Source organism: Aulostomus chinensis, chromosome 11 (assembly GCF_037954235.1).
Source record: "Aulostomus chinensis isolate RoL2024-O1b breed Wild chromosome 11, RoL_Achi_v1.0, whole genome shotgun sequence".
NCBI classification, from domain to species: domain Eukaryota; kingdom Metazoa; phylum Chordata; class Actinopteri; order Syngnathiformes; family Aulostomidae; genus Aulostomus; species Aulostomus chinensis.
This window is the reverse complement of record NC_141330.1, coordinates 9259091-9397300: the sequence shown is the minus strand read 5'-3', so window position 1 is coordinate 9397300 and position 138210 is coordinate 9259091. Positions and strand designations below refer to the sequence as shown.

Below are 138210 nucleotides of genomic sequence, written 5' to 3'. Positions count from 1 at the left end.
TAAAAGGTCTGAGTTCAGCCTCCAAAAGGTCGCAGACATGGTTGCATTCTGCGGAGGTCAAAGGGAGCGATTAAGGAGTTAAACTATCTGACATGTCCGGAAAAAAACAAGTCGAGGGGACCAAAGAGCTGAACTTTGACTTTAAAGCTCCCCAGAGAGAACTATGGGAAAAGCCTGATCGGTCTTCAGACTGGCGGTGTAAGGGGGCGTATTCATTAATAGAGCAACGTCCAAGGCTGGTCGGGCCTCGCTGGCTGGCACACTTTCCCAGCGTTGCAGTTGCGTAATTTGCGGGAGGAGCGAAGCAGTGATGGCAGAAGCAACACGCACAGACACATTCAGCGTCTTCCTGTTTGTACTATAAATTAACACACACACGCACGCAAACACACGCGTCCTTCTCAAACCCGCGTGCTGCGTGTTTCACAGCCTGCAGGAAGCAGACTACAACAGGTCAGATGTCTCCTGCTGCTTTCATATCACGTTGGAAAAGAGAGGGAGGACACCAATAATAAAGAAACAAAACAATACAGCGGTAACATATTGTCAGATTAAATGTGAGGGGTCCCGCTCGACTACAAACAACCTCCCCAGACTCCGTCAGAGTGAAGCAAAAGAACAAAGGCCCTCCTTATTCGTCTGCAGATGAAATAGACATCATAAAGGCCCAATGTCACTTGAACGCACCCCACACTCTCAGCAGACTGAGCTGCTTCTGGTCTACGTGCCGCTGCAAGCGCACACCCACCGCCACCATGGAACAAAACCCCATCATCTGGATTCTAAGACCAGAAGTAAAATCACCTCTGCTAGCTTGACCCCCACCCCGGGGGCTATTTTAAGTGCTCCTTTACGAGGACAGAGAATGAAAGGGTTGTTGGTTGGTGATATTTCATTGATTGGATGAGTGACAGACACACTACGACTCGGCGTTGAAGAAAACGGGCGCAGACAAGCGATGTTAATGTCGCACATTCATTCATTAATGTCACACAGTCTGTGCTTGGAATGTTTAAAATGGGTAAAAAACGCATACCGACATTGGGGTCCACCTTGGCCCCGTTCATGGTCTGAATGAGCTCCCCCAGGCTCTTCTTATCGCCGTTCATCTTCCAGTTTCCTCCAACGAAGAATTTCCTGCTCATCTTTGCGGTTTTAGCGTGGAGGGTTTGAAATGTAAACGGTTCCGACGTTCCACCGGGTGCACCTTGTCCAGGGGAAAAAGCGGATGTGAGAGAGCAGCGCGACGAATTTATAAAGATGGAAATGTTGACCCCTCCCCTCCATCGGCATCATTGGCTCATGGCGGTCCGCCCACGATCGCGTCTCTGCTATTTGAGGAAGGGGAAGATCAAAATGTCATGATGCATTCAAGTGCTTCGTGTAAAACTTTCTCCCACCTCGCGTATCAAGAGCATTAAAACAAAAAGCCGAAGAGTAAACAAGAGCACTACATAAAGTCGGTCTCCCCAGCTGGGTGTTGGAACTAAAGCGTGAAGATGAGATGTTTGAAGGTTTCACTTTCACTCGCTGAAGGGGAAACTGACTCTGTTTTCAATTTAAGTCTGGGTTTATATACGGGTCTATCATCCCTTCGGAATCTAAGATATTAACGGCAAATCCACAGACGCAGAGAAACTGGCCCTTTGGTGAAGTTGGGGTCCTCTTTTGTATCCAGATATTGACTGTTCGTATAGCTGGATTTGTTTTTCATTGAGGGAGGAAGGAATTGGTCATTTTCACTTTTAAATTGACCTTTTACTTTTCTGCCCGTGTGTGAACGGAAACATTGAACAAACCACTCATGCGACTGATGCCCTTCCTCTACGCGGGTACATCTGATATAGGGTCACTTTTGAATATATATTTAACATTTTAAAGTAACAAATATACACTTTCCTAACAAGAACACTTGTAAGTGTTGTTAATTCAGCTTTGTAAGGCAAAAGGCTTGGTGATGGATGGCAAAAGTTTTGCTTCATCGTGAACTTGGAGGCTGACCTTATCAGCAGAATCAAATAGGAATATCCAGTTATTGCAAGGAAAACTACTTTCATTTACTTCTTGTCACTCTGATAAAGGTGGCAAAGCTGCTATGACGTATCACTGTTTGATTGGCTGAGATACCCATGTGCCCGCCCACTTTCAGCTTCTACAGTATGGAAACCCCATGATTGGACAACAACCCGACCATTTTGCATACCCAACATGCACTGCGGATAAATTACATTACATACAACATTTTACATACAACAGCGAGAAAATGATATTTGTCAAGACTAGATATGTCTGGATGCTTTGCTGTTGTTATTTTCATCCCTGCTGTTGCCTATGGAAAAATGTGTCAAAAATATCACCGTGACAAAAAACAGTAGAACTAAAGTGATAAGTACACCTCAGATACCAGTTTTCCAGTAGGATAAATTGCTCTTTAGATATTTGTCTAGCAGGTTTCTCTTAAAGAGAAGCCCACCTTACTTTGTGAAAATGAAATTATACAACTATGAAAGCAGTATTTTACGGGAGACGATATAGAAACCACAAAAGTATTATGCCGATTGGCGATGGTAAACACGGTGTCCTTCTCTCTTGCTGAGTGACTCCGACAGTTGGAGTGAGACCTCGTTTTTGATTAAGCTTCCAAGGATTGTCCTGAAGACACTCTCCTCAGGATGTGAGCAATAATAATCATCCGCCCTGCAATGGAAATGGAAGTCGTCTGTAAATCATGACAGCACATCACCAGGAGAAAATGCAGTCTTTGGGATTACATGTTCATTATTGTCATCAAGTTGTTTTGGCGGTTATTGGTGAACTATGTGTAAACTGGCCCCCTGAAAACAAGAATGCTTCCATGTTTGATTGCTCCAATGCTTTAGACACCCAACACCTGACTGAAAGTCAAAGAATTTGGCCACTTTATGATGAAAAAGGAGCAAAAGACACTTTAACTCACTGCTTGTTTTCACAAAAGTGAAATTGTTGTGTTGTTTATGTCATCATGTTTTCATCTGCTTAGAGAATGAAGTGTTAGAGGTTTTCAAAATAAATAAATAAAATCACTCCAATAGCACAATGTGTTTAAGAGTTCACTGGGACTTCAGGGTAACATCAGGGAGCCTAATGGACAATCATGCAGGGGCTAAAATAAATCAGAAGAAAATCAAAAACTGAAAAATATGGTAGAGTTACAGGAAAGAAAGCAAACCTCCAGATTATTGCAGTTCACTAAAGACCACGAGGAGTAAGGGAACGACATTGTGAAGAAGTTTTTGGTTTAAATGAAAAGTGTTTGGGGAACAAGACTCCATCATCATGTTTAAGCAGCTGCAAATTGATATTTGTCAACACTAAATATGTCTGAATGTTCTGTTAATAACAACAGTTGAATAGAGTATTATAGTATAGTCAGAATTGATGTAATTACAAACTAACACAAGTAAGACTTGTGATCGGAGTCACAACTACAGCATCCAGTCCTACAACAATGTTGACACTCAAACATGAGTAATACTGTTATTTGTGTTGGATGTAATCAGCTGTGGTTGATTTGGGATTTTACATTCAAATTGAAGCGGTGATTTAAAGTTTGTCCATCACACAAACCGGTTGATTCCCAGGTTAGACTGAGGTTCTATTTTATATTCCTTTAGCAGGATTGTCAGTACTGCCCTTCTCTCAGAGCAGGGCCTTTCAACTGCCACAGTTTGCCATGACAGCACATCACCAGTTGAGACTCTGTCACCTTCTTTTTGGATTTATGCAGTACAATTGAACCCACACTCTGTATTACCTTAGCTGTTGTTGTAAGTTTGGAATTGAATGACATCATGAACACTGAGCACCCTGGCGCAACCAAAAGCACAATAATGCAACATAGAAAACGGATCATGCTGCACCCCCCCCCCCCCCCCCAAAAAAAAACAAACAAACCCCAAACAACCTAAATCAAGAGGTCAATAGACCAAGAAGAAACATCATGTTTTGGAAGGGCAGGGTCAGCATCTGAGCAACATGTCACTTTAACACGAGTGGATTAAAGATATTTATAAAGAGGCAAAGGTAGTGGTTAAAAAAAAGACAACGGACATTTTTAACGACATAGTAAGCGCCAGCTATTTACTTGGAGATGTTTGGCCGATCAAGAGGGAAAAGTTTAACATTAGTTATTGCGTGTCGCCACACGAGGGCAAACTTGACCTGCTCAGCCACGTCGGTGTCACGCAGGAGGCTGCCGGGCTCTCTTGGTTACCGTCTGGTATTTTTTATTTTTTTTTTTAATTCTGGGCGTGTTTCTAACCGTTAGCCTACAAGTCCAACCTGTTGTGGAACTTGTGATGAAACGCCTTAGTGCGGAGAGGAGGAAAGACGGAGAAGCAAGTTCCTTTACGGCCAATGTAGGTGCAAGACTACATTGATGGGAGCGGCTATTAGGCAATATTCATGAATAAAGAGCTCCCTGATTGGGTCAGGACACTCACCGACCAATCAGAGAGCAGTTTATTCATGAATATTAATGTGCTTCGTTCCTGTGGATCCAATCTAGTAGAAATTACATGCAGGCGAGGCGGGGTTGGAGGAGAGTAAATCAGTCAAACTTGTACTACAAGGGAGGGCGGAACTGCAATGGACTTCTAAAAGCGGTGTGTGTGTGTGCATGTGTGTGTTACGTTTGTGTGTGTACGGACGTCTGCCGTGAGTCAGTACAGTTCACTGAACCAACCGTCTAGAAGAGACGTTTCCGCCCACAAGAAAGATGGCGGCTCCCTTGTTGGAGAAGCTGTCGGAGTCCCTCGGTTCTCCGGAGCCAGCAGTTCGACTCCTTCTGTCTATTTTAATCGGTGAGTTTTGAGTTTGGTTGGTGGTTTGTTAGGAGGACTGGTAGAATCTGCATCTATTTTGGCGACTGGTTTGATTTCTGAGCAGCTATCGTAACTGTTACAACTGCACTTCTGACCGTTAACGTGACGCCAGGTAACGTTAAACTTATTATGTGGCATGGACACATACCGGCTGTACTTCTCTGTCACTGTTTCACCAGCTGTGTACTAATTGAACGAACACAAGCAAACCGTATCCCTACCATAACCAGCGTACTCATTTATTTAAAAAAAAAAAAAAATTTCAGTAAACACCACCCAGTCATGAGAGGTTTAGTTGTTTATGTTTCCTGCACATCACCGGCTAACTTTAAACCTTTAGCTCGGTTTCGTCGGTGGCTGTTGTGTCAAGTCATGTCAGCCGTCGGAATGTCCCTCCTGTCAGAGCCTGGGCTAATACAGTTAGCCTGGAGAGGTCGATGTGAGCTGGTCACTCGGACGGTGATTATCAGAATCTGCCCCCTCACCCCTAACAGTATGGGGCGTTTATTTTGGTGGAAATAATAGCCCCAGAGCTTTCAGGGAGGAGAGCTTTGACAGAGAGGACAATGAGAGGCTGCCAAAATATGTACCTTCCATTTTCAAAGCAGCTGAGTGACTGGAGGGAAGTGTTCAGCTGTTTTCTACTAATGTCTTCTTGAGCTTCAGTTGCTTTGTTGCTGAAGGTTGTTACATGTCGTGCCACGGTTGGGCTTGAATGTCAAAAGTGTGTGTGTGTGGGGGGGGGGGGGGGGGGGGGGCGTCATCCGCGGTGTCCCCTCTGAACTTTGCTCTGACACATGGACACGTCTAGGTTGTTTCTTTGAGCTCCACTAACAATGATATTGCCTCTGCATCGCCACCTGACTGTTTGTGGCTGAACAGTTCCTGAAATGTTTTCGCCAGCTTATTCTTGCTCTTTGTCCAAGTGTTGCCTCATGTGTCTTGCATAATATATTGGTCATTTATTTAAATGCCCTACAGTGTAACATTGGAGCCTAAAATAGCCAGTGGTTTTGTATCTACAACCTTTACTGTGCAAAGAAAACTGTTATGGTAATTCCATAAGAAAAACAGAAAAAGAAAAAGGAAGAATACCAAAATATTGGTTGCTCGCCTCACCTCAGTTTATTTCCAAAATATAAACGTAGTCATTTCATCAAAGAGCAACAAGTGATACAGGAGTGAAAAGGAAAACAGCGGCAATATATGTAGGTTTTATTTAAAATCTTAGTGACTCATTAATTGGATCAATATGGGTTTGAGTTTTATTGAGCATGTATAACATCTTGATGGTGGATGTTGAATTGTGTCCAAGGGAACTGAAGGGCATGTATGTTCATCATAGGAGTGTGGCACGTCATGCAGTTCAACACTCTGGGACATTGATGTGTTGAGCTGTGTCCAAGAACTCTTAACAGTCTTTGTTCACAATTCAATTTCCTGATTCCCTGTTATTTTATTTGATCTTTCTATGAGTTTTTCACTGTTTTTAAAAAAACAACAACAACCCCATAACCAGTCCAAACAAACGAGAAGAATCTCTTATTAATAGAGGATGAAACTCTCAATTGTGTCTGCGTTTAGAGCTCACAAGAAATGTGTCTGTCTTGTAGTAAGCCTGCACAGTTATTCATTTTTTCCTTTTAGTGACAATTTCAGCTTCCAGTGATAATGAAAACAAGATAATTAAGATAAGGCAATTATTATGGTGCGTTCCGCTTCATAATGATCCTTGACTTTTTCTGACGAAATGACAGAGAGGCTTTAGTCAACTAGAAAGATAAAAACAATTAAGCTGTTGGTTTCAAGAAAGCTGACAAGGAACATGATGTTTCCAAGCCTGCAAGTAATTGTGTCAAATGCACAGTGCTGTCAGCCTCGATTCTTGATGCAGATAATGGCAGGAAGTATTAGATGATTTTAGAAAAGGCTGAATAAGTTCCTCTGTAATTGATCTTGGTGGAAAAAACATCACAAACAGGCAGAAGGAACAACGTGTTTCACATGTGGCTTTTAATTTGTTAGATTTTAATTTAACCTTGATTTAACCAGGGATAAAATCGCATTGCGATAAGGCATCTCTTTTGCAAGTGAGACCTGGCCAAGGTAGCAGCACACAGTTTACATAGTTGGGACAGACAAGATACAAATAACATAATAAGGACAGACAGGGTAATGAATATAACCATAAAATTAAAAAAAAACAGGAGAAGACGAAGATTTTTTTGTTTTATATTTGTTTCAAATATGATATCGATATCTGACCAAAGTAATCTTGATTTTTGCTGTAATGGAGCAGCCCTATCTTGCAGCAGAGGATATGTGATAAGAGGCCTGCTGTCATATTCAAGAATTATTGATTTGCTGGTCCTCTGAGCAACCAAGATTCTGATTTGAAAAGTGTGTGCTTTTGGGGCCCTCAACCCCAATATCGACTCACCTTTTCCTTCCAAATTAACACAATTTGGAAAAATCACTGTGTAATGGAATATTTCGGTGTCAGTGTAGACATATTATCGTATCATGGTTTGTCTAGTTTTTATGATTGAAGCTAAATTGACCCCCTCATAGAAAGACTGTTCACTGGTGGCCTCTCCGCTGTCCTGTTTACTGTGGAGCAGTTATCTCTCCCCTTGACATGCCACATTTGCAGCAACTCACATGCATACAGTGTGTAATGAAGAGTGTGTGTACCACATGTTTTGACCACAAGGTTAGTGTTGCTAATATCAGACTGTGTCAGCAGTGTTCCATTTAGGTCCTGTAGCTGCACTGATATTGTTTCCTGTCTCTGTCTCCTGCAGGGTATCCCTTTGCACTGGTGTACCGGCATTTCTTCTTCTACCAGCCTGCCACAGTTGTTCACTTGTTCCACACGTTCTCTGGACTGGCGTTAGCAGCATTTAACTTTGGTGAGCAGAAGATTGAGGGGATTAAATAACACTGGCCTCATACATATGTATAATATTGTTCTGTCCCTGTCCCTTTGATTATCATTGGTACATTAATTTTCCCGGAGCTGCTTATGTGTATCAGATCTTTGTTTGTTTATATTTGAAGGTCGTACACTGTTTATGTTGTAGGTCAGCACCAACTTCACCTCAGCACATGAAGCGAAGCTCAGCGGTGGACAAAGTCATTGCGTTTCAACTCACAAGTCAATCTCAAATCTGTCTAGTAAATCACGAGTCGGGTCTTAAATCCAACGTTTAGCCTGGAGCTGTAAGCAAGCCATCGTGTGTCCACCATATTTAGTCTCATTAAAGGTTTATGAAACATTTTAGAAGGTACTTTATAGGAATAACTAATGCCTTTTAAAATGAACACGTAGAATTTTAGCGACATGTTACTTTTTTGCATTGGAGCTTATGTTTGGCAACACTTGCAGGGTACGTCAGATTTCTCCCAGTCAAGAAAACTTGTCTTGGCCTCAAAGATATGGATGTAATGGGTGCGCCTGTGTGGGGTGGCATTTGTGTGTTAGTTGCATTTAAAGCAGGGATGATAGAAGTTTCAGCAAATGCAGTCATTTAAAGACCTTCCCCTTAGACTGCATTTGGTTGAATTTTTCATCTCTGAACAAAAAGTATTTCTGTCATTATATTGTGAAAAGTTGAATTAATTTCTATGAAAATCACCACTTCTAAAAAACCCACCAACAGCTATTTCCCCAATGCCTTTATTCCACATCCACAAAACAGATTGCCTCATTTAGAATTAATGCCTTTTGGGTGGCCAGTTGAAAATGTAGGAAAGTCTTTTATTTGCGAGTCATCAGCTGTAGCTGAATTATCTTCAGAGTGACGAGGAAGGAAGTGCTGTCTTCTTTTGCTCTCTAGCAGGTTTCACCATCGCTGCCATTGTCACGCCTGTTGCCTTGTATTTCCCTTTTGTATAAAGTGAAGAATAGGAATAGTAGAATGGGGCTACAGCTAATTGTTTTATTATATACTTTTCCCCATTAATAGATTACTCCTTTAAAGATGAGAAAGTATGAAAAAATGTGTTTACATTGTTTTTGTGAAACCACCTTTTAAAAACCCATAGCATTCATTTAGCCTTATATATAAGACTGAGAAAACCAACAAATATTCACATTAACAATAAGCTTTTACTGTTCCCTCCCGCAGCATTCGTGTAAATCTCTAGATGGTCATTGATGTGAATGCTAACATGGGTCTCCTTCTCTTTCTTTATTCTGTTGTGGCTGCTCTTGGATGTTACAGCAGGTCTGTTGCTTATTCTTTCTCCTCGTGGAATACTTTTCCTCCTCGCCCGCATTGAAAGCTCATTTCCCGATTTGGGATGTATGTCGTAGGTTTGCCACACTGCCCCCTTCCTCCATCTCTGCCAACATTGAACTGTTGAAGAAAAATGCTGTTGTCATGTTCATTCCTACAGGTCACACTCGACTGCACACTCACCATCTTTCCCATCCCCCTCTCTCTGTTTCTCTCTCAGGCCCTCAGATCTATCACTCTGCAATATGCATCTTAGTCCAATTCCTGATGCTGAGGCTCATGGGAAGGACGGTAACAACTGTCCTGAGCAGTTTAAGCTTTCAAATGGTGAGGCGTCCCTGTGTTTCTTTGCTCAGTCGTCTCCGTTTATCCTGCTTGGATGCGTGCTTACTTTATTGTCGTAGCTCCCTTTTGTCCACTCACCCTTGCTGCAGTGGCTCAAGTCCTGCTCACCAGTTCATCTGTATTCCTATATCTGCATTCGCTTCTGTCCCTTTACTGCCTTGTTAATGCCTACATTGTTTGTTCCATGTATTTACAGTACATATACAACCAAAACAAAGAAAAATCTCATGATGAAGTCACATCTTTCTCGTTGCAATATTGGAGAATTTTTTGCAAACTCATGAGTATTGTTATGAAGTAAGGAAATGTGCCCTGTGTGAGGTTTACCAGCTACTGGGTCCTTTGTTATTCAGTTACTCTCTTCTTCATTGTCCTGTAGGTATACCTGCTGGCAGGGTATTACTGCACAGCAACAGAGGAATATGACATTAAATGGACAATGCCTCACTGTGTCCTCACTCTCAAACTTGTTGGTAAGTGTTCTTAAACTCCCCCAGTACTGCTCTGCTAGAGAAATCCAATTGTTTTTCTAAACCAGATATGCATCCATTGTACTTTAGTTGATATCTTGTTAACTGTAGTGAATGATTAACATACTCATTAACTGCTGGGCCTGCGCAAGCTTTGACGTGTTCATTTCTAACATCATGATAACCTTAGTTGTCCTAACATAGTTTCTGACACCATTTGCATTTTTCTGATTTCAGGTTTGTCATTTGATTACTATGACGGCAGGAAAGAACCAGTGAGTTGTCTGATATCTTCTTGCTTTTGTCTGCTTGATCACTGGTCAGTTTACTGATGTTGTCCGTCCTGGGTGTTCTGCTCTTCGTTTCTTGTTGTTAATCTTTAATTCTGTAGTGTGTAATAGAATGGTTGATGGGTTTTCAACAGAAAGCATATTTGTACACATTAGCCACAGCAAATGCACAACAAGAAACTGGTGTAATGAAGTAATTTAATCTCACCAGTTTCCTGTCACCAGTGCATCAGTGTAAATGTTGAAACTGGATAGCGTTGTGTAAACGAAGGTGGTCCTGAACACATCACAAACCACAACTCAGTACCGTTTTCAGGACTGATTGCTATCAACTATTTGTGAGAAGTGCTCATTACAGTGTCCTAAAATTCAGGCTTATGAAGTTCAGAATCATAGTTTTATTGCTCCAGCTGTAGAAATATGTATTTAGTTCTCTGGAAAAGCAGCAAATCTTTACATTTGAGATGCTGGGAGGATAAGATCAAGGGTTCACATTTAATTTTTTTTCCACCCTGGGTCTACACAAAAGCCCTCCAGCATTGAGACCCCAGTCCAACTCTTGTCTGCATTTTCTTCTTTATAGGTCTAATTCAGCTCAGACACCATCTATTTTTGTTTTGCCTGTGTCTTTTTTCCCTATCCAAGGCTGCAGGGAAAAAGTCGAGTGATTTAGAACTTGAGGGAAAACACAAGCAGACAAAGGGCAAGGAAACGTCAGCAGGAGCGTAGCATAGGGCTGGTGGGTAAAGATAACGTTGTCTTGGATTGTGAAACAGTGTATCACAGCATCATCGTTATGTTGTGTGAAACTGTAAATTTTATGGACTTTCAGTTGAGAATCTTTAACCAGAAACAGTGTGAGTGTTTTTGACAAATCTATTTAAAGAGTGGATAAAAACTAGAATTGCATTCATCGAAATAACCTTTATTTCCTTCACATTAATAGAATTTATCAATGTAAATTTTTAAATTTTTATTTTTCTATAAAATAATAATATGAAACCCGCATGAAAAAGTAGTTCTGCCCTCAAAGGTGATGAGTTCTCCCGTGGCACGTGCTCCACTCCTCTAAGTTTCATGAAAATCGGCAAGTTATTTTAGTCCAGTCAAACCAACATACAATACACAACCTCATTGGTGGAGTTAATTATGTTTCATCATCACACTGAAGCAGAAATGTTTTCATTTTGGTTTTAAGATTGAAGAGAGGAAAGGGTCCGTGACGGGGATTGAGAATCATCTTCCTCATGTTAGCTGTTTGATGGTGGTTGGCGAACACTTCACAACACATGTCACACTTACAGTCATACACTGTGGTGATGTCACTATCTGAAACTAGCCTTACCCTCACTGACAGAATGCTTCTGAAGGTCTGGAGGAGTTAGTCAGAGATAGTTACCATAGTGTTAAAAGTCAAGTAAAATTTCTTCGGTCATCTTCATTTTTATTGCTAATTGCTCTTTTAAGGTGATTGTCCTTCATTGTTGTATTCCCGACTTCCTTTTATCTGGAGTTCCATGAATGTTCTCACAATAAATTTGTATATTTACTTTTCCTTCTTAAAATCTGCTCGACTGTTTGGTTTTGATTGCAGTGCAGCTAGCACATCCATGACAGCTGTTAGCTTCTCATTCTGTTGTGAAGTACTGAATGAAATAATCCAGCATGCATTTAAATGCTCGTTACTGAGTGTCTTTGTCCAGCCATCTTGAGTGAGTGGTCTGTCTAGAGTGTGGTCAAATTTTACTTTATATCCTGTCTAATATGCGGTTCCTCTTATATTCTTCAACCCTCCTCATCCTTTCCATGCAGAGTTCACAACAGCCGACTGCAGCCCTGTCGTCGGTGCCCTCTCTGCTTGAGGTGTTCGGCTTTTCTTACTTCTATGGAGGATTCCTGGTGGGACCCCAGTTTACACTTCGCAGCTACCAGAGGCTGGTAGCAGGGGAGCTCACCGACTGCCCTGGAAAGCCTCCAAACAGGTGAAAGAGCGACACACTGGCAGCATTGAACAGGAAGAATTATCTAAGATTTCAGCAGAAAAATAAGCCTCCTGTCACACATCCCTGTAGATAACAATATATTTTATCTTCTCCAGTCATCTTTTCTATTTTGTTTTTCTCCTCCAGTGTTGTTCCCGCTATGAAGAGATTTGCTCTGGGTTTTCTCTGCCTCGTGATATTTGCAATCTTTAGTCCCTATTACCCAGATAGCTACTACTTAACGGATGAGTACGATGTGAGAACAATCATATGAACAGATTTAATCCCTGTGCACATTCATAAACATTTCAATATAAGACAAGTCAAAGATTCAGAGTCTAAAAAAGTCTAATTATGTCCTCTCAACAGGCGCAGCCGTTCTGGTATCGCTGTGTGTTTATTCTGCTTTGGGCTAAAGTCATTTTGTATAAATATGTCAGCTGTTGGGTTATAGCGGTAAGTCTCTCATCGATTTGCAAATATGAATACACAAGTCCTCGATTCAGACTAGCTAACCACCTGATTTGCTTCTGAAATTACATCTCTTGTTTACTGAAGTGCATTCAGTCCTCTGCGTAGCTGAGCACTGCCTGCATACCTTTGTACCTTCGGATTTTTTTTTAAATTTTTTTTTACCACCACATCATAATCAGCTCAAAATTCTTATCACAGTCCCCATTTTTCTGGTGCTTGTGTTCTCATGCTTTCTGTGTTACAGGAGGGTGTATGTATATTAGCCGGGCTCGGCTACAACGGTGTAGTTGATGGTAAACACCAGTGGGATGCCTGTGCAAATATGAAGGTGTGGCTCTTTGAAACCACACCCCTCTTTGGAGGAACCATTGCTTCTTTTAACATCAACACCAACGCTTGGGCTGCCAGGTCAGTGTTGAGCCTGAGAAAAATCAAAATATTCATTTAGACGATATGAATATGGAGGCAGTTTGGTGAAATATACACACGTGGCATTGCTTCAGAAAGAATCGTAACCCTATCGCATGCATAAACTTTCTTCACAGTTTGTTTCAACATCAAGAGAAACATCGCAGTCAGGGAGGGTTCAAAGAGTTATCCAGCTGGAGCTTTATGCATGATAATGTCAAATTGAAACCATATGAATTAAGATTTCTTGTTTGGTATGAGGGGTTCACGAGCAGCTCTCGTGAGGTAATGAGATAGTTTATTCATACAACATACGGCAACTAACGCTGTATACAATACTTTGCATATGAAGAAGCAATACATTGCTTAGCGGTACTTCACCCATAATGTGTATTTTTCCTTTCAAGTATTCACAAATAGATGTCTTGAGTTCACAATGACATTCTGACACAACTTCCTTGTGACCTGAGAATGCAGAAAGAGCCAGCCACGTATATTTAACTTGATGCTGATGGTGCCCCATAGCCACCAAATACAAACAGCAGCAGCAGCAACTGTCTAAAAAGGCCGGTTTACAAACACTCAAGCACATGGACTCCTGTTTGTACACCACAAACACTCCTTCACAGCAGTGCCAAACAGGAGGGGTTAAAGTTTGTTTGTTTTTGTGGCAATGAGGCACCGTTAGCTTCAAGCACGTTTGTGAGCTCAAGGTATTTGAGTACCTGAAATACAAAAGGCACTTTTTGAGTGAAGTATCACATAAAGTTAACTACCATACCAGGTACTATAGATCCTGCAAGGTTCAGAATCCTGAAAATGCACGCAAGAGGAGCAGGATCCCTCCTTGCTCTACCTCCATACTCCATACAAGTGCTTGTCTGTACAGCTCTAAAGGCAAAATTATTGTACTTGTTGCAAATGGCTGTCCTAGAGAGGAGTGAATTTTACAAGTAGAGATGATGGCACACATTTCAGAAAAGTGTTTTTTTTTTTTTTGGGGTTGTTTTTTTTCTTCTCACTATTGCACTTATACACACAAAGTGACAGAGGTTGCGGAGTGGGGAATGAAAAGAGAGCTTGAGTAAAAAGTTCAATTCCCACCTGCTCCTCCATCCAGTTCTGTAAATGTTGATCTGTGGGGATCGCAAATACTCTTTCATTATTCGGCAAGTACTTGATTTGAAGATGCCTGAAAGGCCACGAGCAAGGTTTTTACATCAGTAGGTGGTGCATGTACTTATTTGTCTGACCCTGCCCTCTACAGCTGCCACAGCATCTTATCAAAAATGAGCAGAATGAAAACTATAAAGTGGATTGAATATTCAGAACATGAGATGTGTGCCTACACAGGTTTAAGGCATTACAACACTGTAGTCCGCTGAAGCGCTGAATAACTTTGGTCGATGATTTAAACTCATTGAACTGTTAGATATTAACTCATTTGCAATTCTAAATCTGCCTGCAGGTATGTGAGGTTGCGTTTGTGAATGCTTTCATCCAGATTTGTCAGCAGTGATGCAAAATTCTAGTCTTAATTTTTATGTTTTTTGTTCTACCCTTTTGTTTTTTTAGGCATGTGTTTAAGCGGTTGAAATTCTTGGGTAATAAGACCCTGTCCCATGTGACCACGCTGTTGTTTTTGACAATATGGCATGGTCTTCACTCTGGGTACCTCATCTGCTTCTCCATGGAGTTCTTCATTATCACTGTAGAGAGACAGGTACGCTCCAGATGGAGGCAAAACATGAAAATGGGTAATGAGCTGATAATTACATGCAAGAAGCACAAACCATATGGGTATTTATTTATTTCGGTTGTGATTGCTTTACTATGTACTTTGTTAACAAACATGAGCTTTGTGCTTTTCCGCCTCATTTAAAGCAGGTTTTGATATTTTTAACGAGACGGTTTCTGGTTATTTAATTGCTTGACAACATTGCTCAAATGCACTTTTCCGGGTTTACAAGGACATGAAATTCAGAAATGGCAATTTCCAGGCATGGAGAATTTTTTTTGAAAAGTCATGGCAATATGGTTCACGAGTACTTCTATTGATGAATATACTACAACAACACCCAGAAGTTTATATTAATTCATCTCAATTTACATTTGTTTGTATTTTGTCATAAATATATCGTGGAAGATTTTGACTGGGTTAGTGGGTTGTGAATGTGTGTTACTGGGAGTTTTTAATTCTGGTTTTTGATGTTCACGTAGATGTTTCTGAGACATGAATTTGTCATCAACCAAATTCATTATAGTAATCAAAGGTGTGTGTGTGTGTGTGTGAGACAGGCCCAGGCACTAGTGAAGGACAGTCCCATGCTGACGAAGCTCGCCAGCGGCGTCTTCTACCCCCTCGTCTATGTAGTCCAGCAGTTCATCCACTGGCTCTTCATGGGCTACTCCCTGGTGCCATTCTGCCTCTTCAGCTATGACAAATGGCTCAAGGTAACTCAGAGCTCCAGAGACACCACCGGGTAAAGTTGGAACGGTTCAAGAATAAATCTATTTCTTCTTACTTAGATCATCAATGTCGTGTATCAGAGTTCAAGTATAAGTCAGAAGGGAAGGAGGGTGTTTTGTTTCCTCCCAGTGAAATTGTAGAATATAATCCAGGGACGGGATTTGCTATGCTTGTAACGTGTTTTTTTTCCGCTCATTTTTTCAAAGTAACAAAGACTGTACCTGCAACCCATGCTCAATCATTTGATCAATTCTGATTCGATACATATATGCTGATAACATTACTGATATTTTTCAATATTTCTCTTTTTTTCTTTAATCTAGTCATTATGACTGGGTTAGGTTACATCATGAGGGTGATGAGCTCTACTTTTTGTTAAAGAAAGTAAAAAAACAAACAAACCCAGATTTCATAATGTCATATTGGACTCCACACTGCCTTCTGGGTCATCTTATCTCTCTGTAGACTTGTTTTGTACCATTTCCATCCAAAATGGTGACAACGCTATCGTCAAAACTAATGCCAGCGTTTCTGGACTTTTATACGCTTAGAGGGTGCTCAGCCAGTAAAAGAGGGATTGTCAGGTAGGAAAGAGCAGATTGCTGGTACAGGTGGGAGTGTCTCTGAAGGCAACTGGTGAACACGTGGGGGCGAAGAGGTCTGAGAGGGTCCAAGGAAATAAAGATCTCTCGGTCAAAAGATAATTACATCATTTATGTGGTTTATTTAGGCTGTTTTTTTTTCTCTTTGTTTTCCAGGTTTACTCATCCATCTATTTCTGCGGTCACATATTCTTTCTCGTAGCCTTTTTAATCATGCCATACCTCCGCAAGGCACTGGTGCCTAGGAAAGAACGGAGCCAGCAAAAGCAGGATTAAAGCTCGGTACTAATAATTGGCATGGTAAGCGGCTGCAGACCACATGTTTCCACTATAATTTTCTAATTTTCGGTTGTTTTTTTAACATTAAAGTGTCTCTCTGTTTCTTTGTAGGTCTTTCTTAGGCTAAATATCCACTGAAGGGAACTGTGACTCTCCAGGAACAGAATGGAAAATATTTTAAGGCCTTTAGTTATATACACACATATATATATGTATGTATATATATATGTATATATAAAATGTCCATGTACAAATAAATCTATATATTTTTGTGTTTTAAATGGTAAGGGTGTTTTATAAACATTTGGAGTAATGTTTACAGGAAATGACCATTGTGCCACATGGAGTAATTGTGAGCCAGTCAGGGGCGATTTCCTGTTTTATTTATATTTTCATTTTTTGAAAGACGTGGGACCTGTCGAACTTGAGAGACGTACATGCTGTCGACATAGAATTGCACTCAACAGTCACGGGTTCAGAGCCTGTCATCAGCTCTGATTATGTTTGGTGTTTTTTTTTTTTCTTTGATTCATTTCTCTGTCTCGCACACATAGAACCCACATTTAGCAGCAGAATACCTTTACAGAAGGCTGAAGCACAGTTTGAGCATTTCGTGGCACTTTTTGATGTAATAACACAACATGCATACTCCTTTCTGCAAAAGAGAAACTGCTGCTCTGACAGGTAAGAACAATAATCAGGGGGATTGTCTCTTGAAAACGGCTGCCAGTGGTTATAAAAGCACTGTAAATCACACACTGTACACTAACACCCGACTCAAAATGGCCTTGTATTAATGAATGTTTATACAGTTGACATGTTTTGGTTTTAATTTGTGATGAAAACAACTTGATTTTATAGAGTTTTAACAGCTTTTATGAAAAAAAAAAACATTTTGTAGTTTTTGGATAAGATTTCATGAATGAATTTGCGTTCTCTGCCTTTCCTTGTCCTTGATCGTTTCAGTTTTTCTTATCATTCTGTTTATCCTCTTCCTCTTTCTGTCGGCCTCGGTACGGGCCCAGCCATCAACTCTGAAGTGCACAGAAGTGAAAGTGAACCATGTTTATATCCCCTCACCTTGCACACTGCCCAGATATGCAGTCACTATTCTCCCGATTCATCCTGTTTGTCTGAGCTGAAGAGGGGGCATTTATTTGAGCAAGGAAACTGGAAGCAAAAGAAGCAAACAAGAAAATGAGGAAAACCTACAATACATTTTGTGTGTCAACTGTGACCTGTTCTTGTGTTTGTGACAGCAGGTGGTTATTTAGAAAAAGGTGAAATGGGCGCTTGCTGTTGCACTAGAGGAAGGTCTCTTGTTTTTAATTTTATTTCATTTTGGAGGAGCTGGTTTGCTGGAGGAAGACTGGCTGTGGTGCTGCTGACACATGGAGAAGACTAACTTCACTGTAGCAACGGCCCAGATTTTAGTAAACTTTTTTTCCTTTTTTTTACATGACATGCTGATCACTAATTGATGTGAACTGCTTTTTGATTGAGATTTTTGCCTTATTCCTACCAAATGTACAAAAGTTATGATGGAGCGGGAATGTGATTTTAAATAAAATTTTATAATGTTCATTAAAGTGCTGCATTTCAAAAGCAAGGTGTATTTTTGCTTCAATCTTTCTATTTAAAAAAAGACTTATGACGTCATTTTGCAGTCTGCTATTAGGAAGCTTGACCTGTGATGAAATGTTTGGTTTTTTTTAGAAAAAAAAAATTGCGGGGACAAGCGTGTTCCTTGTCATGCCAGGCCCAGAGCCGGCGAGGAAATGAATTGCTGTGTCGGGGTTTGAGTCATTCTCAATGTGCGTTCAACAGCAAAAAACAGCCAGAGCAGCAGTCTGGTGGAGGACTGGTGGGTGCCAGGGAGATAGAGAGAGAGAGAGAAGGACGCAGTGTGGGCGGGTTAAGACACGCCGAGAGAGGGAGGGGACGTCAGCGTAACATTCCCACCGACTCTCTCCTTTCGTCTCCGTACAACCGAAAAAAACAAGGGCATCCGTCTCTTAATCTGCCTCACACCTCTCCTCACCGTTTCCACCGTCGACCTGATATATATATTCCTTGAGCTAGAGGCCGCTTGTCTGCGCATCCTCTACCTGGAGGTCTGCTTCAGTTTGCGGGGGATTGCCGAGCCGAGCGGCAGGGGCGTGAGAGGCGGATGCTGCGAGCGTAGAGGCTGGGTACCAACCAGGAGCATCACCGCACTCACCACGGTAATGTCAAACTGCTAACCTTCATTTCTGCGGCATTTGTCGCTCCTGACTCCAGTGTGAGGTCGCAATATGGCTGTGATAGGCAGCCAAGGAGCAACGTGTGTCAATAGCAGCGTGTAATGTAAACGGGCTGTCGCATAGCATGTTGCTGCTCCTGCTGGATGTCCAGGACAACCTGTGAGCACTCATGTATTATATCTGCTCATTAGGATATTCATATGTTGGTGTGTAACCTCTCAAGGACTGCAGCAATGATGAGGCTTGTTATGTCAATGAGAACTGACCCCCCCCCCCCCACACACACACACACACACACACACACACATTTTTCAGTTGTGGGTTCAACCACTTTGCATTTTGTACCTTCCTAACAAACCACAATTGATATATGGGAAAAACACCCACACAGCCACATGCAAAACCTATTCCAGTCACACACACACACACACACACACACACACACACACACACACACACACACACACACACACACACACACACACACAGTGGGAACGTGCATCCTCCATATATGCTATTCTAGGCTCTCCAGCTGCAACCGTGTCAGCCTGATTGTGAAGGCAGCTGAAATACAGCATAATGGGGAGCACAAATACAGTGTATTCATTCTGAATCAGTATGCACCTCTGCATTAGTGCATGAGGGCGAATATGACTGCAGTCAAAGGTTATGAAATACAGCCCGTGCCTGTCTTCTGACTGTACCTGTCTCTCGCAATGCTGTTCGGATGTTGATGCATGTACTGTATTCCTCCTCACCTCCTCCCCTACCTCACCCCACCCTGTTACCCACTCTACCTGTCCTTTCCTCACCCAGATGGACAGAAAGAATTTTCTCTCCTTCCTCTTCCTTTGCTTGACTTCGTTTGCCAGTGGCAACAAAGGTCAGTTCCTCATCCTTTTGACTGTTTCATGTGAAGTGTTATGGTAATGGTCGACGGGGTCGTGGGAGTGTGAAGACCTTGACCATGGTTGTTGTGCCCTGAAATGCTCCTGGTGACTTTATTGATAACCCTCATCTGTCCTGTGATAATTAGGATCACATATACACCCGCTTGCCATTTTATGAGGTACACCCATGTAGGGGGGAGTTAATAATCAACTTTTCTCGTTTAAAATTGACAGCTATTCCTCCCATTGTGTGTCTCCTGTTTACATGGATCAGGGTTGACGCTACTGCATCAGTTGTACGTAGGTGAACCTGATAAACTGGCACGCGCGTGTGTGTGTGTGTGTGTGTGTGTGTGTGTGTGTGTGTGTGTGTGTGTGTGTGTGTGTGTGTGTGTGTTATGACTGTGGTGACCCAGTGTGGCTGTTTGACCAGTGCTCCAAGAAGATGATAAATCTGTTTCCCGGCATATTTACCGTCCTCGATCACCGTGATTCAAAATCACTGTTCCCAATGATTATCAGGGGAGAGGCGAACGAAACTGACAGTGCAGAGGGAGGTTGTCAGAGAATGTGGTGGAGGCAAACGATTCAGGGAGGAGGTTGATGGAGAGATGGAGTGTCAGAGAAGCACAGAGGGAGGAAGGAGAGGCAGGGGAAATGAGAGACAGAACCGAGGGAGGAGTGACAGGAGAGAGATGTGGCCAAAAAGACGCAGACCGATAAGGAGGGAGTGAAGAAGAAGTGGTGGTGGTGGGGTTGGGTGGGTGGGTGGGTGGGGGCTGGAATGTGAGATCAGGTGACAAGGAAAAAGGAGAGGAAATAATGTGAGATATGGGAGAATTTGTGTGTGTGTGTGTGTGGGGGGGGGGGGGTGTAGAGCGATAGAGTGACAGAGAGAGGAGGAGTGCCAAGGGAGACAGAGAGAGATGGAATGGGATGCCTCTCAATCTGTAATCCCGAATGTAATCCACCAGCCTGATGCTCAGATTAATGCTACATAACAGAGGAGGGAGGGAGGGGCAGATGAGCTGAGAGGACACAGGGTGGGACATAAATGACCAAAAAAAAGAGACGTTGGAAATAGATGAGGAGACACGATCAGACTGGACGTGGTCTCGAGATCAGACTGTGTTTCATCGGAGCGAACCAAGAATACTTTGTCATTTTTACAACATTTTATTCTGGCAGAGTTCTCGGTGGCGCATATTTGTTCATATTTAACAAGAATTTTATCTCCTGTTGTTAAAAGAAAAATGTCTTGAGTTTATAAGAATTAATAGAAGGAGGATTTAAAGTAGCCTGAGCTGCTGCTAACAGTTATTTTATTGTACATGGATGTACTGATTATTTTCTCTATCAATCAATTAGTCATTTTATTCAGCAGAAAATAGGGAAAAATAGAACTTTTTGGGGTTCTTGTTTGTGTTCTAGACCAATCTATGTAACCAGTATTCTTAAAGCAACCTAAACCTAGACAGGAAGTTGGACCGTCCTTTCACTGGCGACTGGTTTTAGGGCAGCGAAGACGAAATGGTCGACGTGTAACATCAGTCAGAAAGAGCTGGAAAAACATCAGCAATGTGTCAAAATTTTACAGTCCCATCAATAAAACGTTGACCTGTTCAGTATCAAGGCTGTATGGAGGGCGACTGTCCAAGTAGATGATAAACAAATTTCTGTTGCGTCATTCTGAGGACGTATTTGTTCAAGGTTTTACAACCTGAAAGGCGTGTATACACGCTTTCATCAGGCTGGTGTTGGATCAGTTCACGTATGCAAAAAAAACAAACAAAAAAAAGAACAGGAAAATGGTACCTGAACATCTTTACTTCGACACATGAATCACATGTTAGCTTTCATTGTCAAATTAATCTCTTTATGAAAAAGGTTCCATTAGAATTGAAAATATAACATTCAAGGGCAACAGCAGCACAGACTGCGATATTAATGTATCGTTTTTATCATTACTTTGTTGGATCTAGCTGAGATGGAGCTAATAGGAACTGCTGTCATGTAAATGTAACTGAGTCACAAACACCATATTTAGTGTATTTATAGTGACACAGCAACAATGCAAATAAAAGACATCTGGCTCAATGCTTCACTAAAGTACAGCAGCTGAGTGAAATAAAATCGTTATACAGAGGGCAAAAAAACAACAACAACCCACCACTCTCCAAATCAAACATAAAAAACAAAACAAAACCCAGACAGGTCTTAGAAGACGGACGCGTTTGTTCAGAATCAGAACCGGCAGCATTTTTGTTGTTGTTGTTTTTGTTTTTGAAGCGTCACAAAGATGAGACGGCATAATGATTTCCAGTCAGATTTTCTGGAAATTTCACTTGAATATACCCAAGCAACTGCCACGCATGAGTCTTGTGTTAACTGTCTGATTCTCCAGCACCAGAGATTGAGGACAACAGACGCTCTGCTTTGGCTCTCTGCTGCAGTGTAAAATCGGCATCCTTCTTGCTCATTAACTTGGCCTTTGATCACTCGGCACAGAACATTCAGCACACGGATGAATAATTGATTCGCGATTAAAGGTTAAATTCACAGTAAACCTCAGGCATTTGCATTTGACTCAGCTGTTTCTCAATACGTTATTGTGCGGCTTCGATGGCGGGCTGACGGATATGAGCAATATACCTCTGTGTGGTTTTAATTAAACTGCCAAGGAAGGTGTGTGTGGAGTGACATAAACGAGGGAAGGGAGTTTGTACAGAGAACAGAAGAAAGAGGGTCTGAGTGTGATTAAGCTGTGTCTTTGTGATCACGCCTACAATGTGTATTTTGCCCCACTCATGCACACTCTCATCCTGTCCTCCCCCTAATGGAGTGTTAAAAATAGGCAAGTTGGTTTCCTTTAATTGCTCCATTTAACCCAAAGCCTCCTTGGTCTCTTCTCAGCCAATAAGCACAAGCCATGGATCGAGACAGAGTACCAGGGGATTGTCATGGAGAACGACAACACTGTGCTGCTCAATCCCCCACTCTTTGCCCTGGACAAAGACGCTCCGCTACACTACGCTGGTAACACAAATATGCAGGATGAAATGTCCTCAAATATTTCATGAATTTGCTCAAACAGCCACAGAACTGGTGGAAAATAGGTCAGATCAACAGCTCCTCCTGCCAAATTGATAAATTTCTAACTTCGTAGCTATCATGAGTCCTCAGCTGTGTGACCAATTTGCTTAATTTAAGTTTGTGCGCTCACTTGGACTTAAAATTGTAAACTTCACTCGTGTCATTGCCATGTTTGCCAATAGAGAGACTAAATATTAGGCAGCGTATTCACTCCCTATTTTTAGACCATCATAGTGTAATTCGAGCCTTCGTTGCCGGAGCAGTCAGCAGCTCGCTGAGGTAAGTATCACGTTTGCGCTCCGACGTCCTGAGTATAACCTTGTTAGGTCACATTTTAACAGAACACCTAGATTTACTCTGGGGCTCCCTGAAATTTACTGACCTGCTGTCACAATGGACGTGGAAATTATGTGTCTGGCAAAAACCTGCTTTCAACTCCTGTCAGCCTGGGAGGATCGGATGCTATTCTTAGGGTTTTATTTTAAGTCTCACCTGCATTCATTTTATTCTATTCTAATAATGTTTAAAGCTTAAAGGAAGTCTAGCATACCTGTAATGTAAAATGTGCCTAAAATTGATTTCAATACATGTTTTCAGAGTGTTTCTGAAACTGTAAATACATCTTTATTGTATTATTCACAGCAAGAAGGTTCCAGGTTCAAACTCCATCACAGGATCTTTCTGTGTGAGTCTCCATGTTCTCCCTGTTCCTGCGTGGGTTCTCTCTGGTACTCCAGCTTCCTCCCACAGTCTAAAGACATCAAGAGGGGATGAGGCTGATTGATACTCTAAATTGACCGTAGGTGTGACTGCGAGTGTGAATGGTTGTCTGTCTCTATGCGTTGGTCCTGTGATGGAGCCTATCCCAGCAGCCTTCAGGTGAGAGGCGGGGTTCACCCTGGACAGGTCACCAGTCCATCACAGGGCCAACGCATAGAGACAGACAACCATTCACACTCGCAGTCACACCTACGGTCAATTTAGAGTATCAATCAGCCTCGTCCCCTCTTGATGACTTTGGACTGTGGGAGGAAGCTGGAGTACCAGAGAGAACCCACACAGGCACAGGGAGAACATGGAGACTCCACACAGAAAGATCCTGTGATGGAGCCAGGACTTGAACCCGGAACCTTCTTGCTGTGAGGTGACAGTGCCAACCACTGCAGTACTGTGCAATATTTAATACGTTTTTCCTTTTTTTGTAGCTCCGAAAGTGTTTCACAGAAAGAAAAACAGAAATTGTTGGAGTAATACAGATAAGAACTGCAAATACAGGGGCACTGAATGATTAGCCATTGCAGACAAGCACGGCCATAAAAGTCAAATGAAAGAGTCAAATGAAGAGCTGCTCCAAAGTTTTTCGGGGCTTCTGCAGTTTTAAACCTCAACTGGGGATTTGCTGGCAAGAGTTTTTGTTGCAGGATTTGAGGTACATGAGGCCACAAAAACTCACATAAGCTTATAAGAACCAGACCGCAGAGTGCTTTAAAATAATGACGCGTAATAAAAACTGACAATGACAATGCAAATCAGGTAACTTGGCAGTTGTGCGATCTCTCCTTTTTGACCTTATTAAGAGTCCGTTTTGTATTCTGTAGAAGTTTGTTAAGCAGACTTTGCTGATCAGGCAGTATTTGAAACAATACAATGTTAGAAAAAAATCATTATTATGGAAAACTTAGAATATCTTTATCCTCTCTCTCTCTCTCTCTCCTCTCCATGCCACCCTCACTCCATCTCCTTCTCTCACACAGGTGAAATTTGTGGGTTCCGGGTGCACAATGGCCCCTCAGGTTCAGGCGTGGTCCAGTTTGAGGCGGTGGTTCTGGACCGCTCTACTGGTGAGGGTTTGGTTCGGTCCAAGGAGCCGCTGGATTGTGAGAGCCAGCGGGAGCACAGCTTCACTATCCAGGCCTACGACTGTGGAGAGGGTCCTGATGGAGTCAACAGCAAGAAGTCCCACAAGTGTGTTGTCTTGTACTCCTTATTAAAGATTAATTGAGATATGAATTGTAAATCCTCACCCTCCTGTTTTGCTGCCTTCTCCGTCTCTCAGGGCTACTGTGCATGTGAGAGTGAACGACGTCAACGAGTTCTCCCCTGTGTTTGTTGAGCGTCGCTATGAGGCTTCAGTCCCAGAGGGCCGTCTCTTTGACCGTATCGTGCGCGTGGAAGCTTTGGATGCCGACTGCTCCCCGCAATACAGCCAGATCTGTTTCTATGACATCATCACTCCCAATGTGCCCTTTGCTATTGATAACGATGGTGAGATACATTTTCTATACATCAGTTTTTGTCATTCTCCACTTGTAACCACCATATGTCTTTTTTGCTCTCTGCACTTTTCCTTCTGAATGTTTGCGAGCAGAAGAACTCATTCCAGTAACTATTCAGTTGATTATGTACGCATTGTATTCAAAAAAATGATGTCTGCATAGCAACAGAATGAAACGACTGCAGGTACTTCATTCTTCTCGCAGGTATATACCAAAAAATGTTAAAATAGACTTTGCGTGGGCGGATCGTTGTTCAGACTCTGCAGCAGCTGTTCACTTTTATATAGCATCCTTTTGTTCCTTGCCACTTGTATATTCCCTCACTTCCTTGTTGTTATTGAATCCATTGACTGCCTTCTAATTGTGGACATTTTGTTATACGACACAGCAGCCGAGGAGCACCGGATCGAGCTGTTTTAGTATGACTCTGCAGAATTTTCAGTGACTTGGAGGATTTTTCAGAGAGGGCGGGCAGCTCCTTTTGGGTCAGACTGGTACAGCAACACAGAGACCTCTTGTTCTGACCTTGTTCACATGCTGTGGGCTTGTCTTGCGTTGTCTTTCATCTTTCTGGTTCTCTCTCTCATCACGCTACAGCATCTTCTGTCTACTACCTATTGTTTGTCAGCTGGCATGCTGAGCGCTGTCAGACAATCAGATACTTGGTGTTATCTTTGTCTCAGAAAGAAGGAAGCCCCCTCTGTTTTTTTTGTTGTCAGTTCTGTATACATTCTTTTCTATTCCTGAATATATGCTACTGTGGGTTAGTGTAAATGTGCATAGATGGAGATTTCAGTGACACAAGCTAGAAGTGTGATGACTAACCATCTATTTCTGTTCCCATTTTAGTCTTTGTTTCATTTTTTTCATGTCTTTCTTTCCCTTTTCCTTTCTTTTGTCTCTCTCGTCCCTGCTCTCTGTCTCCTAGGTAACATTAAGAACACAGAGCCTTTGGATTCAAAGCATCAGCGTGTTCACACTTTCTGGGTGACCGCCTTCGACTGCGGAAAGAACCGTGCTCAAGCTGATGCCCAGGTTGTTGTCACGGTCAAGCCGTCCTGCAAACCTGGCTGGATGGGTAATAAATGTCAATCATCCTAGAATAAACTGAAAATTCATTTTATTTGAATCTGCTGCCTTTTGGACGAAACTGTGTGGGCTGGTGTTTCTATGAGTCATGTTTATATCAAGAGCTTTTATTAGTGTTGTTGAGCTCATTGATTTTGAGGGAAGAGTACTTATTTAAACTGACAGTTTATTTATAGTATCATTAATACTATTACTACACTTTCTCTGGGTGTTTTTTGTTTTTTCTTTTTCAGGATGGACCAAGCGTGTGGAATACACACCTGGATCAGGTAGCATCCCGCTGTTCCCCAGCTTGCATTTGGAGACCTGTGAGGAGACGGTGTGGAACATCCAGGCCACCGTAGAGCTTCAGACCGGCCACATCGGGAAGGGCTGTGACCGAGACAGCTACTCAGACAGATCTGTGAGACGGCTGTGTGGTGAGTTACGGTTTTTACAGGAAAACGTGACTGATCCTGCTTTGTTTTGTTTTGATGGTTATTTTTCTCAGTGATATCAGCATCAGCTATGTCTTCATCAGGTGCTGTTCGGGGTGAGGTGGACCTTCTCCCACCTCCATCACCTGCAGCAAACTGGACCTCATCTCTCCCCACCCTTCCCTCTTCTGATTCCTCTCTGGTCTTCTCCTTCAACGGATCAAACCATGTCGCTGTGGTGCCTAACTCTGTTGTCTCGGCATTATCTGGCGATCATTTCACCCTCCAGTTGTGGATGCGCAGGGGAGGCGCCAACATCCAGCCTGCCACGACTCAAACCAGAGGAAATCGCAAGGAGGAGGAGACTATTGTGTGCAGCACTGTCAAGAACGGTGTGTTGTGTAGCTCGATGAATACGTTCATCCAAAATTGTAAACAACAGCGAGGGAAAGAAAAGCAAAATAAACCTCTTCACTATTTTCATTCAAGCAATCAGACCTCTTGCTTTCAGAGGGTTATCATCTCAGATCCTCAGAGCTGCAGGGAAAATCACAGAAGGAGGAAAAAAGACGCTAAATGTTTATAGCTTCTACAGCTAAGGTGCTCTTGAGGGAGGCACTTAACCCCCTGGTGCTCCACTTGAGCAGCCAAGTGGACAGCAGAAGAACAGTAAAACACTGCAATTGTGCCAGGAGGAATATTGTGTATATCATGTGAATTGTATATCTTTCTGACTTTGGAAGGGGCATTGCTGAAAAGCTACATGTTCAGCAAATCTCACCTCGATAAACAACAGCGATAAGCCTGGCAACAATATATCAGAGACTTGAATCACCGAGAAATAAAAAGAGATAAAAATCCACAAGAAACTCTTTTGTTTCTGTGGATATTCAGGGAAGACGTGGCTGAATACAGTCTGATAAGGTTGAACTGACCCACCAATTATTTCCTTCTCTCTCTCTCTCTCTCTCTCTCTCTCTCTCTCTCTGCTCTATAGATGACTCGCTCTCTCACTACTCTCTCTCCGTTCACGGCTGCCGTCTCTCTCTCTTCTACTGGCCCGACGTTTCTGCTGCACGGCCCGTCAAGTTCTTGTGGAAACTGGAGCAGGTACTGGGGGAGCAGTGTCAGCCAAGCTTTGATGTTCTCACTTGCACTGTTCTTCTGTATTTGTTCCTTAAAATGAAACTGTAAATGAAGAAATTCAGACTGTACACGTAAGGTTATATTCATCCATGGAATACATAAAGAAGAGAGAATGGTTTAGTTAGAAGCATTGATCATGAGGCCAGCTTACGCACCTGCCTGGGATGGTGTGTGTGGGGCGTGATGAGGCATGTTTTGACTGGAGTCACTGGTCCCAGACAGATTGCAGTTGTGTGGATTAAAAGATACTGAGCTGATACACAGAAGATTTGCCAAATCCCTTTTGTCTGAACCACGATATCTTATTACCCGTCTCTCTCTCCTCTGGCCTTTTGTCTTAAGATTCTTCTCGTATTTCATCTTTGAATTCCGTCTGTATGCACACAGTCCATCACGTAAAAGCCAAAACAAACAAGTGCGGGAGTTTATTCAGACTTAATATTCACAAACCAGAAAATATTCAGCTCACATTGTCTTATCTCTGGTTAACAGGTCTGTGACAGCGAGTGGCATCACCTTTCACTCAGTGTCCAGTTTCCGTCTGTGACCCTTTATGTCGACGGCGTGACCTTCGACCCCGCTCTCATCCACGATAATGGAGCGATCCCAAACCCTGCCCCCCACCAGAGAATGTTCATCGGCGCCTGCTGGGGTGAGACACTAAAATATACGAGGAGATGCTGGCGGAGTTACAGCGTATATTTCATTCCGGCATGGTGATTGATTTTGACAGAAATGTGTGCAAGCTGAGAGGAATCATGAAAAATGTTTTGCATAAATCCTGCGAGCAGCAGTTTGCTTTGCCTTTGCGTTCCTCAGTCAGTGACATCTAAATCACTCATCCCGCCCTGCGTTGAAGATTCTGCAGTTTTGTTGTCCACAAGTTATGAACCTCCATAAGGGCTTTTGCTCAGCCCATTTCACTCCCTCTCTTCACTTACTTAAAAAATTTGTCTTTAAGGGCTAATAATATAACTGACTCATCAATTATTCAGGGTAGCAGAGCAACATGAGGGCCAGACAGCTATCAGCCAGTTACACCAATAAAAATCAGAATCTCTGGCTGCCAATTAGCAGCTAGAAACACTGGCTGTCTCACACTCCCATCCACAGTGGAAGTCGCTTGCTAGCTGGCGCGGCAGCAGCTGCTCCTAGATAATGAGGAGTCGATTCATTTTTGAATATCATCTACAGGTTCTTTGGCTGCGTTTTCTCACACCGACCTGCTTGTGTCTATTAAATTTTTCATTATTCCTGTCAATCTCCGTTCAGTCCTGCTCTCACCTTCTTTTCATGCTTGTTTCCTTCCCATTGTGCGCTACTGTTTTCTCTTCTCCTATTCTCATTTGCCCCCAATTGGTTTTCCCTGCAGAGCCAGAAGAGAAGCAGCGGGAGATACTAAACAACACCATCCCAGAGGGCAAAGAATCAGGTGATCTGCTTTTCATTTGGTTTTCTCCCTGTCAGCATGAAGGTGTCCAGAGAGACCCGTTCCCTTTGAGGTGTATTACTTATGTGCATATTAGAAGGTGTATTGTTTGTTGATATATGTGCTCACCGTGCGTTGTCTCTGGGTTTTAGTGAAATATGTGGGTGGTTACCATGGCTTGTTGTCGGGGGTGACAGTGCGTCCCGGCAGCGTGGAGCCTCACAGCGTAGTTGAGTGTCTGTACGCCTGCAGGGAGGGGCTCGACTTTGGAGACCTGGAGACTCTGGGCTCTGGCATGAAGGTAACACTATCATACCGCCTCACACAAGGAGGGGATACTGACATTACCTTGTTTTCTCAGATGTTTATTTTGGAGATCTTTTTTCTGAATTGTAAAATTTCATTTTACGTAGCTGAAATTAAAAATGATTTTTTTTTAACTTTATTTGCCTTGGATGCATTTGTCACCTATTCAGCAATGTATGCCTTTTGTTTTGGTTGTGGGTTTTTTTTTATGTCAGAATCCCATTATTTTTTTCCATCCATCCATCCATCCATCCAGGCGAGGGGCGGGGTTCACCCTGGACAGGTCACCAGTCCATCACAGGGCCAACACATAGAGACAGACAACCATTCACACTCACAGCCATACCTACGGTCAATTTAGAGTATCAATCAGCCTCGTCAGAGCTCAAACCCAGAACCTTCTTGCTGTGAGGTGACAGTGCTAACCACTGCACCACCGTGCCACCCAAAGCAAAAGCACTTACATGTGTTTTTTTCCTGCCAATGAAGAGGCGTATTAAAGTGCAAAGGGAATATGCAATTAAAGAATCTTAATTCTGCTTTCCATTTCATGGGTTAGCCTTCACCTGTTTTTGATTTGAGAAGTTTGGCTTTAAACACAATTAAAAGTCCAGTGGTTTTCCTGCTCTTTATGTAAATTAACAGGAACTTTTCCAACTTGCAGGTTCATGTGAATCCCAGCCAGTCAGTGTTGGTGCTGGAGGGAGACGACATTGAGAGCTTTAACCGTGCAGTGCAGCAGGTCACCTACAGAAACTCACTACGCTTCGCCACCCCTGGAGTCCGACCCCTCAAACTTACCACCTCCCTCAGGTACAGAAGACACTCACACACATAGACAGGATCAGCCCTTAACACACATGTTTGAATTCAGTAATATGGAGGTATTCATTGCAACTGGCTGTTAGATAGGGAGCGAGCACGCATGGCTCACTTTTCACATTCCAGCTGTTTTTGTAAAGTAATTCTGCACCAGTAGGAGATGAAAGCAGGCTGCGGGAAAATTGCTTCACTATTATGGAAATTATGCCACTGGAATGTTTTGTATCTCACAAATGATGCATCAGACTCTTGCTAACAGTTCAGCAAGTGTCTTGACAGGCAACATCCTCTCTGGCACTCAGGAGTTGTCAGATGAAGAGTCATACTCTGGGCGGTGCGGCGTCTTACGCCTTTGACACTGAACTCATCAAACGTGAACCTTGCCTCCGCTCTGATAAGGACCGGTGTGGCATGAAAAGATGATTCTACAGAAAATATGTCAAAGCAACAGATAACAAGGAATATCTTATCTTTTTGTTCATTCAGCCTCCAAGTTACATCAATTTGCCTGGTTTTAGAGTAACCGAGGTTTTGTTGGTTTGTAACCTGAGCCGGTTCATTCGGTGCCATTTATATCTGTCATTCATGATCTGACTTTATTATTCTCTATTATTGATAAATTGGCTTCCAAGAATAACTCTCATTCTTCCCTCCGGGGTACAGTAGGTCTCGCCCATGAAATGTTCTGCACAAATTTGCTCTGAGATGATTTAGGACCTTTTGTAGTCCTCAATTAAGTCTTACAATCAGGAGGCAAAGCTATTTGTAACTCTTTGCTCCTGACATCTATCGTGCCCCTCCTAGAACTGGCAATCACCCAGGCTTGCAAAGACTGTAATATTACAGTAGATGAGCACGATAGATGTCAGGCTTTGCTTCCTGCCTATAAAACCTAAATTGGGGTTTAAAAAGTCCCGTTGTTCTTGACAACAAATTTGCGCCTGAGAATATTTCATGAATGAGGTCCAGTGTTTCTAGGAAGTGACAATTTTAATAGGTCAGTGTCTTTCCAGTGAGTAAAACTGGGTCGATAAAAACATCAGATAATTATTCCTGTCTAACTGCTATTGTGTGTGTGTGTGTGTGTGTGTGTGTGTGTGTGTGTGTGTGCATGTGTGTGTGTGCATTTTAAACATTCAGTAGATCAGACTTTCTTTAAGTTCTACAAGTCCATAAACAGAAGAGTTCCTTGCCCATTTTTTTTAAAGTGGCTCTGTACAGTAAATATAATTTGGGGGCCTTTCTAAAGGTTTCAGAAATTTAAAAAAGAACGTCCGTTTTCATATTCACAACATTTATGTGTTTTTCGGAGTAAAGAAAATGTAAATGTTTTAGAAAATTATTCTTATACAGATCTTTTAAAAATCAGATATAGGCCATCACAGCAATCTTAACATTTGACTGTATTTTCACATCAGTGCATTCCGATTTCTTTTGAGTCAAAATTTTAAACACACGTATCGGACCACTCATTAATAAATTGATTAAAATGCTGTTGTTTTTTTTTGGGTTTATTTTTTTTTAACCATTGTGGCAGATGTATGCAGTCAGGATTGTCTATCTCTTGAGTAGAAATTATCCCACATTGTTTCACTGAGCTCTGGATCACCTGACTGTGAAATAAAAAGCATGCAAACTCTTCTTTTTTCGGGTCAGTGCTCAGCCACGCTTAACAACTGCAAACTGGCTCTCTGGCTTTAGCAGTCACTTTTAGTTGATGAAATATTAATTCACCCGGGAAGTACAGTCCAGTGCATGTATGTTGTAAACTGTGTATTTATATTTTTATTCTATGGAAACAAGCTGACAAAGCAGATGTGATCAAACTCTCAGCCTGTACAGATATTTTTATTATGTCTTCAAGAGCTGTTGTTTTGTTGGAGTTTTCATAAAATGAGAATGATTTTCAGGCCATGAGTCTGCACCGGAGGGCTTTTGTTAACAGTTTTTAAGATCCCTGTGATTCAAGGTCATGGACAGATTTTTTTTGTTTCAGCCCAAGTGTACCACAGTTTTTTTTCTTTCTCTCCAGCGTGTTTTATTGCGTGTGTGAAGATTAGATTGATTTGAGGCCAGGAGTTACCCAGATGGCTGAACAGCAGGCCCTTCTGGAGAGGCCGATAGAAGCAGCTGCTCACTCTGATAGTGGAAATGTAACACACACACACACACACACACTCGTGCGCGCTCTGCTTAATCCCCTTTCAAATATGATGCTGAATTATACTGCAAATGTAGAACTAGATGTAAGCAGCCTGTCTGACTTGCTCTGTCTTTTGCAAACAATTTGTAAGAGCAGTGCCAGTGTCGTCTGACGTTAGTGTCACAAAGATACAAGCTAGAGTCAAGGCAGCGTTAGGAAGCCTTATCGAGAAAACATGTTGGATTTGGTCCAGAAGTTGCTGAGATCGTTAAACCACTGCAGGGGAGGTCAGGGATGCGTCAGCCATCGGGCTTCATTTTCGGGTCACCATGATTGTAGAAGATGGACGTCATTACACTGTAGACACAATAGTTGCTGAGATATCCGCCAGTGTGGCTAATCAGTGACAGCGTTGCTTCAGCATGCTCTGCAAACAGCTACGTTAATCATATTTTTCTTTTTCTCTTTCTTTGCTCTGACACACACACACACACACACACACACACACACACACACACACACACACACACACACACACACACACACACTTCCCTCCATCCTTCCTGCCAGATGTTTCAACGAGGAGAGTTGTCTGTCCCTCAAGCAGCTTGAGGGCTACCTGGTGGTCCTCCAGCCTGATGCCCCTCAAATCTCCCTGTCTGGCGTCGGCCCCCATCTGGCTCGTCCTGCCCCTGAGTTTGAAGGCCCCCGAGGCGTTCCTCTTTTCCCAGAATTACGGATCGTCTGCTCTCTGTCTCATGCTGTCAACACGGCTGCACAGGGAATGGAAGGTGGAGGTGAGTCAGACCACATCTCATCTTAAACAGATTTTCTTAACGTTACTCGACTCTACCCAGGTACAATGTCTACATACTGTTAAAATTGTAAATGAGGCCATCTGCATTTTTTATATGCACTTCATATTCTCATAACCGCTTTCTGGGGGCTCTCAGCTCTAATGTCCGACGCCGTGGCTCACACTTTGGACGGCTGTGAGGTCCAACCCCTGGGAGAAGAGCTTAACCCAGAGAGGGAGGAGCTTCTGGTGGACATGGACGTTGTGCGAGAGAGAGGCTTGGAAATCATCAATACCACTGCCTATATCGCCATCACAGGTGACACATCATGAAAAATGACCGTATATAACATGTCATTGCTTTTGTCATTATGCTGACAAGTGAATTGTTCCAAAAAAAACATTTTAAGACAAGCAACACAAGACAACAAACTGTATGTCAGAAAAACATCTGTACCTCACTTGTTTGTCAGTCCCTTGCAGATTTTACTGTAAAACAATCAAAGTTAAACTTCAGCCAGTCAAAAGTCAGAGTGTAATTTAAAGGAGGCTGTGGGTGTGATTGACAGTCCTGGCATCAGATGCAAATCAACCCACGTCACATTTATATTCAAAAGATGCTGAATACTGATCAGTGCAGAGAACTATGTGGCGTCACCCTCCCACTTTAAGCAGCAGGAGATTTTTTTTTTTTTAAAAGATCTCTTGTTTCTGTTTGTGCTTCAGCAAATTGTTGAGATCATACAAAACTCCTTATCTCTCAGTAAATGGTGAATAAGAAAATAGAAGCATATAAGCAAATAGCAGCTCCCTCCTGCTCTCAATGAGAACTACGCACTAGTTCCTCATCGCTTGAGGTCTCAGTGCTGACTTCACCAAGCGCCCTCTTCATGTTCCAGCTTCTCTGTTTCCGTGCTCCCTCCAGGTGCCGAATCCATCTCTGTGTATGAGGACGTCCTTCGTTCAGTCCGTTACCGCCTGGCTAGAGGTTCGGCCCGCTTCGAGAGGCGGTTCCGCCTGTCCTGTTCTGAGATGAATGGCAGATACACCAGTAATGAGTTGACTCTGGAGGTGAGCAGACGCATCAGTCACGGAACACCTCTGGTACTGGAATATAGATAAAGTCCTTTAGATACGAGCATGGAAGGTAATTCTTAACATATTCTAACACCATTTTATGTTAAAAGCGAGTGATAAGACTGTCAAACTCTGATACTTGAAGAACTGCTTTGACCGTTGCAGAATACGGATTATGTGTTCTTATAAACACTGGATGGAGTGTTGCAAATATTGTTGTGAATTCTGTCTATCTTGTGTTTCTTCCCCTTGTAGGTGAACTTCCTCCACTCTCTGGACAGCCTCTACCACCCATCTCACCTGCTGGCCTCCCAGCAGCAGTTCCTCCATCCATCTCACCATGCTGGAGAGCTGAGCGGGCACACTTTACCCAATCAACACCGCAACTCAGGTGAGACTTGTCTGCCTGCTTTTTGGTTTTAACAAAGATTCTCACATTGAACGTTTCTCCATCAGATTTTACAATAAAAGACAAAAGCAAGAAGTTTGATCCAATATCAGGATAGAACAATTATCACAGGTCATCATTTGTCAAATGACTTCCAAAGTTGAGTCACAATTTTTAAACATCATTACACCTGAAAAGAAATGAAGAAAAAACTGAATAAGTCTTGGATCTTTGAGACTTACTGGTGTACTTAAAGCACGGTGTGCTGGAAGGCAGCACCTGTGCTAATGTTTATCCACGCTGAGCTCTACAAGTAATTCAAAAGACTCTTAAGTTATTATTAGGGGGAGAATTTTTTTAGCACTTAAATGTAGTCCTCTAAGCGAGCTGGTCAGAAACGTCTCATGAACTTGTTGATGGGTTACCGAGAAGACTGCGAGTTTTCGTCGAACGTGTTGCTGTGGACGTTTGATGTCCGAGCCTGAAGACGTCTACAAGCTGAATTTAAATCATGGACACAGTGCCACCCAGTTATAACAGGAAGTGAGCATAATCTAATGAATAGCATTTGATTTACATCTAAAACATGTCAAATGTGATGTGCAACAACATGCTAGATTGTGTGCATTTTCTATTGCTGCCCAGTGGACAAGAGAAATGATATTTTGAACCGCACTGCATGCAGTAGTTTGCTTTGTCATTCAAAATCCAATAATCAGGTCTCGCCACATATTGTTGGATGGAACAGCCACAAAGTCAGACATACGTAGGGGTCCGAGGGCGCTCTCACCACTGCTTTCCTGACATGCAGATTGGAATATCTTGGCAGAGCAATGAGCTCTCTGAGTGCCTTCAAGTTGGATTCTTAATTTAATGAGAAGAGCTTGCACGCACTGTTTCAGTGTAACGACTATCATCTGTTTGATTTGTGAAATAACGATGTGATACAACTCTCAAGTGTATTTCACTATCACCTGTATAGCCAATAGTACACACATTACTCAGAGCTTCGAATTATTTTACGAAGTTTTTTTTTTTAGAGGAATTACCTGCCCTGTCTGAGTCATTCAGCCCGTAACAAAAATACATTGTTATTGTGCAATGTACTGTATGTGAGGAGACACGGTGGTCCAGAGGTCAGCACTGTCGCCTCACAGCAAGAAGGTTCCAGGTTCGAGCCCCAACTCGGGCACAGGATCTTTCTGTGTGGAGTCTCCATGTTCTCCCTGTTCCTGTGTCGGTTCTCTCTGGTACTCCAGCTTCCTCCCACAGTCCAAAGACATCAAGAGGGGACGAGGCTGATTGATACTCTAAATTGACTGTAGGTGTGACTGTGAGTGTGAATGGTTGTCTGTCTCTATGTGTTGGCCCTGTGATGGACTGGTGACCTGTCCAGGGTGAACCTCGCCTCTCGCCCGAAAGCTGCTGGGATAGGCTCCAGCCGCCCGCCCGCCCCCCCCCCCCCCACAACCCTTAACAGGATAGGTGGAAGAAAATGGATGGATTGATGGAAATGGTACTGTGTGTGTTGTTATTACAGCAGAGTACAGAAAACTGAGAGGGATCTTTGTCATTCACTTGAAGTTCAATAGGCAAATAAAAAAAACAATACACTTGTGGTGGACGACCAGAGGAAAAGAAGGACCTCTTTGCTGGTTGTTACTCAAGGAGCGAAAGAGAAGCGTATGGACTCCTACTAATCCAATCGATAAAAGAACCAAAGTGGATTCACCACACTGAAGCCCTCTTGAGGAAGGGACGGATCAGGCTGTTCTTGCTGAGGAGACTCAAATTATTCAGTGTGCAACAGGATCTTACAAATCTTCTCTTAGTCTGCAGCACAATACAGTTGCAGATTTTACTCTACAATAATGTAGCATGCTGTCAGATATTTCTGTAAGACAAACACCATCATCTGTTCAGTTTATCCATGAGTTCTGGAGAACAAATGTACTAAATGTGATGAAATTTCTGAACACGTAACCTAGATATCACATTGAAGAGGATGTGATGGATAGACAAACAAATGTAAACATTAGACTGCACTTAGACCAAATCAGACATTGTGGCGGTTGTGCAATGATGTGGGCGCGTCACTACGTTGAGTGATGTATGTAGTAAACTGCTAGCCAAACAACATTAAATAGATGGAATAAGATTCACATGGACCTTTTTTTTCTCAATTTCCTCTGAAAACAAATGGACATAAAGCAAAACAAGGTGACTGCTGTACCTCTTTTGCAGCACAGACTGTTGTGGTGATCTTTGTTGCTCTTGGAACTGCAGAAGGCATCTTCCTGTCTAATCTCCAGTTTATATGATTAGCTGCCACAGCGTTACTTCAGGATGCGTTCCTCCATGCCACGCTGCAGCTCTGACTGGAGCAACTAAAACTTACACCCCTGTTTGAATGAATTAGAGAAGCTGCATCTTTGCCAAAGTGCCTGATTTGGTCTGAATGCAGTCTGATGCCTCCTGCCATTACTGTCACATAAAAGCTAAATAATTAGGTACTGAAGCTTTTATTAAATGTTAATCCAACTCGGGGAAGTAGGGCATTTGTAGGGGACCATTCTCGACAGTGCATTAATGCACGCGAGTCCTTACTTACCGAATCAAGGTGTGTATGTGGGATTGACTCAAAATAATCCAGTGTGCTTTTAGTAATGAAGAGTAACGTGTCACCCAGGAGAGAACGTTAAAGGATTAGCTTCAACAGGTTTTGGCTACGCAGAAAATATTATAATCATGTCATTTTTTTGGTTTTTGTATTGTTGACAACATCTGTCATATGTGCTTCACAAAACCAGCAAACTTCCTGTTAATCTGGTTCATTTTTAATCCACAATTATCTGCCTGTGTGGTTTGACAGTGGTTCCAGGAGCAGCCACCGTTATTATAATGGTGTGTGTGGGGTTCCTGGTTATCATGGTGATCCTTGGCGTTTTCCGAATTCGCTCCATCCATCGTCGCAGTGAAGGCGCCAGGGGTGGAGCTAAGGAAGGTAGCAGCCAATGGGATGATTCCGCTCTCACCATCATTGTCAACCCTATGGAGGTAAAAAAAAAAAAATCCCATAAATTGACGTTGAAGGCTGGAATCTTAACAGACCACCTGTTTAGTTGTGGTTCTCACTGTCGCGTTCTCTCAGTCCTACGAGTCTCGTATGGGCATCTCCGCTGACACGGAGGGAGAGGGCGAGGAGGATGAGGAGGTAGCAGAGTCACCTGACGACGCGAGTGACGACCAGCGAATCATCATCAAGAAAGAGGGGAGAGATGGCAACGCCCGTCGCTATTGAGCTGCATGTATTTCTGCACCAGTTCTCATGGAAACCACCAACTGGCTCACCAGTCAAACACTTTTATTATCAATGACTCCTGACACCACTAGTATAAGGAATGTATAATGACAAACACTACGCACAACACATTCACAGTAACACCCGGACACTCAACGCCATATGTGACCTATAACCAACAATGGGCAATTGTTCACCTAAATGTTCAGTGGCACAATGTATACATTTAGTGTAATTTAACCGCCTGAGCAAACCCCACCAAAATTGTATGTGGCGCACCAGTTCTAAATCACAAGACAGTAACGTGTCTGTTTCGTGTCACACTGGCTGAATGCTTGGTTTTTGAACAGATTGTACTCATCTTTTGTTATTGAACACAGAATGAAACACTCCCTGACTGGAGCAACCTTCAACATACTCCAGTGAATAGTAGGCAGAGACTTGATTTCGACGTGTCTCCTTTATTAGACTGACTCAAAGGAGTCTGTGCACAAGCTCTTTGCATCCTCTCTCAACACATTCCTTGATCATCCACTTTTTTGTTTTAGTATTATAACTTGGGCTCTCGATTTTATTTTACTAGTGGCTGATGATAAGAGTTAAACTACTGACCATAAACCTCACACATTCAGCAATACTCAAAGGAAACACAGTTAAAGCCTCCAGCTGTTGAGTCCATGCTTTGTCACTGTGGTCCAAACTTGTATCTTTACAGATCCAACTTGTGCCAGATGATGACAAAGCATCACCATCTACAATAAAACTCAAGCCTGACCTCTGATCCATCTCACAGTGACCACTAGAATGTCTCTAAATGACTCTCCAAACACTGTTCTACTCACTGCACACTGCTCTTACAGTACAACAACAAAACACACACACACACACACACACACACACACACAAAACACGCAAAACACACACACAGACACACTGTAACGCTACCCCTGCTGTTTCCAGAATGTTAGCTCAGCTTGGGCAGTCATGATTGTATTGATTGTAATGAATTTTCTGTACATACAATGATGAATATTATGATATTATTATTATTACTGTTATTATTGCAGCCACATTTTCAGCACACTTTCAGGGGGAGCAGTTTTAATTTTTTCTCATTTGAGTAATCACCATCAGAAAACCGTATGATAACAATAGTAGTAGTGATAAGGATGATAAATCCCCGGCTTGATGAGTGTCTCTTACTTTGTGTGTAATATTGTTGTAATTTAAGAATTTGCCAACATCTGAATCACAGAAAAAGGAAGGCACATTGTTGTGATATCTCAATATGTCATCTTTCACACTTCCAGGTTTTCACATTTCAAACCTTTTATTTGTATGCATATATCTATATATCTATATCTATAGATATATAGATATTGATCTCTCTCTCTCTATATATATAGATATATATCTATGTATATATATATATGTGTGTGTGTGTGTGTGTGTGTGTGTGTGTGTGTGCGCGCGCGTGTGTGTGTGTATACTTCTTATTTCCACACCATCTGATATCTTTGGTTCAATGAATGTACAACTGTGTGCTTCTCCTCTGCCTCTCCCTTACCCCTGCCTCCCTGCCTCTCCCCTCACTCCCCCCTCTGTGTCTCTTGCTGTCTGTCTGTGTAGCCTATCAATGTGCAGTGCTAAACCTGTCAGTAAAAAAAAGCCTGTCGTTTTTGAGTGTGATATTAAGAAGGAATAAACATTGCATTGGTTGATAACTTATATTACTACTATGTTACTATTGGAACATTACTTGTAATTATTGATACAATGATGACATGGATTATGCTGACTAATTGTTATTGAAAACTGTCAGAAAACATTACAAAATTCATAATAAAAACACTATATGACGTCTCCCGGAGAGGCATTCCTTATTGCGTCAGGGCTCTCACAGTTAAAAGTTTAGGATGAATCATGTTACACTGAAGTAAAGACCCTAGTTGAGTCAGATATGATACAAAAACGTATAACTTTTTATTCTTAAGAATGTCGCCACTTGATCAGAGAGCTTAAAAAATAGTAATATGCTTTTAAATTCTTGTGGTGCAAATGTGTGATTACCTTAAGTCACCAGTCAAGATCAGGACCAACCAGTAGAGCTGCAGCCCACTGATCTCACTCAGAAGATACCCTGGAATAATTGTTCCAACAATTTGACTAATTAGGTAGCACATGTTAAACAACACACGGGCGCAAATGATCTTGTAACCTCCAATTAATCGCAATGAAGGAACAACTAATGTCTGACGGCCCCAAATTAATCAAAGTTTGTTAAATCATTTATATCATTTGGCCATAGAATAATTTAAGAGTGGGACAAATTCTTGTGTCCCTGAATTAATCAAATAGTGGGAGCAAGTTATGTGAATTAATGGAATTGTGTAACAACATATCTTATGGCTACAAAATATTTTTTCTCTATGTCAATTTTTGAGCTAAAATAAGAACAAGAAAGAATACGTGTAATAAAAATCCATTCATAGTCACAAATTTCCCTGTGAGTCAGTTAGCTCAAGGTCATTCCACTAAACACAACTTTATTTGGGAATACATGTTGGCCGTGTTAGCTCAATATAAACCAAAGCAATAAAACTACATCCAGAGTTGAGCTGTGAGAGCAGAGTTTGCCTCGTTAATGTTATACTTTTAGTGGTGCACATTCCCAGGTTGGTCGAATGACATGGAGTCAACAGCCCTGAGCGTCTGGAGTTCAGCGTTGCCTGCTTCCGGCGGCTGGACACCAGCCTTGCATCAACGCGTGCTGCTGATGTGCAATGTTGAATTTGTACACATTTGACATCCTCTCAGCAAAATAAACACACACATATGGCCCCAGTTCTTTCCTTTATTAAATGGTACAGGTACTTCACAAACTGTAAAATATTATAAATAAAGGAATTGTGCTGTGATTGTATCAAATACGACCTATGATGTGTTAGTCCGGTGCCTGGACTTTGATCTGCTGCGCAATATGTTGTTGTTTTTTTTTTTTTACGCAAAATTCAGTCTGTATTCACTGTAAAACGCTCGGACATCCTTACGTAAAACCGTTTTAGAATACGTCCAAGGAACGTAACGGCGCAACGTTACGAACTACTCCAAGCGATCGGTGTGAGGGGGGGTTTTGTGGGTCATGGGGGACGAAGGTAAATAACGAGCAGCGGTAGAAACCCACAGCGGCTTGTTTCAGACGGTTTGTGTGAGAACGGCCAGGCTGGATGCGGGAACCTTTGTTTTGAAACGGTTGAGAGAGCAGACGGACCGGAGAGGAGTGACTGTCGGGTCGGCTTCAACAGCTGCTGTCGGCGGTGAGATGAACATCACGCTACCCGTCGGTTCATGAGCCTATGGCTGGAATAATCACTACATTGGCCTTACAGTCGCTAGCAGCTAACTAGCGCCGAGCTAACTAGCTAACGCTACACTCGCTATTGTTTTGGGTTTCCGAGTTTGTCTCCGTTTTAGTTGCGATTTGATGAGCAGCGTGCTGGCTACTCAAGAAATACGCAGAATGACGTTTAACTAACATTGCTGTTTGTTAGTAAAGACAGAATTAGCATTGCTAACAGTTTATTGACTCTTCCCAGTCAGTAAACTGGGTTGACACATGTAAAAATCCCTGTCAGTTAGCAGCTTTACTAGCCAGGTTCAGTTGTATAGCCACGTTTTGGATATTAATATTTACATTTCTGAAGAATGTGGAACATGTATTGAAGGTTTTGGAGACAGACATATTACATCATAACTGTGAGTTACTCAGTGGGTTTGTGTCTTAACTCCAGTGATCACAACCAGGTGTTTACCTATGAGTAACTGTCTGTGTGTGTGTGTGTGTGTGTGTGTGTGTGTGTGTGTGTGTGTGTGTATTAATATCTTTGTCTAATCCTCTTACTTTGATCCTAATTATCATACATCAGCTGCTTGAATCAGTGCAATATCTTTACATTGACACCCCAGATAAGAACCGGGAGGCTGGACTGTCTTGTTTGATATTTTAGAGAAACACTACAATCACGCACATGAGTAGAGTAGTCAGGGATTTGAACTTGTATTCCTGACAATTCGTTATGGAAATGTGGAAATGTTAACTATTATGAATCTCTCCAGGGGAGGGGCGGGGGGGGGGGTACAATGTTGAGTGGGCAGGCATGTATAACAGTTTGTCAGCTGTTCATCCTTGAGCCTGCATGTAGGTCAGTGAGATGAGCTGCAGAGTTGCCTTGTGGATCACATTTAATTACTTTCAGTGTTTTAGAGAAGCATTAAGAGACTAAAACAGTCACTAATTGTCAGAGGGATTTTCTGATTTTACTGCGGTGGTTTTTGGACTGTTTGGTGAGTGATCGTCAAGTGAAAATGCGAAGTTATCCCTGATATTCCTGTATTGCGTTAATACTGTGATATGATACGGCTGCTTGGTTTTGCTTGTTGTTTTACTAGAGCTTGCCAGTTTTGGTACAATAAAAAACAATCTGACTTCTAGTCCGTACTTTGAAATATTAACAGTTCTGCAAAACTCTTTTCTAGTTTAGTTAAAAAAAGGGAAACATTTAAAGGTGAAACACAAGCAGCTTCATCAAAATCGTAAATGCTACAAAATCTGATCAGAAATACGTTGAAGAAATAACCAAGTTGAATAGATAATGAATAATGTTTATCTGTAATTTTTGACGGACGTATTTTGGCCAGGAGCAACAAAGATATTGCAGCTCATTTCACGCTTTGTACAATATTCATTGTTGTGGGATTGCGGTTATCAGAATATAGTGATGTGGTATTCATTCTTGTCTCTTTGCCGTTATGTAAGGCTGCAGTTAAAAGCATAAATGCACTAATCTCACCAGACCAGCTGAGTGAAATATGCAGCGAATATCGGTGCCTGCCGGCCCAACACATCCTCATTATTCATGGTTCAACCTAAGCAAGGAAATGACATGGAAAACGGCAGATGGAGCTTGAATTGGGTTATGTGACATTTGTGCAGTGTGAATCATTACGCAGATCTCACCTTGCTTGGGTTGGCAGGGCAAGAAAAACACTTGATCTGAATAGAGGCTGACCATGAAAACACATCTCAGCTGAAGTTTACCGATGTGAGTCCTCAATACTGAGGATGACTAACTTGTTTATGTATAATATTTATGGAGTTGATGACAATTTTTTTTTTTAAAAAGGCTTAGATTAAAATAAATTAAATTAATGCTATATTCAATAAAATTAGTAGCCATGTACTGAATAGATACTTTTCTCCATTATGACTTATTCGGGCTTCAGAATAATAAAAGGTACTGTAGATGTGATTAAAACCCTTCAAAACAAACTGACATGCTTTTCTTGCATGGTGTTTTGTATTCTAATCTTTTTTTCGAGTCAAGACAATTCCAAAGTGGGGCCTTAATTTGTCCGTAATGTTTTTTTCTTAATGTTTCATGGTAGAATGATACTGCGTGGTTTATTTTCTAAATAACTTATCAGGCACCACAGGCTATGATTCAGTGTGACTTTACTACTAGAATAAACACGATACCTAGAATTTGCTTGGACGCAGACAGATGTTTGTGGACTCCAAAACAAGGTCTGCATTCCCCATGTTCTCCTCTCAGTTGTCAGGTGGTCTGATCGGTTTTGACTCATCCTTGTTTCGCCATGGCGATGAGGGAGTTGGTGGAGGCAGAATGTGGGGGTGCCAATCCCCTCATGAAGTTGACCAGTCACATGACCAAGGAAGGCGGGGCATGGCGACACCGTTCAACACCCACAGTGAGGAGTTTTTCTGTTAGTAGTTGGAACAGCAGCATACATAAGATAAATATTTCCCTACAACGTCACAACATCATTGAAATTATTATATTTCAGATTCCCTCGACTCCCATTGAAATTACAACTGAGGAAGAGGTTAGTGTTTATTTTCAATAAACAGCATGTTTTTTTGGACAATATACCATACACACTTTAATGAAACCTCCTTATTCTTTGATGAATTTAAATATGTCAATAATGTATGCAGTTACAGAATATATTCAAAATATTAATTTAACCTCTACTAGCTGTAATAACATGTTTTGTTTTCACGTCTACAGCTGGTGAATGAGTTCCTTCAGGCGCCTCCACGACCCCCTCACACATTTGACATGGGTCAGCTGTTGGAGGAAATGCAACAGATCGACCAGCAAAGCTACAGACAGGCTCCGCAGAGGGGTACAGTTCATTATTTTTCTCCTTTTTTAAATGTATTATTTTTGGTGTCAGGTTTGCATATGACGAATTTAACCACATAGCTTATTCGGCATTTTTACAGTGTATATTTCCATGTCACAGCTCCAGATGTGGCGGCGTTGGCTCTCTCCGGTGACTGGGCGGCGGAGTTCATCTCAGGCACTGACGCTGCCTCCACGCCAGGGCTCATCGCTCTAGGTGATGCAGCAGATGCTGATTGGACAAAAGAGTTCATCGCTGAGGCCGCAGGTAACTTGAGTTCTCTTTCCCTCAGTACACATGCATAGATATTTAACTTGCACTTAATTTCTGTCATATGTCATAAATTTTACTATGACATTACAGTGAGCATGCCTGGAAAATCCCTTAATTTTTTGCATAGTATGGCATATTTTTTACAGTGCGTCTCCCTGGTGTGTTGTTCTTCAGATCCTGGACGCTGGGCAGAGGAATATCTGGAGCAGTCGGAGGAGAAGTTGTGGCTGGGAGACCTTGGAGACAAGGAGAATGAGTGGTGAGAACAAAGGGAAGGGAAAAAAAACGGTGGTTTGAAAGTATGTCTATGAAAATGGCTCACAAAAAAGGCTACATCAGGCATACTGCAATAATTATGGAACATGCATTTTCTTTTTTATTATTATGGAACAGTAAATTTGTACGCTCCAGTGATGAAGAGAGCACATGTATAAAGGAGGACATGGAGTTGGTCCCCGGGCGCTACAGCACAGCTGCCCACTGCTCTGTGGGGTCAGATGCAGCAGAGGAATTATGTCATATTCACAACAAGAACAAAAAAAGACTCCGTTAAGTCTTCGTCATGTTCTTATTGAATGTTTTTCACATTTGAACTGAAGTGTAGAATTTTGGATGTCTAATCAATAGCAAACTTGTACAACTATTCAAAGCGCAGCCATCAGCCGGAATTAATTTGTTCCAGCCCACACATGCAGAGTACACGTAACTGTTTATATTTTTAACTCCTGATAGTAATTTCTAGTTGTTAATCAACAGGACGAAGGAGTATCAACCAGGAGAGGAGCTGAGGCAGACGGCCAATGAACTTGTCGCAAAGGTCGACGACCCCAAGTTACAGAACACAGAGGTAAACAGTGACATCATATCCACCTGGAAAACATTGGATCCCTTTATACCACACATCTTTTTCCATATCTGTCACCATACTCTCTCTATTCCTTTAGTCCTTGTTATAGAGTAGTTTTGCTGGGACGTCTGGTGATATCCTCTTTAAATAATTTGGAAAGCAGTGTGTAAAGATAACCAGCTAGTAAAAGTAAATTGTGTTTTGTTGTTTTTCCATTGTTGTGTAGTTCCTGCGATTCATTAGGCAAATTGGCGAGGGCAGTGTCACTGTGGAGAGCAGAACAGACAAACAGCTCACAGATAAAGCTCAGGCCCAGGAGGCTCAGAACTGGGCCTCCAACCTCAACCAGGTACGAGTCGCTGCCCAATGAGAAGGGGGGGGGTGTTTGCAACTGGGAACACATTATGGGGAGCATATTGGTTCACTTTTTGCACAGTATAGCCTATGACTTGTGAGTCACCAGCCCAGTATCTGATGCAGTGTAACATTTTCCACAAATGTAACCAAAAGCAGCCACTTCTCTTCTTGTAATATGAATCTTGAAGCTGCTCTGCTTTACAGATGGAAATTGTTCGGCAAAGAGACGGCTCTTAAGAATATTAGCTGGTCTTCTCAGGCATTTTAATTGTTTTATGTATTGAATCAACGATGGGTTTTCTGATTGTGATGCCAATTTTCCATCAGTTCTTGATTTTACTGGTGTTGGAACTGCTCGCTTCAAATTCTCAATTCAGAGAGAAAAAGGTCGATGACAGATTTTTCCAGTCTTCACCCTAAAATCATGACACGCAATTGAAGCCCATCGGTGCCAAGAAAATAGAAAAATACTCACGCTACATCAACATGATGAGATAGTTTTATTCAAAATACGACATGATAAATTAAAGTTATGAGAAATAATTTGTTGTTTTGTCACACAATCTGAGGAAATGCCAGCATTACAATTCAATGACACAAAGTCAGAATTATGACATAATGAGATCCAAAGTCAAACATTTGACCCCCCCCATCTTAGCATTACTTTATTTTTGATCTCATCCTTCCGTCTTAGCATCATCCCCTAAGCTGCCTTCTCACAATGAGAAAGTTTCTCCTCATTTATATTGAGTTAGGCTGCTGAGCATAAAGTGGAAAGATTCTCTATTAAAGGCTGTGCAAGGTTCCTAGGCAACAAAGATGGCTCCACTTAAGCTAGCTGCAGCGCTGGATTTAGCCAAGTTTGTTAACTACAAGTTTGTTAAATACAATTCCTAAACTGGGAGCCTCATCTGACTGCTGACTTATCATGCATGTCTTTTTCTGCTGAAACCATGATAACTTTTTTACTGTCTTATTGCTCAGGTAACTCAGTGTTTTCTGGCTCTGTTGCCTGCTTGCACAATTACTTATGCTCCTGTACAGCTGGTGCCTCATTGGTTGGGCTTTGGAAAGGCGGCCATGACAACTGAGGTCAAAGTTTAAACCATTTGAACTTTGACTGCAGCGCTCTGTGGTAACCCAGAGGTTAGCGCCTCGGCTTAGCACCGCCACAGGAGGTAGCAGAGCGCTGGTCATGTGTAGGCACCTTAACTTTCCATCTATTTTTCTTCTCTTTTCCCTGCAGAAATGGGCTTTTATAAGAAACTGTATAATGCATATGTAACTCTTCATCTTGTTAATGATGAATATCTGTTCATAACCACGGCCCTCTAACTTTAACATACACTTTTCCCATTTTTTGACCAACCTCTGAATTCTCGGCTTGCCATTCCCTTAATTAACAACTGCCATCCATCTACTTCCCCTCCCACTTGAATATACTCCTATATCGACCCTAAATGTCCCGATCCAACTGCCCGTCACCTCCCCAAAACATTGTCTTCCTCCCCCCTGCCACTCCTCCTCGCCTCCTGCCATAGTTCCTGACGGAGACAGGGGGCGGGAGTCTTCCCTTGGAACCCGCAGAGAGGAGTGAGAAGATTGAGAAAGCTAAAGCTAAACAGGCAGAGCAGTGGGCCAAGGTCATCAGGCAGGTAGGACCTCTGCGGTCGTGGCAGTGATAGGTTTCTGTTTCAGCTGCAGTTATTGATACATTGAAGGTTTGCTGCACACGCCCAGCGATACACTCATCCTGACAACATTTTCTTTATGACTAAGGACAATGAGTTAATCAGGGAAGTTCATCAAGGAATGTAAGGCAGAGTAGGAGCAAACTTGCCTTTTCTGTGTTTTCATCTTTCCCTCCTTTCTATTCACTTTCCCTTTATATTTTTCCTAATTTATTGTCCCCATCCTCACCTCAGATTATGTGCTCTTGTGCAAGCATGCAGACTTTAGTCAACCACTGTCATCCCTCACCTCCTGTTCAGGTATCGGAGGAGTCAGCTGAAGCCTGGGTGGATGAGTTCGCCACATCAGGACCCGAGTTCCACCAAGCTAAAGCTGCAGTAGAGGTGAGAAAAAAAAAATCAATTGTAACTCCTACTTTACAACCACAGTTAAACCACATTATTAATTGAATGCAATAATAGCCTGAGGGGGAAAGATGTTGTGAAATGGAAGGTTATGATTTCACAGTGTAATGTAATAAGCAGAGACGTTTTTCTGTCTCATAAATCAGCATCTAGGTGCCAATGATGAAGTAGCTTCATCTTGTTTGTGGTAAAACAAAGAAACTGCAGTGATAAATGAAACCGTACACACTGATCCCTCCTTCAGAAGATGAAGGTCAATTTCATCTATGATGCAGGATGATTTATGAGGTCATGAGACGCTGTGAAGTAATGATGTGCATCTGTGGTTTTATCAGAGTGATGTGGATTTCTGGGAGAAGCTGCAGCAGGAGTGGGAGGAGATGGCAAAGAGGGATGCAGAGAGCCATCCCTGGCTGTCTGACTTCGATCAGCTACTCAGCACTTCTTATGACAAGGTAGCTGTCAGCCTGCACGCAAGAGACATGTGCCAAGAAATGCTGTACGCCTGCATGTTTGGACCAATTTGTTAGACTGCACTGCGTTTTACTTATTTTCACGTACATCTTTGGAGATGGAGCTCATTTTGAGAGAATACATATCAACACTTTTCCCTCCTTTTCTCTTGGGTTTGTCCCAGGGTTACCAGTTTGAAGAGGACAACCCCTACTTATCCCACCCGGACCCATTGTCAGAGGGACTGAAGAGAATGGAGGCTGGGGACATTCCTGGTGCTGTACGGTTCTTTGAAAGTGCTGTACAAAGAGAACCAGACAACCAGATGGTAAGAAAAAAACTGCTTTTTAAAAAAACGCGAGTTCTCTAAACTATGTCAGATATTTCTCTTAGTTAATGTACTTTCTTCCTCACATAAAACAACTCTAATGTGTGCATCTCTTTGATTTTTAACTGCAGGCTTGGCAATATCTGGGGACCTGTCAAGCTGAAAATGAGCAGGAATTTGCTGCCATCAGCGCCCTCCGCAGGTTAGAAAATAAGATGCAAGTCTAAACCCGTAACAATCTGCTGAGTTATTGCATTACATTTACCAACACAAAAACAGATAACAGAGATTTCTGAGGAAAATCCCTTTTTATACAGACGTGCATGTCTCATTTGACATTGTTTTGGAAATAGTGAGTGACATGAAACAGGGTTTAGGAATGAGATTCTAAGGCTAATTTGTTTAGATTGGATCCAGTCTTGTGATTCACAGCCTCACTAAGGAGTGTATAGTTCAAGAGGCTCAAGCTTCTTTTTTGCCTGTACAGTATTTCTCTCGTATTTCCATTGACACTCCTTCTCCATTAGATGTATAGAACTGAAGAACGATAACCTAACTGCTCTGATGGCGTTGGCTGTCAGCTTCACCAACGAATCGCTGCACAGGCAGGCCTGTGAGACTCTACGCGACTGGCTAAAGCACAATCCAAAATACAGCTCAGTGTGGGAGCAGAATGAGCGTGAACGGAAAAAAGATGGTGCCAGAGAAAAAGAAAGGGAGAAGTTCGGGTCGCTGCTGCCAGAGTGAGTATCAGTTATGCAGATCAGTTTCAGCTGTAAGACAGAAAACACAACCGGCATCCAATGATTTTAAAATCCAAATAATCAAGTGCATATGTGTCTGTGTTCAATTTGTCTCTCGATGTCTCCGCACACAGATCTTTGTTTACAGATGTCCAGTCCCTCTTCTTGTCTGCAGCCAACTCAGACCCGGCACAGGTGGACCCTCAGCTGCAATGTGGTCTGGGAGTTCTCTTCAACCTTAGCGGAGAGTATGACAAGGCAGTAGACTGTTTCACTGCTGCCCTGTCTGTCACGCCGCAGGTTAGTCCGAGTACCAGCACTGAGTTTCTTCACACCACATGATCCCTATTACTGAAGTCCCCCTTTTTACTTTGGGTTCTATCAGGACTATTTGCTGTGGAATAAGTTGGGGGCCACCCTGGCAAATGGAAGCCGCTCGGAGGAGGCAGTGGCCGCCTACAGGAGAGCGCTGGAACTGCAGCCTGGTTTTGTCCGCAGTCGTTACAACCTGGGGATCAGCTGCGTTAACTTAGGAGCGCACAGGTGAGGGAGGAATTCTCTGAAAGTCATCATCGTTGTTCAGCTCAGCAAATGAAAAATGCAGTGTGGTATACGTCCTGGTGTTAGAACTGTGGACCAGCTCTACCCTCTCAGCAGTGTCCTTGAGGGTGGCTCCGAAAGGTGGCTGGGCACTCCCTTTGGGCCTGTTTCCACTGGCTCACTTCGGCTCGGGGTCAGGTTCGTTTGGCCCCGTTTCCACTGGCCCCAACACAGCATTAACTGTTAACATTTTGGTCCCTGCTCCACTGGGGTTCCATTTGAGCCGAGCTTGGACTAAAATGTGACGTAAACACATAGCGGAAGTGAGCCAGTGGAAACACGCCCTTAGAGACTGGGTGAGAAGCCCTGCCCTCCAGGAGGAGCTCCGAGTAGAGCCGCTACTCCTCCACATCAAGAGGAGTCAGATGAGGGGGCTTGGGCTTCTGGTCAGGATGCCTCCCAGACGCCTCCTTGGGGAGGTGTTAGGGGCATGTCCAAACGGTAGGAGGCCTCATGCAAGACCCAGGATACGTTGGAGAGACTATATCTCTCAGTTGGCCTAGGATCACCTTGGGATCCCCTGTAAGGAGCTGGACGATGTAGCTGGGGAGAGGAAAGTCTGGGTCTCTGTACTTTGGCTTTTGCCCCCGTGACCCAACCCTGGATAAACCGAAGAAGATGGATAGATGGCTGGATATGTTATATTCATTACCTGTTTTACTGCACCCACACTGAGGTCCTCTAATCTGGGATTATATTGTCACCAAACAATTCATTTTACTTCCACTAGGTGGCAACAGCATATCTTTAAAATATAATAGCTCAGCTTGAAAAAAGTATTACTGAAGTAATAGTAGTAGTACCGGTACCATAAGATTATAATCTTAAGGTTCAGTTTGAACTAAAGAGGCCTTGGGTCAACCTCTGCAGGCTCTAGTCTGGGGTGCCCTTGAATGGTAATGCACTATTGTTTCAGCTGTCTCCACTCTGTTTATGTATCAAAATGTGCCTATTGGCAAAAAAACACATTACTTTTATCAATATTTCTGGTCTTATATTATTGATTCTCATTGCTGTCTTTTCTTACTAATACTGTTACTTTTTCTAACATAGATATCAGAAAAAAATTGGATCCTACAATACTTGTAGTTATTTTTGTAGGGAAAAAAAATTAACTGCCCTCATTCATTAAATGTTCTGCAAAAAAATTAGTTCTTAGATTAAGCCTGATGGCTATTTGTAAGCCCTTGCCTTTTTACATCTATCTGACTACCTCAGCCTTTGCAAGCCTGGGTGATTGAGAGTTACAAGAAGTTCACTATAGAAGTCAAAAGCAAAGACTATCAGAAAAGGCTTTTTCCCCTGTCTGTAAGACTAAATTTAGGGCTGAAGCAAATCCTGTATAAGAACAAATTTGTGCTAAGAAAATGTTGCGAATGAGACCCAACGTTCCTCATCTTGTTCTGCTTCTCTTCCTCCTGTCGGTAGGGAGGCGGTGGAGCACTTCCTTGAAGCTCTATCTTTGCAGCGCCAAGCTGCCGGGGATGGAGCGAGAGCGGCGCAGGGGCCCGGTGGGGCCGCAGCCACCGTGATGTCTGACAACATCTGGTCCACTTTGCGCATGGCTCTGAGCATGATGGGAGAGAGCTCTCTATACACTGCTGCTGACCGGCGGGACTTGGACACGTTGCTCGCTCACTTCTGCCAGAGAGAAGTGGAGGGTGCACCTGAATGAAGGCCAGTCCAGGGAGGTCTTATTGAGTGTGAGTGTGTTTTGCTGGGAGGTACATGTTTGGGTGAGCGAAGGGGAGAATGTGAAGAAGCAGGACATGGTAACAGGTAACTGGTAGAAAAGAAAGTAGGAGGAAGACGCTGAATTCTCCGCCATCTTTGAGATATCTGGTGCTCATGTGCACTTCAGTGATGCGATCTAATATTGCAGCATTAGTTCTTTCCAGGATAGTAGCATCCAGCAGTACTACAGTCCTCATATTTCCTCTTGCTATGGTCTTTCATTTGTAATTACTGAGGAAGGTAAATACTGAACAACTGAAACCAGTAATGTTTTGACAGTTTCTGTATGACGCTCAATGCTCTCTCAGCTTGGGGTGTGAAGTACACCCAGAAGGTAATCACAGTCATGTTGATTCTAGGTACAATATTTCTGTGATATTGAAAGCAGCACTTCCTTTTTTTTATCAAAAGTGCTCATCCTGGTGAAGGATTAGAAGAGTCCAGGGTACATCCATCAGTCAGACGTGCTACAGCCGCTTGATTTCCTCTTTTATATGTTATTTAATTTTTTTTTTTTTTTTTTTTTTTAGTAATCAATTATCAGCCTTGGCAATGAACTGATGACCAGCGGGACTGTTACTGTTATGATGAGGTGCGTGTGTGTGTGTGCGCGCGCGTGTGTGTACAGTGTGTCGAGTTGGGAAGGTACATTAATCGTGCATTGGATGATATGATCATATAATTGTATTATCATTGGTTTTTCTGGGTTTCTCTCGCTCTTTTTCATATGGCTCTTGTAAAACAATTTGCTTCATTGTAAAATAATGCTAAATGCCATTATGTGTATTGTAACATATTTGTTGCACTATGATTGTTTTCAGGCTAGTTATATCCTGACTGCAATGTTTAATATAATATTCAGCAATAAAGCTTTAATTCCTGACATTTGTTGTTGTGTTACAGTTTTTGGGGATTTGTAGTTTTTACATGAGAATGTATTCGGATATTCTTCATCGAGTCATTTTTTTGAGCCTGCATGCAGAACAGCAATTTAATTAAAATTGTTGGTTACAGAAGAATGAAATTAACAGGATGCATAGCAATTGAAAAGCTGCTATGAATATAATTACACAAAAATATGAAGTGCGAAACTGAGTTATATTTTACGTGTTACAATTAACATGTTACAGTTAATCATTTACAAATAGATCAAGGAAATAGATATATTAAGGTCGATCATCTTGATCTGTTATTTATTAAAGTAACATTATTTTTAGTTGACTTGTGTATGCACTTTTTCACATTATGTACTCAATCTTTTATTAGTTTTCCAAGAATGAGAAATAAACATCACAAAACCCTGTAGTTAGGGATTTTTCGTGGCCCTCCGCAGCATCGTTGTTCTATTTGATTGACAAATACATGTTCACAATAACTTCCACGAATAATGTTATCAGTTTTATCCTCTTCTATTTATGTGCCTCGTTATCTCGGGCACGTGTCAGCCGGATCTGTCTAACGTACAAAATGACATTTGTTTTCTTCCAAAAGCAGCCGGATGCCACGCCCACGTCTGAGCCGTCATAATCTTAACCAATCAGCGCTCAGGAGAAAGGGACGATGCACACGCTGATTGGCTCTTTTAAAAGTAGCATGTACGCAACCGCGCCATTTAAATGTTGTAAGAGTCGTACTTGCGCTGTTCATCTCAAGATTGTAAAGACGGAGCTTTAAAACAAATTGGATCACACGCTCGACCGACTTGTTTAAGGTAAGCTTACAGAATAGATCAGGAATAATGTTCTTCAGCTGATGCAAGTGTAAATCCTGTTAATTTCAACCTGTGGATATTACAAAACTTCCGGACTTTAACAAGGAAACTGGAAAAGCTCAGCGAGCTGGTCTGCTCGTAGCTAACAGTAAACTAGCTTGTTGTTACCTGGCTAACGTTAGCCAGCTCACTGCGACTTAAATTTTGTACAGTGTATTGATGAATGAAGCAAACCTCAATTACTTAATCTAATATAGTAACGTTGCGGTATTCTAATTAGCTTTAGTTTGTCCGCATTTTGTACAGAAGAGACGATAATATTGCGGCACTTTGTCGGGACTTACGTTTAACTTGCCCGTTGTGAACATTTCTTGTATTTTGTGTGTGTGTGTGTGTGTGTGTGTGTGTGTGCGTGTGAGAAAGAGACACACACACAGAGAGAGCGAGACATACTGGTTAGATTCCTCTAATGCATAAGTATTTATTTGTATACACTTGACTTTACTGTATATTTTGTTGCTGTATCTGATTTGTGTTGCATGTCTTGCTGCTTCTGTATTTTGCTGAGGTTAAAACAAATGTAATCTATAAAACAGTATTCAATTGTGTTATACTTACCTGGAAACCAGGTAACATTAGGCATCATGGGATCTAGTGAGAGCAAGCCGGTTGTACCTGCACCTGCTAAACCAGAACCAGCCATCAAAAACAGCAGGGTTGCCGATCTGGTGGACCCACGCTCTCCATCAGCAGGCATCAGTCGCACACCAATCCAGGTACATTATTTGGATGTTCCCGTTCTACGCACGCTCTGAGCTGAACATTAAAATTGTTCAACTGTTTTAAATATTCCTTCTAGGTCGGTGGACCTATAGCAAAAGCATCTGTTCAAATGAAAGGTGAATGTCCGCTAGTATTCAGTGATCCCCGCTCACCAACCATTGGCATCGTCCGCACCCCAGTCAGAGAAGTCATGAGAGGTAACTATCAGGTATTGATCCCATTCAGGGGGACTTCTCCCACCTTCAACGGCTATATAACATGATGATCTGTTCATCTTACAGCAGTGGGGTCTTTTGCTCGTCGTCTGGGCTTGTTCCATCATGAGGTGGAGGGCAAAGTCCTGCAGAAACACCCCAGCGATGCCGTTGAAGAGGAGGAGGGCCTTAAGCATGAAGAACTGGACTCCACTGAGCCTCTCCTGACCCCTACAAAAACCCAGACCTTCGGCTCACTGGCTGAGCATGCCACCCTCCTGACCACAGCTATCCAGCCCCCTCTCCAGAGTATAGGTGACTCAAGCCCCTTTGTGCTTCTTGAGGAGCCTCAGGTGGAGGTGGAAATAGAAACAGAGGCAGAATTTACCCTGGAGGAGGCTGAAGAAGCAAAGGAATCTCCTCTTCACAAGAGACTGAGTATGAGCCTGTTAACCTGCCACGAGGGAGCAACACCATCCCAGGTCTTTGCTGAGGTGCACATTGACAGCGCTTCATCTCCAGTGCCTTGTGTGGATGCTGAGCCTCTTGGGGATGGTGAGGATCATGCATATGCCCTTCCTTCCATCACTGTTGAACCATCAACCCCCGATGAGCCCCCGCTTGCCGCTAACGATCTACCAGTTCCAACTCCTCCTGTGCAGCCAGAGGAAGCCGAGCTACCGGCATCTCCTGCAGCATCAAATGAACCGGTTGAAGAAGCTCCTGTGCCTCCTGCATCTGCTCCATCAGAGCCACCAACCATCCCAAGTCCAGACAAGCCACAGCAGCACACCGGCATCCACTGCCTCACCTTTAATGCAAAGAGCCCCAGTCAGGTGGTGTTCAAACCGCAGTGGTTGGGGAAAGGGTTTGGTGCCCCTGGGCTCAGAGCCAGAGCAGTGCAAGGGCCCAGTGGGAAAAGAGGCTCCTCTCCCCTTGCTGTGTCTGTAGCTGTCAAGAATGTAAGCAATGAAAACAAGGGTCTGTCTGGAAAACTGAAGGAGAAAGGTGCGTACAAAGCTGTTAGCTTTTGTTATACGAGACAAACATTATTGCTCGACGTATTGTTTTTTCAGGCGGCATGGCTTAGAGGTAGAGTGGCTGCCTAGCAACCAAAGGGTCGTTGGTTCGATCCTCACTTCTCCCGGTGACCATGTCCGAATATCCCTGAGCAAGAAACTGAACCCCTAATTGCTCCTGATAGCTCTGTGACGGATTGACGACCCGTCCAGGGTGAACCCCGCCTCTCGCCCAGTGTCAGCTGGGATAGGGTGCAGCAGCCCCCCCCCCCCCCCCGCGACCCTGAACAGATAAGCAGTATAGAAAATGGATGGATGTTATTTTTTCCTCATTTTATTTTTTTCTAGGTACTGAAGGCCGCTCACCACTGCAGATCCTCAAGGAGACAAACTCACCCAGGGGGCGTTCTCAGGTACTTCACACAAGCATTTGACCTCATGAAGCAACATTAGTTCTGCTAAATCCAAAGTGCAAATATTTTATTCTCATTTCAGAGGACAAAGGCGTCCAGCTCAGACAAGCCGAGGCTGGGACAGATGGACGGCAGGGTGTTGGCTGTGGCTCTGGATAAGGAGAACAGATGAGGCACTGCAGGAATATGTACAGAGTCTTCCATTTCCACATTTTATCATCTTAAAACAAGTTGTTGTTTTGTTTTTTTTTAATGTACAGTTTTCATAAACTGCCAAGTCTTTGTCTGAACTCCTTTTTACTGCCACTCTGTCCTTGTCTCTCTTGTTTTGTCCTTTTTGTAAATATTAATAAAATTATTGGTGTACATATTTGTGCTTGAAATTGTTTTTTTGTTTTTTTTTACTTGTCTGTCGCTGTTTTAGTCCAAATTTTACTGCTTAACATTTCAATTATGTCAATCAGATTGTAAGGAAACGCAGTACTTGAGCATGCCACAAAATCGGTGGTGTCAGCGGAAAACTAGCTTCACCTATTGATGAGACCTGATGTATACAAGGTCCCATGCACATGTTAAAACCATGATTTTATACTTTTAGACTCCCGCTCCCTACATGGAAGTCAGCATGTCGCAGTAATTAACAATAAAGCCACGTCTAAAGCGGAATCCCATCTTTATTAGACCGTCTTTGAAGCGGTAGTGTTTCTTTACACAGTGAAAAAAGAGGCGTCCGTATTATCGAAGTTTTTATCACGAATGTAAAATGATTAGGTTTGTCTGGCACCACCCAGAGCAAAAACCTAAGCTGTTACATAGACTCATTCATATTGCTTCTGTGCACACAAAAGCTGTTATCATCCATTTAACACTCATACGAAGTCCTGACCTGAGACAAGTGGGCTTTGTTTAAGTGCTTAGTGAACCATGAATAACATTTTATTATCCCATCTGTCAGTTCAACAGTTGACTCAAAGCACTTTTCAGGTCTAGCAACCATGTGTGCGGGGGGGGGGGGGGGGGGTTAGTCCAAATGAGACCCAAAAATCCAAGTATTTTGTCCGTCAATCACAAACAAAACAACACTAATAGTAGACAAATGCAAACTATTCCTCAACTTTAATTAAAATTAGAAAAGGGAGTAAACATAGGGACTCTACCAAAACTAAGAACAAACAACAGTCTGAAACAGAAATGCTCATATTATTCATTTGACATATGCTTGATACAAAAGAGCATATTGGTTTATTTATTGTGAACCTGCTTGGGCTGTACCTCGAGGCATACTCATCCAGTGTGCTACCATATCCATTTGGCAACATAGAGCGATCACTGAATTGCTCCAATGAATGCTTAAAGGATATCGATTGGAATCGCATGTAATTAACTATTGATAGGAATGATCTTTTCTTCAACCATCCCAAATCCCCCCCTCCCATAAGGTGAGAAAAATGGTGAGAGCGCAATGTGACGTTCTTCACATTCCAACCCCTCTTCCATATCAGATAGGACTTGGCACAGTTAAATACCCCTTCTCACCTTATACGGCTCCTCAACCCTACATCTTTCCCTCTCCTTTTTTTTTAGCTTCTTCTCTTTTTCCCAGGTTGATAGTAATTGCTCTTGTTCTGCCTCCCAGCGAGGAATGGCCTCAGTTCCATATCTTCAGGAAGCTGTCCCAGGATCCCGTGCAGCACGCCATACCGTCTGTAGATACTCCAATACAGCTAACTCTGTTGTCATGACCGGCCAGCACTCCTGGACCACACATAGAGGAGAAGATAGAATGAAAACCAGGCAAAAACTGGGCATTTTAAAGTTTTCTTTTAACTGAAATTGCTCAGGTTGCACCACCTGCGTCTCCTAGCCACACTCACCCACTCTCTCAGCTTTCAGCGAGTCCCAGATATTGACATTGAAGTCATCATATCCAGCCAGTATCAGTCGTCCAGACAGAGAGGGTGCGAGAGAGGTGACCCCGCACATGATGCTGGAGTCCTGGTAAGTTATGAGCTCTTGGTCAGCTCTCAGGTCATACAGCTTACAGGTGGCGTCATCTGACCCTGTTATCACAGCGTTCCCGTTGGGGAAGAACTGAAGAAATGGGAAATTGACATAATGAACAACTTTAAGCCTCAAAGTGGAGCAAATACAGAGCTAGGATCTAGAACTAGGATCCCCCTCATCCTCACCCCAATTGCATTGATGTCGCTCTCGTGGCCTCCAAAGGTCTGTCTGCATGTGCCCTCCCGAATGTCCCACAGCTTGGCAGTGAAGTCACATGCTCCTGAGATGAAGAACTTGAAGTCTGGGGACACTGCGAGGGACATACAGTCTCCCTGGTGGCCTGCGAAGACAGTCTTTTGGGTCCCTGTCTCAATGTCCCATAGTACACTAGAGGAAAGAAGGATAACAGGTGATTGTGAAGACATGAGAGGTTTATTCACAACACAAACAGGAAAATGAATCTTCATGTGCTCTTACCAAGTGCAGTCTCCAGAGCTGGTGATGATCTCACTGTCACTAAGGAAACGACAGCAGGACAGATAACCTGGATACCCAAAGACAAACCACAATAAGCTCCACGTCATATGCAACTGGAATCAGCAATGGTGCCTTAATTTCCAAGCTGAGACGTCCAACCTGTGTGTGCCGCCAGCTCACGCATGACCTTGACATTGCCATCTTTGCCCTTGAGGTTGTAGATGGAGCACATGTTGTCCAAACCTCCACAAGCCACGAGGTTCCCTGAAGGTGCATAGGCACAAGTCATCACCCAGGATGACTTGAGAGGGATGGCGTTCACCTGAGGAAACACAGAGGACTCGTCAGATCGTGGTCTTCCAACTGAACCCCACACATTTACATTTACACACTTCAGACTACAGCTGGCGCTGTTTTGAATCCTGTCAATCAAACCTCGTTTTGTATCATAATAGCTGCATTTTTGAGTGTCTAAACTGCTATTGTCTGTAGATCTTTGTAGGAATGTATCAAATGTGTGATGATAGAGGAGTCACTCGGACAGAATAATTTGTCAACGTTGCAGCAGCTTTACTAGATTGTTTCTGTCTCTTCAGAGCTCAAAATGCTCAAAAACAAACTCCACACAACAATGACGAGACACAATCAGTGCAGCTAGTTACATAGAGGGTCCACAGCTTGTCCACAACATGTTTCAGCATAATCCAAACCGAGTGAGTTTATGATTTATTGCTCTTTTATTCTACAATGGATATTCAATATTTTACAGAGGCTTTCTGAAATATCTCACACCTGTATGTGTATTTTCATGTGTTGCTCTTTCCTACCTTGTTGGTTGTGATGCTGTCCCACACTATGAGTTTTCCATCCTGTGAGGCACTGACACACAGCCTGGTGGTGACAGAGGTTACATACGGTTACTCTCACATTTAGCTACTGTACTGTCACATTAGGCCGGAGCACTGAATGAAGCTCACTCAAATTTAGGAGCGCTATCATGGCAGTCTGACATCAAAACTCTCCCCAACTTTTATCTTTGTTTCTTATCTCACGGTTCTGACTTCGATCTCACTCTGTCATTGTCTGACCCCAGACTGCAATATCAGCACTTTTCCTTCGAAGCACCAGAAACATAAGTGCCGGTTTATTTTGAACAATTGCTGAGCTAATCGAGGTGCATACAGACAGATATGAATGCCTTTCTAGATAGATGTTCTAGAGAGCCGCCCATTTGTCAGCCATATATTGGTGGCTGAGTTTTCTTTGTTGATGTGAGATAAAAATGAACATGGATAGATAGCAAGATCAAAATAGACCAACACACAAAACACTGGTATTGGGTATCAGCCACATTGTTGTTGTTGGATATTGTTGCATCTGTACTGGCCCAGTGGATTATAATAAATGCATCCCCTTATTCGCCAATACTCACTGACTCTATTTTGTTCTAAATGTAATATACAACATGGCATCTTGGCTGTGAAATTAAATGAAATGAAACAGCAGGCATGAGTTAACTGAATGAACAATAGGCCTGTGTATTTACTTGGAGTCAGTGGACCAGTGCATTGCATAGATCTTGGCAAGGTGACCCCTTAATGTTTTCCTGGTCTTCATCTGGACACGGCCCACCACAGTAATGCTGGCGGCTGCCTCCTGCAGGGTGGTGTCCTGCACCGCCTTCCGGGCAGCCTGGGGAGGACACAGAGACACGGGTTACTGTCGGTACTGGTGTACACAAAACCGAAGAACTGAAGCGGAACAAAGTCACACAGTACTACAGATGAGTGTTATTCTTGTTGTCGCCTACTGACAGTGATCTGGTCTTTGAGGTTGTCGGCCTCCTTTCGCAACTGCTCCATTTCACCCATGGCGATGGTTGTTAGGCACTGTCACCAGTGGAGACAGGGAGAGACGACAGGAAAGCTGATGATCCTGAAAAAAAAAAACGTATGAATCCAGCTTTTTACAAAACACGTCAATTAAAAAAAACAAACAACGTTCTTCCTCTACTCTAAACCTTCATGTCGGAGTTTGACCTGCGCCTCGTTCTGGTCTCCAACTACTTTGCAAGTCAAACTCATCTTTCGTCTGCTTTGCAAACTTTCATAAAAACTCACACACACACACACACACACACACACACACACACACACACACACACACTCACAGAAACCCACAGAGCACGCCTACGTCAGTGCGCACACTTAGACACACATCAGAAGGTATGAATATTCAATTGACATTAACAGTGAAGGTATTTGTCCTTCAGATGTTGGGACACTTGTTGAGCGCACACATCCTCACCCTGAATGTACACACAAACCAGTACGTCCTGTAATAATGTCATCACTGCTTCAGCTCTCAGACAGTCACCTCTCAGCTCCTGGCAAATTTACAACCGTGATAGGGAGGTTTGTGCCGTTTAATACTCTTTCTAATGTTGATGGCTATTGAATTTGGTAATGTCATGATTAAATGAGCAACGTTTAGCAGTCAACCAATTGCCTAATGGACAAACTCATACAGGTGTGAGAAATGTAATCAAGGCACGAGTGAAAAGGCAGAGTCACGATCTCATACGGAAGGTTCAAACAGGAACACGCTTCCTTTATGTTAAATCAGCAAAATATAACTAAACTGCAATACACATTCAGATACCATAAATGATTTTCCCTTTTAAATCAAGTGTCACGATGCCATTTCCTTGTTCTTACCTTGAAAACTGACAGGACGGAATACTTTTCTTGATCTTATCTGTCCCTGCAGCAACCTCTCTTTCTTTCTTTCTCTCCCTCTCTCTCTCTTTCCTTCACTATTTGAATTAGTGTGCCTGTCAAAACACATGACCAAATGGATTTGCCTATAATTTGTTTAAAGTGAAAAGGAGAGGAAGGGAGAGACTCTGTAAAAGAAGGAGATTTGCTTTATTTGTTTGATGGTGGGCTCTATCCTTTATCCAGCTCTAGAGCTTAAAAAGAACAATAAGAACCCCCGGAGCATGTTGTAATGAAATCAGAGTGCTGATTTGTGGCCTTATACTTCAAATACCTCAACTGCTTGGGTGTCAAGCCTTAAACAGCTGATGATGACTACCTTGGCCCTGAAACTGGTAACAGGGGATTTACACCAGATGGGAAATTGCTTTGATAATGAGTGCGGTAATGAATGCTTGAGTGTTTTTCGTCGTGCTATTACCCTTTTGCCATTCTGTTCCTGCGACCCTGCCATTGTTCCATGTGATTAAATGACTGCAAGGGGTTGCTGGATAGTGAAGTGCATTAACACAGCAGAAGAGAGGGAGGGAATGGGGGCTGGGGTGGGGTGGGGTGGGGTGGAGGGTAAGAGGCGAGGCAGGAGAGTGAGTTTTAAATCCCACTGGCTGAGATTTTAAGGGAAGCCTTTTGAATCAAATCTGCTCTCATCCGATTACTGACTGCTCTTTGCATCTGGATAAGAGATGGAGAAAGGGGAGGAGGGGAAGGGAGGGGGGCAGATGGAGGTGGAACAGGATGGAGAGTCGTGAGAGTTGGAGTGATGGCGCTGCTTCTGGACCTGTGAACTTGAGTCTGACTGCGGCGGCATGATGTTTGCACCTTTGCTGCACCTGAGATCTTCTGATCAGAGAGGGAAAAATTGGTCCGACTTTAAAAAAATCACTTAATGTTTAATACGACTAACGGTGCCTTTCATTCATTGAAGCCAGTTAACACTTAATTAACTGTTGGGCCACGCGATTACATTCAACCCACAAGACAAATGTGCTGACTGACAGAGATTTGGCCGTATTGTTTATAGTTTAATAACGCAGCCGATGCAGCAAATCAATAATACGGCTAATTTGTGGTAATGCTGCAATTTAATATGATTTTAAAATCCAGTCGTTCCCTTTTTTTCATTCATACCTCAGATGGATTAGTTCAAGAACAGCTATTCGTTTTTATCTCATCCATCATTTATTTCAATAAGTCCCTCGAAACCTCACTAAATCACTTTTATATTGATATTGCGACACCACACATCTTTTTCTTACATTTTCATAGACAGTAGTTCGGACAATATTTGCTGAGTTACTCGATGAGTAACTATTGAATATATCAACAAACCAATTTAGCTTAGTCTCATCACACAGATTACGTGAGAGAGTATTAAGAATCAGACAACAAAAGGAATTTGTTTTTTCCCCAGATTATCAGTCCATATGACAAGATCGGCATTGCACGCTGATCCTGTGTCAATCCATCTGTTTGTGTGGCACAAACAACAACATTCAACAGAAATAAAGGCATTAAACATGTATCAATACGCTACACTAAAAAAAAAAGTTGTACTGAATCTATGTTTTTTTTTTTACTATTGCAGTATTCTTCATAAATAAGAAGAGTGTGAACCATTATAGCAAACAAAACTTTTCCAGTGAGGATTGACACTTTATTTTTGTTGTCAAACACATAGTAAAAACAGTTGCCAAATTATAAAAAGGTTGCTTACTAATTTAATAGCAACCTGGAACTCAATTTTCCAGATACAATCCTTCAAGCGTGTCGCAACAAACTCGCAAGAACCACTTACGTAAATAGTAAAATACGATGATGGCCTCACCAGTTAGGAGACTTCTCTCAGGATGTGTTGGTCGACTGTTAATCACACTCCTCCAGCAGTCTCCCTCTGAGCGTTGTCATAAGTGCAGCCTTCCTGTTGCTACACGTCCTCCCGCTCATTCACTTTTGGTATCGCACACAGTCTGATATTCCTCCGTATCTCACTCTCTCTATTCCTATGAGGAACAGATGAGGATTGGAGGGATGAAGAGAGATCAGTGATGAGGGGATAAACCCTGGGATGGACAGAGAGAAGAGCGGGTGGGGGTAAAAGAGACAAAAAGAGAGGAGGGATGTGGTGGTGGTGGGGGCAAACAAGGTGCAAAATGTGGTTAAGGGGTCACAAGACATGAGCAGGGGTGAATTAAAAACTAAGAGATGGAAATCACGGAGGGGAGGGGAAAAAAGATAAATAGAGGACTTGGGCACATGGCTTTTTATGGTGCTGAGAGAGTCCATAATAGTTCCATGAATGGCAGGAGGGTTTGTGTTCTGTAAACCTGAGTTGAAGCTAATATTAGAAAGTTTACTGGCCGAGAGGGAGATAGGCAGATCAGACAGGGGGAGCAGCAATAACTGCACCTCTTTCTTACCAAACAGGACGACTCGGCCTTCACCTGTAGCTGCAGTACCCACAGCACCAGTAGCTCTGCCGCTATATTCCCTGAGAAAAATCTCCTTTTGCCAGGCCCAAGATGCTCTTTTCAACAGCAGCCGCTTAATTAGTGTGTAAGGTGACAGTCACATGCTGAAGTCCATCATCACTTACAGAGTTTATTGAACAAGAGAGACTCTTGGACAGGATGAGGAGCCCTGGGCTCCCCTGTGATTGGCCCAGACATCCCCGTGGTGAACTCACATTGCGCTCCGCTTGATCTCCCATGCCTGCTGGAGAGTTCACACCACTGCTGTTACTGTAGACATAGAATCTAGAAGCGCGACTCTGCCATCACACCCACTTTCTTGCTCTTTATTTTGAATGGGGTGGAGAATATAATAGTTGTTCCAAAGCTGTTCTATTTCAATGTCCACCCAGTCACAGCGGTAAAGGACCAAGGACTGATAAAAGAAAAAAATGCCCCTAAAATTATTTGGACTAATCCGTTTCAAATGTATTAACATGTGACATGTCCAGCTCTGTAGGTTTAGTGTTGGTCCTGACTGACTCAGGCAGAGTTACAACACAAGCAGAGCAGACTGTGGCTGCTACAATCCTATAAGATCTCTCATCCTACCCAGTAACTTAGATTGACACTTATATTATTGCAGCTTTTAAGGTTTCTTCTTCATTTAATGTTGGTTATCGTCTTTTTTCCATGACATCATTACTGTCAGCATTTATCAGATTTGCTCATTATGGGAATGTCACTGTAACAACTGTGTCAAATTCAACCGTGAAATTGAGGAAACGAGTGAGCAAGATGATGAAAATGTTAGCAGCCCTCACAAGGACACACTGGAGATTAAAATCTGCCTCTTAAATTATTTCTGTGGCTCCATGTGACTCATCAGACAAGTGACCAGTACAAGAGAGAAAAGAGGAGGGTAGAGAGTTTCTTTGATAGGGATGTTACGATACAAATCTCTCTCCTCCCAGATTCTGATCAGTTCTTGTTCCCTGCTCATAAACAGTAGCTGGCATTTAAAGGACAGCACATAGTATCCTGTGTAGGCTACTGTTTTAGAATGGCGAAGAAGAATTGATTTCCTGTTTGCACTTTTGGTCAGAGATAACTGGGCTAACTGGGACATTAAAATGATCCCAGTTCAAGTTGGTAAAAGAGGCTTTTCTGATAAATGGTTGGGATGTTTGATGAAATAAAGAATAACTTGATCCCCATCACTCATATTTGCTGTTATTTTGTCTGATAATGTAGTAAGGCAGCTTTCAAGAAAACCAAATGCCAAATATAGGGTTCAGACCACAAATGGTAGGAAGTGCAGCGTCAAAGATGAGCTCTCCTGTCATCAACTCACATAAAGTTAAAATGACAACAGGAAGCTGCAGCCTCAGTTTTGTAACTAAGCTTACATAATTTCTTCTAATCACAGAAAATATGGAAGCATGACATCATTTCGTTGTTAGGGCTTCCTGAATCTGATGTGTAATTAGAACAGTAGGTCATCACGCCGCTGAGAGTGAGCGGATATCTAAGACGCATTATATCGCCATAACACCTACTTAAGAGAAGATTAATGCAGATATTTAGGATGCTGCATGTTTTCAGCATGTGAGCAAAAGAAAAGTTTAAAGCCAAGGCTCCATTAAACAGCCCTGCCGACCCAATTCTGCGGCAGCGGCAGCGAGGGATTATAACACGGGGGGAGTGAGAGTGTTAATATGGGCCATAAACAGTGCTGGACTAGGATCCTAATGCACAAGATGACACCGAGGAGGGGGCTGAAAGGAGCTACTGGTTGTAATGGGAAGACAGAAGTGGGTGGTGGAGACTTTCACTCCACTGGACATGAATGATTAAATGATCTCTCGCTGGATTACTATTCCATATTCCAAATGGGAGATTTTTTAAGCTTCATAAACAAATGCACTCATTTATGAGGGATTAACAGTAATCTCTCTATTTCTATCCTTCCCCCCCGCGCACCTCTCTCTTGCTGTTCCCTCTTCTAACTCTCACTGTCGTCTCTATCATCACGTATCTAATCGCACATCTTATCACATGCTTCTACTTTTAACAGACAGGCACTGAAGTATTAACTCTTTCATTTCTAATTTATCTCCAGACAGCCATGGAGTGAGAGGTAATCCCTTTAGAGTTAATGCAGCCTTGCTTTCACTTTCCTGCCCTTTTTTGTCTCCTCTCTTGCTTGAATGCTCTCTGTTCCTCAGTTGCATGCATTTGACATGTAGTGCTTGGCAGAGTGTGGGATTTTTTTTTTTAAATTCTATCGTCTTCATAGTCACAGAGAAGTTAAAAGTAAAGTCAAGTAAAAAAAATAAAAGAGAGAGGGAGAACGTGTCCGCGGACTGTTATCCTCTCCATTTAACAACTTTTATTCTCACAAAGCAACATTTTGATTGACAACATCTTCATCTGGGGAACAAAAGCGAAGACTGACCTGCAGAGGGAATGCCTCCTTCACTTACCTGCATTATATTAAGTATAAATACAGTATATACACAATTGCAAGCAGTTTTGTAAAGGCAGAAAAGTCCTTGTTTGGTGGGATGGAGTGTTGGGGATGATGAGCAGTGCATCAGTGGTCCAGCTCGTCTCTCACAACTCATCTTTACCTGTAACCACTCTATCTCTCCTACTGCTACGAGCATTCCGGCCAGCAGTGGAACTGCTGCCCTTCTCTTTCTCGTCCTCCTTTTTCTCCACACTCAGTCCATCTGCCGCCCACATGGCCTCCACCTTGTCTCGCTCCTGCAGGATAGAGACCGATCGCACACATGACTGATGAGAAAAAGTTCATTTCCAGGTTTTTTTCTCCTGTTTGTCTCTTATTGTATGGAATTAATATTGAAGCCATGCATTCCCTATTGCTGAACACCGTTCATGCAATCATGAGATAGTGAGAGAATGTTACGATGATATTTGACCAACTTTACTAAACCCTTCAAAGCCGAACTTTCAACTCAAGCTCAAGAGCAACTCATAGCCACAGGTAAGAGCATTCAGAAGGACAAAGCATGAGGACAGATTTTAGATTTGCATCATTCTCTCTCCAGAGGAGCCTGTATTATGAAGCAGGATCAACACACATAGGGAAAAACCAACACATTACTGTGGATATCAAATTTAACATCAATGCAGGTTTTTCGCAGTCTAGCTAGAAGCTCATCCATCTGAGACCCAGAACCAGGGGCGAACCTGAAGTAACCTTGCTAAGCTGTAAGCCTGTAAGTGCTGCACAGGGCTGCAGGCAGCAGGTCTGAAGAGGATGGCGGTCGAGTGTGTCATCGTGATGCTCACCATGTCCCTGAACAGCTTATCCTTGGTGAACCAAAGGGCCAGCGCACACCTGCGGCCGCTAGTCACTGCTGTGACACCGTGAGGATTTACTGGACCTGAGGAGAAGCCCACCAGTCGACCACAAGTGGGTTTCACTCGAGCCTGAAAGTCAAGCAAATATAGAACTGGTGACAGGAAGTGACCTCAGATAACATCTGGGATCAAAGTAAAAGATCACTTACCGTTACTGTCTTTGTGTCCCTGCTGGTGAAGAACAACTCGCCGCCATCAAAGTTGTCATTCAAATACAAAATGGCACTGTGGACAGAGGTGTATTTTTTTTATTCATTATGTCTTTGAAACAACAACAAATACTAGGCTATTAGTTTTCTCTGATTTTACCCTCACCAATTCCTGTAAAAAAAACAAAACAAAAAACAACAATTACATAAAAAGAGGCTACGTCCCTTACAGAAGTCACAGTCATCAATATTCGGAGAGCAATTTATTTTGAGCCAAGGGAAATTGGTGAAGCATGTGACCATCTTAACCATCTTGGTAGATTTGTTTCTCCAAGGAGGATAATTCTTCAACACTGAAAACCAATATCCCACAGCTACTGGGCAGGAGGTGAGTTCACCCACGAATATCAAACTCTCTCTGTAAGATCAAAGTCTTCTGACAGATACTTATTTTACTCTTTAATCACCCTCTTCTCCATTTATTTATGCAAACAACAGGACACGTGTTCATTGTGTAGCTTTGCATGTGGATGCCCTTCTTTCCTTTTCTATGATGTGATACTGAGGGATCTATTGAGCGGTGGACCTCTTTTTGAGGTCGTGGAGAACATAATTCATTTTGCAGCTACGGTTAGAGCTGCAACGACTAATTGATTAAACTTCAACTATCAAATTAATCACTTATTCTGACAGTCAATTAAGTTTGAATCTAAAACTTTAATCATTTAATTCTCGCTTCTCAAATGTAAATATTTTTGATTTTGTTTACCCCTCTATGTCAGTAAACTGAACATCTTTGGGTTCTGGACAAAACAAGACATTCGTTGACGCATCTTTGGGTTTGACTAAATAAATAAGCAATTAATCAGAAATGAATATTTGCGAGAAGAGTTGCTAGGCCAATCAACGTCAATAAGATTCATCCTCTGGGTCTTGTGTATGCCCCGGGGGGATGAAAGGCATATTTCAATTTTGACCAAAGCAGTAAACCAAATTTTCAAAAACCCAAGAACCTGCATCACCATCTCTACAACCAGACTGTTTCAGAATGGGAAAAGACCTGAGGTCTCTGTGTATGAAGGCTGGTGGTTCCCTCCAACACTGCTTGGTCTCAGGCTCAAGGAGGCAGTTGTCAACATGGATGGGGTGAGACAGGTCCAGTCGGCCTTCCTGGTCCCCTTAAAGCATGGAAGATGATTTCAACTCGGGGAGAGCTCTTTAGATAATCTAACAACGATCTCCCCTGTGCGTGTTGTTGCTATTACCTGCAATAGCGCTGCGGCAGACCAGGTGTGTGAAAGCAACAAAGAGGCCCGAGGGGCTCCTAAAGTAGGAGTGAAGCAGGACTCTCACTCTCTCGCCCAGCTCATATAACAGCTTCGTGTCTGTGAAGTTCACCTGACCATCTTGAGCCAACTGGGGTCCAGAAAACAATGAGAAATGCACATAAATTAACGTTCTAAGCATGAAACAACAGCTGCACATCAAGCTGGGGTGATACTTGATTCTTTGCTTTCTAAAAAACATGGGACATGTCTGTGTGGGCTGACCCACCTTTACAGCCCTGAGGAGGGTGAGGCCATCAAATGTCTCATGAGGTGTGTGTGGAGACCGTCGCCCTCGGTAACCGTCTCCAGCAGATGCCACAGCCTTTTAGGGAGACAAGGAAACGGGCGGTAATTTCAAGTTGAGGGTGTGACGGTGACTATCTAAGAGTCCGAACTTACTGTTGCTAGCTGCACTATTCTGTCACACTCCTTCTCAGTCATGACTCCATCGAACACTACACGATTCGTCCCATTTAGGATGTTGTCATCCATAGTGATGGTCACGCCCACCTGACGGACCGGCCCACCTGAGGAGGAGAAAAATTGAAAACATGTAAGAGAAAGTCTAAGCCGCTACCAACAGCAATGTATGATTGTTTTACCTGCATAAAAACCACTGTCATCCACTTCTTCCTGCTGCTCGCCCTCCTTCATCTTTTCATTCATTTTCTCCTTCTCAGCCCTGAAGAAACACAGAAATATTGACTGAAATTACATTAACTTTTACTAAATTTACTGAATAACTTTGCTCTTAATTGTGTCACCTCCAGGTCTCTCTTAGTGATTCAGGTACCACGTCCTCAGGAGTCCAAAGATCCTATAGAGGAAACCAATGTTTAACTTTGAGTTTTTCCCCTTTAAATCATAATCATATTCTTTGGGCATGAGTACTTACTGGGTCGGTGAATTTGAAATCTAAGTTCTCCACACCGAAATAGAGTAACTTCTTCTCCTGCAAAGAGCGGCTCACATATCGGACCATTTCCTGCACCAACAGTACACAAAAAAATAGAGTCACTATGCAAAAAGTATGACAAGACAGAACAGAGTTAGATGTCAATATCTGTTAGAGCATAAACAGGAGGAACACAGGTAATTATTAGCACTGAAGAGAGGTTTTACTGAAGGGTACCTGAGCAGGCTTTGTGTTCTGTGTCTCTTTGTCGCCTCCTAGTGTCTCAAAGTAGAGCTGCAGGTTGTCCATGGAATCCTTGTCAGAGGGGTAAAACAGGAGAAGTGAGAGAAGCGTCTGCACTGCTCCACTGATATCTCCAGCTGTAGGGAAACAGAGAACACAGCTGCCACCACTGGTACCAAAACAAGAACTACATAACCATACTCATCATAAACACAATGAATAAAGTTTGTTATGGAAAGGGATTATGATCTAATCCTGGGTGGCTCAGAGGTACAGTGGCCGTCTAGCAACCAAAAGGTCGCTGGTTTGATCCTCACTTCCCCCGGTCACCATGTCCAAGTAACCTTCAGCAAGATACTGCACCCCTAATTGCTCCTGATGGCCCTGCGACAGACTGGTGACCTGTCCTAACGGATAAGCGCTACAGAAAATGGATGGACGGATGGAGCTAATCCTAAAATATACAAAGTCCTCAAATTCTAAAATCCCAAAGGTTTCCTTTGCAGCAGTAATTTAGCCCTTCTGATTAGACAGAACTCTTTCACATGTTCAGCGAAGTGTTACCAGAGGATAATTATTCCCTCTCACACGTGGGTGCAGTCCAGTTCACGACTAACGGTAGTGAACCAGCTTGTCTCTGAGAGGAGGGTCATCCCTGCAGGACACTTTGCAAGGTTGACAAAAGACTTAAGTCAATCTTGAGAAAAATCCAGCTGATTTGTACATTTTTTCTCATTTGTTGTGGCTGATTATAATAATGCATCACTAAGCAGATCTCTTATTATTGGAATGTCTTTTTGGAACAGCACCAGACAGGAAGTGTTATACTTTGTTTTTGAAGTTCAAATCAAAGTGTTACGGATCACTGAGCATAAACCAGATGAGGACTATACTGGACGATGCATTTTAGAGCTTGTTAACTGATGTCTTGGTTGGGTGTCTCGATTAGCTTTCATGCTACAAATATATGGGTAGAGTATGACTGAATGTTGTGGTTGTGAGGCAAAAGAAGTACAGAAGGAGATGAATATGAGGAGCCTCCAAAGCACTGATGAACAAGCTAAGCTGTCATCACTTCGGCCTCCAGACACTAACCTTTAAATTGTGCTATGTGCATGTGCTCCAGCTGTGTGGGCAGGAAGTCCTCCTGAGCAGAAATCCTTCCAGGACGTGTGGCAACCTGAGTCACACAGGACTGCTGGCATGACAACAGGGAGAGGGACAGAGCTGGTGGACAAGACAAAAAGTTGAAATGCAGTTTTGGTCTGGTTCAAAACAAAAGAGGTGGTGGTCCCGCCCCGTTATCATGTACCTGCAGCTTTCTCAAACACGCCGTCCGCACTGTCTACCCCTCTGTCCTCAGGAAGCCGCTGACAGGCAACCACACACTGCACCCTGCACTCCTCGGTCTGCCGCATCGTTTCGTTCACGCATTCTCTCCATTTCTGTGCTGCCTGCGCCCAGTCAGATGAGGCCTCGTGCTGGAGCGCAGAATCGTACAGCACCTGCATGTGATCACAAAAAAACAACAACACACGAGTACATCAGAGATGCTAGGCTCATTTCACGAGTCATTTAAGCCTTTTGCAGTCAAGTGTAACCATGATGTAACAAGTCTGTCTGAGTTGACATAATCTGTTCCACCAGCGTTCACCAGTGCTGGCAGGTGAGAGAGCCAGGAGTTCTCTCAGGTAGAAGGGTGGAATCCCTGAGCATTCAAAGCTCACCCACTCTCGCTCACCCAGTGTTTCTCGTTCTCAAGCTCTCTATCCTGAAAGTCATCATCCGTCACTCCTTCCATCCTTCTGTACTTCTCAATGTTGTTCCTCATCTCCAGGTGACTGGGGTTTGCCACAAAGTAGGTTTGAGCCGCCGCTGCCGCCTTCTGCAGCTTTTCCAACTGACGTAGTGGAAGATGAGAGGTGGTGTTATCATAATACGAGTCACGAGATTCAAAGAATCACGGTATGTACGCTTATATAATATGATGCGATACCTCAAGAACACATTAATACCTTGTAGTATGTGACCTGCAGGAAGTTGTAGGGGTTGCGGGAGCTGAACTCATACTCGATGTCACTAGAAACAGGAAGTTGTCCTTCAATGGTGACGGAGCGCCCAACACAGTACCTCAAGCACTCGGCCTTCTGCTGCACCCAGTCCAAGGACCAGAGGTCCCACAGGTTCCCCTCTTCAGAGTCTGAGAACACAGAAAGATACTCCTTTCTTAGACTGCCATCAAACTAAGATCCAGTCTGGTAAGTTCTATTCTATAGTGGTTCAGTGGCTGGAAATGCTAACAGATACATAAAGCTACATCTGTCTAATTCATATTTGTAGAGTTCCAATTTATGATTTGGGGATTCTTAATTTTTCTTCTTGTAGATCATAAAGCTAACTGTTGACACAGACAGAGCCACAAGGGTAGCAACTAATACACCGTAGTTGCTTGTTAATGGTTCTAACAACTCTTTGAAGTTATTTAACAGAAATGAGAATTCAGACAATTAATTAGCTTATCTTAAATGAACAAGCGGATTACTGCCGGGACTAATGCTAGGTAACAGTACATTCTACTAGCTATGACACAACTAAACTAAAAGTGTTCTCCTTTAACATGTAGTGACTGTGTCATAACTTTGAAGGTGAGGTGTTGTATCTCTTGGAGGTAAATTCTACTGACTTACCGTTCACACAGAGGAAGACACTAATAAGTGCTGAGTATGTTTTGGGTACAGTTTGTGTGTTGGTAGGATTATATATAAACACTCACACACACACGTATTTCTTTTAATCTAACAATTTACCCAATTTGTGGAGAGCCTCTCGTCCTGCATCCACACATTCATCGTGACACTGCCTGCGGACCCTGAACAGTGCCTCCTTGGTAACGAGGGACCTCTCCAGCAGCTCTGCAGCCTTCGCCCACTCCTCGCCGAAATACGAACGCACCCCTTTGTAGTATAGAAAATCATACGGGGGCAAAAGTGTCAAAACGTTACTGCCACCCGGGTTTGCTGAGGCGAAAGTAAAAAATGCAAGGATAGCGACATGAGACGCCACGTATACAGTGAACAGAGCGGAGTGAAGCGCCATGGTCCGGGGTGCAGTGAGCAGAGTTTGGAGAAGAGGAGGGACTATGGAAAATATTTTAGGGCACGGAGGAGCATGAAAGTTTCCTCACGTGCCACGTGAGGGTTTGTCAGTTACCCCCGTTAACATCGAGCTAGACGTTTTACATTTAATTTATTCTTAAACCGGGGCGAAAGAGTACTTTACCATGTACTTTGCCAAATACTGCCCAGCGAGTCGAGTTGTCATACCTTTAAGTAACCGCGAGAGGAAGCAGTTGTTTGAGCGTAACAGAGATTACCGTAAATACACGAATAGGGCAGATTGAAAGCACGTTTGTATGTGATGATGTCGACAGCACCATTTTCCAAGCGGAATAACGTTTACACTAATCTGAAACTGTGTTTTAGTCCGTTTCTTAGGTGTTCTTTGTAACCTAGCCCAGGATGAACCCCTCTAAATTTAGTTTTTTTAATCTGTACCTGGTCAGTTGAGGTCTGCATATTTTTTCATGCAAACTGTGAAATCACTTTTTCTTGCAATATTTTTGAAAATATAATAAACCTTCAACAAACTGGAAACTGTTTAGATAAATTCCTCAGGTCTCCGTATTTAATGAGTCCTAGTGGTGAAATCCTGGCCAATTTTGGATGTTAGCAAATATAATAAAGGACTCACAATGATGAAAAATATATATATTTTGGGGCTCAGAGATCTCCTAGGTGGCTTATACGTGGTTTGCCTCCCTGAAGTACAGTGGATTTTGATCTGGACCAGATCTAATGCAGATCTGAGGGGTGGTGGGGGGTGGGGACGCAGTGAGATCCCTTTTAGTATGCAAACTTCAAAACCAACTATTTCGACGGGATACATACTGTATAATCACAATCTGCATCATGAGACACCTCACTTTAGTTTTTGTTGGTGGTGGTGGTGGTCCACTGGGTAAAACTGTTAATTTACCGAGTTTAGATTTACGACAGTGCCCACATTTCACAGAATACGGTAACAAGCTGTGGCTCCTCGGCGTGCGGCTGTTCGGCCTTCCCACAACACAAGGCAGCATCTCATGATTCATTCAGCCAAACAGAGAAGAAGACGGGCTAGCCGAAACACGGACACGCTGCCTAGCCGGGGAATTAAGAGGTTGGGGGTCCAAAACTAGAGGAGCAAGTGTCTAACTGAAAGGCGGAACTAGCTAACGTTATGGCGGATGTTGGTGAGGTTTTGATGTCGGTTTTGTCCACAATTCGGGTTCCGAAGCCCGGGGACCGTGTCCACAAAGACGAATGCGCCTTGTCATTTTCCTCGCCGGTGAGCTGTCTTTCGTTTTTAAAACGTCAGCAAACAAACTAAACTCTCTCACTCGCCCTCTTATTTTTCCCTTAAGTTGCTTTTCTTTGTGCTGTTTTACTTAAACTCACCGCTTCCTTAAACTGCCTTGTTACAATTAATTTAGCATGCAAACGTCAAGCTAAGCTAATAATGCACTGTAACGCCTATAGAAGCTTAGCTGCCCTAGCTTGTTAGCTAGATATGCTACTAACTGCTGTCAAACTAGATAACACGCTGGCTTAGTTTGCTACTGACTATTCACAGATGTAACACACTAGGTTGCGTTCCAAATGTGAATTCTTGAAGTTTGTCGTCGTCTCTGCAACCACACAACTAGCTCTTAGCTGAAAAGCAAGCTTTAGCAGGCAGACAGGAGAGATGGATGGCCAAAGTGTGGTCACCGGGACATAGCTAGGGACTCCATCGCCTCCAACCTAAACCTCCCAGTGTTGTGTCACATTGGTGATGGAGGTGGACTGGTTGCACCATATAACATCGACTGTGTTTTCTTTTTAGGAGAGTGAGGGAGGACTGTACGTGTGCATGAACAGTTTCCTGGGCTTTGGGAGTCAATATGTGGAAAGGCATCACTCTCGGTGTGGTCAGAGGGCTTACTTGCACATCACCCGGACTCGCAAGGCTAAGGTAGTGCAATTTTTTTCTTCTTGACAGCAATGGTTAGTTCCATGTCTCCCATGACATAATCAGCACTCAGTCTCATTTGTGTCATACTCTCAAAAGGAAGATGATAATAACTCTGGATCTGGACACCCACCTAAGAAGAAGCCCACCAGACTGGCCATAGGTGAGGCATAGAAGAACATTTACATAAATACAAGTGAAGTGACTGTTCTCACTAGTATTTGTGCTCTGTCCTGTTTGTTACCTACCCAGGGATTGAAGGAGGTTTTGATGTGGAGCAAGAGCAGTATGACGAGGATGTAAAGGTTGTCATCTTACCTGACAGGCAGGAAGTGACTTCAGAAGACCTTGCAACCATGCCTGACGTTGTGAGGGAGCGGGTGAGATATTTCTACACGTATCCTCCTGGCAGTAATATTATGCGCCCTTTTTTTTAGCATGGTGCAAGCAGGTGCTCGGTCAAGTATGTGCGTCATTGCTAGTTTGTCAGCGCAAATGACATTTTTTACGGGAAGCACGTTCGCCCTTTAATTAGCAAATTAACTTGTGGTTTGTCTGCACTGGCAGCTCCTTACATGTGGTAAAGAGGCGTGGTATGGCACATTGCTCTGTAGGCATCCAGAAAATAATTGCACCATAGACCAAGAAGAGGCTGGTTAATGAAGTTAAGTGTGAAGTGATATTTAAGGGGTTCATCAATCAGATCAGCAGATGCGTGGCATTGCAGTGTCATTAAATTGATGCCCGAAATGATGGAAACATTTGCCGCCACCTCCTGCCAGGCCCACTTCACCTCCGATGGCTTGGATGGATTCTTGCTGCTCATGTGTATGACGCGCTAGTGTGACTTCACCTGGTGAACGAGGATGTCCTTTTTTTCAGATGAAAAGTGCTCACTCCTCCCAAGTTGAAATGCATCTGCCTTTGAAATGGCAACATGCCAAATCCTGATGCAACATGGGCTTCCAACGGAATGACACAATGTCATGCCCAAAACACACCTACGAATAATTAGGTGTCTAATGACAGCCTCTTTTTGCTATGGTTTGTGATTTTGTGCTCTCTAAATACCAAAAAGGAGCTAAACAAACTCCCAAACACAGGACGCAGGCATAGCTCCATCTCCATCTAACTGACCGGCGCCATAGATCGCTTGAAAAGGGCCCGACCAGGGTTGTCACAATGAACTGTCATTTTTGAAGTTTCATCACGAGCTGGTTCTCGGGTGTAATTTAATGCTGTCGATTGATTTGCTGTCTCTTAAGGTGTCCTTGTCGATGTCGGGTATCATGGCAGCTGACTCAGTGTCTCATACCTTACAAGTTCAACAGTGGGACGGTGAGGTGAGACAGGAGTCCCGGCATGCTGCTGACCTTAAACAGCTTGACAATGGAATTAAGATCCCTCCCAGGTGAGCCTAGGATGTCCCTTGAGCAAAGCTGTCATGCTGTGTTGCACAAATTAGCAGCTTTGTATTTGCTATGTGAGGAATAAATGAACAAACTATAAATGTAAAATCTCTGTAGACACATGCAACAAAACCTCTAACACACACAGAGATATACTGTTACACCAAAGGGACTATATTTCATATTAATTTATCCGTGACTGCATCATTCCATTAGGCTGTTTGTTGTGTTTGTTGCTAAGTATTATTTGGGGCATGTCTATATCAGTGGGCTTACATCAGCTGTCTTCTCTCAATCTTAGTGGCTGGCGGTGTGAGGTGTGTGACCTTCAGGAGAATATTTGGATGAACCTGACGGATGGCAAAGTGCTCTGTGGGCGCAGGTATTTCGATGGCTCTGGAGGCAACAACCACGCCCTGCTCCACTTCCAAGAGACAGGATATCCTCTTGCTGTCAAACTTGGAACCATCACTCCTGATGGGGCAGGCAAGAGCACAGCATGACTGCTTTCTGCAGTAATAATTTTAATGTTGAAGATAATTTGTGTGGGCTTGCTCTCTGAGTGTTTGGACTGGACAGAGTGTCTGCATTTTTCTGATGGTCGTTGCTGCTCTGCCCTCCACTCCACTCTGTCCAGATGTGTATTCTTATGATGAGGATGACATGGTCCTGGATTCCAAGTTACCTGAGCACCTAGCTCACTTTGGCATTGACATGATGACCATGGAGAAGGCAAGTTTAATGCATCTGATGTATATTTTGTGGAACAAAAATGTTCTTTTATTTGTTGGCCTCGTAATCCACTACTCTTTTTAATGTTCAGTATGTGAAGCATCTCGATAGATGCGTCCCTCAACTCTCAGATTTACATGTGCATTGTAAGTCAGTGGAATGAAATTTTTCCCTGTTGGCCGGCGTCCAGGCAGTTATGGCTGGCCGTGTCTCAGAGCAGCCATTGATTTACACAGTATCACTGAAGGGCTTCGATTCAGTTTTGAGCCAATGGCATTTACCAAACTGATATCACTACGTATACAGAGGTGAAGGGATCGATCTCTATCTCCAACTCCCCCTACTTTCTCCTGGTTTATGTGTTAATCTCCCCATCTGTTTCTCTTCAGATTCCCTGCTGTCATTAATCACTTAGCCACTTTTCCCCGTGTGTTGATGCTGGTGGCAAGCTCTAAAACTCTGTACCTCACAGTGGGGAGCAATTTTTTTTCCTGTCATATTGATGTATTTCTCCACCCATCTAATGATTGGGCACGAAGAGTGTGGGTGGACAATTTGTGCTACAAATTGTGCTGCAACAGAGGACAAGGTGTAGCTCTTAGCGCTGTAGTGATGTGTTGTAGCTTCTTCCTCCTCGTCCTGCGTTCTTTACTACTCTATCACGTTCCTGCTTTATACCCTGAACTTTCTAAAGTTGTTGTGACACATGGAGGCTGCCACTAAGAACTGCTTGTCTGTTCTCTTATCCCCGTCACTTCTCTCAGACTGAGCGGACTATGACAGAGCTGGAGATTGCCGTGAATCAGCGTGTCGGAGAGTGGGAGGTGATCCAGGAGTCTGGTACCACCCTACGCCCCATGTTTGGCCCTGGCCTGACTGGCATGAAGAACCTGGGCAACAGCTGCTACCTCAACTCTGTCATGCAAGTGCTCTTCACCGTTCCAGACTTCGAGAGCAAGTCAGTACCCTCTTTTTTTCCTTCTTCTTTTTTAATACAGCCTCCTGTCCAGTTCACAAAATATGTTATCTATGTCAATTTTCTATATTAATTAACAATTCTAATCTTTGTGATGGACAATAATAATAAAAAAACAGCATATCTAGTTGATCATTTCAGCAGTAGTTGTGAATTGAATTTGACTAATTTCTTAAATTTTCCCATAAAAGTTTCCACACATTCAGGCACTCGTGGAAAGTATTTGTCATGCTTTGTCTTTGCTGCTTTCCAGGTATGTGTCTAACATCGCCAAGATTATCGATGACGCCCCAAGTGACCCCACTCAAGACTTCAAAACCCAAGTGTGAGTGTCTTTTCCACCTGTCCAAATAATATTCTGGAACCAGCAAAAGTTGATGTAATGTCGACAACAATGCTTCATGAAATTAGAGATGGGTTGTGTGCTGAAAAGGTATATCCCAATCTGTATTGATAAATGTTTATCATGATTTGAAGCCTAAGGAAACCAGAAGGGTTCATAATTAAAACTTGAGACTATAAGAACCAGTAGGGCACTGTAGACATTATCAAATACCTCCATACTTTTGACCAAATACCTCGATATTGATAATGTGACAATTTTGTCCTATTGGTTACATGTGCACGCAAAAATATAAGCGTACTAGTTTTCATAATCATCTGTAACATGGATAAAGGCAAATACTAGGGCAGTCTGGGAAATTCAGATTATAACATCATTTACTGCAACTGAGCCTTTAAAACTAGGAAAAGAACATGCTACATAATAATTTCTGTAATGATATCTGGTATCTATATTTTATGCTCAGCCCTTGATAAAATATTATAGTTTCTAAATTCCTGCTTTTCCTAACATACTTGTTCAAGCTTGCTTTCTGCATGTTCTCACTTGGGCTGTCGCTCTTTATATTTAGATTAGAGTGATATGATTATATTCAACTCCTCTACTGGCAGCTCCATGTTCTAATGGGATTTTTCTCTCTTTTTTTCATCAAGGGCTATCCTGAATGGAAATACAATTCATACCAGCAGACTTAGATTGGCACTTGGCCTGATGCCATTTGAGCTCCATGCAATTGCAGGAGAAAACAGATTTGCTCCTGCTACTGTATCTCTTCTCTGCTGCCAGCACCATTCTTTCTGAAAACAAAAGTGAAAGAATAGACTGACACAGGCTGCACTCCTCTGTTTGTGTGCTACACAGTAAATTGACATTCATAGGATTTTGCTCATTTCAAAATGTGCGCAAACAATTGTGTGTGTCTGTGTGCGGCAACAAATTTCACACTATAATCTCATATTTCACTTGAAATGGAAGTCTGCCAGGGGACATGTGAAAGTGGCCGATTTGAAATGGTTTACTTCTGTTATTGCATTGAAACTAAGATAGGACATGATTAGACATGCTGCCATGTTATTTGAAAGACAGAAATACTTTTAGGCCAATATCCAAATCCTACTCCCATGTTAGACTCTGGTATGTTGTTGGATGTGCAGTGATGTCAACTTTGTTTGTTTGTCACAGAGCCAAACTTGGCTATGGTCTGTTGTCAGGAGAGTATTCCAAACCAGCACCAGATCCTGGAAATGAAAATGGTGCATCTGAACCCAGGGTGAGAAGAAACTGCCACAGTTGGTTTTACAAATTAAATCAAGTCAAACTTTATTTCTAACACACGTTTTATACACGGTCAACACCATGTGCTGTACATGAAGTGATAACACATCCATAGAAGTGTGGAGTGAGTTCTTCATGGTGTGTTTGCAGGGAGACCAAATTGGCATTGCACCACGAATGTTCAAAGCACTTGTTGGGCGGGGCCACCCTGAGTTCTCCACCAATCGCCAACAGGATGCTCAGGAGTTTTTATTGCACTTCATAAACATGGTTGAGGTAACGTTTCACTCTCACTTTACTTCTCTCTTGTTGGTCTCCAGCCTTTTTCCTTGAATCCGTCTCTTCCTACAGAGAAACTGCCGCTCTGGGCCCAACCCGTCAGAAGCCTTCAGGTTCCTGGTGGAGGAGAGGATTGTGTGTCAAGAATCACAGAAGGCCAAATACACACAGAGGGTGGATTACATCATCCAACTGCCGGTGCCCATGGATCAGGCCACCAACACAGGTGAGGGGCTGATGTGATGCAGTTTCTTAGAACGGTGGCAAAAGTTCACATTACCAACATTCACCAGCAAGCTGTAGCCGGGAACATCTGGGGAGATGAGCCAAGCAAAGACTTTAACACCGTAGTCCTGCTATTTACCATCAATTTACTGGCTTGATGTCTAGATCACAATGCTCTTTTTTCTTTTCTTGTTTTTCCTAAATCATGTATGTATCTGTGTGATAGAAGAACTGCAGGAGGCAGAGCGCCGGCGTGAGGAGGGGGACTCCTCAGCCCCTACAGTGCGTGCACAAATCCCCTTCACAGCCTGCATGGCGGCCCTCAGTGAACCTGAGATCCTCACTGACTTCTGGAGCTCAGCTGTGCAGGCCAAAACTACTGCCACCAAGTACGAACCAGAGATATTTGCTCACATACTGAATGTAACAAATTAGATTATCATAACAAAGTGAGATACACTTTTGTTCATCTTGCATTGTTTCATTTCTCAGAACAACCCGGTTTGCCTCTTTCCCCGACCATCTGGTTATTCAGATAAAGAAGTTTACTTTTGGCCTCGACTGGGTCCCCAAGAAACTGGGTGAGATATTCTTCTCTGACTGTACATACATCTGAGTTGTCCTTCGGCCAGAGGTGGAAATAGTGGATGATGGTTAATTTGAAACGAAAAACCATATTAAAACCACATTCGCTCATTTTGTTTTTTTCCCTCGCAGACGTGAGCATCGACGTTCCCGATACTCTGGACTTGAGTGCACTTCGTGCAACAGGACAGCAGCCAGGGGAGGAGCTTTTACCAGAGGTGGCCCCGCCCCCACTCATGACCCCAGATGTGGAGGTTAAAGGTATCCTGGGTTCCCATGGCAACGAGGAGGACGACTCGCTCTACTCCCCACTGCTGTGTCAGTCTGTCTGTCATTTCTGCTCTTTTCCTCCTCCCTGGGTGAAACTTACTCATCCATCCACGTTTCTTCCTTTTCTTTCGTTCTGCCTTTTCTGTTTCCATGTGTCCGTGTGTTGTTTATTATTTATTTTTGCATCATGTGAGGTGATCTCATTAAGTAATCAAATATCTTAATGGTTTTGTTTTTTTTCCACACTGTGTTGACCAGTGCTGCCCCTGAAAGATAGAATAAGTGTTAGTGGATGATACCTTTGTGCTCTCCTCACGTGCAGGTGGATTCAGAGACACTCATGACATCCTAGCTGATCATTTGTCCGCATCCATAATTGACCAGTTGGAGGTGCCATGTATAAATCAGTACATGGGAGGAGAAACATTATGTGAGGGCACTGTTACCAAGAGAATGAGGCGAGAGATGACAGGCAGAAGTTTTGTAATGACATGAAGACTCTCTAACCCCCCCCCCCCCCCAGAGCAGAGGAAGATGGGATGTTTCAGACGGTTGCTAATTATCTGAACGCATCTAGAATAACCTGCTTCTGCTGATGTCGTTAACAACAGTTCACGGTGTGGAGATTTTTTAACAACTGGAGTTTTTGCATTTCCCTGTGATGCAGCACCAGGCTAACAGTGTTACTTCTAACATTCTCTCTCTGATCTGGATCTCAAAACCATCTCCATTTCCCCAGTATGTAGATTTAAATAATTCAAGTAAAATCGTAAATGTGTGATGACTTGTCGGCTAATCACCTGAACTAACGACTACAGCGTACAAAAAATCTTTAGTCAAGTGGAGCCCTAGTGTTGAGGTTCCTTCATGTATTTTTCTATGATTTTTGTCTTTTGTGATATTTTTTTTAACCTTTCAGTAAGAATGTTGGGAGTGTATAAACAAAACAATGTTATTCCATTTGTGAATAGCAGGTGTTTCCACTAAAACTGAAAACTGTGAAAACACTTTCCACAAATCACATCAAAGTAATTTCACTCTTTCCTCCCAACGCACACTCAGCTCCAGTCCTTGATGACTCCACTGTGTCCCAGTTGTGTGAAATGGGATTCCCGCTGGAGGCCTGCAGGAAAGCAGTTTACTACACTGGCAACACTGGAATTGATTCTGCCATGACTTGGATCATGAGCCACATGGATGACCCAGGTGTGCAGAGCAGCGGGAGGGCGAACCTGAGCAATCCCTAAATCGCTTTGACGGCCTCTCTCAGTCTTTATGTTCTCCTCTCTGATTGGCTGCAGACTTCTCTGCACCCCTGGTGCTGCCAGGCTGCAGCTCGGGCCCCGGGACCACACCGACAGAGAGCCTGTCGGAGGACCACGTGGCAACCATCGTTACCATGGGTTTCAGCCGAGACCAGGCAACCAAAGCACTGAGAGCCACGGTTAGAATCACATTCCATCCAGATATAACATTAACAAAGTAATTCGAGAAAACTGTAGAAGAGAGGACTTATTTCTTGAACTGTGGGAACACGGTTCACTGCATCTATGACAGCTGGGAGTGTTGTTTCAAGAAATGTTTTGTGCAGTTTTTCTGGATAAAAAAAACACTGAAGTAACTCAAGAAAAAACATAATTTTCTTTTCACAGAATTCAGGAAAAAGTAAAAATAAATCAATTTTTTAAAAAAAAAGCCATTTCCAGGTCAGGAAAATTTGTTGAAAATGCTGGAGATTTGCTTCACCTGATGCCTGAATATTAAGAGTAAATGTTGTTCAATGAAGATTGACTGAGTTACATCTGTTTATCTGAAACTCATTTTTTTAGTCAAACCATGTAGCTTGTCATTAATTTCAGTTAAATATACACGATACTTTTCTGTTTAGTATTCATGTGTAAATGGGTACATTTAAGAACTTTTTATTCCCCACACTTTGAAAAATCATGGAAAAAAGAATGAAAATTTCTTGGTAAAAATGTGTGTAAATCTGGAAGTGAAAATGTGTGATACCATTTGATGATTATTTATTTAGAGTATATAACTATTAATATTTCATGAGATCAAAGGCTTGCGGGTTTCTGTCTCAGAGTAATGTCCTGGACCGGGCAGTCGACTGGATCTTCTCACATCTGGATGACCTGGAGTCCATGGACGTGTCCGAAGGGGGGCGCTCTGCTGCGGAGAGCGAGGGGGGCAGGGATCCCCCTCCAGGGCCACGTGTCAGAGACGGACCAGGCAGTGAGTCCCAGGGAGAGGGAAAATATTCAGGAGCATACAGTAACACAGAATGGGCATTAATCAGTTGCTTGACAACCTGATCATGGTCTGTCTGAAGTGTGAGGCTTTTGTCCAGGCTTAATAATTTAATATCTATAATTTAACTTGTGGTGTTTATCTTCCTCTAGAATACGAGCTGTTTGCATTCATCAGTCACATGGGGACGAGCACAATGTGCGGCCACTATGTGTGTCACATCAAGAAGGACCAGCAGTAAGCTTCCCTCTGCACTCAACACTCATTCACATTATTGGGTTTGGTATTTGGTTATTTGCGCTTAAAATAACCAGCAAGTAACAAAGTGTCAGGATTTCCAGTGCAGGGAGAAAAAGGAAGTCCAAATGGGTCCATCACTTTTTCAGTGGGGCTGTATTACAATAGAAGCTGGATTATTCCCAGCCAGTCGTTTGTCGGCTTCACCATAATGTCCAAGCCTTCGACAGGAGAGTGCCACCACTTTGACTGCGACACGCTGCCGTTTTCCCAGGCGCAGTATTGAACCGAGTCACATTGTCTTAAAGTCCAATAATAACATCGTCCTGCTGAGGTTTAGATTGACCCCCCCCCCCCTTTTTTTAAACTTGTCTGAAAAAAATAACCTTGTGTTATGATGTGCCTCAGAAAGGTTTGTGCATGTTCATACCAAGTACCTGCAGATGGCACTGTAGGAACATTTGTCACTATATAAATGATCGTCCTCCTCCGACCAGCTTTTGTCTAGAAACAGGAGAGTAGAGTTGCACCTGCCTGCTCTCGGTGTCTCCTAGAATGGCAACATTTTTGGCGTTACAACTGCTGGATGAGAAATCAAAATATTAAGGTCTGAGCAGCCAGATGCAGACTTGGAAGGCTGAATGAATACATCAGTAGAATGTATATCATGAGATGGATCTATTGTTGAAGGTTTACTTCGCCTCCAGTAAGATTGTCTTGGGGCATGACAAATATCTGGTGTTTTCTCATTTTATCAGGGTTATTCGCCTTTTTTGGACGTGTCACAAGCATAGGTTTCTGCACTTGAAAATCTGTCAGAATGATCTTGCATTATTCCTCTTTAGCATGATAAGATTGAATTATAATATCATGCCAAGTCCCTTGATGTTTGATCATCAGAAATGTGAGAATTGCAGTTTATTATTGCTAGAATCTCCAAAAGAAAAGGATCCATGTCCTCCATAAATAAATGATTGTGGGTGTGTTGGAGTGGAAACAAAATCGAATTGTGAGCTCTAAAAGGTTCACTCCTCAGTCTCCCAGACACTGTGAGATTCATTTCTTACCTCACCACATGCAAGCTCCTAAAAAATTTCCCTGATAGTTCAAAGGTTCATTTTATCGTAGTTGCTTGTTTTGTTGTTGTTTTTTTTCAGTTAACCAACACAACCTCCTTGTTCTTATTATTATGCTGTCAGTCATTTGGATCTGTGTGTGTGTGTGTGTGTGTGTTCTTGTGTTTCCCAGGTGGGTCATCTTCAATGACCAGAAGGTGTGTGCTTCAGAGAAACCCCCCAAAGACCTGGGATACCTCTACTTTTACCGGAGAGTGGCTGAGTGAGACAAAGGAGCATTACGCTTGGGGTGAAAGTGGAGAGTGTGGACGCGAACACACACACATACATACACACACACCCACACACAGCACAACTTTCATCGTTGCACCCCAACAAGCTCTTGCAAAAATGCCCTGGCACGCTTCACAACTGACAAAACTGTACATAGTTGTCTTAGACTGCATATATACTCCATTAAATACACTGATGCACAGTACCAGTGTGTGTAATGGGGAGGGGTGTTTGATCTGTTGAGTACAAACCAGGAGAGGTGCTCTCAGCGAGTAATCTGGAAGTTTTCTGAGGAAAACCTCTTAATATTAAAAGGTTTTTTTTATCTCGGCAAATGCATCCAGTAACATAAAAACTTGCTTCTTGGAACAGGCCCCCAAAGATCAGCAGGACTTTTGTTTCGTTCATTCACTCGTCAGTCATTTAGCTCCACTGACACCATTCCATGTCTTCTTGGCTGTTGATTCCTGTGGTCAGCAGTGGTCTCCACCTCTTGTTCTTATCGGACGGTTGTAACATGCCCACCACCTCCGCTACCCTCTTCAACAACAGTTAAAACATCCGCCGTGAGATGAAATGTCAGTAAATCCAATAACGGCTCAAATGTGTGCTACAAAAGGAAATAAAAATGTCAAAAACCACGTCAACTTGCTTTTTCTTAAACGTTTTGGTGAGGGTGGATTTTTTTGTTTTGTTTTGTTTTTGTTTTGGTTTTAATTTTGCAAACAAATTTTTTGTTACTTCTGCTGTGACAAATAAAGAACTGTCTTTCAGTCATAATGGTCTTTTTTTTTTTTTCTTTCATTTGAGCCAACAAAGCCAGGTGTTATCCGTGCATCCGCCTCTCGTTGTTATTCAGGCCTTTGATACGAGTAATTAATTAACACATCTGACAACCCTGAGGTGAACAAAGTTCACCCTTTTTTCTGAAGTGATTTTGTTTTTTCTTCAGTTATGCAGCGCACAGAATCCCAGCCTAGTTTACAATCAAGCTCAGGCGTCAAGAGCAAAGCCACAAGATGACGGGGTTTACGTTGACCTACAACTCTCAAAAAGTGCAGCTTTCCTTTTCGAACGTCTTCCGCCTTCTACAGTTAACACATCCTTGCACCCCTGTTTTTGATCAAGTGAAGCTCTGAGGATGGGAGGAGATCTCGACCTTCAATAACAAAAATAACGCCATCTTCTCTGCAAATTCAGGTAAGCTCTTGTGAAATCGATGTATTTATGCCGTTACGTTACTGGATTTGTTGCGAGTATTCAATCATTTGTCACTTGCAGTTGGAACTTCACCTGATGGCGGATTAAAGCTATTGCACATTAAAATAAGGAAGAGCTAAATCTGTCTTCTTACATGTCTATATTTAAACACTTAATTACATGAAAGTGCTTGAATGAAATACTTTTGCTCTGATGTGAGGAGCCTCTAATGTCTATATTCAGATCGATCTCACTGTAGTCTTGTCTTTAACAAGGACTAATAAGTCACTAACGGGAAAATGTTTTTTGGGCAGACATTTTGTCGATGCGGTGTCCTGACATTACTAATTGTAATGGAGAATATCCTAAGTGAAATTAAAAGATAATTTATGGATCCAAACATTGTACGATTTTAAAAAAGAAAAAAAGATACAATTTGGCTTCAAAGTAAAGTCTTAAACTTTTCAACATGGTGAAGCATCAAATGAGGAGATGAAGAAAATCAACCGCTGTTTTGCTTTAGCAAGAAAAAAGAATTTTCACAGATTTTAATCATTTTTTTTCCTCATTCGACAAATTTGCAAGTTTCCACAGTGAGTCAACTCAACATGATTAATTTATCAGATTAACTCAGACCAAAAGCTGAAATATATCCAGGTAGTTTCTCAGTAAGATTTGTTTCTGTTTTTGTGCAAATCTGAAAAGCACATTTTCAATTCTACCATCAGAGAGAGGAGGGAAGTAAAGTCGCAGACGGGTGGTTGAGATCACATGTCAAACAGAAGCTCTGTGTGGTATCTGTATCCTGGATTAGCTGTTTGCTCTCACGCCACAAACTACAACATTGCATTTAGTTTTTGTCTTTGTTTTTTCATGATTAAAATGAATATTCCCCCCCCCCCCCATTAGATCAAATTTTCAAAATGAAGTCGGTCACGTGGCTGGGGTTGGGTGAGTGAACGTACATCATTGTTTAAAATAATTCCATATAAAGGTTTAAATTGGCGGTACGCTCGTCATATGTCTGCGTGATGCTAAATGAAGCATCTCCCTCTAGTGCTGAGTGTTGTCTCTGCTGTGGAGAAAGTGACTCGGACCCACCCGGATCAGACCATCACCATCGAGTGTGGGGTCAACACCTTCAGTGCCAACTTAAAGTGGCACCGTGAAAATGACTTGCTTATTGACATTTTTGCCGGGAGGAGCTTCCCATCGAAAGGTATAGTCACAGAAACACCTCAAGTGTGTATATTTCTCATATCTCATTTTATTTTTAACCAAACTGCAATTCCCATCTGCATTAGGCAAAAGTGATGTTGCGCGCAGGTCAAAGGTGAAATCAAAGACAAGCCTGCAGATCTCAACTGTGAAGAGTGCAGACGCCGGACAATTCACCTGTGAGGTCGATGGGAATCATCTGCATCACACACTTCTGGTGGTTTCGGGTAATTTGCTACTTTGAACATAAGAAAAAGGAAACGCTTGATCGGTAACCCTTAAAAACCTGCCCGAACAGACAAATTACAAAAAGATTGTGTAAATAGTCTAAATCAAAGTGAAGAGTTTTTGCACCACCACTGTGTTTAACAAAAATAGTGCCAGCAAAGCTACAGGACTGTTTGACTGGGCAAAGTACTTTCAAACAGCATCACATAAACGTAAGCTATAACGGTCACATCATAGTTTTAGCCATTATTTAAAGTTAAATTACTGCAACCTTTTCAGAAAAAAAAATTCATCAGTGCAAATGATTGAAGAGTGATTCTTTCTTTCCTAATGGAAAAACAACTTTCCCAGTGATCTAAATGAAACTGTTCAATGTCCTCTTTTGTCTTTGGTGATTCTTTCCCTCGCCGCATCAGTCTCCTCCAGCCCCCCCGGTCATCTCCAGGTGGGCAGCGAGGCGACGCTCCAGTGCCAAGTAACAGGTCTGAAGTCAGGTTCTACCGTGAAGTGGAGGAGACCAGATGGGATTGATGTATCCCATACAGTTCAGCTCAAACCTGTGACCGTGTCGCACGCAGGGATGTGGGTGTGTACCTTCTCCCACGCAGGGGAGACGTACAGCGAGAACCTTAATGTGAGCGTTAAAGGTAGGATAGAAAAACAAAGACGAATCATTTTAGAAGTCAAAATTCTAAGCTTGTTATTGTTTGTTTAAAAAAAAAGTCACCTTTTTTTTTTCTTGACTTTTCTTTTTTTTAAATTAGATTTAGATTATTTAAAAGTAAGACGTTTTTGCTTTCAGAGCTGTCACCCACATCATCCCCTTCCCTGGAATCCACCTCTGGTGACAGTGCGTACTGCTTTCTCTCCAAATATGAGCTTTTTTTTTAGGTGTCCCTTCCTCAGGGTACCTGCATTTATTTATTTATTTGTGTATTTGCTTTTGGTTGACCAGGTGTTTCCCCTTCCGGTTCCACTCTGCTGCTGGGACTCAGCTGGTGGGTTTGGATAATAGTTGGAGTTGGCTGCCTGGTCATAGTTGTCTTGACGGTCTTAGTGATTGTTTTGTGCAAAAGAGGCAGAAAAAGGGAGGTTAGTAAAATGATGCGTAGATGAAATTAGATAGTGGAAGGAGGTGAAGTTGATTTGAGCAAACACTTTTTTTTTCCCCTTTGTAAATAGAAAAGATTCCCACGGATGAAGAATGCCGGTCAGCCTCTGAATCCCAGGAAGTACTGCCAATGTAGCCGGTAAATACTCTTAACTTGCCTCCAGTAAAAATAAACTTTATCCCCCGCTGCAGTAATCTCTGTTCAGTATTCTAATAGATGCTTTTCACTTGATTTCAATGACCTTCATTTTCACTGTGCCTTTTTAACTTCATGATTGTGTTGTAATTGGTGTGAAAACTTCTCATCTCGTCTCTCTTTATCACAGCCCAACAGCTGCAGTGAAACCACAGCAAGGACGCCGAAGAGAGAAACCGTCAGCCCTCCCTCTGTAGCCCCTGCTACTGGAGTGACATGAAAGACAGATTTGAGAGAGAGAGAGAGAGAGAGAGAGAGAGAGAAGGGGGAGGCAGAGGAATATGTGGTGATAACGAGTGTGAGAGAAAGAGAATCCCAGTGTGAATATTGCATGAATGTGAATGGGCGTTTGAATGTTTTGTGATGAAAATAAAAATCAAAGTATTGATGTGGGCGTTTTGAGTTGTTGTCGTTTTTTTTCCACCAGATGTAACGGTGATGCCAGTGCATATCGCCGAGGACATCATTACATCAGGCCTCTACTGCTTTCATTTTAAATTTCAGCCAATTAGATGTAATATTTTTTTCCTGTATCTCTCTTTGCACTTAATAAAAAGATGTTCATGTGTACTCATCTTGAAGATTGTATAGCTTTTATTTCCCTTGTCAATAAACTCAACACACCCCAATGAGTTTCCGAAATCATTTCTCTCAACACGGCAGAACCGCATTTCATTGATTCTGCTGTGCATTTAGGTCAATTGAATCGGAGAAAAGGTTGACTCTTCCACTTACAGTAAGAGCCACAGCAGAAGTAATTACTTAGAGTACTGTGTGTACATTGAGCAGCAACTAGTATCGATATAATATGATATGCATGATGTATTGGATCACTTGCGTGTAAACTGGTGCAGTGTGATGCAGGTGTTGAGGCGGCTGCAGCACTCAGTGTAATTAGAACGCATTGTAAACACCTGTTTCACGCAGCAACCCGGCGCTGAAACACCAGACCACCGCTGATCCAGTATCTAAATACAGAGGAGTGAAATATTAATAGAAAATAAGTGACTGTGGAAACATAAATGCAGAAGGATTGCAGGGTTTGAGTGTGAAAACTGTATCAGTCCTATGTTTTGGATTTAGTTCTTCAAACGCCAAACGGTGGAATGTCTTTCGAAAGAGCGGTCTTCAGCCCTGCTGTAGAGTTTCAGAGACGTGGAGTCTAGTTGAAGCAGTTCTAGCAGCTGCTGAAACACGCTTCCTTTGGTTTAACACTCTTCCATCCGTATAGGAAAGCATGGCAATGTTGCCACTCTGTAGAAATTTCAGTTTTCAACCTAATTCTATAGAATCCAGTTAGTTCAAAATAGAGAGGATGGGATCACTGTGGCTTCCTGTGTGTGTGTGTGTGTGTGTGTGTGAGTGTGTGTGTGTGTCACCTGCAGTGCATACAGTCTACCAAATGTCAGATCTGAACTCATCGCTGCACCGATCACATCACATGTAAGTACTCTGGTGTAAATTCTCTTTATTATATTTGTCAAATGCTGAGTCAGGACATGTTGAGCGATGGTGGACACGTATTAGAGAAGCAATATCTCAACAAATTCTTGGTACAAGCACTGGTGAGAGAAGTAAAAGGGCAGTTAGGGGCACATCAGATGTGGTCCGAGGCCGTAGTTTTGAGACTCTGATTCTCTGACTCTCAGCCTCGGTCTGATCTTGTCTCTCCTGGCTGTACTTTACCTCAAGAACTGACTCATTTGATTTCTGAGAAGGAACAAGCCAGAGTATCCCAGTGTTTCATCTATAGAAGCTTTGTTATACTCTGCTGGTTATCACGTTAAACGATGTTGAATGATTTTCTTTCTATTTCATCACCAGCCTTAAATAATTCTGCAAATGTTTCAGTTTCCATTTAGAAGCGAGTTTGACCCTCTGTCCGACTTCTGACGTTTGTTTCTCGCTGTTCTTTGTGCTCTTCTGCTCCCGATGGAAATAACAGCAGCCTAAAATAGAATTGTTTGTTCCTTTGCTCTTTAAAGAGCAAAGACAAAAACTTGTGCAATAGCGGCTGTAACATTTAGCTGATTTTACAATCAGCAGCAGTGACAGGATGCATATTTGACACAGGTGGTAAACAAATTAAATGTGTGTTTAACGCAGAGAAATGTAGAAGTTTACGTGTTGCTTTTGCTCACGGCTGGTGGCAACTGTTGCTCCTAAAACATGATAATCACAAAGATAATGAGGAACCCAGTTTAGATTTTTTTTTTTAATCAAGGTTATTTATCAGAAGATCAATGATGAAATTGTCTCTCGGTGGCCAAAAATTAAAAGATGATGGCACCGCAGGATCTAGGATGCTAATAGTGGTCGTAGTAGCTAGTAAGTTTACAGGTTCATGTATCAGTCAGTGAGTAACAAGTACATCTCAGCATCTCATTGGCATTCAGTGTGCGCGAACGATGCACAACCATCAAATTCAAGGAGTGGGAGCTTAATGAAAGTGTTTTCATTACACGTAAAATGCTTGTTATAATCACATCCGCAACGGAGAAAATAGACAAGAATTTAAAACCAATTTAGAGCTCATGTTTGATCAAAAGGTGGTTTCACTCAGCTGACTACTCTCCCATTTCTACTTATGTGAATGAATGAAGTTATCTAATAGGAGTTTTGATGCAGCATGTTGGGGAAAAAACATGATTATATTTACAATTCTATTAAATCTGAGCCTCTCTTACATGTCTCAATGTCCTCTGTGAAAAACCATCTAAAATGTTACTCTGTCTGGTTTGTAAGACAATCTGACGTTAAACGAACCAGTGGCTGGATGTTCGATGTTGACTTTACCTCTGCGACGTAATTTAATTTCAAAAGATGTTTTGGTGAGATGATGGCATGAGTTTTACCGGGAGATTACACGTTACTGCAGGCAGAACGTCGGCTCTAAAATGGTAGTCGGGGTGTATATTACAACAGTAACAAAAGCACTAGCGAGTAGTCGGCGCAGTAACGCCTGCTTGTTTGATGTAATTAAAATCACGGGCTTTGGTACCTTTGTACCCTGGTGCTTTTGTAGACGAAGAAAAGACATAAGCTAACGTCCACAAGGCCGATCCTGAACAAGGACCTGCATGGGTTACGTTGTGCTGTTTTTAATAAAGCCTTTTTTTTTGTGCCTTCATTCGAGTGGCCTTTGGTTGGTTGATTATGCTCCATGTGTGTTATGGTATGACACAGTGCTTTTATTTGGCCTTGCTTCTTGTGCGAGCATGAACCAGTAGGATCCCTCTCTAAACAAGGTGCCACAACTTCAGCGAAACTAAAAAATGCATCGGATAAATGAATCCATAATTAATATTGTTTGCAAATCTCCTGCACGTAAGCACGCCGGCAGCTTTGACTTATAATACTTTAGTGGAGCTTTTCCTGATGTTTCTGGTTTGTTGTTCAGGCGACTGATCTGTAACATCTGGGTATCTGACTGGACAAAACTCCTGTTTGCCATAACAGGGTGGCGAGGATCATTGCTGGGTTTTTGTTTTTTCTTAAGGTTTCAGGGAACTTTGTGAAAGAAAAAAAAAAAAAGAATAGTAAGAGTCTCTGTTCCCCTAATATAAAATTCAACTTCCTTTATTGCAGCAGTTGGCAACTCTTATATTTCCAACTCAAAGTAGAATATACAGCCAAAATAAAAAATGTGCCATGTATTCATATTAAAATAAACAGTTAAATGGATTCATTTTTCCACTGAGTTTTCTGCAGGTTGTCCCAAAGCTATTTCCTTAATTCCGTTGTGAAAGTATAATGTCTATGTTGCACTGGGGGAGTTTTCATTAGAGGATTCCCTTTTAATGGCTTCATAAAGACCTGCATTACTCAATTCTCTGGTTGTGTGTCTGACACAAATGAGTGCACGCGTTTCAAATGAAAGTGAAATCTCTAAACCAGTGTGTTTCCCTCCCTCTTGTATTTCCACCTGTCTTTCCCTAACTTCAAGAGTCGATAAATGGCGATAAATCTGTGAACAGCATTCCCATGTATGCAAACATTCACACAAGCCAGATGAAACATAAACGGCTCCAAATGTAGAACAAAGTAGAGGAGCACTGTTCTGTGTGTCAAATGAGGTTGAACGTAACATTTGTCAGCCGTAGCAACGGGAACAACAACCAGTGAACAGCTAGCACATCCTGCAGGTGCAAAACTAACAGCAGTTTTACATTTTAAACAAGTTTCTTGACTGAATCCTTCGGTCTAAAATGATCACCTGTCAGGTGACTTCCCCTCCTGTAAACTCCCTTCACGTGTAGCCTCAGTTCAGCTGCCTGTGCTGTTACCGTGGCTACACGGTGATTGATGACTGACCACACTCCCGTTGAAATGATGCATTTTCCAGGTTGTCGGAGCTGTCATCTCATTTGTAATGTGGTGATGCTCCCTTGGTCTTACAGGCTCACTGGTGTGTGCAAACTTTGCAATTTTAACATTAAAAGAAGACTCGGTGGATGTTCTGGGCAGGTGGAGGGTACGGTGGAGTGTGACTGAAAAGAGAGCTGATGGAGTTTGTCAGATCAGGCTTTTCAGACTTGTGAGGTCGAAGGATGAACCTCTCTGAAGTTGATGCTCTGAGGAGGGAGAGGATGTTGTGTAGTGGATGGACTGTAAAGCCCCCTGAGAGAAATTTGTTGTTTGTGACATTAGTACGGTGGCCTTGAAGGACAGAACGCAGCAACATTTAAAGGAAGCACTTCACAATAACGTTGATAACAGTTAGTTATGCTTAGTTGACTGCCAGTTAGTAGTTAACTAATGTGTCTTGTAATTATTTTTCTAATGGTGTTCAGGACACATGTTCCACAATTTATAATAAGAGTCATAAAGAGCATTAATAAAGACTTAACGATGATTTAGTCATGCTTATTCAACACTAATTAATTTACCCTTTTTGTAAAGTGTTCGATTCAGTAGAAGGCACATCACCTTATGAGTGTCTGTGCACCTCGCAAATGAGGAAAACACAATGGACAAAAGCAAGTACATAGGTGCAGATATATGAAAACACACACACACACACACACACACAGTGACACATTCATACATACATGCACAGAGACATGCAAAAAAAATACTGATGTTATATTACTAACCAGAATTTGAGGAAATGGGAAGACTTTTGCTCCAGCATGTGAGCGTCTTAGGAACTGGCTAAGGAAAACCTTGGTTGATGTATGGACTTGATCGCGCTGTTATGTGGTTGTTTGGCTACGTTAGACTGGTTCAGATGACCTGGATATATCGAACTTGATGAACCCGACGGAGCTAAATGGAACCCAGCCATGGTTTATGTTGTAACTTACACCTGTTGTTTGCCTGCGGTGGCCGCGTGCACCTGCTCCTGCTGGATGTGCATGTGTGGAGCGTTCTCGTCCGTTCAAGGTCTGATGGACGGTGAATAAAGAGACCGATGTTATACAGATGATTAAAGGGAGCCTAGTTATTGATTTCTTATGGCATTTTGGTGACTGCATTTTTACATTTTGTTTATTCATTTCATCCAATTTCTGCTTTATTGAGCTAATTGCCTGGCTTTATTTTGCCTCTCAGTGGATATTAATCTTTGGCTTATTCCAAACACAGCAAAACACACAAACACACACACACACACACACACACACACACTAGCGCAACACTGCTTTAGATACTAAATATACAACATAAAACAGTGTAAGTGGGCAGGCAGTGGGAAGGTTCTTTGGTAATAGCAGAGGGCGAATCTCATAAAGCAACAAGAGCTCTCTGATGCAGTCATTCTGTGTTCATTGCCTTTATAGCCCAGGGAATAAAAGACTTGTTGTAGGGGTTGCGGCTGACCCGCGGGACCTTGAATTGACGGTTCGCTGGGAGCAGCTCAAACTCTGAGTCTGGTGGATATCAGGCATCTGCAGTCACCTGTTTACAGAATGGTCAAATATATTGCAACGTAACCTACCTTTCACCTCCTCTGTAACGTTTTGGCCAGCTAGTTTTCGATCTTAAAACTCAAGTGCCCGTGCCAGGTTCTCATTCTAAAGGGATGAGATCTTTTCATGTTTCAAACATAGACAAAACCTCTCAGTGTCCTGGTTTGAAACGATCACTGACTGCATTAAAATGTTCCTACAAGTTACTGTCTGATAGCAATTGTGAACGTGTACTTTAAATGTCCAACTTTTTGAGCGTGAATGTTACTGGGTACTCCTGGTTCTCTCATTTTGGGTTGTCCTTTCATTTTTTATTTTTTTTATTTTTTTTTATTAAAGCAATATGTTAAGAATACTCAGACAGCATGTCTTAAAATTTGCACAACCATCCACTGGGACTCCGAGGCAGACTGTAAAATTTTTGGCGGTCACAGGTCAAGGTTATAGTCACCTCCTGAGCGTATGAGCCGAGCTGAGTGCTAAAAATTCCCCATCATCACTTACTGAGGAGACAGTTCTCGCCTCCAGGGCGCTCGCTCAGGATTGCTCCGCATTCACCTCAGATTTCACCGGAATCACTCACTGTCTGTTACAAAAAAGAGAGAGAAAAGCTGAGCTGTATTTTAATTTTAGCTTAAGTAACCCCGGTAAGACAGTATTCAAATGAAACATGGCAACGGCACTTTCACCTTGCTCCTCTCAGTCTTCAGAATGTAATTTCACCTCTTTTAAAAGAGCAAAATTTGGAGTTGGAGATCCGGTTTGTACACATGCTCCCTGCACCTTCTAAACCTCACTCACATGCTCTGATGACCTTGAATGAACTTACTGTCTTTTCATGTTTGGCTCAAATGTTCACTGAGACTCAAGGACGAAGTGAAAAAATTGTGGTGGTCGAGGGTGACGCTTTGACGGAGGCTGGATTATTTACAGGAACGTCTTCACGTCAGCTGTGCAGACAGTAAGTAGTAGTAGAGTAGTTGTTTCCATCTTAAACCAACGGCTTTTTTTAGCCACTGATCGAAACTTTACATCTGCAGCTCGTTAAAACTTCAACAGAATTTTCCTGGAAATCGACTTGCTTTTCTCAGAAATTATGCACAAACAAAGCTTCAAAATGCATACCTCTTACAACCTCTTCTTCAGTCTGATGGCTTCTCTTAAATCAAATCTACACCCACTTGACTAGTCGACTGAAATGTGGATACAACAAACACGGATGTGATGATGGAGGTGATGAGTAGGAGAGAGTTTTCTATTTCTTCTTCGTGTTTCACAGTTTAAAAGCACGATTGGCATTCCCCTCATCATCTACCAGACTAAATGTTTTCAGTTGTGCAGAATGTCACTTATCTTCCACTGACATTTCGTTTATTTCTGAAACATCAGAGCAGCCAGGCATTACTGAAACGTACAGTACAAGTCTGGTGCCTTCCCATCTTTGCTGCTGCTCCTGCTGTGTTTTGGCTGCATGTCTTAGATGGCTAGTGCAACACAAACACGTCTCAAAATAACAGGGAAACCCTTTGTAGGAAAGACTGGAGGATGAGGAGGAAAGAGGTATATGTTCATATAATGAATCACCCAGCATTCTTCCTTGTTGCCCACACTTTTTTTTTTTTTTTTTAACCTTTTTCTCTTTCGGTAATGACACGATGCGGTGCTCACACACCCTCAGTAGGTGAGTGACTAATGAGGGAGTCCTCACTTTCAGGTGTTTTCCGTCATGGGTTGAAAATATATATCCACAGATATTAATGGAATTGGACCAGAACGCTCACTTTCCTAAGACCTGAATGTCGATGTGTATTCATGAAAGTTTGGTTCTAAAGAACAAACAAAAGAGAGAAGAGAAGCAGGTGTGAGCCTTCATGATGGCAAGCAGAGAGAAGCCAAACCTCAGAGAGACACATGAGACGTGTGAGATGTTTGTTTAGTCCTTGTTGTGTGTGTTATGTGGTTCATGTCTCGAAACCACCTCAGCAGTGTGTGTTGCTCCACTTCTAGCCTTCAACTGATCGCTGAAGCTAGTTCACTGTTCTTATGAGCTCAACACTGCTTCAAGGTGTTCTGAAGGTAATTTCAGTGCTTCAAAAATGGATCTTTCACACTTTACTCGCTGTATTTGCAATTGACAGCACAGGTGAAATAAATAAACAGATGCCTAAAAGACACAAAAGTAATGGACTGACGAGACATTGCATTGCAGTCTTGTTCACATTCCTTAAAAAAAGAAAAAAAAGCCAAGAAAACCGAGCAAACCGTTCACTTAAATCACTCGAATCGTTTGAATCACAGTTTCTTGAGTGTCAAAGGATCCGTTTGAAAACCTGTCATGTGATCCATTTATAATTTCTCAAGCTTTAATTGGGTTGGGGTGTATCAGACAGTAGAGTTGGCAAATATAATTCACTTTTACTTCTGCTTTCAAATGTTGAATACCTCAATGCTTTGGCCTTATGTGTCATATGAATTTGCCGTTTGTTTATAGAGCCGTTCACTCGGAATTATCACCCATGATATTGATGACGGTCTCAGTGATTCCCTCCTGTTGCATGTACGAATTCATGTTCACGCCATGCTCTCTTGTATATCTGACTAAATACCTCTAGAGCACAAGTGAAGGCTCTCCTAACATCTTGTTTTGAAAGTTTCACTCTCTCCCCGTAAAGCACTTCGTACGAGTTTTAATGTTTTTACATTTTCGTCTCTATTTTGCGCTGCCAAAGCTTAGTTTGTTTGGGTTTTGGATGATTATGTAAATCAGCTTCAAAAAGTGCAATATAAATGTGATGTATCATGTCTTTGTGTCTGAACTGTGCAGTAATGAACCTTTTCGGTCGGCATTCTTCGTCTCTGAAACTGTTCAGTTGAGGGATTGCTTGGATATATCAGACGGTATGATTTCAGCCATAATCCCCACCGTCGTGAAGGACTTCGGTACGGAACCCAGAAATCTGATAGCAACAAAGTCAGTCGGACAGATATTCTGTATCTGATGTATAAAAAAAGCTTAAAAATAAAGTGATGCATGAGCAGGTTGGGGTCTTTTTTTGGGGGGGGGGGGTGGAACAATTTGACTAAGGGGTTTTTAAGCGAGAAAGTTCATATTTCTTATAGTAATCAGAATTTCACACAGGATCACAACTGATATGGAGAATGAAAATAAAAAATGAAACGCTGTACATTGAACAGACTTGAACCCGTATTTGTACAACCAGACTGAAAACAAAACAAAACAACTTTTTAAAGAAAAAAGAGACAATTTTCAGACATAAAACCAGTATTTTCCAGTTATTGATGAGTTTGTTAAATTAGTGGTGTTTTTTTTATTATAAATCAGGGCATGTATTATCAGTCAAAACCAGTTCATCATATTTTTTTTTTTTGGAAATGTTGGCGGGTTTCTTGTTAACAGTCTTGCGGAGAGTGCACTCGCACTCACAGCCCCACAGACCTTTATTTTAAATTGTAATCAAATTCACCGAAGATTCAAACATGACATTCTGACTTTAAATTCCAGTTTATGCGGCAAACAAGCAACTCTTGAATCTGAGAGTATCTGCAGCTTCGGTTGAGAGCTGGATCAAGAAGATAAAGGAAGATTTCTTTTTATTTTAAATGCTACTCAAGGGGAAAGCATTGTAGACATTTGTTTTTTCATGTTTCTTTTGTTGATTTTCAGTAATTTTACATACACGGGAGCAAAAAAAGATCAAGTCTCCTGGCTCATGAAGTTGTTTTCTTTGCCAACTCAACACGCTCTAAATTGCCGCTGCACATGACACAAGTTAATCCTGTGCAAACATTCAGCTACAGACGACATCAGTGTGTTCAGCTGGCAGCGTTTTTCTTTTTCTTATATAACAACATTTGCCTGCATCCCCTAAGACATCTAAAGACTTTATCATGGTTAACATGAATAAATAAAGACGGTTCTCAAGTGTAAAATGGTCCACAGGGACGAGTCTTCAGCTTAATGAGGGGTGGATGTGTGCGTAGCTTCAGGATTGATAGAATGATTTCATCATATGTTTGTTGAATTCTTTTCTCCCATCTTAGTACAGTTTCATTATACAGCTATTTTGTAACGGAATGTTTAGAAACTATGTTACATTTCACATTGACCGACTGTTTTTGCCAAGACTGGTTCGCAGTTTATAGATTATAGAAGCAATTTTGACCTATAAGGATCAATACTTTTATTTTGATAAGGTTTCATCTTCAAGTAAAATCGTCTGGGATTAAAATACGGCACAATGACAGCGCCTTGCTGATGGGTTAGTTGTTGTTTCATCTAATATGATACAGTAGCTCAGTTTTAACAATCTTCAGGGCCATGATCTCACCCTCTGTGTCAACAAATGAAAAGTTATTATTCTGTTTTTGGGTTTGATTGATGATGTGTCGTCTCTTCCAGTCCAATCAGTGGTGAGGGAGGTGCAACGCCACTTAAAAAGACTTCGTTTGATAGATACTCATCATTTGAGCCCAACCCATCACCCAGGACTCAGCATCCGATGTAAGTATGGACTTTTTTTTTTTCTTAAATGTGATTCAAAAATATTGAATATGCTGCTTCTATACATAAAATATCTTTTTTTACATTTTTTTTAAAGGTGAACTGATAAAAGTGTAATATCTCCGCAGGCGAAGAGGATTCAAACCTCAGCGTGAGTTTGACATATTTATCTAATTACAGCAATAAGACGATCTACTCTGGAAAGCACAAGTATATTATAATACAACTGGAACCCTTATTAATATACAAGAAATATGAGTCACTTAAAAAAAATCCTGATAGAGACAATTTCATCGTGGAATTACACCTCGAATTATTCTAAAAGTCTGACATTATCTGTTGCCGTTCTTCTTCCGGGTATTTCTTTCCCACACAGTTAAGCACTGAACAAAGTTAGAAAGTATTCATTCATTTTCTTGTACTAAAAGTGAACCTGGCACGTGATTCTACATAATAATTGCAACTATTTGAAAATGAGCCGATAAATACAGTGTGAGTTGTTATTCATAAATCATTTACATGACGTTGAAATAACATAAGGAAGGTTGTTTATGGTCCGATTGTTCAGGAAGCAGAAGCAGAAGCAGGTCTTGACCAGGTGCATGCATCAACACACGATTCTACCGCAAACTTGCTCGTCCTGTGTGTTGGTTTCTGGCTCACTTTCCGTCATCTCGCCATCCACTTTGACCCTCATCCACCGTTCATACACCCCCCCCCCCCCCCCCACACACACACACACACACACCTCCGCTTGCTGTTGAACCTCCAACCTGACTGCAGATATCATCGTCCCGGTGTCTCTGAACATCTGTTATTTCATCAATGTCACTCAGTCTCTGCTCCCCTGGTTTCCCCTTTTACTTATTTATTTCACACACAAACTCTGATCGCAGATATAATGAATAAAACCAATTTATTTTCTGTCAAATCTCACCTGACAGCTTGAGATGTGTAACATATTTGCATGTTGCTCTTTTAGCAACATATATAAATCATGCAGCAGCAGCAGCAGCAATGGCCACGGCAGCTCTCCTTGACACTCATCACCTCTGACTTCAATATTTAATGTTGCTTTTCTCCAGGGAGCGGCTAGAACCTGGCGCCAGAGCAGAATTTTATCAATGAATTCTAATTGCTGTTGGTACACGTACAGTACTTGTACCTGAACACAATTAAATATTATGCCCAATTATTTTCTCTTAAAATCTACATGTGCAGGTATCATGCTATTTTTTTTTTTAAACAGATTTCACTTTTTGTTAAGACATACAACTTTAAAGATACTTTAAAGGTATTTCACGCCTTTTTTAGGGAGCCGGCAGTGAAAATGTAAGATGTTATGGGGAGAAAACATTTAAGAGTCACCGGCAGGGCACAAATCAGAGACACTAAACCATGATGCCAACTTTAATATTTGAATGATATCGACTAAAACTCCTCTCACAGCTCTTCATGGGAACGCATCGCTACAAAGTTTAGTTGTAACAGTTTAAGCGGACAATGATTTGATTTGATGCATGTCAATTAGTACAGTCGTTCTGAATATACTACAAAGATAATTAGTACATTACTTTTACCTGCATGTTTTATTCAAACAGGAATCAGAAACCAGAAACTATTTTCAAGTCTTCATCTAATACATTTTACTACGATGCGACACACCTTTACGCCATTATGTACATAAATGAGTATTTATGGGCTTAAACCAACCGTTATCTCAACATCACTTTAACTCGAGTCCTTCAGCTCAAACTTAGCTACAATCAAGTAACTTTGACAGTTAAAATAGTGCGTAAACAGATTGTTCGTGTAGCTGCATCAGCGATTGCTCAGTGGAGTTTTTGAACTTTCATTTAATGGAGTTATTGGATGTTGATTTGATTCCATCTGAGCTTTTCATTCATTTTAAAGGGACAAATTAAGATCAAAGGGAGTTTTGAAAGCTTTTTTGTGCACAATCACAGCATATTCAGCATCAAGGAGAAGGATGGGGGAGAAAAACCAAGAGAGAGAGACAGAGAAAGTGAGATAAGGGGTTCAGACATGGAGAAGGAGGAGACACACATCTACCTTAAACCACAGCCTAGGTGTGCTGCTGCTGCTGTGGTCTCTCTTTTTTCATCTTTTTAAGCGTGAAGAGATCCGTCTTTCGTGGAACAGGGGAGGAAGAGAGGAGGTGTGAGAGGCAGAGGGGGAGGAAGAGGGGAGTATCGGGATAAGAATCTAACTAAATCAAGGCCCACCACAACCCAGCGAGCGCTCTGTCTCTCTCTCCCCTCCAACATTTGTCTGCTCATGCAAAGCCCACCACAGACTGCCTACTCTCAGCTCCCTTCATCTTTTATCTCCACAAATCTCTCCAAATCTGAGACCACTACAAACCCCTCCCTGCTTCCTGACGACTAATTTCACTTGAGCAGGATTTCCTGTCAGAGAGTACAATTGAAAAAGCATCTTCCATAATTGTGATTTGCTGAAATTATAGTTTTTGTTGCTGTCGTTAGAAGTAATAAAAACTGTGCTCTGCTCTTTTTTCCTGCAAAACCAGACAGTTACACCAATAAAATGTATAAAGACTTAATTGAATAAGTTCTTATTTTATGGATTTCTGATGTGATATTTAGAGAAGCTGGCAAACCATATCGCCGCATACCGTACGGTGGCTCGGAGAGCTCAAAACCCGATGTACCAAAATGTCTTCATCAAAATTGAAAAAAATGCCCCAAATTTCCTCAAGTTGCAGAAACGATGCAACATCCTCATACATGTGTTTAAGAGAGCGCTTGAGCGTGATGAACTGGAAAAGCAAGCTTTTTGTCATTTGATTGTTTGTAGTTTTTATTAGCGGTCATTATCGGCGAGATGAGGAAAAAAAAAGCACATTTCTTAATTTTGATTGCTGACTCAGAGCCAGAAAAAACAGAAATGAAATGTAAAATTTAATTTAATTTAATTCCATTAATGTGTCTTCTGGAAGCACTTTTCAGCCGTAGAGTTTGCAGCCTGTTTGAAGCGCCGTCACTGTGCTGAAGTTAATGAAGTTCTTTTTCTTAATTTTCTTGTGTTTTGTGTATTTTCAGGTTTTTTTGGGGGGTTTATTTTAAGTTGCAGAGTGTTGAGCTCTCAGGGCCACCATACCCCACATTAACAGGGCGTTTGAATATGCTGCCCCCTCATGTTTGTGATGAGGAAAACAGGATTTAATGCTTTCATGTACAACATGACAACTAAATCGGCTGTGGAATAAATAAGTAAAATCAGTATTTCGATAAAATATTGATTTCGCAGAAGAGCAGACCTCTTGAAATATCTCTTCATCATAGAGAAAGAAGCGTATCTAGTTGAATTGCTAGTAATGATAACATCTGGGACAATACGAATAGAAGTGGACTTGATTAAGCTGCTGATTAAATGATGTAGCATAGTTCTAATATCAAGAATTAATTATACAGTATGGGGGTTTGGGGTTTTTGTTTTTTTTCCAGGCCCAAAATGAAGAACTTCCTCGCTGTGTTCCTCCCTCTCATTGCTGTGCTGACGCCAACCACAGGTGGGGCGTTTTTGACTCTAACATGTATTTACACTTGTGAGCAGTTTGGGTTTTCACAGCCGTACATATCAGCCTTTTTTCCGTCTCTTAGGGGCTGAGGAGGCGGTGTATGTGTATGCAAAGGTGGGAGACACGGTCACTTTAACACCAACAATGGGATTGAAAATAGATGCCCGTTACGTATACTGGGGCCACCAAGACATCAAAAATGGCTGGCTTGCCTGGCAAAATCCCTTGTCTGGCTGGTCATATGTGACAGGTGCGTTCAGCTTGTGTTTACAGGTTCAGTGGCGCTAAATAAAACAGGTCCGTAATCACGTCTTGCTGAATTTGTTGTCTTGCAGATGAGCAATGGAAGACGAGGTTATCTTGTTCTGGCTTTGCACTGACCATCAAAAACATCAAAAAAGAAGACTTGGGGATTTTTACCTTTTCTAAACGGGATGAAAAAACACGTCAAACGATTCGGGTCCAGGAATTTAAATTAGTCTCTATCAATGGTAGGAGCACCATCAATATTCAGCCGTCATCTAAAAGGGGCAATGGCACTTTTTAGAATTTAGTTTTAGTTTTTCCTCTCCACAAAATTTTGTGTACAAAATAAATGTAATTGAAATATTTTTGTCAAATTCATCGACCCTCCAGGCTCCTCAAACCAGTTGAGCCAGCTCTAAGAGTGGCTATGACGTTCTTTTAATAACCATCATCCACTCTGCTTGCTTTTTCTCTATTTCTGTGCTAGTGTCTATGAACCCAGCCTCTCTTCTGTTGCCTGGGGAGTCTCTGTCTTTAACCTGTGATGTAGAGACTCCACAGTACGGTACGGCGCCCAAGGTATCCTGGTTGAATCCCCAGGGAAAGATATACGATGGGGTCAGTGAAGCCGGTTTTGCAAAACTCCCCATGAGTGTCACAAGCCAAGACAATGGCCAGTGGACGTGTGTTGTTGTGAATGATGGAAAGGAGTCCAAAGCCACAATTTCTGTCTCCGTTTTCTGTGAGTTACCGCGAGCCTTCACCATCATGTATGTGTGTCTCATTCTTAATTTTAACATTACTTCTTTGATTTTTTTTTTTCAGACCTCTTCCCAATTCCTGAAAATCCTCAGTACCTCCCTGAATCCCAGCCTCTCACCATCCCCTGTTCCCTTCCTCGGAGCATCTCCTGGAGCCAAATCCAAACTCGAGACCTCCTGGGAGTTCACTGGGAATTCACCCCCAAACCATCCTCTGGTCTCACTCCGGAACGTCCGCAGAGACTCTTCACGCTCTCTCTGGATCCACTGACCTGGAAGGTTAACCAAAGCCGAGAACTGAGTCCTGTATCAGCCCCAAGTACAGGAAATATGTCTCTGAGTGGGAAAAAAGCGCGAGAGAGAGACAGAGGAGACTATGTGTGCACTTTTGAGTTTAAAAATGGCTGGACACTGAACAGGACTGTACGTGTCGAGGTGCTACGAAGTAAGTCCAAACAAATGGCTTTGTTCTGCGCTCACTGTCAAATCAAATGTTGTATTTTTGGTCTTCAAAGATTGCGGTGTCCTTATTTATTTCTTTGATGTCCTCTTTCTTTCCTCCTTGCTACTTGTCATTCAGACAGTAGTTTCTTTTGCTTCTGCTCTGTTTTCATCTCTTTTCAGCAGAGTTTATTTGGACGCGTCCCCGGTGTGATTTCTGTCTAATTCAAGTGGCAAATACACTTTTAGCTCCACTTGTTTTAATAGGATATAACAAGCTTTCCTTCTACCAGACGAGTTTGATAACACAATAAATTTTAATTGGACTCTGTGTTTTGAGGATTTATTATTTGTTAGTTCATTCTTTTCCACAGATTATTCTTTTTATTTTGATGTATTTTCTTTTTATGTGGTGTCGCTTTTTTATTGCTTGTATTCTTCTTCTTTTATTTAAATGTATCAGCTTTTATATTATGTTCCTCTCTTATTGCTTTTAATCGTTTTATGCATATCTATTTTGCATTTTGTGGCTTTTTTCTTCTTTTAACTTAACTTTGTAAGTTTCTGTCAAGCCTTTGAAATTCTATTGTACCATTGCTTTCTGAGCATCCTGCTTTCGCACAGTGCATGCAGATGTTAGAGTTGCTGTATAAATAATGAAAATATTTTATTACTATTATTATAGATATTGTCAATTTATCCCACAATTTTAATTTAACCCGGAACATCAAAAACTTTTACTCAGAGGTGTATGAAAAACGACCTCTCGATGGGATGGCTGAGTTTACTAGATCCCACCATGGCCCTATAATTGGTAGTCCTCACCAACATTTTTCCCCATTCAAAAATTAAAAAAACAAAACAAAACAATCATAAAATTTCCCCAAATAATTTTGTTCAAAGCATCTTTATTTGATGTTTTGATGATAGTATTGTGAAAGTTTAAAGTAGCAAAAACAGTGTGTTAGTTGGATCTAGAAAATGTTTAGTATCTGAGATTGTTGCTCAGCCGCAGGCACCAGTGTTCCTCTGCCAGGGAATCAATTTGTCTTAACATTTTGGCAAGTTTTGCTCAAACACTGCAGCAACAGAAGCTCAGATTTCACTTTCAACTTTCATGATTAATGTTCTTTCCTTCTCTCTTTCTTATCTATTCTGTCCAGTCGTCTCCTCTCCAGGAACAGAGGTCACCAGTGGCAAGCAGATCGATCTGAGCTGCAGTCTTGGCCGTGAGCTGCCCTCTGACCTGCACCTGAAATGGATTCCCCCTGAACATTCATCCGTGCAGTCTCTAACATTTGACCATCACTCCACCCTGATAACCATCCCGGAAGCGGGTACAGGAGATAGCGGCATGTGGAGGTGTGAACTGTGGCAGAGCAACACACTTCTGACGTCGGCTGTGATAACACTGAAGATCAGTGAGTGCAGGAAGTGAGAGCAGAGCAGGAAACTTAACAAAGGCATGACCTTGTGGCCACAGGCTTTTACAGCGGAGCTTATATGCATAGTTTGATTTGATCTTTGTTTGTTGTACACAGACCCTAAGCTGAGTGTGTGGATGCTGGTGACCATAGGTGGTGGCATAGTCATCATTGTCCTCCTCATCCTCCTTTTCATCCTCCGCCAGTGCAGACAAGTATGGTTAAACATTATTTCTTCTATGAGTTGGAACATATTGAATTATTAGCATGAGCTCTCTCTCTCTCTCTCTCTTTCTTTCTCTCTCTCTAATTCTTTCTCCATGTCTCTCTCACTTTAGCAGAAGATGAGACACCCCAGGCATCGTTTCTGCCAATGCAAAAAGTATGTACCAGCTATTTCCTGGACTGATGAAATGGTTCCAAAAACATATTCATGCGCACACTCCTTGGGGCTGAAATCTGAAGAATATTTTTGGCCATAAAGATACATGAAAATAGACATTTTGGCTTAATTTTCACTCCTCTTTGCTGTTTGTATCTGTATTTCTTTTCATAAGTCAAACGGAAACTTGTGATTCTTTGTTCCAGCCCGAAGCCAAAAGGATTCTACAGAACATGAGATCTCCCAGAAGCCAGAAGGACATTCCAAAAGAACAAAGCAAATAAATGGATCTCTACCCAGACAAGATATTTCTGTCTGTAGATTAGACTGTAAAGTAGCGGTTAGATGTAGTGCACCAGGGACAGACAGTTGAAATGTCATGGATTCTTTGACACTGTTTCATAGTTGTAATATATATGATTTCATATAAAATATAATCATTACTGTTTAAGTAGGTATTTAAGTAGGTCATTTCCTTCGTATTGTTTCCCATGAATTGACATGTTCTGTAATATAAGTATTTCTGTGATTGCTTTTTAATGTGAGATTATTTTTGGGTACATCCATTCTCATTCCCTCTCATATGTGAACACGCCCCAAATAAATCTTCCATTAGTTGTAACAGTCTGCGTTACGTGCGTGCGTACTTTGTGATATTGAGACAAAAGGTGTGATAGCAAAATGTCTGCAGTGTTTGTTTGCTGTTTGTTACAGCCATTAATCTCCAAATTGTTTTTGCCTTATGCTTTTACTGCTTCTAAGAAATATTTGAATACAAATTTAAGTAAGGCAGCGCTTTTGTCTCAATCTTCTGGAAGTGACGTGCGATATACCGCCTCTGCCATGGCCTACTGGAAATGATTTGTTTCATTTTCCGAATGTGATTAATTTGGTCTGAAAACACTTGGAAAGTCTCAGAGGGTCACATAATTAAGTTATTTAGCCACAATCAAGACAGCAGATGGCTAAACGAGAAGCAGCCTACAGCGTAGCTTGCTGCGCTGTGGATTTGAGAGAGTGAGGTACATTGAACTTTAAACAACCTCCACAAAATGACATGTTCACCGTCAGAATTTGATCAGTTTGGTCTGAAAACATGTAGAAAAATGAGAAGAGCTGCATGATTGAGGTTAGCAGAGGGCTATCAGGACGTAGCAGCCTCAGCTGGCGTCTGGTACAAATGCTGTATGGGATCACACAGTTTGAAATGCAAACATTTACCCGGCAGCGACGAGCATAATAATCAGTGAGTGAATGTCAATCTACCTCCATCTCTGTAAAACTTGAAGTAACGCTCATCTCCTGCTCCAGAATACTTGTGCGGTTGATCACTGAGCAAATACAGGCACAGAAACATAAACAAATATTCATCAGAAATCAAACGAACACGACAAAAAGAGAAGCTTTCACACAGGAGACTGCTGAAGAGGTCAGTTCGTCCTCTGGACAGTTTGCAGCCTGAGACGAAGCTTCGGAATCAACAGGCACATGTTGATGGTGAGATTCAGCAGAGGGTCCAGACGCGTCAATGCAATGCAAGCAACACAAATATATTGCTTTTTGATGAGTTTCATCATATCGATCAGGTTGTACCCTGTCTAGCTGTTTATTGAGCAGTTCATGTACTATGAAAGAACCAGAAAGTACAGAATGTTCATATCTATTAGACAGTCTAGTCTGGAGATACTCAAGTATCTTACTGACCCGCCTTATTGGGTTATTATCTTGGCTCAGTCGGAGCTCTGGCATGCAGATTTGGCGTGAATGAGTTACCTTTTGACAAACATTCCTCTCTTAAAATGTTTACTTTAGTCACTTTTGGTTTGCTTCATTTCCTGGAGACCTAACTTCTACTTACCCAACCTTAACTGACCCAGACATCAGCGTTTACCCACCGGGGACACGACTTCAGCCCCCATTTGTGCTCACAGTTCCTTATCAGCTGGTCTTAAGCCCGGTTTGTTCCTGACACGCGTGCTTTTTATCTTCCTATTTTGTAGATGTCTTTTACTCTCGGTCACCTTTTTCCTACAGTCATCGTCAGCTATTACAATTCATGAGATTTCGCCATTCAAGCCGTTTTAATTAAAGCAGAGCGGGACTCTTTTGTATTCATCTCTGTGTCCATTTCTTTGACCACTAAGCTGAATTCAGTGACTGCGCATCACCAAACGATTACGATTCTGAATATGTGAAACATTGTTTGATTTTTTGGGGATATTTTGCTTCTTAACAACACACGACAGCTGCTTTCCTTTCACAATAATGTCACATTTCCGACATCTCGATTTTTAAATTAATGTCTGGGAGTTGCTGTGTTTTCTAGGTGTTTTTATTAAAAGATTTTCTCTGTCCTGTTCTGACTCACACAGCTCATAAAGTTCTGTGTCATCTGTTGCACATCTGTCATATCCTGCATCCGTGGTTTACTCATAGTGTAACAACAAGCAGAAATACATCACACAGAACATACAAATGAATTTAACAATTTTAACCTTAACAGGGCCTCCTCTTCTCCAGGTTATTCTGTTAAAGGTAAAGCACTGTTTAACAGCTCCTCAGAACTCATTTGTTTAGTGCTGTTGCAGTGGTGGAGGCAGAAGAATGGGCCTCAATAAATCAACCAACAGGGACAAATTTAATTTCAAGGAGAAATATTGCTGCATGAGTATGAAGATACTAAAGCCCTCAGGGATGAGGAGAGGTAGAATGTAAGAGAGACAAAGTGAGAAAGAGTGTTAACAAGGACACCAGTGCCACTGAGGACAGACAGAAAAAAACAGCGTTAGCCTGCAGGAGATAACAGAGGAGCCGACACCTGGAGGGAACAGAGAGAAACGGTATGTGGGTGTGAGAGAGAGACGTTTCATGTGAGCAAGAAGAGCCACTGGTGGAACATGTACTTTCTATGTTTCTCTAAGATGCGTCATATATATATTTTTTTTTTTTTCATATGCACACACACAAATAAATATTGTAGCAGTATATTAGTAGCATGGCAAAGAGAAAGATTCTACTTTTGAAGTTTTACCTGAGTAAATCTACAAAAAGTCATCACAGTTGTCTCTGCCAGTGCCAGATTTGTGATGGATTACCTGTGAATAAGTACTATACATATTCATGTTGTAGTTTAAATTAATTATTTTGAAGGTCAGTCGTATGACTTGGGAGAGCTCAAGTGGGAGAACTCAATAACAGTTATTGTAATTGGCAATCTGACCCCCTGAACCGATGTAACTTCATGACGATAAGAGGCGGGTGGGTGGAATCCCCCCTGAGGTCTGGGCGGTGGTGGTGGTGGTGCTGGCAGAGGAGAGCCTGCAAGCTCTAGATGCAGCTGGAACCTAGCTGTCAAATAGGTGACAGTATACAATACAGTATGTAACGTAGCAGAAGTAGCAAATAGTACATTGCTTTAGGCTGACTGAAATATCTTAATTGATTAAAGGGACTTATTTACTCCCAACACAATATATTTTACATCTGTTTTGAGAGCTGCTTCATATTTAGACTTTAACATACTAAAAGGTAACATTACGGAGCATTAAAGCGACATGATGCTAATGCTTAGTTTCATAAGTTACACCCCCACACACACGCACACACACATTTGACTAGACACTTACTCATGTGATGCTACTTCAAGATTTTGACTCTAATCATAGCGTTTTTTGTTTTTTGTTTGTTTTCACAGTGTGGGTGTGCAGCGTCAGCTCCAGTAAAAGATCCAAACTCCTGGTGAGAGCAAGCCGCATCTTGAGATGTCAACTGACTACATAAAAGCAAGCTGTGGTGTTTTTGCGCACTCGTGATAGTGGGAGATACAGATTCTATCCACTTGGCCTCACTTTTAGCAGATGCCTTATCTTTTGGGAAGAATAAATGGGTATTAAACATGGCGAATGGGCAGCAAGCATCTTTGTTTCTAATCATGCTCTCAGGGACTGGAAGGGGGTCGTTGAGTATTTGAGGAGTCAAACTCTCCTGATGATTATTGACTTTTTTGCCTCCATCTGCACCAAAATCTTCCTCAGTGTGCCTCTTAAGTATAAACACTATCTAAGTGCCTGCAATGTTTCCTGTCCTCTACTCTCTCCACCTGTGAGTCGGAGTCCATTTCTCACTCTTGCTGATTATTCTCTCTTTATTTCAGCTCAGTGTGCTTTTGGACACCTATAATTGGCAATAAAAAAGATAAAGCGCTCTCTCCAGTCCAGTGAGGGTCATGTAATAGAAAAAGCACAAAAGTCCATAATTGTGAAATATTTCTCCTGCAGGGCCAGCCGTCTCTGGCAGCTCAGCCTGATAATGTGCTTGTGAGGATACGCTCTCATTTAAAACAAACACCAGTGGGGCTGTACGCTCGTGATCTATTACCACCAGCTTCTGTCTTCCTTACACACACAATCACACAGGCTATTGAATGCAATTTTAGGATCTGAAGATAACCATTTGCATGTCTTGCGACAAGAGGCGATAAAACAAAACATCCAACACTTTCTGTGACAACTGGGTCTGTTACTTACTGCACAGCACTCCATAAAGAAGAAATAGATTTGGTTTGACAGAATAATACAGGATACAACGGTTATGTACTGCAACATGATGGATAGGCCAATAGCTGGGAGCACAAATATCTTTACTTTATTCTACAAGGCATGCTTTGATTTGCTCTATTAGCTGCAACATGAATCCTTTTGCGCCGGTCAGAATCCATAAGGACCCACCAGAGGAAATCTTTATTACGGTGGCCCTGATAGCTCAACACATTGCAACTTAAGAATAAAAAGGAACACATGCAAATTAAGAAAATCTTTATGTGAAAACACACATCACATTATAGAAATACTGCAAATTCCATTAAACTACGTGTTTCCAGAGGACACTTCAAAGTGATGAAGTTTTGAGACCGAAGCTCACGTCACGACAACAGTAAAGTCAGTTCTTTGAACGCTCTGTTGAAAAATGAACTAAATATAATTGTTTTGGGCTTTATTTGAACATTTTGGCCGCCATCATAAAAAAACAAGTGTATCCAGGGGTGTTCATCACTTTTAAGCGCCCTCTAGAAACACTTCCGTTGTTGTTTAATGGAATTTGCAGTGTAATTGGCTAATGTGTTGTACGTTCTCCAAAAACTGCTTATGCGTTGTGGAACTGATGAAGCTATTTTCCTAATATAGTCCATTTGCATGTGTGTTCTTAAGCTGCAGCGTGTTGAGCTTTTGGAGCCTTAAAGCTTTCAACTATATCACATGGTCTTCATCAGCAGGTTGAGTTGAGCTGATGGAGCCAAACATGTCTAAACTGTACATGCTTCTTACTCAGGTGAACTTCATCGGGTCATTCTTATAATCGCAGCTCAAGGTTCTTTTGGTTCACTTCTGCTGGGAATACAAATGAGAGCTGTGTGATTTGGTTGAAAGCTTACAAGAGAGAATGTGGACATGAGGTCGGGATTGTTTTCTCACCTGAGATACGAGATAGAGGACGTCATTAAACTTTTGCACAGGAACATCTTGGGGACGTCTCTTCATGTGCAACAACCATAAAACTAACAGAGAGATAATAAACTGCTAAAATAAACTGGAACCAATCTCTGATTAAATATATAATAAAAAACATAGGACATATCGTAAAAATAAAGAGCAAGTAATGAAAAAAGCAGCGTGTTGGCAAAAAACTGCATTATTTACAGATTATAATGTTTAGATATAAGAGCATTTAAACAGGGATTAACATGCGCGGAGATGTCGCGTGTGTCATGACTGTGCAGCAGCTCTTGGGAGAGGGGAGGGGCTGATAGAAACCACAGCTCTTGAGAGAAAACTGCATCTCAGTGTGTTCATTCGTGATCTGAATCCCCAGTGCACATTTCCAGATGGTCATCGGGGCAAACAGATGATGACCTCTGTGTGCTGCGTCTCTAATGATGCTGCGAGCCTTCATCCTCCTGAGGGAGTTCAGCATGTAAACTCGAATTTAAAATGCCGTTGGTAGCTAGAATGCAAATTCATTAACCACATTTTGCCTCAACACATCACCTGAAGCAGTTTTTTTTTCTTTCAAAGATGTCAGCTTTCACCTTAATTTTCAGAAAAAATATCTCTGCAACGATTCCCAAACCATCCATCCATCGTCATCTTCCGCTTATTCCTTACAAGTAAGGGTTGCTGGGGGGGGGGCTGGACCCTATCCCAGCATCTACGGGCGAGAGGCGGGGTTCACCCTGGACAGGTCGCCAGTCCATCGCAGGGCCAACATGCATGGGGAGAACATGCAAACTACACACAGAAAGATCCCGCGCCCGAGCCGGGACTCGAACCCGGAACCTTCTTGCTGTGAGGCCACAGTGCTGACCACTGCACCACCGTGCAGCCCTATGATTCCCAAACCATGCATCCATCCATCCATCGTCATCTTCCGCTTATTCCTACACATTAAGGGTCGCGGGGGGGCTGGAGCCTATCCCAGCGTCAACGGGCGAGAGGCGGGGTTCACCCTGGACAGGTCGCCAGTCCATCGCAGGGCCAACATAGAGAGACGAACAACCATTCACACTCCAAGTCATACCTACGGTCAATTTAGAGTATCAATCAGCCTCGTCCCCAATTGCATGTTTTTGGACTGTGGGAGGAAGCCGGAGTACCCGGAGAGAACCCACGCAGACACAGGGAGAACATGCAAACTCCACACAGAAAGATCCCACGCCCGAGCCAGGACTCGAACCCGGAACCTTCTTGCTGTGAGGCCACAGTGCTAACCACTGCACCACCGTGCAGCCCCTGATTCCCAAACCAGAAAACTAAAATATTATACAATTATAAAGTGGCTGGACAACTTTTACTGGATGCTGAAAACGTACTATATGATTTAATTGCTGATTTCACTTAATAGCGGCCAAATAAATATTGGTTTATTGCCATTACATATAATGACACCAAAAACTCTCAGAAAAATAGAGGTACCCCTGCGTGCCTTCTTTACCCTTCAGTGAGTTTTGAATTCCTATCTGTAAGTCAAAGGTTTATTTCTGAGTATAAAAAGAAGTTTATTGTTCTTTTCAGGTAATATTTTAAAAGTTCACCTGAAAGAACAGAGCTGTTATCAACTTGCAACTGTATTTTCAAGTGTATATATATATATAAAAAAAAGATCTATATAAATTTGTCTTTATTTTTCTTATAGGAAAAAAAGAGAGTGCTAAAACAAACAGCGAAAACACAAGGGTGGAACATTTCTACCCAAGAAAATTTAGGTTCCCTTTGTAAATGATATTTTCATACAGCTGCAAGGGAGCTCGTGTAAACTCAATTATTCCAGCAATAGCTGGAATAAAATCTTATGGAAATTCACAGACTCAACCAAAGAGCATTGAATGTGTCTGTGTGCGTGCGTGCGTGCGTGCGTGTGTGTGTAGGGAAGTCGGTGATGGATAGAGAAAACACAGCGGTATGAAAATTACATTTGAATATTGTTTGCCACTGTAATTGTGTGGCTCTGCTGTCCCCTCTCGGTCCAGACTGAATAATCTTAGCGACTGTTCAAAGGATCACGGTGGAATTTGGTTCAGAAATCTATGTTGTCCTCAGGATTTGCAGGAATTGCAGGTTGAATGGGCCTCTGCATTTTCATTCTTGTTAGCAAATTTTAGCATACGTGTTGCCATTCAACTCAAAGAAACCCGTAGAGCCTCTCACTGTGGCTCGCATCAGTGAGACTGAAGTCTGCAGAGATGTTCCATCCTGCTGCATGAGAACTTCACCACCTTCGGTCAGAGCTGTTCAAAGACTAAACATCCAACTATGCTCTTCTTTCCTGCTGCTCCCCTCATTGTTCTCCATTAACAGTTACGTTACTGCTGAACACCAGAGACAGCTGTGCAGAGATGGGCCACCATCTCACCATACTACTTCAAATCTTATGGAAATTCACAGACGCGACCAAAGAGCATTTTGTGTGTGTGTGTGTGTGTGTTGAGTAGTTGTGCACAGTTCAAACACAAACTTCAGAAGTGAACTCTGTGTCTGCTGACCAGCACAGGTGTTCCTCCTTCACCTTAATTGGCTGTTTCTCTATGCTGTCTGCAAGAGAGGAAGCTGAAGACAAGAGGTGTGTGGGCACGAGTGTGTGTGTGTGTGTGTGTGTGTGTGTGTGTGTGTGTGTGTGTGTGTGTGTGTGTGTGTGTGTGTGTGTGTGTACAGATGGGATCATAAAAACATTGCTGCAAGCCAGGGTCACCTTATCCAAGGCATAGTTTAAGATTAGAAGCTAGATTTAAGTGAAGGATGTAACAACATTTTTCCCAGCTGACGTTGTTCTATGATATGCAGGATTCAGGTGTCTTAGCGAGCATGACAGTGTGACAGTGAATCAGTATGCGCATCAGCAGGACCCTGAAACTGAAACAGCTGAATGCATTAACTGAGGTCAAAGGTTGAGGTCCCGCTGATTCTTATCTTTCCCAATCTTATTAAAGGGATATCTCAAGAACATTTAGTATAGTTTATCGTGTTGTGGACAATCCCCATTGATCAAATGTAATAACAAGTAGAGCAGTGTTGGTCTCTGCCCAGGTGACAATAACCATCTCTACCAAGAATTTCACCACATCCAGTTCAAATGTCAGCTTGGATGCATGGATGAACCTCAGTTCCTGACCAAAGCTCAATAATCTTATACAATACAATAAACTCATACAATGAGTGTGATGAAATTTCACAGAAGTGTCCAAAAGGAAAAAAAAAAAAAAAAAAGACAAAGTAATGACAGTATCCAAAAAGTCAACAGTGACAACCTAATTCTTCTGTGAAAACACCTTCCTGACCGTTACTGGCATGTGTTCCTCCTCAGGACTGTGTTTGCTAACTGTTTTTGGCAAGGATGAGGAATCCTGAGGTGAAATGTTGGCAGCGCACGAGGCGACAAGCATCAGGTTGAATCTGTATCAGCTGATACATCCAGAAGCAGCAAGTATGATATAAGCTGTGGTGAACAGCTTTTTAGTGTTTTAAGATTGTACCATAGTACATTTGATGGTGGTATGTTGTGATCTGCTGGGGATATTGATGGTTGAATTCCATTTGGCTGATTTAGTTTTGGGGACCATGAAAAAGGTCTGTCCAAAATGTAAATACGCCTTAAGGTTATATGTTTAAAAAAAATCTACCATTCATATTGTGAGCTTGTTTGTTTTATTACGGGCGGCACAGTGGTGCAGCGGTCAGCACTGTCGCCTCACAGCAAGAAGGTTCCGGGTTCAAGTCCCGGCTCCAGCAGGGGATCTTTCTGTGTGAGTCTGCATGTTCTCCCTGTTCCTGCGTGGGTTCTCTCTGGTACTCCAGCTTCCTCCCACAGTCCAAAGGCATCAAGAGGGGACGAGGCTGATTGATACTCTAAATTGACTGTAGGTGTGACTGTGAGTGTGAATGGTTGTCTGTCTCTATGTGTTGGCCCTGTGATGGACTGGTGACCTGTCCAGGGTGAACCTTGCCTCTCGCCTGAAGGCTGCTGGGATAGGCTCCACCCCCCCGCAACCCTCAACAGGAGTAAGTGGAAGAAAATGGATGGATGGATGGTTATTTTTATCGTGACAACTAATGGACCTGCCCATTGTATGATATGATAATAAAGCGTGTGTATTGGTCTATTAGTACTTTCATGATCAGCTTTTCTTCTAAGGATTCAGTCATTGACTTTCTAAAGAGCTTTGAGCCTAACTTCTATCAGTAGATTTACATTTGGTTTTACGGTTCACGCTTAGGTTCCACTTCTGTTTTTGTGTTATCAGCTTGCCTTTATATCTGTTTGTATGTGGGTGCTTTATCTTAAAGAAAAAGAAGCTAGGGAAGTTGCTAGATTCATCATAACGTGGATCATATTTTAAGATATTGAAAAAAAAGAAGAAAAGAGTTGGGTCGCCAGCATTCCAACACACCGTCTGATTTTTTTAATATTGTTAAATTATTAATTCATCGTTTGTGTTCTACAAGTCTTTTAACAAACCTGAATTTATTTAACACATTAAATTTTAATGATGCTGGAAGCAGTATAGGACATTCTCAAAGCACCAGAGGCGAAGTGAGCAGTGCGTTATACTAAAGGTGTGAGGGTAATATTTCCAGCCACACAACAAATATGGAATTCATTTTCAGAGAACTCAGGCTATCAGTTCTTAAATCAAAACTGAAGAGAGCAATTTCAAGAGCCAAGAACATTTATTCAATTCATCAATAAATCCAAGGCTCAGGGCTTGTTTTTCACATTTGTCAGAAATGTTCACAGATTTTATTTATAGCTCGCCCTGCGTCACCCTCCTGCCCTCAACCCTCTGTCACAGATAAGTATCAGTGTAGCCATAACACGTCAGAACATGAAGACGTCGTTGCTTTCTTAGACAGCCCCTCAAAGACATGGTTTGATGTTTTGTGTGATAACATATAAACGTGACTGCCAGATGAATGACATTCAGTTAAGGAAGAGACAATACTGCATGGCGGCAAAGTCGTACAACATCATATTACCCTGATATTTATAAAGCATGACATAACAGTGAAAGTTAGATGTTTCAGATGCCATCAGGCTCTCTATGCAATCCAAATAACTGATTTCTTCACACCTATCTTTTGTGAAAAAGTATGTTTTATTCAAGGGACATGTGTTTTTCTGGTGGTTATGATATCTTATCACAATGGGCTGAAAGTTTTTTTTTTTTAGGGGTGATTCAGGATAGCTGGAGAGAGGGAATTAGATTAAAAACTTTCCTTTAATAATGCATTTTGTTACACAAAAACAATTAGAAATCATCTGTCATTTCTTACAGCAGAGAGATTCATTGTAATTGGCAAAAACTAAGCTTATTGTCATAGGAACAGTGTTTTTATTGATAAGATTTTATTTTGTGCTTAATTGTTTCCCCTTCATAAAGTGGAGCGTTGCTTCCCTGCATGATTAGAATTAGTGGGTCTTTTGAGTTGTGTTAATAAGCACCACTAGATGTCACTCGCCAGAGACGCTGCTATAGAGTTTGATGGACAGCTGGTTATACCCCGCCTACTTTTCTTTATTGTCCAATCAGAGAACGCGTTGCTTTGTTGTCGTACGTGCTGCTGACAGCGGAACTGAACGATCGAGTGGAAGGCTAGCGATTATCTGTTACAAAACAACACAAGGTAAACTCTTTTGCACCTCATTCCATTTGTCATGAAATGTACGTACTACTGTATTTCATCCGTGCTTATACAATACAGCCGTTTGATTTTCAGCGACTGGAAATGCTTAGAAAGAGCTGAGGCCTAACGTCGGCGGTTAAGTAAAGCCTTGTGGTGGTTGAGCCGCTAGCAGCCATGCTAGCATGACACATATGAGCTCGTTTGAGACTAATAACATACATTTTTAACGTTTTCTGTCAATCTGTAAAACAACGTCCCGCTTTTAAAGCTCATTGAGTTTTTGGTATGTTTGTAAGTCGCCGAAGCTTGTATTGATGCCTGCCCCCAAAATAATGTCTTGAATTCTTAAATTGTAAGCTAACTTGACAGCTCCTAAAGACTGGACCGCTGTAGTATTTTGCCATGGAAGCATAATAGACACAGGTGTCAAGGCTAATTAATAACAAAGACAAAATTCAGTGTCACGCAGTGACTTTGATGTAGTATCACAGTTTTTGATTTTGGCTATGTTTCCCCTCAGTCAGTGGATGGTTAAAGTTAAATGATAACGATAGTGTCTGAATTAATATTTAGATTAAATAATTGTGGGGTCCACCCTTTTACTACACTGAGACGTTTGAGTTATCTCGTAAGTTTTGATATCTGCAGTCATTATCACAGATTACAAATGTGGCAGGTAGATGTTTGAATGCATATTGTATCTTAGACAAATTTTAAGATAATTTGTTTTGTGATTATTTTTTGTTTGTTTTTGCTTATTAAAATCTAAATATTTCAAATTAGCATGTTTATGGCATGACTCAAAAATATAACTACCTAATGACAAAGTTTATACAGGTTAAACATGTTGTTTATACAGGTTAAACATGTTTGAGGCTACTATTGCTAGTGATGCACTGTGTTGGTACAGAGGTGCTCTGGCCCACAAGTCTTATTCTGCAGATGTAAGGGAACTTAACTTTACAAACTGCAGCAAAAAAAAATCATAATTTCTTCATAATTCCCAACTGAATAAAATCAAAAAGTTCCATTCCAACTTCAATCACAAGTCACATTACAATTTTTTAAAGATTAGACGTCCTATAGACGTATAGTTATGGACATCCAATAGTCGTCCAACAGACGTCTAGTTATGGACGTCCAATAGACGTCTATTAATAGACAATCGTTAATAATAATAATTTAAATAACCGCTAATATACCTGTATGTATTTTTCGTCTGCCTGTCCATTGAATGTGGGCCACTCGCTCTTCCTTACATTCTCCATCTCAGTAGCTCTGTGTAGCAGCCGTTTCCTCAGCTCACCCTGTTAGCTTGCTAATTTAGCTCCTTGTGGTAACTGCCGCAGTTCCCGCTTGCATCCCGCCTGTACTCCTTGCAAACTCTCTTATCCGTCGTAGCCTGGGCCCATAACCGTAGACCTTACGCCGTCATTGAGCATTCGAAGTTCTGCGTCGAGGGAACGCGCTGCTCTGCAATTCACCGCCAAGCCGCTAGGGGGTGTGGCTGTCTTTGTATGGTTTTCTTGTCGGATTCCAATGCAAAATCCAGTGCTTTTCTTTGAACGACTGTTTGCTTTCATAAATCCAACTGTAAACTTTGAACATGACAAACATGACTTCTTCCGAAGACGCACATATTTGTCGCGGAGGTTCTTCCACCTCTTCATGCATTCGGCAACCTTCTCTGAGCGGACCAATCACAGTCCTTGACGTTTACGTCACGACGCGACGCATAGTCAGGATTTTTTTGGAGGTATGCGCTGCATAGATTTTCTTGTGCACTGAGAATGTGCGAGCGGTGCTCGCAAGCGCGCACCTCAGAGGGAACATTGGCGGCGAGTATAAATCCAGCGCTTACATAAACAACATAAAGGAAAGGAAGGAAGGAAAAACAATTTACAAAAGTATGGCGGTTTGCAAACTGTGTCACACAAACGTTAAGTTCTCTGGAAATACCACCAAGTTGCGAGCCCCCCTAAAACGTTATCACCCGGACAAGTAAATGCTAACTGAGACCGAGCCCAAGAAGCTGCGGCGCGACCCGAAACAAACCACGCTGAACAGTGACGGCGGTGGTTGCCACGAGTTCCCATGTTCTTCACCGAGGTCGCAGAAAATTACGGAGTCCATTGCCTACTTTATTTGTCAGGATTTGAGACCTTATTGGCTGCCATGGTTTATTTTTAGTTAACCTGGTGGCTAGACTGGCTCGTAGCGACCTCATATGTTCAGTATCAAGCTAAAAAAGCTGCCAAAGAAGGCCACTTGCTGCACTTAAACTCTCCATTGTTCACTTTACTTTTCAAAAGCTTGCAAGCAACAATTTGCACTCAGTTTCAATAAATGAGACTAATTTTCTCACCACATCTTTGATTCATTTTGTCCAGCATTTGCAAGCTGCCAGTCGGAGCCATATATTGTGTAATTGATGCTTTCAGTTCAATTAATTCAATCCAAGTCAATGGAACACTCACAAGATGTCACCAAAATCACTTTGTACCTTTAAAATCTTTCATAAAAAAGGATGTAAGTGTATTGAATTGTATGGTGAGCCGAATATCACGTATCGTATTGTATCGCGAGAGTAGTGTATCGCTACAGCCCTAAATCTGAGTGGCTCATCTAATTCCAACTCACTCATCGTTGAAACAGCACATTTCCATCTTTTTATTCATTGGAACTAATATCTCCAGTTTTAATGACAATTTACACAGTTTAATATCTCAGTTTGTGTTTGTGGTCAAGACTCTTTTTCTTATTTTGCCAGAAGCCTTGGATATATGGCTGATTTAATGTGAGGTTTAATGTCCGAAAGCAGTGATTATCAGTGATACATTTTGATACGATTTCTCCAACAGCATCCTGGTCTGGGTGGGGTCCAGATGTCATGAATTAAGGTCTCTAATTCAGTCTGTCAGTCACTGAGCCACTCATTGTGTTGGGGATTTGGGATGCTAAGTGATAGAGCATTGTGATTGAATGTTATTAATCATATTACATGTAATCAGATTAAACATTGTGATTGGCTGATGCACAGGAAACACGTCATAGAAGATTGATAGATTAGAGTTCCCAGGTAGCATTAATGCGCTGTGACATCATCTGTCATCACTCCACAGTGTTAATATATACAGTAGGTGCCACATGTCAATGGTGCACCTGAACTATATACCTGTTGAATGACTGACTGTTAGCACAGTCACACACTCTGTTGTCGAGGGATATGATAGGCTTTTATGGAGCCAGAGAAAGAGTGCGTTAGAGGTTTGTATTTGTGATATGATTTCATGGTGGTTTCTTTAGTTTATCACTTTAAATAAAACAATACATTTTCGATTGAACAACTTTGTATAGCTACTGATGAAGTGTGTCTTGCCAGTATACATCATCTTCCTCTTTTTAGTCTTTTTTAGCCATTTTGCCATCTTTCATGCTGTCGCTCAATATCACTTTGGTTCTGTGTACCTGGACAGCTGCATCAAAGCCCACACACTCTGCGGAGACAATTTTGTCATTCTTTTAAATTCCAGAGGGATGCTTCGATGGATCTGGTCCATCTTCATATTAGTCTAACAAAAACAAACACACCGAAATTAAACACAAAATATGGTGTAGGTTAATTTGTTTGGCTGCAACACATGTCTACTAATCTGTTCATTTAAGCTGGCAATATGCTCTTTAAACCTCCTTGGTGGTGATCCAATGGGACAACATATGGAAGATGTACATGCAAACATCTTCATGTATCAGACGTCAGATGAAACAAACCCAGCTCTTATTGTTTGAACTCTCAGCATAAGATGAAAAGGAATAAGAACCAGTCAAACTTGTTCTAGCACAATAATGGCTACCCAGACTCTCTGTTGCATTAATTTTAAGAATTTGCCTCCAGCAATGAAAATGATCTGATGCAACTGCAATAAATTTATCATGTATCAGTAGACCAAATGTCCCTTGTGTGCTAGGATGTCTTCTCTGGGATGAAGATCTTAAAATATCTGATCAAAGTCAATAGGACATCTCCCCGCATTGGGATATCAATTAAGCAGGGCTCTAGACTGTGACCATTTAATTGCATTTTGCAACCATTTCCTGCAACTACATCTTATAAGTAGTCACTTAAAGACTTTTAATCAGAGAATTGAAATATTATCAGTCCTTAAATAATGGTGGTGTTTCATTACGAGCCAGTTTCTGTATAGTGTGTGCAGGACTCTGCAGCACGACAGAACAAGAGAAATGGCTGCAAGTGCTTCTTCTGACAGTTCAGGTTTGTGGACAAAGCTTGCACACCACATAAGATCGTCCACAAACACTGCAGACTGACTGAGTAATTCTAACAACTCACTGCACCTCCTTGGTGGGGGTCTGCTCCATCTTCTGTTCTTTTTCAGGTTCTCACTTTGATTTTGTTTCAGTATCGATTGGGGCTGGTTTAAGCTATAATTGTTGATGTATTCATCTGAATACATAATGTTGTTAGTTGATTTCTAACTTACATGTATTAAAAATATAAATGTTCACACTATTACCAAAGCACTTATCCGTGATATAGTTAAGACTGAGAAAATATAAAAGTGTTTCGTTGCAATTTTATTTAATTTTAGTAATGCATTTTCATTTTGTGCTGATGCTCCTAAGATGTCCTGTTGTAGCACCAGTGCTAAGTGGAAGAAGTTGGTTAAAGTACTTTTGGATTTGGGGGAACAACAGAGAAGAAGCTGTATTTTTTTGTTGTTGTTGTTTGCTAGTTTTTCCTTGTAAAGTTTGTGGGTAAAGATTCAAATCTGCTCAAGTACAGAAAACTGTGATATGATGTTTTGAATGAAGGATGGCCATGTTGGTGCAGCCCTGGGCAGCTTATCTTCCACCATCTAAGTAGCTCTCTAGATAATTTAAGACTCGAGTGCTTTGTTCAAGTGTACTTAGCTCTTAGACGTTAAATGAGGAGGAAGAATTGCTCCATTTGATGTCTTTTCAACAGACCACAAATGACGAGGCCTCTGAAGGGCATGACAATGATCTCTACACTCTTTGTGGAGTACACATAAACAGACAATTGGGATCATTAATAGCTTATTTGTGAAAGACAATGGCGAAATGTCCCCAGGTATGATTTTCCCTCACCCGTACAAAGTAGCAGGGCCTGGTTTATAGCTACGATTTTTCCTTTGTGTTTCTAAATCACTCTTCCGACCTTGTGTGTCTGTCTAGTATGTGTTTTGAACCTGCTAACTGTGTCTCTGTCTCCTGTGTTTCCTGGCATCAGATGGAGGTGGAGCAGCTCCTGTCTCTGTCAGGCTCAGCACTTGCCCAGGCTGTCAGTTCTCTGCTGGAGACCCCAGGCCTCTATGTCTTCTCTGACATCCTGGAGCTGCCGAATGTCAGAGAGGTAAACACTCTCACTCACTGCATCTTTTGGGAGGGTTTTTTGTTTTGTTTTCAGACCTGAATTTTAAAATGAATTTCATGTTAATCACACATTTGAGATTCTGATTGCCTAACCCAGGGGTGTCCAAACTGGTCCAGTAAGGGCCGGTGTAGCTGCAGGTTTTCATTCGACCGGAGCAAAAGCAACACTTCATTCTACTTAAATCAACTAAGCTGTGTCCACACAGCTCATTTGTTGGATCAGGTGTTGCTTTTGCTGGGTTGGAATGAAAACCTGCAGCCACACCGGCCCTTACTGGACCAGTTTGGACACCCCTGGCCTAACCTTTCCTCGGATGGTGGTCAGTGATGCGTGTGACCAAATTATGGCACTGTGAGGAAATCAAATGCCTTCACCTTTGACCCATCACTCTTGTGTGTCACAGTGCAGTGTGCTGGTCTCAGTGGCCTCAACTACCAAAATGTATTGGGGTTGTTATTGAGTCCCAGTAGACATTTGTGCCAAAAACTTGTTTGCTAAGACTTGCAGCATAAAAAACATTCAGTTAGCAGCCTCTCATTTTTCGGCATGCTCTCCACTTAAATGTTCATGTTTTCACTTGTTAATTCTGAAAGTGTTTTGATGAGAGGCAAAAATGTTGTGTGGTTTCTGCAATCAGCCCAAAATAGTTTGTGAGGTACGACACTCTACTCCGTTATACTCGTGTTCATTTGCAAGAGGAGTGTTTCTGTAGTTTCACCAACACCAACAGAGTGATGTGTCTCCCATCTAGTGCCAGGGTTCCCTGATGAGGAAGTCTGTGTTTCCCGGCTGGGACACAAACTCAGAAAAATATATCCCGAATTGTCATGACATCTGTATTTGCTGCTTAAACAGATGGGCTACTTTTTAAGAGCAAACAAACCATGAATTTTAAATGTATACGGAATGAATTTGTTTCATTGTAAATAATTGGTGTGGGTGTGGGTGTGTGTCTGTGTATGATGCCCATTCACCTCATACAGCTACACTGTTATATGAATGAGCCAGATGCACAGTAGATCAGCGTTGCGTAAGTCGGCTAATGTAACTAGCTGCTGTGTAATTATACTGCAAGTATTTGATTGGACTCTTGGATCCTAGCCAGGAAACCTAATCAGGGCATCCCTAGTAAATCTAGAAGGCAAGATGGTGCCATTATTTTCAGAACTACATTACTGAACCTTTATATGTGAGATAATGTGTGATGCACATGCAATGCAATTTTAGTGAAATGATACTGGGACTGTCGAGTCTGAGTGTTCACAGCCATTATTAAATTCCTCTTTCAGCAAACATAATTGGGATTTTGTCTGTAAAATTGTGACATACATATTTACTGTCGGCACTTCATGTGGCACTCACATCTCTTCGATAATCATAAATGGCAGTAGAAGTCTTTCCTGCTCTTATTTGGTTTTAAGTTCAGCCCATTTCATCTTTTATTAATCTTGTTTTATACATTAAGTTGTGATTATTTTGGTTTATTAAAGAAGTTACCTTTGCTTGAGGGGAGAGGCTGTCGGTTGTATAACATTACAAATCCCCCGCTGCCGATCCTCTGATTTTGGTTTCCAAGTTCTTACTTAGATCTCAGGGCTCTGATTTTAATCTTTGACTCTGATCTTGAGCTGCCTGGATCTCCTTATTCATCCATACATACATACAGCGTGCAGACTCACAGCCAGACAGACAGACAGACATTTTTTTTGCTTTTATAGAAAGATTTTTGTAGAATAGGATGTCATAGTCCCTGATTGGCTGTTCCTGCCCTGAGCATTTATGTGATCAGTCCTATGTTCACCTTAGAGCTGGGAGACGCTGTAAGTTTATTTGTGAGTGTTTTGTTCCTCAGTCAGTGAAATACTTGCACACCTCCGAAGGTTGTTTGTTTGTTTGTTTGGGTTTTTTTGTATTATTCTTTAGAAAATTCCTAAAGTGTTTCTTCGAGGTTTCATAAATGCAGGTGCCGTTGTTAATGTTTACTATGTGCCATCGTGGAAAGATTTTGATATTTAAGTCCAAAAGCTTGAGCAAACAAACTTGTGGTTTTCTAAATTGATATCAGCGGAACTTTTTTTCTTTTTTTTTTTGGAGAGTTAAACCAATGGCAGGTGTGAATAATCCTGTCCTCGGACACATTTTAAACATAAATGTTATATCTGCATGTGGTCTGACGAGCACCGTTTAGTTTCATTACTTCTGCCATGTCATTTTCTTTTCCCAGCTGGAGAACGGCCCTCACGCACCAGTGTACCAGCTCCTCAACCTATTTGCTTATGGAACCTACTGTGACTACAAAGGTATTGCATTGGCAGCGCGGTGTAAATAAGTAATAGGGCAGCACTGCAACTCTTATTAGGAGCTGTATTTCTTTGCTGCGTGGCAGGCCCCTTGACACAGAGGTTTTAAACATCCTCTCCTAAGACACTGCAGGCTGGTAATTCACAGACAAATTGCTGTAGTGCTTATATGTGTTTGTGCAAGCATCCCAACTGGCTGCTTTATTGTCTGTGTCATGGAAGTCTGCCTGATACACCTGGACACTGAACTAATGACTGAATTTGATGTCTGTATATGCAAGGAAGCTTCGACAAGATGCAGAATGTTAATTTATGTTTAATTTGATGCTGAGTATCAAGCAATCAGATGGAAACAGGATGTTGCCTTCCTTATTGTTCCCTTACCTTTCAAGTCACGCAGACTCGGAGCACATTTGCTTTCATAGAGCTGTATCGTGGAGCCATCAGAGGAGCTGTCAGAGCTGCTGTCTCTGGGTTTGGGGTGGGCGGCTGTGTCCTGTCACCAGGGGAGCATGGCAGCAGGGGACGGTGGCAGACTTTGTTCTCTGACTGCTTAAACAGCTCCACACTTACCTGAGTGTCTGAGTAATATGTAGTGCCATGGTAATATGTGACTGTTTGACCCTCAACACAGTGACACACTGTGCTCATCTATACATTTTTCCTTTTTCTACCTTTAAAAAAAAAAAAATGCTTCTTCTGTGCTTTTAGAGAGAGCAGTGTCTCTTCCAGAGTTGACCCCTGCACAGAGAAACAAACTTCGCCATCTGTCCATCATCAGCTTGGCATCCAACCTCAAGGTAGTTCCTCTGAAGTTTTCTCACAAACCTGCAAACTGTGATGTTGTACTTGATTTATTTTTGTCCCAAGATTAAAAAAACCAAACAAAAAAAACAAAAGTTACTACCTTGCTCCTGTAGGTGCCATTCAACTGCTGTCAACAGGAAGTGTATAAACATCTGTCTTTAAACGTGGCATATAAACTACATTTTCATTGCTCATTTGAGGTTGGCTGTGGTTCTGAACTTCAGCTAATTTCAAAGCCACAGGCCAACTTCTCTCAGGTCTCCCCCCTCCCTCCACGTGCATGATAAAGTATTGAATGTTCTTTTTAAGGCATCTCTCGTTTGCACCTCCCTTCCATACTGCACCTCTTCTAATGCCCTTTTCTTTCTCTGACAAATAATTGCTTCATTATTCTCATCTGCTCTGTCCTTTTTCCCTCTTAATCTCACTCTCTTTTGCCATTTCTCCTTTCACTTGTGCCCCATGTTTTTCTCCTTTGATACGTCACCTTTCTCTGCGTGTAAGCCTGAACCCTCTAATTGCCCAGTGGATTGTTAAATTCCAAACTTTCATACTATCTTCCTCTGGCAGTGGCATTTAGGCAAATGAGCAAGTTCAGTGTAATGTTTTAGCTTCATCTTCCATCAGACAGTTGAGGTGGACTCGGATGCATCTGTTTACTTTGGTACAAACAAAAAGGAACTGAAGGTAGAACTTAATGTCTTCTCTTCCCTCAGTGCCTGCCCTACTCTCTGCTGCTGCAGCAGCTGGAGCTGAAGAATGTTCGGGAGCTGGAGGATCTGCTGATCGAGGCTGTTTACTGTGACATCATCCAGGGCAAACTGGACCAGAGGAACCAGCAGGTGGAGGTAGACTGCAGCGTGGGTCGTGACCTAGGTCCCAATGAGCTTCCAAACATAATCAACACACTGCAGGAGTGGTCAGTAATGCCTTCTGTGTGTCTGCACACATGCATGAGATTTATGTCTCCATTATCTGTTTTCCGAGCTCACAATCTGCCGCCGTCTGTGCTGTTCTTGGCTGTCGCAGGTGCACGGGGTGTGAAGCAGTGCTGTATGGTATTGAGGAACAAGTCTCTAGGGCAAACCAATACAGAGAGAGCCAGCTGAAGGTCAAAGTTCAAGTGGAAACAGAGGTCAGTACTCACATTAAATCCAGTAAATGTGACTTCCCTTCTGCTACAGTTCTGATTTGAAGCTTCTGGCTACTTGTGATATTTCCAGTTTTTGCATGACTGCATTTTTATACCTTTTATGAAGCCTGCCTCCGGGTTGTCTATCTGTTAGTCCATCCCGTTCTTCTGATCACAGCATGGTTGGAAAGCCTGCAGGGAATATCTTCAAATTCAGCACAAACATCTCCTCAAAGATTATTTGATTTGATTTTTGTGGTCACAAGTCAAGTTGGCTGTGACCTTCCAAAAGATTTTTTGGACCGTAACTCAAGAATCGATGTACTTCTAAAGACAAAATTTCACGCAAAGGAGTAATAGAATAAAAGGATGAAGTTGGGAGATTTTACATCTAAAAGGTTGACCTCATTGTGGCATCATAACTTTGTCATCATTTTCAGGAACACCCTTTGGGAATATCTCCAAATTTGGAACAGACATCCAATTGACCTAAAAAATTAACGGATTTCACTTTGGATTCAAAGGTCAATGTGACCTCATGTCCATCCCATTCCTATTCCTCCATAACAACTGGAGGGAAATTAGTAACATTTGCCACTAACATCCATTTAGACCCAAGAAAAATGATAAGAAAAAATTGATCAAAGGTCACTGACCCACAAGACATGGTTTTAATTCAATCGATACAATGATTCTGATCGAGTTTCATTCTAATTGACAGCAGCATACAACTGCACTGCAGTTACCAGTTTTCTGTTCCTTGTTTGAGAATGAAACTCATAGATTAGCTTGTCTATACCTACAATTCTGTGTCATCCCTCTTTAATTTCTAATCCCTCCTCAGGTCTCAAACCTACAGAAAACATTGAAAGCCAGCGCTGCCTCTCCGTCATCAGGCCCCTCCCCTGCCGGCACAGCCTCTAATCAGGACGCGGACCAACCTGCCGAACCTCGAGACCCCGCCTCCTCTCAGGAGCCACGACAGCCAGGCAAAAAAAGTTCCAAGGTGAAAGGGTGAGTGCTGTGACATTGTGTTTACTGTGATTATGTGAAGGTTTGTGGTGACACAGAGGGGAGTGAATGATTTATTCCAAGCATCGTGACTGTTGAAAGGGTTTTAATAGATAGGAAACCACCAAGAGTTCACACAGAAATTATATTCATTGCTCTAAACTTTCAGGTTTTTGAGCACATAAAATATGTTTGGCCATGTAGAACAATTTAGAGAAATGTTGCCAGTAAATTGGAACAAAAAGCTGCATTTTCCCCCCCCATTAAGTTTCTTTTATTGCTTTTATTCTCCATTTGTTCCGTAAAGCACTTTGTAACTGTGACTTTTGAAAGGCGCTTTATAAATATGATTTTACCTAGTTATAACAACAACACTATAAAGCATCCACTTCAACACTAAATTAAAGCCATTAGTCCAATGTTCTTGCAGAGAACGAAGTTAATTCAGCAGAGAACCACCATGTTTCTATTTTCAATAAACATTAAAAAGCCAGCTGCTGGTGTAAGCGGTTTGTTTGTGTGCGACTGAGTGTGTGTGTGTGTGTGTGTGTGTGTGTGTGTGTGTGTGTGTGTGTGTGTGTGTGTGTGTGTGTGTGCATCTGCATGAAGTAGCTTTATTATCAGAGGCACATCAGTGTTTTGCAGCGGTACTCTAACAGTGCTACCAGGGATTCTTTTTCTCCTTGGCTTCCATCCGGCCCAATTACCAGTGGCTAATTTCACATCTGTCCTGGATTGTAAAATGTCACTGGTTATACCCATGTACTCTCCTCCTGAACGAAGCCTCCCTCCCCCCTCCAGTGTTCTCTCAAGATGCTTTGATGGTTTGCTGTTTATGTTGTTCCCGGTGCACAGAAAGCCGTGTTCATTTTCTGGCTTCCTGTCACATTTTGATGAAGCATCGAGCCCTATAATCTTCCTCACTCAGCGCCGCACTTCATTCAAATGAAGATCCACTTAATGTTTTGAAATCCAAATTAATGATAGCTTAACCCCAATCCTTGAATTAAAATTAGTTTTGACACAATTTCTTTATAAAGCTATTTAAAGGATAGGGCTGATGGAGCGGTAGGTGTTAATAGAAATAGGTTATTTCTTTTTTCTTTTTTATTTGAAGAAACCGAACATTCCAAAGCGAAAAACACATATTTGCACCCAGGTTGCATCAGTTCTGTGCCGTTTCAGAAAAAAAATCGTTAAAATATGTACATGTGCTGAACAAATAACCAATTAAATGTTATTATTGGTTGTTGTTTCTTCCCCAGGCTGCGTGGCAGTGGGAAGATCTGGTCCAAGTCCAACTGAAGACACGAGACTAAGAGGTGGAGACAGCAGCACTGATAGACACTCTCACTGATTAAAAGACACGTTGTGGGACAAAAGTGATGCAGAAAACGTGACCAGCGTTCAGACACCCTCGCCACACTGGCAGCAAACCCTAGGAAGCTGCATGGGAACTTTTCTTGTCAACTAATCTCACCTTGACAAATTTTGAAACCCACACTGGCTGATGGAAATGACAGGTGCGATGTCTCTTCTAATAGCCTAACAGACAGACTGTCAGTGAACACACACACACACACACACACACACATCTGAAGAGAGTCTGCTGCAGGAGTCACTTGCCTTTGACTCCAAACAGGATCGGTTTGATGTGTTAACGTGTGTGTATCTATTCGTTTTAACATGTTCTTTCAGCTCAGATTAACTCTGTATTATTTTGTAATTTTTTTTTCTTTCCTCTCTCAGTTGATTTGTGTGTAAATTGTTGGGAAATAAAACAGCCCCGTACTTATCCTGACGATCTCATTAATGTCACTGTCACTTCTTTTATTAAATGCACTTCAAAGTGCATCTCTGGAGGGTGCACTGCTAAATGTTAACTCGCAGAAGGGGGGCTACCAGTTAAGAGGTCAAGCCATTAATTAGGGCAAGTCCCCAAAGACACTAATGTATAATAGAGCTGAGGCTTCCCCTGTGCGCAACCAGCAAGGCTACACACAAAGAGCATTCATATTTGATATGTTTTTCTCACAGCTTCCAGTTCAAAGTCAAAATTTCCTGCCTCCCATGCTCACACCTCCATCAGGTCTGTTAAAATTCTCTCTCTCTCTGCATCCCACCGGGTATTCAAGGTGGCAGTTAGCTGACCAGCACCAACAGCCAGCAGAAAATACACAGGAAAATTAAATCCTGTTTGCATGTTTACCTCCCCTACCACCACCACCACCCCACCCCCCCATCCCCACTTCCTCCCTCCCCACCTCTATAAATAGTGGTGTTAATTTCAGTCACTGTGATTGAGCTTTATTGGTTCACAGTTTTTTTTACCAGATTGAGCTGTGAATTCTAACAGCTGTACACCTCAAAGTGTTGCGAGTGGAAGAGTGGTAGCTGGTGTACGTGTAATTTGTATTTGTGACATTACAGAGGTGAGTCGTGGGGGTTTTTTTTAACGGTGTGAGCGACGAGTTCTCAGCATCCGTGACTCCATACCTAACCTGTGCATTAGTGTTTGTCCACTGTGGTTAAAGATTTCCGCAGTGTGTGCTGGCATGTGTCTCATAACTACACTTGCCTTGAAAACTTCAGAGTGGAACTCAGCCAATCAATTACTTTGATCCGAAAAATACCCAGAGGAGATGGTAACATTGCAGGCGAATTTCAATCTACTCAAGTGCCATTTCTCCTCTTTCGCCTGCCTTGTTTTTATTGACATTTTGTGTGAAAAACTGTACACAGAGGAAATTATTGCCTAGCATCCTGCTGATCTGTGTGAAGCGAGAGGAATCCATATGAGGTGACGAGATAAGGAAAAGCTTCATACACGAGCAGCTGCTTTATTCTTCACCTCTTTTCAGCAACTCCTCACTGGTGAAAACATGATTGGCACATGCAGGACTGTTGAATGCCAAGCCCATGGTTCAAAATCAATGCAAGGCAGTGGACTAAATGTTCACTTCAGGGAGGAAAAGATTAGGATACAGGGTGGCTATTAAAATGCGCAGTGTAAGCTTTATCCTTCCCATAAAGCATTGCTGATCGCACAGCTTGCAGGGGAATTCATTCAACAGAAATAAACAGATAGACGGCAAAGCTAAAACGCCAGTGTTGAGTCTTTATTGAACTTCCATGGTACAGAAAGACCATCTTTCTACAGGAATTCTAAAAATCACAAGACTGGATATCTGAGGGTTTGCACGAGCCACGCATGATACCACCAGCACTATGTCTGTTGTGTAAATGTGGGTAATATCTGAAAGCTGCCTAAAAAAGTTGCCAAACAGCTGTTTGGCTTCGCAAGATTCTATAAGACATCACTCACTGATAGATAATACACATTTATAAATAATAGATTTTTCTCACAGGTTTGTATACGTGCAGATTCATTGGCGAGACTGACAGGGTGCTCCTTGATGTACTTTCCTTTGGTGCAACCGAGACAGACGATGCCTTGAAAATGATATGATGGTGATTTTGTTCCAGATTGAGAGACTTTTCTGTCAGGTGGAAAAGGGAAAAAAAAAAAAAAAAAAAAAAATCCTTGTTGCTGTAACATCGGTCCTTTGATCACTTCTTTGTCACTTCTCACCGATGCTCATTTCCATGACGACATAAATCTGTCTTTGTTGTGAACCATCCAAAAAAATCTTTTGAGAATCATTGCTTCTCTGCAGGAATGCCTCCGCTATCCATTCATGTCCTGAATATTTTATCTGCACCAGTGGAAGTACTCTACGCTTAATACACCTCTACACACTCCAGCAGGAACAAAGAGGTGAACGGCAGCCAGATAATTAAGAGAACAAATCATGAGGAAAAACTGAAAAAGAGAAAGAAAAAAAAAACGCTCAACACGCTGTAGAGGGAAGAAGCCAAACTATTTGCATTTCAGGCGCCCAAAGCGGGGAATAAACAGCAGTTTTTGGAGCGTGACATGTTAAACACATTGCCTGTTGGCTACAGCCCTGCCAAACAGCTTTGTGAAATACCCCTTTCAGTGTTTGGAGATGCTGAGAATGACTGTTTAACCGTTTACAAGCCACATACAAGCTCGCTAAACTCAGTAGAATTTGAGTATCGTTTCATGAAAGCGTCCGTTACTACTGAACAGCTTCAGATTTTGCAGCTGAGTCACTGGAAACAGTAGAAGAAGCACAGGTAGGGCAAGTCGGGCAGAATGGGATGTTGCATGGCTGTTAAACTGTTTGTTTGTGAATTAGTCATGGCGGGTCGAAGCACATAGTGGTTGGGTAGCTTGGCAGAGCTCGGGGCCATACAGAGGATGGAAAAACAGAAGAGCAGGTTACAGTGACGCAGAGCCACATAGAAGAAATTCACACCGAGCACAGAGGAAGGAAGGAAAAGAGGCAGCGAGCAGCAGGGAGATGAGTTTGGGTGTTTTAGACCTCAGGGAAGCCGAGGAGTTGTGCGATGACTGGGTACCTGGGATCCCTGAATTCATTTCACAGTTTCAGAGAAAATAAAACGGCGCTGCTGGCACACCCTCTGGTTGTGTTGATGTTCCTCCTCAGGCTCCGTAGATATGTTTACCATATGGAGAAAACAGTCACCTCAGAGGTTGACAACTGGGATCCTGACACAGTAAGAGACACAGACAAGAAGAGTGAGTGAGAAAGAAATAGAAAAGAGGGGTTTTATGGGAAGCTTGAGAGGCCAGATGATGGGAGGATGGAAGTGGAGAGGGAAGGGAAAGACAGAAATAGAGAGGAAAAGTGGAGCAGAGAGGCCTGAAGCTGGAAAAAAGGGGGGTACTCACAAACAGTAAGCAGCATCGCAGGGGACTGAGAGGGCGGCAGGGAGAAGAGACGGAAGAGAAGGAGGAAGGTGGAGGAAAAGCTTATGGGGGGGAGGAAGTGAGAAGGAGCAGTGGAGTAGAGCACTATAATTATCTTGATTGAGATTAACTTTAAATACCCTTGAATAAAAGCATCATTTCACGGACGGCGGCTGGGTGCCTTTTCATAGGCCCATGATGACTCATCTGGAGAGTTTTAAAACACTGATACATCAACACTCCAGGCCTGAATACACCTCTGAGAATAGCACCACTGTCCAATTATACTCATGTATATCCTGGCATCACACACACACACACACACACACACACACACACACACACACACACACACACACACACACACACACACACACACACACACACACACACAAAAGGTAAAAGGGCTGCCTCACACTCACAAAGACGCCAGAAACTTGAATACAGAGGCAGGCTCATGCACAGGCTCGGGCAGACCGTGCAAAGCGGGTGAGGCGACTCATTACCTCTCCCGGTCGGTGAAGGAGGAGGAGGTGCTGTGCAACGTCTGCCGGCTGTCCTCCGAAGCTAGGGAACAGGGGAGAGTACGAGAGAGTGGGGGGGGCACGCCACGGGAAAGCGGGGGTGGATGCTGGGAACAGCTGCGATCGTAACTGGGAGAGAGGGATAGTGAGACAAGAGAGGGGGAGGGGAGGGGATGGAAGGAGGCGAGAAATTGGGGAGATGTTTGGAAAGAGAAGAGGATTGAGAACATACAGAGAGGGATTAAGAGTGAAGAGAAAATGAGGCATGGAGAGGAGAGAGAGAGAGGTGGGATAAGAAAAGGAATGAGTGGGAAAAAGGGACACAAAGAGGAAGAGGTACAGGAATAGAAACAGGGATGAAAAGAAAGTTTGATAAAGGGAGATATTAATAAAGTAAAAGAGGGAGAGAAAGATCAGAGGAGATGATAGACAGTGTCTTGAAATGACAGAGAAACACAAGAAGAAAGAGGAAAACGACAGCGGGGGGAAGCAGAGAAACAAAATCAGAGAGCATCAAGAACAGCCGAGCCATTTAACATCGGCGAACGCATTACACTGCCACTGTGAGAAAGAATTAGTGCACTCATCGGACTCATTAAAACACAGTCAGAGGGAGGAGGGAGACAGAGCGAGAAATGGGTAAGGGAAAAAAGGTGCTGTGAAATGAGAGAGGGAGAGAGTCAGAAGAGGTGAGGTGGGAATAATGCAACAAGGTGAGGCGATGGACTGAGGGGTGATGCATAACTGAGCCATTACTTCAGCGAGAGAGTGAGTGGCAGCACAGTCAAGAGTCATAGGTTCACGCTCTTAAAAACACTGTGACGCACAACAAAGCTGCTCTCACAGCCATAAAAGCCATCTTGCAGCCTCATTTTCCCCCAGTAACACCTGCCCTTCCCTATCTACCTCGTTAGATCAGGGGTGTCAAACTCCCTGCAAGGGGGGGGGGGGCCTGACACGGTTTGCCCCACAATTTCATACGGCCCTCAATATGATGCCAAATTGTTGCGAAATTTGGCCCGAACATTTTTCACATATTGTGGAGATTAAGAACATTTTTGCATTAATACATTTTGTTGAGACACAAGCCCTCATCTCCATCTCTCCAGATGCTCTGGTGATTCAGCCTGATACCTGTAACCATGAGAACGAGGTGAACCAAGCCAATGGGAAGAAGACCCTTTGGGATATCTTTGAGCATTCATTTTTTTGTTTGAAGCAAACTTTAACTTTTGACATTCATTCTTAGCTCTTAGCTAATGTTATCTTTTGGCATTTATTCATTTTTGGCAGTTTGTGCTGAGTACTAAGCTAACGTTAACTTTGGCCAGTCGTTCCCAGTTCTAAGGTAATCTTTGGCAGTTTGCTTGTTATTATCTTTTGTTATTTCTAAGCTAATATTATTGAGTATTTTGGTCTTCACTCTGAGGTCTGAGCTAATGTTGTCCTCTTGTTCTTCTTAGTTCTGTTGCTCAACATCACACCAGTGTGTCTATTTCAAATTCAGTTCAATTTAATGTTAAAATTAACTTTTTTGTAGTTCAAATGCTGAAAGTGGCCCCCTTGTGACAAGCCTGGACAGTCAGTGGCCCCCATGTATTTTGAGTTTGAGAACCCTGTTCTATATACAAAACACACACACACACACACACACTCTCACACTCTCACACACATTCACACCCAAACAACATCTCACTTGATAGCATTAGCCTGGCAATTTTAGGCCTGGGAAAATCACTGAGCACATATGCTGCTCTTCTATAATCATAATGAACTGGACGGTGGCCAATTTCCACTATAGGCTATCATTTCCGTCCATCTGTACTCCCCTCCCGTCCACACTTTCTCCTACTAACACATGGCGTTATTTACACATTTATGACACCGAGGCACGCGCCAGTCTATAGCACCAGAGAGAACAGGAGCTGCTGCCATGTCTCTCGTCTGAAACCCTGAAATTCTCACTTAGTTGAGGCCACAATGGGTTTTGCTCCACAGTGGGGGCCTGCGAAGTAAGTTATCGAAACTACAGCGAAGGCCAGTCTCAGGAACAGAGAGAAAGAGGAGCTTATCGTGTATCAGCTCACAGCAAACTGGAGGATTATCTGTGGATCTGCAGCCAGACTGGCAGTGCTAGGAGAGATAGCAGACTGGTGATGGAGATAAGAGGAGTACTGGCTGGGCAAAGAAAACGGTGTTAGAGCAAGGCAACAAGGATAGCTGAGAGTGAGCGAAGAACCAAAAGGAGGGAGGAGTAGGGAGGTGGGGAAGGGGGCACAGGTATTCAGAAAAAAATCCCTGGGAGGCGAGTTTAAGGTGAGGGAGGTTTAGAGGGGGAGCAAAGAGATAATGTAGAGAGACTGTGGGAGCAAAATTGAGATTAAGAGTGAGTGTGGAAAAAAATACGAAGTAGAACAAATTATACAGATTTGGGCAATGAAATGAAAAATAATGATGGAGTATAAATGTGGATAAGATGGGTCGATCAGAGAAATACAGTGTGGAGGAGGAGAGTAGAAGTTTAATTGTGACATCTATGAAGGCATTGACTGAAGAAGAAGTAAAGCAAGAACAGAGGAGCCCCGTTGGTCAGATAAACTAGAGCGTTATTGGTTTGATCAGCAAACCGTGGAAGAGCTTCACTGCATCACATAGATGAGTCTCTATTTCCAGCTAATGGGCATGTGTGCAGCAAACACAGGCCAACATATAGAGAACCCGCACCCTGTGTTTACATGCTCTGAGGGGTTTAATGGCTGCTGGAATATTACAGCACATTTACCTAAGTAAACACATGCTGTTAAGCTTGTAAGGCGACCATGTTTCTCTTTTAATCTTAAAACTCATAGCGAATGTTTAAAGGTTGTATAAGTGAAACGAGTTAACGAGCAGCCCATCTCATCTCGTCTTGCAATACCACTTTAAACCTCAAGGGGCAAAAGTCGCTGTGCTGCTGTTGAAGACGGCACAAGAAAACTGGAGGACACCTAGAGAACGCATAAGTCCTCCAAGGTGAAATCGGCCAGACTAACACCAATCCAGGAAGTGCAGGTGAAAAAACACACACACACGCAAACACACACACACACACACACTAGTTCCTGTAGTCTGAAGAAAAGACAGCATCATTTTCATGTCAGTCAGATGACGTTAGCTACACCAGGCTTACTTCCTGTAACCAGGTGGTGCTAAGACTGACATAAATTCAGTTTATACAAATTTAAAGAATTTTGTTCCGTTTGGAAAAAAAATGACGATTTGGAGTCTAGCTAAAAACAGTTTTTAGTGCAGTGACATTAAAATCGTCTGCCCACCATGATACGATAACACCGTTTAACAAAAACTCACACTCTCCGCAGGAACCCATGATCACTAAGTTCTTCAGGTATTCCTTACTAAATTTGAGACTGAGCCGGTCCAACCGCTAGGAGGGGTACATCAGAGAGCATCTTTTTCTGTTCTTTTTTTTTGTTGCCACCAGGTGGCAACAAAACTCCCCCAAAACGCCACTCTGCACCCCTCCACCAAGTTCTTGGCCTCGTAGTTTTTGCGTAATCCTGCTGACTGAGAAACAAACAAACAAGCAAGCAAACATGATCTCATTGCCAGATGGAAGAATGACCCAGACTCAGGTGCCGGTTTGGCCAGGCGGCACAGCAGCAGCTCTGCTCAACCTTCCACCAGAGTTCTCAGTTATTTACCTGCAGATTTCTTCCATCAGAGCAGCAGGTTCGAACTTCCCATGATGTTGGAGTGAGGGGTATAAGACACTAGCTTGTTTGGGTTTCTACAAATTCACCCTGAAACAATTGTAACTAAATGACAAGTGTGCCGACCAAAACTTTCAGGAAGACGAGGTTGTTGGAAGAAAAAAAAAAAAAAAAAAAAGCTATTAGTAAGCAATTACTCATTCATTCAGGGGTTAATACACAGACCTGTTACATAACATGCTCACAGCCCAAATGTGCAGAGACATCTGCAACAACCCTCTTCAAGAATACAACTTTAATCTTTTCCCATTTTTGATTAAAAGCAAATCTCACATCTTTCAGCAAAAAAAATAGAAACACATAATTATATCTGCATCACTTCAATCCGTCAAGTAAATTTCAGTCTTCATGACTCGTCTAATTTCTAAATTGATGATTCTGATGCCTAAAAACTAATCTACATGGGCCTCTTTCCCTTTTTGCATTCGTCTACAGATTTTAATCAGGTCATAAAGGTTCCTCTCAGCATCTTTTGATACTTCTAAGAAGTCTGAGGAAAGTCTTTACTTGACAAGAAAACACATATAGTAACAAACCTAATTTTGTGTGTTTTCATCTTTGCACTTTCTAAATAGTCCTGAGAAGCATTACGGATATTTTATGACCCCTTCACAGTGTTTTGACCCAAAGGTTGGTCCCCTGTTCAGAGTACAACTGACTTCTCGATACGAACACAAATATTTTATTATCCAGAAGGTAAAAAATTCCAATTAAAGGTTTGTCACAATATCACACAAGGCGCCTTGAATTAACGCTGCTCAGCCCAAAGCATTTTTAGGACAACTAGTAATCCCCCTCCTGCTGTGACTCTGCACTTACACTCATGTGATTATAAACACACACATTAATGGAGGACTAATTTTGGTTCCTACCAGAGTTTTGCTGTAATGATGACCGCCGTCAGGATGAGCAGCGAGGAGATGGTCACGGTGACATAGAACTGAGGGTCCACTGTAACACACACACATACTCATGCAGTTACTGATCTCAGACCGTGACCATGTTAAATTGTGTCCAGAACAAAAGGAGAAATCAATGGAGGCATCTGAACATGAAATTGGATGTGCAAGATTCTGGCCTCCAACTATAACACCAATCCGGTGATGTCTTCTCCGTATCTTCCAGTTTGATGGTGGCTAATTCCTCCCTGTGAGTGATGAGAACTTTATTAGGCTGTCCCCACAATAGACACCAGCGGTTACACTCAGCAGGGTGTCAGCCTTCACCCTGGTGACAGCTAATTCCCTGGAGGACTCCTGGCATGTGTGTGTCTCATTATTTAGAAATCCTTCATGTGCGTCTCTTGATGTGATGCCCACCTTCCTCAGGCTCCGTTTCCTCCGCCTCCGTTCCTCCATCCTCCACTCCCTCTTGGTTCCTGGCCTCTAGAGGTGTCTCTTCTCTGGGATGCATGCTTGCATCAGGATATGGCCAGTTCTCTGACATGGCAGTGCTGGCCTCCTGTTGACTCCCATGCTGGTGCAAGTGGTCAGTTTCCTGGCTTGAGAGGAAGTGGTAGGTCTCATCTTCCAGAGGCTGTGTAGGTCCCCAGACCACCGCCCACAGAGGGGTGGGTGTGACTTGGGTTGTGACAGAAAGCTGGACTGACAGGGCATCCACCTGCTCCTCGCCCTCGCTGTCGTCACGGTTACAGGTAGAGGGTTGTGTCACCAGAGCAACCAGAAGGATGGAGATGAGGGCAGTCAGTCGTGCGGCAGGAGAGATGGAGCTAGAAGAGAAAGAACAAACAGTGGCAGAGTGACAGAGAAGTTAGCTGTGAAAATATGTTG

The 138210-nt window shown here is 42.2% G+C and overlaps 12 protein-coding genes and 1 non-coding gene across 25 annotated transcripts in view; 9 read left to right on the top strand and 4 right to left on the bottom strand.

Annotated features, from left to right (window-relative positions):
• The window catches only part of tpi1b (triosephosphate isomerase 1b), a 4886-nt gene extending 3650 nt beyond the window's left edge, over positions 1–1236 (bottom strand). Inside the window, exon 1 of the mRNA XM_086217147.1 lies at positions 1037–1236. Coding sequence (XP_086073273.1) covers positions 1037–1145 — 109 coding nt within the window. The 5' untranslated portion in view covers positions 1146–1236. The remainder of the gene's footprint in view (positions 1–1036) is intronic.
• A 1180-nt stretch (positions 1237–2416) lies between these two features.
• Positions 2417–2473, top strand: LOC147253154 (U7 small nuclear RNA). Its single transcript, XR_015118626.1, has one exon. It is a non-coding gene; the product is annotated as a U7 small nuclear RNA (small nuclear RNA).
• Positions 2474–4413: 1940 nt separating this feature from the next.
• On the top strand, positions 4414–18049 carry lpcat3 (lysophosphatidylcholine acyltransferase 3). Its single transcript, XM_086218203.1, has 13 exons — positions 4414–4841; positions 7667–7774; positions 9324–9430; positions 9828–9921; positions 10156–10193; positions 12021–12190; positions 12338–12446; positions 12560–12646; positions 12909–13072; positions 14648–14795; positions 15371–15526; positions 16301–16444; positions 16535–18049. Exons 1-12 carry the CDS (start codon positions 4757–4759, stop codon positions 16418–16420), a joined length of 1386 nt encoding a protein of 461 aa, XP_086074329.1. The 5' UTR covers positions 4414–4756; the 3' UTR covers positions 16421–16444; positions 16535–18049.
• A 287-nt stretch (positions 18050–18336) lies between these two features.
• On the top strand, positions 18337–38361 carry clstn3 (calsyntenin 3). The gene is made up of 19 exons (XM_086218202.1): positions 18337–18648; positions 19483–19549; positions 22470–22592; positions 24404–24614; positions 24706–24914; positions 25854–26003; positions 26248–26433; positions 26535–26822; positions 27428–27540; positions 28069–28228; positions 28949–29008; positions 29158–29306; positions 29976–30124; positions 32847–33073; positions 33230–33391; positions 33998–34143; positions 34405–34540; positions 37410–37594; positions 37689–38361. The coding sequence occupies exons 2-19, from the start codon at positions 19483–19485 to the stop codon at positions 37836–37838; spliced, it is 2871 nt and encodes a 956-aa protein (XP_086074328.1). The 5' UTR covers positions 18337–18648; the 3' UTR covers positions 37839–38361.
• Positions 38362–40945: 2584 nt separating this feature from the next.
• On the top strand, positions 40946–52374 carry pex5 (peroxisomal biogenesis factor 5). 4 transcript variants are annotated; one of them, XM_086218198.1, is made up of 17 exons: positions 40946–41155; positions 43451–43607; positions 43704–43742; positions 43928–44045; positions 44166–44312; positions 44493–44577; positions 45075–45165; positions 45392–45514; positions 47064–47177; positions 47514–47597; positions 47954–48073; positions 48256–48399; positions 48531–48601; positions 48927–49142; positions 49277–49442; positions 49528–49685; positions 51171–52374. In XM_086218198.1, exons 2-17 carry the CDS (start codon positions 43494–43496, stop codon positions 51415–51417), a joined length of 2037 nt encoding a protein of 678 aa, XP_086074324.1. In that variant the 5' UTR covers positions 40946–41155; positions 43451–43493; the 3' UTR covers positions 51418–52374. The 4 variants fall into 4 exon arrangements, with proteins under 4 accessions (XP_086074324.1, XP_086074326.1, XP_086074327.1 ...); XM_086218199.1 differs by lacking the exon at positions 40946–41155 and adding an exon at positions 42026–42182; XM_086218200.1 differs by lacking the exon at positions 47064–47177 and having other exon boundaries at positions 40947–41155; positions 51171–52373.
• A 678-nt stretch (positions 52375–53052) lies between these two features.
• On the top strand, positions 53053–55966 carry cdca3 (cell division cycle associated 3). Of its 2 annotated transcripts, none has more exons than XM_086218194.1 (6): positions 53053–53187; positions 53817–53963; positions 54047–54167; positions 54252–55172; positions 55532–55596; positions 55679–55966. In XM_086218194.1, exons 2-6 carry the CDS (start codon positions 53832–53834, stop codon positions 55766–55768), a joined length of 1329 nt encoding a protein of 442 aa, XP_086074320.1. In that variant the 5' UTR covers positions 53053–53187; positions 53817–53831; the 3' UTR covers positions 55769–55966. The 2 variants fall into 2 exon arrangements, with proteins under 2 accessions (XP_086074320.1, XP_086074321.1); XM_086218195.1 differs by having other exon boundaries at positions 53064–53188; positions 53810–53963.
• On the bottom strand, positions 55709–64857 carry gnb3a (guanine nucleotide binding protein (G protein), beta polypeptide 3a). 2 transcript variants are annotated; one of them, XM_086218197.1, is made up of 9 exons: positions 62650–64857; positions 59892–60012; positions 59624–59769; positions 58905–58968; positions 58237–58399; positions 58078–58144; positions 57786–57987; positions 57471–57687; positions 55709–57351 (listed from the first exon to the last, which is right to left on the bottom strand). In XM_086218197.1, the coding sequence occupies exons 2-9, from the start codon at positions 59946–59948 to the stop codon at positions 57245–57247; spliced, it is 1023 nt and encodes a 340-aa protein (XP_086074323.1). In that variant the 5' UTR covers positions 59949–60012; positions 62650–64857; the 3' UTR covers positions 55709–57244. The 2 variants fall into 2 exon arrangements, with proteins under 2 accessions (XP_086074323.1, XP_086074322.1); XM_086218196.1 differs by having other exon boundaries at positions 62680–64854.
• A 93-nt stretch (positions 64858–64950) lies between these two features.
• On the bottom strand, positions 64951–72640 carry p3h3 (prolyl 3-hydroxylase 3). The gene is made up of 16 exons (XM_086218193.1): positions 72114–72640; positions 71322–71506; positions 71048–71206; positions 70619–70811; positions 70402–70533; positions 69301–69443; positions 69064–69153; positions 68933–68985; positions 68771–68850; positions 68568–68695; positions 68395–68490; positions 68106–68256; positions 67901–68018; positions 66841–66916; positions 66620–66760; positions 64951–66070 (listed from the first exon to the last, which is right to left on the bottom strand). Exons 1-16 carry the CDS (start codon positions 72400–72402, stop codon positions 65918–65920), a joined length of 2187 nt encoding a protein of 728 aa, XP_086074319.1. The 5' UTR covers positions 72403–72640; the 3' UTR covers positions 64951–65917.
• Positions 72641–73407: 767 nt separating this feature from the next.
• usp5 (ubiquitin specific peptidase 5 (isopeptidase T)) lies at positions 73408–84958 on the top strand. 2 transcript variants are annotated; one of them, XM_086218190.1, is made up of 20 exons: positions 73408–73692; positions 74230–74358; positions 74455–74518; positions 74608–74735; positions 75621–75766; positions 76066–76250; positions 76402–76496; positions 77261–77454; positions 77726–77797; positions 78998–79085; positions 79241–79366; positions 79442–79595; positions 79821–79983; positions 80087–80175; positions 80312–80497; positions 81512–81655; positions 81751–81893; positions 82540–82690; positions 82858–82942; positions 84191–84958. In XM_086218190.1, exons 1-20 carry the CDS (start codon positions 73585–73587, stop codon positions 84282–84284), a joined length of 2544 nt encoding a protein of 847 aa, XP_086074316.1. In that variant the 5' UTR covers positions 73408–73584; the 3' UTR covers positions 84285–84958. The 2 variants fall into 2 exon arrangements, with proteins under 2 accessions (XP_086074316.1, XP_086074317.1); XM_086218191.1 differs by having other exon boundaries at positions 73409–73692; positions 80312–80440; positions 84191–84956.
• A 224-nt stretch (positions 84959–85182) lies between these two features.
• Positions 85183–88840, top strand: LOC147253146 (uncharacterized). Its single transcript, XM_086218192.1, has 9 exons — positions 85183–85491; positions 86401–86442; positions 86549–86710; positions 86796–86936; positions 87354–87584; positions 87740–87787; positions 87893–88029; positions 88120–88187; positions 88375–88840. The coding sequence occupies exons 2-9, from the start codon at positions 86415–86417 to the stop codon at positions 88439–88441; spliced, it is 882 nt and encodes a 293-aa protein (XP_086074318.1). The 5' UTR covers positions 85183–85491; positions 86401–86414; the 3' UTR covers positions 88442–88840.
• An 818-nt stretch (positions 88841–89658) lies between these two features.
• On the top strand, positions 89659–106082 carry cd4-1 (CD4-1 molecule). 4 transcript variants are annotated; one of them, XM_086217145.1, is made up of 12 exons: positions 89659–89687; positions 98574–98675; positions 98804–98826; positions 102164–102228; positions 102320–102487; positions 102573–102728; positions 102971–103225; positions 103309–103689; positions 104849–105106; positions 105227–105324; positions 105448–105491; positions 105698–106082. In XM_086217145.1, the coding sequence occupies exons 4-12, from the start codon at positions 102171–102173 to the stop codon at positions 105726–105728; spliced, it is 1449 nt and encodes a 482-aa protein (XP_086073271.1). In that variant the 5' UTR covers positions 89659–89687; positions 98574–98675; positions 98804–98826; positions 102164–102170; the 3' UTR covers positions 105729–106082. The 4 variants fall into 4 exon arrangements, 3 of the variants coding, with proteins under 3 accessions (XP_086073271.1, XP_086073272.1, XP_086073270.1); XM_086217146.1 differs by having other exon boundaries at positions 89673–89687; positions 98773–98826; positions 105451–105491; XM_086217144.1 differs by having other exon boundaries at positions 89673–89687; positions 98773–98826.
• Positions 106083–116527: 10445 nt separating this feature from the next.
• On the top strand, positions 116528–129129 carry cops7a (COP9 constitutive photomorphogenic homolog subunit 7A). Of its 2 annotated transcripts, none has more exons than XM_086218187.1 (8): positions 116528–116662; positions 121935–122057; positions 124303–124378; positions 125090–125178; positions 125902–126104; positions 126215–126320; positions 127162–127331; positions 128594–129129. In XM_086218187.1, the coding sequence occupies exons 2-8, from the start codon at positions 121935–121937 to the stop codon at positions 128631–128633; spliced, it is 807 nt and encodes a 268-aa protein (XP_086074313.1). In that variant the 5' UTR covers positions 116528–116662; the 3' UTR covers positions 128634–129129. The 2 variants fall into 2 exon arrangements, with proteins under 2 accessions (XP_086074313.1, XP_086074314.1); XM_086218188.1 differs by lacking the exon at positions 116528–116662 and adding an exon at positions 119845–119929.
• Positions 129130–130822: 1693 nt separating this feature from the next.
• The window catches only part of pianp (PILR alpha associated neural protein), an 8006-nt gene continuing 618 nt past the window's right edge, over positions 130823–138210 (bottom strand). Inside the window, exons 2-6 of one of the 3 annotated variants that reach the window (XR_015118528.1) lie at positions 137740–138149; positions 137293–137371; positions 132633–132779; positions 131775–131925; positions 130823–131151 (exon numbers count right to left, since the gene is read on the bottom strand). Coding sequence is in view for 1 of the 3 variants with exons in the window: in XM_086218189.1 (XP_086074315.1) it covers positions 131904–131925; positions 132633–132779; positions 137293–137371; positions 137740–138149 (658 nt within the window). In the remaining 2 variants the exon portion in view is untranslated. Of the gene's footprint in view, positions 131926–132548; positions 132780–137292; positions 137372–137739; positions 138150–138210 lie in introns of all 3 variants that reach the window. The other 2 variants (XR_015118529.1, XM_086218189.1) reach the window with 2 other exon arrangements.

Bases quoted from the DNA above. Each gene is read 5' to 3' on its own strand.
- lpcat3 (XM_086218203.1), top strand. From the start codon at position 4,757: ATGGCGGCTCCCTTGTTGGAGAAGCTGTCGGAGTCCCTCGGTTCTCCG. The intron at 7,775-9,323 runs GTGAGCAGAAGA...TTTCTCTCTCAG, and splicing joins GTTAGCAGCATTTAACTTTG to GCCCTCAGATCTATCACTCT. The intron at 12,191-12,337 runs GTGAAAGAGCGA...TTTCTCCTCCAG, and splicing joins CCTGGAAAGCCTCCAAACAG to TGTTGTTCCCGCTATGAAGA.
- clstn3 (XM_086218202.1), top strand. From the start codon at position 19,483: ATGGACAGAAAGAATTTTCTCTCCTTCCTCTTCCTTTGCTTGACTTCG. The intron at 22,593-24,403 runs GTAACACAAATA...TCTCTCACACAG, and splicing joins CGCTCCGCTACACTACGCTG to GTGAAATTTGTGGGTTCCGG. The intron at 27,541-28,068 runs GTACTGGGGGAG...TCTGGTTAACAG, and splicing joins TCTTGTGGAAACTGGAGCAG to GTCTGTGACAGCGAGTGGCA.
- pex5 (XM_086218198.1), top strand. From the start codon at position 43,494: ATGGCGATGAGGGAGTTGGTGGAGGCAGAATGTGGGGGTGCCAATCCC. The intron at 43,608-43,703 runs GTGAGGAGTTTT...ATTATATTTCAG, and splicing joins GACACCGTTCAACACCCACA to ATTCCCTCGACTCCCATTGA. The intron at 49,143-49,276 runs GTGAGTATCAGT...CTCCGCACACAG, and splicing joins TTCGGGTCGCTGCTGCCAGA to ATCTTTGTTTACAGATGTCC.
- cdca3 (XM_086218194.1), top strand. From the start codon at position 53,832: ATGGGATCTAGTGAGAGCAAGCCGGTTGTACCTGCACCTGCTAAACCA. The intron at 53,964-54,046 runs GTACATTATTTG...TATTCCTTCTAG, and splicing joins TCAGTCGCACACCAATCCAG to GTCGGTGGACCTATAGCAAA. The intron at 55,173-55,531 runs GTGCGTACAAAG...ATTTTTTTCTAG, and splicing joins TGGAAAACTGAAGGAGAAAG to GTACTGAAGGCCGCTCACCA.
- gnb3a (XM_086218197.1), bottom strand. From the start codon at position 59,948: ATGGGTGAAATGGAGCAGTTGCGAAAGGAGGCCGACAACCTCAAAGAC. The intron at 57,988-58,077 runs GTAAGAGCACAT...TCTTTCCTCTAG, and splicing joins AGCTCTGGAGACTGCACTTG to TGTACTATGGGACATTGAGA. The intron at 57,688-57,785 runs GTGAGGATGAGG...CCATTTCTTCAG, and splicing joins GCGACATCAATGCAATTGGG to TTCTTCCCCAACGGGAACGC.
- p3h3 (XM_086218193.1), bottom strand. From the start codon at position 72,402: ATGGCGCTTCACTCCGCTCTGTTCACTGTATACGTGGCGTCTCATGTC. The intron at 71,507-72,113 runs GTAAATTGTTAG...CTGTGTTCTCAG, and splicing joins AGAGGCTCTCCACAAATTGG to ACTCTGAAGAGGGGAACCTG. The intron at 66,071-66,619 runs GTGAGCATCACG...TCTATCCTGCAG, and splicing joins ATAAGCTGTTCAGGGACATG to GAGCGAGACAAGGTGGAGGC.
- usp5 (XM_086218190.1), top strand. From the start codon at position 73,585: ATGGCGGATGTTGGTGAGGTTTTGATGTCGGTTTTGTCCACAATTCGG. The intron at 76,497-77,260 runs GCAAGTTTAATG...CACTTCTCTCAG, and splicing joins ACATGATGACCATGGAGAAG to ACTGAGCGGACTATGACAGA. The intron at 81,656-81,750 runs GTGTGCAGAGCA...GATTGGCTGCAG, and splicing joins GAGCCACATGGATGACCCAG to ACTTCTCTGCACCCCTGGTG.
- LOC147253146 (XM_086218192.1), top strand. From the start codon at position 86,415: ATGAAGTCGGTCACGTGGCTGGGGTTGG. The intron at 86,711-86,795 runs GTATAGTCACAG...CATCTGCATTAG, and splicing joins GAGGAGCTTCCCATCGAAAG to GCAAAAGTGATGTTGCGCGC. The intron at 87,585-87,739 runs GTAGGATAGAAA...TTTTGCTTTCAG, and splicing joins CCTTAATGTGAGCGTTAAAG to AGCTGTCACCCACATCATCC.
- cd4-1 (XM_086217145.1), top strand. From the start codon at position 102,171: ATGAAGAACTTCCTCGCTGTGTTCCTCCCTCTCATTGCTGTGCTGACG. The intron at 102,488-102,572 runs GTGCGTTCAGCT...GTTGTCTTGCAG, and splicing joins TGGCTGGTCATATGTGACAG to ATGAGCAATGGAAGACGAGG. The intron at 105,325-105,447 runs GTATGGTTAAAC...CTCTCACTTTAG, and splicing joins TCCTCCGCCAGTGCAGACAA to CAGAAGATGAGACACCCCAG.
- cops7a (XM_086218187.1), top strand. From the start codon at position 121,935: ATGGAGGTGGAGCAGCTCCTGTCTCTGTCAGGCTCAGCACTTGCCCAG. The intron at 122,058-124,302 runs GTAAACACTCTC...TTCTTTTCCCAG, and splicing joins AGCTGCCGAATGTCAGAGAG to CTGGAGAACGGCCCTCACGC. The intron at 126,105-126,214 runs GTCAGTAATGCC...TGGCTGTCGCAG, and splicing joins ATCAACACACTGCAGGAGTG to GTGCACGGGGTGTGAAGCAG.